Source organism: Colossoma macropomum, unplaced genomic scaffold (assembly GCF_904425465.1).
Source record: "Colossoma macropomum unplaced genomic scaffold, Colossoma_macropomum, whole genome shotgun sequence".
Taxonomy (NCBI): Eukaryota; Metazoa; Chordata; class Actinopteri; order Characiformes; family Serrasalmidae; genus Colossoma; species Colossoma macropomum.
The window spans coordinates 22,129,114-22,251,009 of NW_023494794.1; the positions used below are offsets into that span (position 1 = coordinate 22,129,114).

Genomic DNA, 121,896 nt, shown 5'->3' on the forward strand with positions numbered 1-121,896 from the left:
CAACACACCCAATTCACACTGTTTGTGTTGTGGCTTTATATGACTGGGAAATCTAGCAACTGTGGAAAATGACTGCAGTCAGCTTAAATAATTGCAATCATCTCAAGTAACTGTAATCATCTCACATAACTGTGCTCATCTTAAAAAAGTGCAATTAGGTGATTATGTAATAATTGTGACAGGCCTACTGAACAGCTCCTCTCTTCTATTTAGCAGCACTGTTTAACATGTATCAACTGTTAGATAGACGGTTTGACATTTATTGAACGATGCCTTTTGTACAGCATACACTCATTTGGTGATCATGTAAGTGAACTAATCCTTCAGATGGCTTCTGACCTTGAAATAAGGCAGAATGCGATTGCAAAGTACTGTTTTTGTTACTTAAAACCTATTTTCAATCTTCAAAATTTCATTACACAGACTTTTTTAAAAATTGGTGGAATTCCCCTTTAGGTCCACTGATCACTTCACTAATAGTCAAAATGATTGGTAAATTACATGATGATTAAATCCCAAGAGGAGTCAGTACCTTCAGCTCACCATGCAAAACAATGAGCTCGGACTCTATAAGGATACAGACACACGCAGCAGCAAAAGAAAAACACAGATAAGTGGGCAAAGGTCAATGGGAAACAAGTTTTTCCCCCAAATAAGGTGATGTTTACACCAGTTTTTCCTCTGATCAGCGACCTTTGTCTAGCACACAGTAACATGAGGAGGAGGGGCGATGAGGAGGAGAGAGAGAGACGTGGCTGACGGGGAGAGGGAAAGACTCACGTGTATGGGGAGAGGGGACCTAGGAGAGCTTTGGAAACATCTTGCTGGCCTAACGTCATGTACAGAAGAGCCAGGCTCTGGTTGTTTGAATCCACACAGCCGCCCTGGAAATAAAGAGAGATCAGTATTACTTCACGTATTCATAAACATTATTTATGAAATTCACATTTATAGAAGTGCAACTGTATGCAAAAGTCTGAACACCCCCAGGCAAGACACGTTTTGTTGATCTTCTAAGTGAAAATAAGCTAAATAAGCTAATAAAATATGCTAATGTTTGTGCACATGAGTTTAATATATTGAAAAAATAAATATGTACAATGCAAATGGTGCCATTATTTTTGCAAAGGCCACTTTTTTTTCTTTTTGTACCCCCCAATATGTTAATTTTAGCAATTAAACTGTAAGAAAAGGCCCAGAAAATTGAGAAAAACTGTGGTTTTTCATGATATGGGCTACTAATATAACAATGCAGTTATACAAGTCATCCTTTCTACTGTGGCAGGGGAAACTGCGCATTATTACACTGTTATATTGGCATTATTATATTGTTATTATGCAAAACTTTGCATCTCCATTTTTATCTTTTTTTTGCATAATTTAAAAACTCTATTTACTCTTTGTCTTAAAATCTCAAGACAAACAGACCAACAGAAATGGTCTAAAATGACTTGGGGACCTCATAACATCAACTTCCATTAAAGTTCTGAACGTTTTTTTCTTCTCTTGTAAAGTTTCATTTTGAAGATACAAGGTTTTGTTCTGACAAGGACAATATCGTCATCAGTTATCCACTGGCCAATCGAACATTTCTAGGGAGAAGCTCAGTTTTTGGCCAACTCTAGACAGTGACATATGGGTCATGTTTTCCTCCTCGAGGACATTCTAATTGGTGGAGGAATGTCGGACGGCTTACCAATGGCACTTTCCCCATTACTGCGAATATACAGGCCTTGTGTTAGGACACAGGGGCTAGTCTGGGCTGGACCACTCACGTGCCCAGTTTAGTGCTGCTGCGGGAACATCTGCTCAGCTTGCATATGATTCAATCACATAATCATATAAAGGAACTGAGGCTCCGTTGTTGACATAAGGATACAGATGCTGATGGGATACTGAGGAGAGATGTGCTGACCAGCTCAACAGCAAACTTGCAAGACAGCAAGCAGGCAAACAAACCTGTGAGAAGCATTCTCTCTCTGTTCTTGTCTAGTTATGTCTTTCCAGCACATGACTCTGTAATATCACACTGTTAACCCTTAGAAGCTCCAGCATGAAGAAAGCATGGTACATTTTTATGAATTCATGTTTAAAAGTTTGCAATGTTTTTAAATAATGAAACAAAACTGGTTACAGACTAGTGTATAAAAAGATTTTCATATGCTCGTCTTGTGCAACGTCACATTTCAAATAATTAGCAGGACACTAGAAAGCTGTAAAGAAATGTTACACGTATCCAGAACGGTGAACAGGTCTGTAGAAGACTCTAAATGACTGAGAAACCCACACAGCATCAAGAATTAAGTTAACAACAAAGTTAATATTCAGAATTCACCATATTTCACCAGTGAGGATCAAATCTCAAGGCAGATAACTTGACAAAAAGCGAATAAACGCAGATAATTGCATTAATCATTATATTATTTATTACATTATATCGCTAAAATGTTCACACGTCTACTGTTAGCTGCTGGCATTGCATTGTAAAAGTTAATAAAACTTGTAAGGTTCCACACAGCTTTAAAGAACGAGCCCTTCATCAGAAAAGCCTTCAGTCCGACAGATAGAACTAGGGGTGGGCAATATGACGATATTTTATAGTTATCGTGATAAATTGTGTCATAGTACGCTTTTCTGAGCATATCGTGGATATCATCAGTGCTTAAAGAACACTTAATAACTACGTTTCATTACAAAGTGAGTACAATTAGGCCTGTTTAACTGACTGCAGTTCAGTCTGTGAAATACTGAATAAAACCATAGTTTTAGGGATATTTTTACATTTTTAATATATCTCTACAGGTTCTATTTTGTCAGTTACAACTTATTTAGTCTCAGAAAAACTAAATATTGTGAAAATGTTGAAATATCGTGATAATATCTTTGTCATATGTTAAAAGAAAAGAGACAAAATAACTAAACAGCTGGCTAGTCTGTAGTTTATACAGTGCATGTCGCTGCTGTCGGCCAAAAACTTTGTATCTCCAAAATGGTAACTTTACAGGAGAAGGAAAAAATATTCTTTACTTTTTAATGTAAGTCAATGGAACCAGACATTTTTCCAAGTAATTTTGAGCCGTTTCTTTTGGTCCATTTATCTTGAAATTTACACACAATATGAAGGACAGTAGGTATTTTCAAATTACGCCAAAAACTGACAAACAACAAAAATGGAGATAAAAGGTTTTGGTCCAACAGCAGCGATATGCTAGCTAGCTAGAATAATAGCTAATCTGGCCGAACTTTTAGCACATTTTAAAGAAATGGAAAGGAAACAAACTAGACTGGCTACTGCGCTAGCCAACATACTTGCTGACCAAACAACATCTTACCCAACAGTTTCAAGTCATTTTGCCTCTTTTCTTTAAAAACCACATTAAACTGCCCAGAATCTAAATAAATTGTAAATGTTAGTGAGTTATATAATGAATCACATATGTAATCAAATATGTATTTAAGTAATTACATTCAAATTGTACAGCAAGAGGAAAGTAATAACTCTAGACTCAGGTAAAGAGTAAAGAAAAATGTATTTCAATCGTAAGTTACCTTCTTCCATATATGAGCACCCTTAACGTTAACAGGGCCTGAGTTCTTCTGGTCTATGTGGCTGAAAGCTTCATGTTCCTCTGGTCTTGCCTGATGGAAGAAGCACCTAATCTTCTTCAACTAACAATGTGAGAATCTGACTCCACTTAAAAACTCTACTGACTGGAGCTTAGTATTCAACAACGGCTTGACGCTGATGAGGTAAACCGGTGTGTATTGGCCAGACACGCTGGTGGAAAAGTCCCAAAAGATCCTGAGCCACAAGATACCTCCCCCTCCACACACCCACACATTAGGGCTGGGCAGTGCTGATAACTCAATATCATTATATTTAACATATATCACCATATCAGGTGACAAGCTTGCATTACCCCCTTGAATTCCCAAACTTTTGACATCATTAGGCTTATTATTCTAAGGGGTTAATAAAGTCTGTGTCTTAAAGTTTAATCCTGACCAAACTTGGTTTTTTGATTAAAAATACAAACTTTGATTTTTTTTATTTTTTGTTGTTTTGATTAGATTGCTTTATTCTGAAATTCACACCAAAGACAATCAACCAGACACCATATTTCAGACACTATTTTTTTAGGTTTTTTAGGATTTTTAACTTACTTGAAAACAATCTAAAGCAACCAGTCAATGCCAAAGTGCAGTTAACCCCATCAGACCCAAAGTCTCACTGACAATATATTAAGTCTTTGTGCCCTTTAACTGATTAACATTGGCCCCCAGAGTAGCTGGTGAGCGTACATGTCCACATCGGTCACAGTAAAATGGATCAGTATGTGAAACTGGAGCTTTCTGTGTGCCATCGTATTTTCTATACCTGTATAAAAGAAGCTCATGCTGCCTTTATTGTTTGAGGCACTGCAATAATTTCTGTGCAATAAATTCAGAATGCAATTCTCATCTCTATAGAAATGGTTATTATTGCTTTGTTTCATCAAAGGAACAATAAAAGGTTACTGAAGTATGATGTGTATTCCTTTTCATGCGTTTGCCTGTTAAAAAAGGTAGTTTGTAGGGATGCACAACAATGTCAGAATCATAATCATACTGGTAGATAGCTAGACAGATTTTCTACAAAAAACAGTCACAATTCACTTGTACATTTGGCAGATGCTCTCATCCAGAGTGACTTACAATTTGATCATTTTACACAGGTAGGTGAAGGTAGTGTTAGGAGTCTTGCCCAAGGACTCTTATGGGTATAGTGTAGGGTGCTTGCACAGGCAGGGAATAGAACCCAGGTCTACGGCATAGAAGGCAAAGGTGTGACCAACCTGACCGTTTGACCATTTTCCAGTCTCTGTTCATCCCTTAGAATTAAACCGGCTGTTTTTGTTACTATGTCTTTAAGACTGATGTATGTAAATGAGCTGTTCTGATTGGCTGCCCTGTGTTACGCCTCATTTAAAAAGCAAGGCTGAAACACTGCTTATAGCTTCAGCGTGAATCGGCGGAGCTAAACAGTTGTAAGCTGAATAAGTGTATATATATATATATATATATATATATATATATATATGTATAGCTTACAACGTATATGTGTTGATTTTTGTTACGTCACTGAAACAAACTCCAAATGGGCTGTTTTTTGTTGCATAGTTTCCATATACAAACGACACGGACTCGGGAGTGAACCGTACATTTTGAAACTCCTTCAAACGCTTTTACTTCATAATATGGGCCCTTTAAAAAAACCTGCAATTTATTTATTTTAGTGCATTATTACCCTTAAAATAACAGTGTTAAATAAACAGGCATGTTTAATTGGATATAATGCAGTATAGTGCATATAATACAGTATTTAGTGAGTACTAAATCAAAACTTTTGTAGTTTTAGGTTTATTATTATAGTTTTTTCTAAATATCTGACACTATACGTTCTATTTTGTCTGGTACAACTTATTAAATTTGTAAAAACTGAATATCCTGTATTGTGTATTGTGAAAACATCTTCAAGTATCGTGGTAATATTTTTGTCATATCTTTTGCTACTTAGCTAACACAATAGCTAATGAGGCTGAAGTTCTAGTACACGTTAAAGGAATGTGATCTGTAACTTAAACTTAAGCCAGACTGGCTACTGCGCTAGCCAACATACTTGCCGTCCAAACAACATCTTAGCCAACAGTTTCAATTTGTTTTGCCTCTTTCCTTTAAAAACCACATTAACTGTACGTAACGTAAATAAATGCTGCGTCTATGGGATCAAAGGTTATATTTCCTAGTTAATGCTAATCCAGGTGGTCCCAAATTCTGCAGTTTATAAATGTATCAGCTTCAGCGGGTATGTACATAGAAAATATAGAATATCGAGCACCGACTCACCATTCCCATATCAGTGTATTCGTAGTTTGTAACACAAACAAAATAAAAAAAAATAAAAATATGCTTACATTTGAAATAATCAGACCGAATGTTAAGTGAGAAGAGTAGAATAAACGGTAGATATAGCGAACTACTGAAACTAAAAATCAGAATAGTTAGGTTGCAACAAAATCAGTACAGACGATGTATCACCCCAGCACTACCATATAGGCAAGAAAAAAATAAAAGCATGAAAATATTGACCTCTGACATTGTTATATAAACCTTAGCCATGATCCTGTGACCGCATCTACTGACCCCTTACCTCGTGCTCCCTGTCATATTCGTCATTTGTTTGTGCAACGGCAACGCTCAAATTCAATTAGCCCACCCTCACACTGAGCTCCATTGTTGAGTCCTCATAACGGCGCATCCCAACTTGAGATGCCATGAGACCGGCCGATTGGTTCAGCAAATAAGAAAAAAAAAAAAGAATAAAGGTGGTAATAAAATGAACAGGCAGGGAGTTTGAAGTTGAAGCCTAGCGTATAGGACTGGAGCAGCCTATCACAAGAAATCCACCGTATGGACTGGTAAGAATGGAAAGGCAAACACAATGAAGATAAGACCTGATACACGGCATGAAGAGTGAAATAAGCGACCTGCCAGCTCACTCACAAAAACACACAAGGCAAACAGCCTGAGTCATTCAGAAAAGCAAAATAAGTCCCATCTTCAAGTAAAGAAAAACACCCGATCTTTCTGAAGACGTAAACCTGCAGACAATTCATTCAGCATTTCAACTAACTAACTTCCTTGTTTTTTGTATACACTTATTTCAAATTTGATGCCTGCAACATGTTCCAAAAAAGCTGGGACAGGAGCATATTTACCACTGTGTTACATAACCTTTCCTGTTAGAAACGTTCTGTAACCGTTTAGGAACTGAAGACAGCAAGTGTTGGTGTATATCGTTGTATATTGTGCTTCCTAATGCATCATGTGTTTTCAATGGAATGTAGCTCTTACTACAAAGCCAAGAATGTGGCTTGGTGATGTCACTGCAAAACACCCTGTCTAGATGGCAGCATTTGTTGCCCCAAAATGTGCATGTGCCCTTCCGCATTAATGGCGCATTCACAGATGCAAGTTACCCCCATACCATAACAGACGTGGGCTTTCGAACTTTGCATTGGTAACAATCGGGATGGTGCCTTTCCCTTTTTGGCCCGGAGAACCTGGCATACATTATTTCCAAATCTGAAAGGTCCACAGCACACATTTACACTTTGCACCAGTCCATCTCAGATGAGCTTCGGCCCAGAGAAGTCGGCGGCGTTTCTGGATGTTGTTAATATAGGACTTCTGTTTTGTGTAGAACTTCTGTTTAACTTGCATTTGTGCAGCGATGATCTGTTTACTGATCTGTTTTCTGAAGTATTCCTGAGCCCATGTGGTTATATGCTTTAGAGAAACATGTCTTTTTATAATGCACTGCGATCTGAACAAATGGTGGTTACAGACCTTTAATATTAGTTTACGACTTTGCCCTTTACGCGCAGAGATTTCTCTGGATTCCCTGAATCTTTTGCTTATATTCTGCACAGTAGAGAGACTACTCGCTCACACATTTAGTGAAACTCGACCCATCCTAAACAACTAGGCCTTTTGGGAACGCTCCTTTTATACCCAATCATGATCACATCACCGGTTGCCAATTCACAAGTTTACCTGGGAAAAATTCCAAAATAGTTGTTTTTGATCATTCTGCAAACTTCCCAGTCTTGCATTGCCCTTGTCCCAACTTTCTTGAAATGGATTGCAAGCATTTAAGTAGCACAATTAGCATATATTTCCAAAAATCAAAAAAGTTGATAAAGTAAAATATTAAATCTCTCTTCTTTGTGCTGTTTCTAATGAAATAACCTGTTAAGAAACTGTTCAAGAAAAAAAATCAAGAGCTGCCATATTTGCCAAAACTCTGATTTAAGTTATATGTCAGCTGCTCTAATGGAAGCAGCGCTGTTAACTTGGACAACCAAAAACTAATGGATGGAACCTGAGGGGTTGATCACAAAAGCAAAACTCATGAACATACATCAGACACTGTGCCCATCTTGCTCCTCTATCTCCGCCAACTCCGACATGATTATTTTTTTTAAGCAATTATCTGCCGATAACAATAATATTCCAATATCACCGAGCAAAAGCCAACAATGTGACGTCACCTGAGTCACTTTTGTCTGGAATGGAAAAGCAAACGGCTGCCATCATAAGAAAATCTTATAATAATGGGAGAAGGAAAAGAATTGATCCATTTGTGCCCAACAGCTACATTTAGCATGATACGGAAAGACCTCTGAACTTGTTTTGAATGGTCTTAAAAGATGACATTTTGTGTACATTGTACTTTACCCATTTGACTGTTAGGAATAGACAGAATTTCCATACTTTTATTCACAATCCAATGTGGATTATCTAGTGTTTTGTTACGTTTAATAATCCCAAGTGACTTTAAGACTGAATTTAATGATAAATGCGAAATCACTACTTAATCATATTTTTAAAAATTCTTTAGATTTGTGCTCAGACAAGCTCAAAGAACATATGGACCCAAGACATCTCAGATATATGAATTTCAGATACGGACGTGTGTTTGTTTATAGTAATGGAACAAGATTAAATTACAAGTAATTTTGGACAATTTCTATTGGTTCATTCGTCATGAAATGTTCACGCAAAGTAAAGAACAGGCAGCACTTTCAAATGGCATGAATCAAAAAGTTATGGCAGCCATGAAGCTCATCCATCTCCACAGAAAGAGATTCTCAATGAGTTTATGACAGCGATATAAAGCTATTAATGACAGAAGAATGTATGATAAATAAAACTGTGTTTTTTGGTTTGCATTGTATTTGAAATCAGCCTTTCCTGAATTCAGCACAGATTTTTTTTTCTTAAATACGAAAAAACAAACTTCATGAAATAAAAATTACGATTCTTAAAACCATCTAGGTCGAAACTGCCCTGGACTGCCATATTGTGGCTTACACTGATTTATATTTACCCAGTGAGTGAATCATCACAAAAAAGCTGATTCATCACTAAACTGGACAAACACAGACATTTCTGGACATTCCTTAAGAAAATCACCTCATACATCAGTTCAGATCAAAGCCAGAGAGGAATAAAAACAAAGTGAACTTACATTAAGTCTCTACGTTTTTCCCATCTGCTCCCATTAAACGCAATGCGCGCGTCTGTGTCCAGAAGCTGTTTACTACACAGACTGACCACAGGCCACTGATTAACCACAGAGCAAACACATACACGCACACATACGCACTCACACACGCATAGGGCTGGTGGTCCTGGAGCATGTCGGAGAACCCACCGCTTCAAATATTAACTTTCATCCCACAATCCCCCCCTGCCTCCCTGTTCAGCCAATCAGAGAGCCCGTCTATTTGTCTACAAAAAATAGCACCAGATTCACCTTACTAACCCAACTCACATGCCCCTGAAGGGAGAGAGAGAGAGAGAGAGAGAGAGAGAGAGAGAGAGAGAGAGAGAGAGAGAGACAGACAGACAGAGAGAGAGAGAGAGAGAAGTAAAAGAAAAAGATAAAGAAAGAAAGAGTGAGAAGGAAAAAAGTAAGAAAAGGAGACAAAGGACAACATAGAAGGAACAATGAAATGAGAGAAAAAAGAGGGGGGAGAGAGAGAGAGACAAGCAAAGGAAAGTGAAAAAGATAGAGAAGTAAAGAACGAGAAAGAAAAAGTAAAGAAACAGAAGTAAAGAATAAAAAACAGAAGCAAAGAAAGAAAAAGTGAGTGAGAAAGAAAATGAAGAGAGAAAATGACAAAGGACAATGCAGAAGGAACAATGAAATAAAACAGAAAAAAGTGAGTGAGGGAGAGAAAAACAAAGAAAAAAGAAGTTAGATGAGAGAGAAAAAAGTTAGTCGAGAGAGAAAAAAAGACAGAGAAGGAAAGCAAGAAGAGAAAAAGAAAGAAAGACGTAAAACAAAAGAAAGAACAAAAAACAAAGACAAGAGAGAGAAAGAAAGAGAGGTGGAGAGATAGAGAGAATGAGAGAGAGAAAATACGACAGAGACACAGAGAGAGAGAGAATGAGAGAAAGAGAGACAAAGAATATGAGAGAGAGAATATGAGAGAATGAGAGAGTATGAGAGAGTGAGAGTATGAGAGAGAGAGAGAATGAGAGAGAGAGAATATGAGAGAGAGAATATGAGAGAGAATATGAGAGAGAGAGAGAGAATATGAGAGAGAATTTGAGAGAGAGAGAATATGAGAGAGAATTTGAGAGAGAGAGAGAGAATATGAGAGAGAATTTGAGAGAGAGAGAGAGAGAGAGAGAGAGAGAGAGACACAGAGAGAGAATGAGAGAGAGAGAGAATATGAGAGAGAGAATATGAGAGAGAGAGAGAGAGAGAGAGAATATGAGAGAGAATTTGAGAGAGAGAGAGAGAATATGAGAGAGAATTTGAGAGAGAGAGAGAGAGAATGAGAGAGAATTTGAGAGAGAGAGAGAGAGAGAGAGAGAGAGAGAATATGAGAGAGAATTTGAGAGAGAGAGATAGAATATGAGAGAGAATTTGAGAGAGAGAGAGAGAGAGAGAGAGAGAGAGACCAACCAACCTATCTAGCATACCTGAGCTAGCAAGCTACGTGATCAGTTTTTGCTGGGTGTTTAATGTAACAGTAAAGTTTAGTATCATACACATTCATGATTTTACACCACGGCTCCTGACTAAAGTGTTCAAACATATCAAAATACCTGAAGACATTTCTACACAAAATGCATCACAAGATTTCCTTTTTCTGAGCTTTGTGAATAAACTGGAATGGTCAGAACACAAAACCCACCCCGTTACATATAAGATGCAGCTCGTCTATCTGAAAGTCTCGTCTCTGCTTCAAGTGACTGACACCTGAAAACGCACAGCCTCCTTTAAAAGGTTTCAGCCCTCAGCATGACTTAGCAGCCTGGCTCCAAGCGTTAGAGCGCTGAGACGCTGTACACTCTGCCGTTAACACTGTGTGCTCCTGCTGACTCGGTCACCACACCGTGAGGGGGCATTTTGTTTCAGTCAACATGTACCGTCCACCCCGGGACTGAGGACAGGTTAAGACTGTTGGGCCGCGGGACACTACAGCTGTTCAGAGGGCCTGAAAGCAACACTGTGTAGTGCTTTGCTTGAACAAGTCATGTGTCTTGATATGCATGCTCCAAAATTTCGCCTACTGAAAATACTCCACAGTGGCACTATCTGTTCTTCTAAAGAGGAAAAAAGGCCAAATAATTTGGCTGGAAAAAAGCAAAAAGACTAAAGAGCCCATATCCTACGTTTTCTAGTGTTTTAGTTTTTCCCACCTGAGGTCCATGTATGATGTCTGTGTAGCCAAAAACCAAAAATAGCCAATATTAATCATTTTCCAGCCTCTCTTTATTCCTTATCAATTAGCCTATTTTTGTTACTGGTATATGTAAATGACCTCTGTTCTGATTGGCCCTGTATTGTGCCTTATTAAAAAGCAGTCTGGGCTAAAACATTGTATATAACTTCAGCATGAATGGGCGGGGCTAAACTGCTATACTCTAAATCAGTGGTTATGTGTAAATATGCTAGTTTTCATGACATCACAAAAACAATTTCAAAATGGGTTTATTTTTCCATGAATGGACTGTATGGAAAGGGGAGTGGCCGACATGTCATAGCCTCAGTCAGAGATGCCTTCACACTTCCAAAAGTGCAGGGGGCAAAACTTGCCATTTATTATTGTTAAACAAAATATAATAATAATAATAATAAAGCTGAGTTGCTGAGCAGTTGAGTGACTGATAAAAGACAGACTAAAACTAACTTTCAGCACTACATTTAGCACGTTTCATAGCTATAATATGTTCCACGAAAACCTATTTATAAAGAACATTTATGTTTTTAGAAAAAAAATTTAATTCCATGATGAATATGCACATTGCGCTCCGATAGTAAACGAAAAGAACATCAAATCTTTGTTTACCAAAAGCAGTTAGAAATACGTAAACTAACACTGAGTAAATTTCACATAGTATGGAACATAAACTGTGACCATGCATCACAGCTTTTACCCGACTAATGAGCCGCAGCTCCTCTCACTGAACACAAACTCACGTAGGTTTCGTCGCCTGGGAAATGCCCCGCCCCCCCCAGCTGAAATGGAGATTTTGATTGGTTCTGCCACTGAGTTTGACCCTCTCTCTTTGTGTCTTTAGGTCCATGCAGTTTAGGGAGAGTGGAGATTTTTATTTTTTTTTGATTGAAGCAACTTTAGCTTAAAAAGTGGTGGGCATCACCCCTGCACTGAGGCTACGTTCACAATATCAGGTTGAAGTGGCTCAAATCTGATTTTTTGCCCTAATGTGACTCAGATCTGATGTTTTCAGGGCTGTGTGAACACACAAATCTGATCTTTTCAAATCCGACCCGAGCCACTTTCATACATAATCGGATATGTATCCGATTCGTGGCCATGCGACCTTAATGTGACGCTCAGATCGGAATTCCTGTGCTTTTTTCCACTGTGCGTGTGCCGTCATTCAGCGTTACCATGGCAACAGCGCCGAACAGAAGTTAAAGCCTGTAAACGGTGGAGAAGCAACACATCTCACCTTTTTCTCCTTCGTCTCGCTCTAATAATGAACGGCTGAGAGCTGATCAGAGTTAATGATCTTCACAGAGAAGCTCGTTCTGCTCGTTAGTTTGTTTGCTGATGACGCACACGATTCATTTACGTGACGTTACTGATTAAGATGTGCGCATGCGGGTCATTCAGGGCGCCGGTTTGTTCACATTAATGACAGATTTAAACGAGTGTGAACCATCGTGTCAGAGAGATCAGATTTGAGCAACGAGGTTTGTAATATGAACGTAGCCTTAGACAAGCGGAGGGTCAAACGCCTGCTCAACCCTGTGGTTCTAGCAGCCATGGCCTCAGTCAGACAAAAGCACAAGTAATACACATCCTGTCTGCTGCAACGTAAACATATTGCTGTGAAAGCTAACGACAGAGGAAAATAACAGTCAGGGCAGCACTCACCCTGTAGATCTCCTCCAGCAGCAGCTTGGCGCAGTTCTTGCCGAGTTCTTCGGGAAGCACAGGGTCTCCCTGCCCCTGCGGTGTCGACCCCAGCTCCGCACTGAGAAGCGTGCCGTTCACCGTCTCTGCCACCAGAGTCAGACCAAAACCTGGAGACCTGATCAGAGGAGGAACATCACGCACATCTCCTTAAACATGGCAGAAACAATGAATAGCATCAACATGGTAGTTTCAAAGAGATCTGATTTATCAAGCATCAGGCAAATCCTCCATCTGAGGATGTGCTGGCCAAAGTCATTAATTAGCCAACGCTCCAGATGTGGGCGCTCTGGACTACAGCAAACTAATAATCACAGATATTTATACACGTATTTTGTGAAGTTAAGTTGCTTGTTTAGTTACTTTGTTAAGCAATACTACAAACTGCAACCACCTGCGTTAGTTAGAGCCTTTGCTCATTCATACAGCCACTCGCCGTTTCACTGGCCTGGGGGATTTTATGGAAAAGTAAATAATAAAAACATGAAAAATAAGAATTATTTCCAACAACCACCTCCTGAAGTTGAGAACCACTGCTTTATAACTCTGTGAGCTTTATATCCATTTATCTTATAAAAATTACTGCTTTCATCTTAAAAAAAATTTACTTAACTTAATTTTAAATATCTACTAAAATTTTCACAAACAAACAAGATGAACAGTTTAATTTAATTTCTGTGCTCAACAGACAGTCCTAATGTTCACACAATGTAAAGGGCAGCTGTGATGTTTAAGTAAACAGATAAAAAAAACATTTTAACAATTGTATTTTCTTGTGACAATGGCACCATGCACTTCTGCACTGAACTTAAACACACAAAATTTGTTCTACTGAAAGTTCAAAAGTTATTCGTAATAAAAACACCACTGGCATAAAAATAATAATAAAAAGAAAAACACTTACTTTCCTGAACTGGCTCCTTTCATGTGGTCAGTGTAGATGTAAATGTCTGGAATGAATTTGTTTAAGATGCTTCTGGCCGTGTCCACTATTCTGTTGGCCATCTGAGGAGACACACGCACTGAGTATCTGACACACAGGGTCAAGGGGTCAAATCTCAAGTGACGAGTACGACAGCATCAGCTACAGACAACATTGCAAACCCACCATATATTACGATACACACACACACACACACACACACACACACACACACACACACAATCTATGCTGCTTATCCTTCTGGTCACAGGGGGTGCTGTAGCCTATCCTAGCGGTCATCTGGCAGAAGGCAGGAAAAACCCTGGACAGGTCGCCAGTCCATTGCATCCATATATGATAACACAGGATAGAAACGCATCAAGCCCAGTCAGTATTGATGAACGAAGAGAAAAAGTCTGTGCTGGCTGAAAGACTGGGTGACCGCTGTGGACAGAGTGGCCAAGCTGCTACAGAAAGTGAATGCAATATGGCTTGCGATATATTAAAAGTGCATTGGTGAACCAAAAATGTAGCATGATTAAAGGACCCATATCCTACACATTCCATGTATTTTTCCTGAGGCCCATTTGAAACACTCTGCAACTTTACAACTAGTGGAAATGGGCATCACCACCACTGTAAAAAAAGAGTGTCAATAAGTTTCTCTTCAAACAACTCTGAAAGACTTTTCACCTCAACCACTGATATTCCACTTACATATTAGATTACTTATTTTAAAAAACGTGAGGAAAATTTGGTTTTCCAAGATACGGCTGCTTTAAAATTGGCCTGCATTATTCTGGCCACAATAATTTCCTTTTGTTGAAACACATGAACATCTTGACTTATCAAAAGATCCAGAGAACAGTGGAACAGTGACTGGTCAGGATGCTCACAGAACCCTGTAAAACATCTTTTGCATATCGCAGCCTTCTGTGATATCAGTGCTACAAAGGCCAATATCACAATGATTAACAAACCATATCCTGTGCCGCCCTAGTGACCGATCTGGGGAAGGATACGCTGTTCCTCTGATCCTCTTGATCTTGCCTGGGTCTGTGAGCAGAACGGGCTTGAGGGCCCGGCAAACTGGACAGGAGAAGTGGACCTCCCCTCCTCCTCCGGGAGCAATACCTCTCTTCACTACCTGAAGATCAAACACCACAAACAAGAAGGCTGTAGATAAGAGTGGGCAATACGGTAAAAGTACAGCATCACAGTATTTTAAGACATTTTCATGACACATGATAACAGCTTCAGAATGAAAAATGCCATAAAATATTGACTCTAGCCACACCTTTATTTCCAAACCTTCTCCATTGATGCCAAACGTCTTCATCAGAGGAACAGCAGTGGCTTTCAGTAAGTCCACCTGCAGAGCAACACCCAAAAAACCTTGAAACAGAAAAGTTGACGAACGTAACTGTAGTTCCTAACAAATATCTAGCACATCAGCTTCAGCCAGGACCTCACAGCAATCATTCAGGTTGAAGACAACTCTACCCAAACAACACCCAAACTAAATGTAAAGGTTAAAGGGCTGGATAGTAGTTTTAATGGCATACCACAGAAAAACACAAGGATAATCATACTGTTATAATATTTAATAACAATGTGAAAAAGTCTCAGTCTCACTGCAAAGCACACACAAGGACACCACATGTTTACACAGCTTGCATTCCACTTTGCCGTTGCTTTTGTCAGTTTGCTGCTCATTGATTGGTCCATACGTCTCCTGCGAGCATTGTCTGTCCAGCATTATCACTAACTTTCAGCAATAAACACATTCAACACAGCTGGAAATAACCCTTTATCAAGAGGGTCATCAATGGAACTTGCCATTAAAGAGCTGTACTTGAATGAGAGGGCTACCATCATCATTCTTCAGTCTGGCAGCTTCAACACGTGCAAGCAGCTGGGTTTCAGTCTAAACTACTACAGATGGTTTGAACAGTCAGTAATTAATTCTGTTTAACTTTGACAACAGTACCATACATTAGAGCTGCACAATTATTTTGTTTACTGTTATCATGATACAAGTTTCTGCGACAAACCTCTCTGCGCTGGGACTGAACCTGCTCTCCCACACAGGAAATGAGTAACTTACCTTAACAACCAACTACAAAACACACTCAGAAACCTTATAATATCTGTCCATAACTCAGGTAAACAGAAATTCAACTCAAAACTGCGTGCAGCACAGGGGAAAACACGCAGCAAACAGGCTGGCTCTGTTTTTCTGCTAGCCAGCTGGGCTACTGAAGCTTGCTACCTTATGCCCTATACACACACACACACACACACACACACACACACATATGTAAGCGTACATTAAATGTTCGCTAAAATATAATACAATTACTTCAACATTACTGAAGTTTTCAAAGCAACTTTTCTACAATGGGGTTTTTACTCACTGAGGGGTCTGTTGGGTCATTAGTGACGCCCTTCAGGATGGCTTTGAGTGGGTTCTTCATGAACGGGGCCAGCATGATGAGGGCCTCCAGATAGTAACCAATGGAGCGCTGGACATTACACTCATGCTCTACAGAGCCCCCATACAGCAGACCCGGCTGGTAGAACAGGGCCGTTCCTGTAGGGAGCAAAAGAGCAGAGGTCAAACTCCCATCCTTCACTTCCATTAACTAATCACAGCTAAGCCTGTCTATTTTAATTATTTTAGTAATGAAGTAATCTACAAATCATTTTACTGATCAATCAGAGATTTTAGAACTTTTGGGTATAATATCAAACAATTCATGGCTTTTCAAAGAGACCAGAACGTTTTATTGGAAAAATAAACTACATTGAAAAGACCAAAAAAAGAAGTCAAAAGCGGTTACGGTCTTATGAAAAAGTTTGAAAAGATCAATTATGTTTTGTTGATTTTCTCAGTAAAGAAAAGTTATCACATTCTCTACAGGAAGCTTAAAAATGGCACTTCTCTGCACATTTGAGCTCACAATTTCTGTTTACTTGCTGAGTTTAAAACAAAATATAAAATGTGCCAGAACTTTTGCACAGGGCACATTTTACGTTTTTAAGTATCTCCAAAATGGTAACTTTACAAAAGAGGCCAAAAACTTTCTTCACTTTGAATGAGAGTTAATGTAAAAAGACTATTATTATATCTCATCATTATGATGATTTCAAACAGAGTAAAGCGCAGCTGCAGTGTTCAGATGATTTAGGAAAAAATAAATGGAGATTTTTTTGATGCTGATATGATTCATTATAATGCAAACTTTATTGTTTAATCAAGTAATTATGACTAATTAAGGATTCGAGGCAAACTTCACGCAAATCTGAGGGTGAACTAGAGGAAAGTTTTAGCCCACCTGTTTGGTTGATTTCAATTCTGGTGCCATTGGTCACCTTGTCCAGCAGCCTGATGAAACTAGCTTCGAAATCTGCAGACAGAAACAGTTTTTTGAGCACTGAATCACTGACATACGGTCACAGTCACAATACAGGAGCCTCCAAAAACACTTTTACAAATTTGTGTGTTACAGTCGCTAAACTGCTGAGAGAATCAAGGCAGGGAAGTCAGCCAGCCCCACCGCCAGGACAGTAATAAGAGCAGCCGCTACGTAAGTTCTTCTATCCAGCAGTTTCAGACTGATGCAGAATGTGTTATATATGGTTCTATGTAGAACCTCTCTGAAAATGGTTCTGTATAGTAGGGTATCGTTTTGGTAGATACTTACCAGAACAAAGTTGGCAAGGTCTTTGTGAGATACCAAACTGACCTTTCCTTTCAGTTCATTTTCAGTCATCTTTCTATTGTTCTATTATATTTTCAATTGTTCTACTATGTTATTTTCCATGTTTCACGTGTTTTTGTTTTCGCTCAGTTTCTTTTTGTTTGTCTTTTATCTTTTACTCGTGTTTTGTATGACTTGTTTCGTTAATTGTTATCGTGCTATTTTGTAACGTATGGTACGTCTACTGGACCGCAGGAAGAATAGCAGCTATCGTGATAGCAGCTAATGGGCATCCTAAAAATAAACAAAAATATCAAAATTGCAATTTAAGAAAATGCAATTTTCAAACTGCAACAGCTGCAATTTATAGCCTACATCATGAAAAACGTTGCCTTCAGTTTTAGTTGGCTGCACCACAGAGCTCGTGAACTGCCTGTAGATCAATTAGACCAATCAGAGTCAACCAATCACCCATGTTTAGTGACATCACAACCACGACTACACTCAGGGGTGAAGCCTCAAGCCAGAATAAGTGGATATTCTGGTCTTCTTGGTCTTCTGAGCCACATACAGAATCATTTTCAAAATGGTTCTATACATGCACATTCTCTGTGAATCTGAAGAACCGCTCCATCATGCAAAGAACCATTTAAGCACGAAATGGCTCTTTACAGAAGTCATGGCTCTAAATAGACCCTTTCTCTTAAAGAACCCTTGAAGAACCATCTTTCCCGAGTGTAGACTCTGAGGTCTGAGGAGTGAACAGCACGTTTCTGAATTTTAACTGTTCACATAAGACTCTTTAAAAATAAGGATTTCCCTGATGTGGCCCTTTAAAAGTTCACTGCACAGCAGACGCAGCACAACACCAGGACACGCAGCGTCGTACAGGCATGACAAAGTCTTAAAATGAGCTAAAATGATGGTCTAATTTGACCCAAACAGCCCGACTGTGGTCAAACTTTTCTCCTTTATTAGCTGAGTTAGCTGTGTGTGGAGCTCAGTCGCAGCACATGTGTTTAACAGCGACACTTCACAAACCCTCCTCTCTGAAACCGAACCTACCCCGCAGTCCTGGCTCGTCATCTCTGGACCGTATGTTTCGGATTTTGACCCTCTTCCCGCTCAGCGTGGACAGCACCAGCCTCTGTCTGAGGAAATTACAGCCCTCGTATGTGAGAGACGCCATGCTGCTGCTGCTGCACCCACGTGTGTAAACCTCGGGCAGGAGCGTCCTGCTACGGAGCCACACGAAGGACAAAAAGGACCGAGAGAAGCCCGCCGTGCGTTACTTCAAACTCCCAGCAGAGGGCGCCAAAGTCACTGTTTAGAAAAATCTCAAGCCGCGTCTGAAACGATGTTCTTAAAAGGGGAATTCCACCCATTTTTCAAATTTCTGCATAATGTAATCGTTGAGATGTGACCAAAATCACTGTGGTTTGAGGTGAAACTGCGCTATTTTAGAGAAACCGAGTTGTGTGATGGGAACCAGACGTCTGAGAAGTTTTTGAACTTTAAAACTCCCTCAGAAAAAATTTTAGTGCATTTGTTACACAAAGATAAGATGTAATAATTATTTTCTTTTATACTATTTTTATTCATACATTGCAATGAAAACATTATTTCACCAATTAATTAAGTTAGAAGTTAGAAAGCAAAGTTTGAACTAAAGCTATAATTTGTATTACATCTAAACTATTTCTAACAAAGTATGTATATATATATATATATACATATATATATATATATATATATATATATATATATATATGTGTGTGTATATATATATATATATATATATATACATATATATATATACATATACTGTATGACCAAAAATATGTGGACACCGTTCTTAATTACTGAGTTCAGGTGTTTCAGCTACATCCACTGCTAACAAGTGTGTACAATCAAGCACATAGCTATGCAGTGTCCACAGACAAATCTCGTCAGTAGAATGTACTGAAGAGCCCAGCGGCTTTACGTGTGCCACCTTTGCCACAAGTCAGTTCATGAAATGTCCACCTGCTAGATCTGCCTCGGTCAACTGTAAGTGCCAAGGCTGTTTTTCCGGGTTTGGATTTGGCCCTTTGTTCCGGTGAAGGGTAATGTTAACGCTACTGCATACAAAGCCATTGTAGACAACTATAGGTGGGCACTGGCTGAATCTCAAATGGTCCCCTACCAGGGGTGGGCAATATGGCAAAAATAGAATTTCACGATATTTGAAGGCATTTTCATGACACGGTATTTATCACAGTATTCAGTTTTTCTGAAGTTTGCTAGGTTGCAACAAAACTAAGCCATGTTTTTATTCAACAGTTTGCTAAATGTGCTTCACTTTGTACAGTTAAACAGGACTAATTATGCTCTTTTTTAATGAAACATGCAGTTGGCCAGTGTTGTTTAAGTGCTAACGATATCCATGATATGCTGAAAAAAGCATATTGTGATGTTATTTATTGCGATAATGATAAAATATCATCATATGCACTGACATACATGTGCACTGACAGAGATACAGCAGTTGAAAGTTATTGAAAACATGGCAGACAGTCAGAGTTCACTGTGCACTTCACATTTCAGTGAGGGGTCTATACTGTGATAGTATGAGTTTCCAGACACAGTTCCACTGCTACTGCTTTTGCACTGAGTGCTGTAATGGCTGGGCTTTTTGTGTTCGTAGTTTGCCATAATGGAGAGGAGTAAACTGTGTTTATTGTGTGGTTTTTTAATGTCTTAGATCACTGAGCAAATATTTATTGATCCATTCTTAGTATCGCTTCAATTTCGATGAATTGCATAAAATGGGATTCCACAGATTTGATAATTTAATCGGTGGAAGTGGCTTAAGCAACTTGATTTACTTCCTTTAAACATTCTGCATGTTCCTCTCTGTCCTGCATGTATTTCCAAAATCTATTTAGGCCAAAATTACTAATTGTTTTTAGACTAACTATCAATGATATAATATCTCAGGCATCAGGCAACTTACTTGTAGCCAGCTGTAGGCAGCTTTCACTGGCATTAAACACTTCAGATGTCTGGTTCCTATCAACACCACTGTGAACCATACTGACTCTTTCTAACTCTATTTCTCAATAATGGAGCTTTTCGTATCAGACTACTCTGGCTGACTCTGTTAATCAAACATTTAATTAAGCAGAATATTTGTAAAATCAGTAGAGTGACTCTTTTAATGACTTTACCACTCATAGTAAAGCGTAAATTCCACTTTTTAGACTATAATAATTTGCACATGAAACTGTCTGAAGTTACATGTTTGTCTTGTGAGTCAATGGACCTACTTAAATAAAGCAAAAAAGCATTTTAGTTGCTTAAGTTAACTTCATTGCAACATACGTTGAACATACAAGTTGTTTTTAGTTATTAGTAATACTATACATGTGTATACCTAAGTGTTTTATAAAAGTGCACCTAACATGTTTTCTTTGTTGAGTGTATTTAAGTGTATAAGTGATAATTATATCTATTTTAAAATGCATTTAAGTGCATTTTAGTTGAGCTATAACTAAATAAGTAGCACTGAAGGTTATCACTTCATCCAGTAATATATTTATAATAAAATATAATGTAATATAATGTAATAAAATATAAGTGGAATAACTGTTATATCTACAAATGCACTTAAATGCATTTTAAAGTAAATATCAGTATCACTGAGTACAATGAAATACACTCAAAAAAGTAAAGATGTATTTACTTTGTTGAGTAAGTGTACTTAATGATACTGATATCTAATTTAAAATGCATTTAAGTGCATTTTAGTTGCGTTATAACTCAATAAGTAGCACTGAAATTTATCAGCACATCCAGTAATATAATATAATATAATATAATATAAGTGCACTAACAGTAATATCTACAAAACACATACTTAAATCTACTTAAGTGCAGCTTGATTTGTTTGAAAAGTTTTTCAGTTTTTGACATAATTTGAAAAAAGCTGTTGCTCTTTACATTGTGTGTAAATTTCATGAAGAATGGACTAAAAAAATTGCCCCAAATGACTTGGAAAAAAATCTGGTTCCATTGACTTACATTAAAAGTAGAGCATGTTTTTTCCTTCACCTGTGAAATTTTGGAGATACGAGGTTTTGTTCCGACAACAGCGACATATATAATCATAACTAAATGACACAAGTTATCCTACGTTATTCCAAAATAAAACTTTGAATATCAAAGTGTGTTTAAGTGTGTACTTTTCATCTTAAACACTCTTTTGAAAAGTACACCTCAATGTATTTTCTTTTTCAAACATGAAACACTTTTATGTCAAATTGACCCAAATATGGAAGGAAATAGGAAGTGAAAGTCAGACTATTTTATGGTGTTGTCATGGAAACGGTACTACATGTAATAAATATCTCACACAATCTTTGAAAATAGAAGTCATGAATACTGCTAATTGTTGCCGTTGCTAAAAATTACTGTTACACTCTTTGTTCTGGTCACGTCCATAAACCAAGAGAGCAGTTCAAATGGCACGGCGTGAGTTAGCATGCTGCGTATTCTAAGTAGGCTTCACGGAGGAAGCACAGTTCATAAACACAGAGCTTTGTCTGTCTCATCTCCACTCATTCGCATTATCTCTCCATCCTCAGACCAGCTTTATGAGCTTTTTCGTGATCCGCAGCAGGAAACCATGGGTTTCCTTTCATTGAGAAGCCCCCATTAACTAAAGTGTCTCAGGAAAGGCTCAAGGGAAATGGCTTTAATGAGCACTCCCTCTGTAAAGGCCCCCATGTAAATGTTAATCTATATGACTGGACATGCAGAATCCAGAGTAGATGACTATTCACATATACAGCTTAGTAAAAGGAGGTATAACAGTATAAAAGTTAGGCATAGATGAATGTTTGCTCACTATTTGACAAGCCACAGGTCACTGTAATCTGTGAAAACTTAATAAATAACCACAAATAAACTCATTTTGAACCATTCATAAACTTTATAAGAATAGTCAGAAACAATTTGTACGTCTATGAGCATCTATAAACACACGCACGACATGTTATAATGCATTAATAAGGCATTATAGGTATGTCTATAAATATTTGTTAAATGAATTACACTTCATAGCTATGGTTATTATGCATTATAAATGGTTAACATAATGAATTATAAATAGTGATAATAACATGTTATATTGTCTGTGCCAGTGAAGTCAGTCCCAGCTTGCAGAGTGTAAAGTGAAACGTTTATTTACGCAATGGCATTTCCAATATTTCCAGAGTTATTAATACAATGTGGTTTTCTTAACCAGCACTCTCACTTTAAAAATTACGTTACATCACAGCAAACCAAGTACCCATCAGACCCCATGCCTGAAACCCCCTCTGACATCACACTGAGGTGAAGTTACTGTGGAGTGAAGGCCTGGAGAGGGAGTGGCGAGATAGTAGCAGGGGTGTAAAGAGTACGGAAAATCCCTACTCAAGTACAAATACTGTTACTGTAGTGATCATTTACTCAGGTACAAGTAAAAGTATTAGTAAATAAAATTACTCAAGTAAGAGTAAATAAGTAGTTCGCTGAAAAACTACTTAAGTACTGAGTTACTTAGTTACTTTTTTGTATTTCCGCTGTCACAACCTGAACATATGTCTGAGCTGATTCGGCTACATCATTGGAAATAATCTGTACAGAAAAACTAAAGCTAAAGCTCTCAGAGCTGAGACTGATCACAGTTCGCTCTGCTAGACCACATTTACACACCTTTCTGTGAGCTGTGTAAGGAACAGGGTTTTCATTACACCGCATGTGTTTCATGGTTAGACGATTATATAAGATGTCCTAGTTTCTCTGTTTCCACTGAAGTATTTTAGAATCCCTGAAAGACGGTGCAGAGGCTGTTACTGTTTAATTAAGTTCATTTAAGAGAAAAAAACTGAGTTAAAATTATTAATATATTTATAATATAATATATTATAAATTATAAATTGCTTAATTAATGATGTAATTTTAGTGAGTCTTGCTGCCCATCAGCTGCCCCGGACTCTAGCTTACGTTAACAGGTGTGAACCTCTCACAGCCTTCATACTGTATGTTTTCACTGATATCTGTTCAGAACATTTCATGCCATTATAATCAGCAGCAACATCAGCAAATTACCCAGCTTTGATCTAAGTGTAATATATTTTACTAATCATGCTGATCACTTCATACAGAACCAGACATTATTACTGCATTTCACAGTTAAACAGCTACACAGCCTCTCACAGGCAGAGAGAGAGAGAGAGGAAGAGAGAGAGAGGAAGACACAGAGAGAGAGAGAGAGAGAGAGAGAGAGGGCGGGGAGGTGGGGAGGGATCAGATCAGGCCAGTCAAAAACAGCACGACAGAATCACTGTGCAGAATTTATGAAGAGCCTGAATTAGACCAGATTTCTTGTCTCACAGCCGTTCACGACCGTTTATCTCCAAAACAGCAGCTAAACTAAGCTGTATAAATGGGTAAATTGTAGGTTGTGGGCGACACCTGTTAACTAAAGCAGCTGACAGACACTGTAATAAAATATACGCAACAGATTTTAAATTTAATAAACAGAAGCATCATAAAAGAAAGAAGAAACTCATAAACCCGGTACCTGTTTAGCTCGGACCAGCTAGCTCGGCTAACGCTCCCTCAGGCTGGAGTCGAGCTGTGAGAGCGGATCTCAGCAGGTTTTGTGTTTGGCCGCTGATAATAACGCCGTTTTCTTTAGTTTGTGTGAAAATTAATACGGATGACCGGTTGGACGCGGTCTGTTCCTCGTGTGTGCTGGTTAAGTTCTCCTCTGTCCTTCTCCACTAAACTGGACACCTCTGTAGTGTTTTTCCTGGCAGAGCTGCTGTTTCTCGATTGGTGAATCTTTTAAATTTAACTGCGCTTTGTTGGTATTGGTTTCTGAGCTGATACGGTCATCATTTATTTTTACTCTGGTTCTAACATTGACCACTAGAAACATTCACTTTCTAACATCACTGCACTGCACTACAGTAATGCTCATTTCTGCTAGCATTCTATTAAGCAATGTTAAGTTAGCGCCTAAGCCAGAGGTCGGCAACCCAAATGTTAAGAAGAGCCATTTTGTCCTTTCAACAGAAATCAAGCCACTTTGGGAGCCACAACATTTTATGTCCATTTTACTATCTTGGCTGTAAATATTATATATTTACATATTTATATTATATAATATAAACAAAACGCAGACAGGCATCTCTGGCAGGAAACTTTTCTGCAAAAGTGGAATAGTTTCTTGTAAAATGTCGCTCCACGTTCACCCTTTTACGAGGCTTAAATCATCTTTTTATTCGCCAGGTTCTTGCACCTTAAATTGTGCCTAAGGCACCAGAATGTAGGCCTGACACCAGCACCATTTTAGGTGGAGCAGGAAAATTTGAACGAGTAGCTGAAGAATGAGAAGCTGACTTCAGCCTTGTGACTTTTTAGTGTTTGACAGTTTCCCGTTGCAGATTAAACGTATCAGGAAACCAGCTGAGTGCTTATAAATGCAAATAAATCCAGTCATCTCCAAATTATCAATGTTCGTCTTAAATCTTTCTCTTTGTCTTTTTCATTAGCTACTAGATGAGATTGTTGTCTGTGCTGCTATGACCAGCAGTCTGTGTGCCAAACTTCAGGGTTAAAGGGTAAATTAGCAGTTATACATCAACTCCAGTGTTTATTGTTTAAACTGTGTTGAACGATCAGCAGAGCTTTATTTTACTGCTGAAGAGGTTTATTTTATTTTTACCTAAAAATCTAATCCTGCTGTGGAGCCACAACAGGGCAGTAAAAGGGCTGCATGCAGTTGCAGTGTTGCAGTAAATCCTTCAGTAAATACTTCAACTTGAAGCCTCACTTATAAAAGTGGAGATTTTAGTATCTTTAGTAAACATACCTCACTTTACTTACAGCTGACAAATACAACTTATGAGCTCTTATAACATGTTATGAACACTACTTATTATGCAATATGTTAACAATTCATAACGTATAATAAGCATGGCTATAAAATGTAATGCATTTTTATAAGCATTCTTAGCTATAAAATGTTAATGATGCCTTATGAATGCATTATAACATGTTATGAATCTGTTCATAGGTTCTTGTAGACATGGTATTAATAGAAAGTGTTACCGAATAGTCTCATTCTAAAGTGGTACTTATTTATACAACTACAGCGTTGTTATAGATTATTACTTTGCAATATGGAGTAGGCATCTATATTCATATAACTATTATTATAGTTTTTGTTTTGCATATCGTGGTATTGTCCAGATTACGGCTGATACTAGCGATTTTATTAGTATCCTGCACTAATCAATAATAAAAAAAGGGCTGAAGTGAACAGTAAATCATGTAACTTATATTCTGTTTTGTAATGTGAGAGCAGTAGGCAGGTCCATTATATGTGTTATTAGGGTAAGCAAAATGAACTAAATTCAATCAGACACTGGAGTTTTTAATACTGTGTCCACTCACTGTCCACTCTATTAGACACACCGACCTTGTTGGTCCACCTTGTAGATGTAAAGTCAGAGACAGTAGCTCATCTACAGCTGAGTTGGTCATCCTCAAGTCCTTCATCAGTGGTCACAGGACACTGTTGACTGGATAGTTTTGGTTCTCTGTCCAGCAGCGACAATGAGGTGCTTAAAAACTCCAGCAGCACTGCTGTGTCTGATCCACTCATACCAGCAGGACACACACTAATACACAGTGTCACTGCAGTGCTGAGAATGATCCACTATCCCAATAATACCTGCTCTGTGGTGGTCCTGAACACTGGAGAACAGGGTGACACAAAGTATGCAGAGAAACAGACGGACTACGGTCTGTAATTGTAGAACTATAACGTGCACCTGTATGGTCAGTGGAGCTGATAAAATGGACAGTAAGTGTAGAAACAAGGAGGTGTATTTAATAAAGTGGCTGGTCATATTGTCCACTTCTAATACAGGTAATTTTTTTTGTATTACTGTACTGCAGATTAAATCCTAAATATTTATATATATGCACAAGTCACTGTTTAACAGTATGTACATTATTCTGCAAAAAGAATTGTCATTATTAGAGAATATGGCAGATTTTTTCACTTTTTTCCTGTGTCCCCCCCAGACGCTTGAGATTGGCATCCAGTTCAGTAGAGCTCAGAAGAAGAAGTGAAAAATACTGGAGAAAGTTATCAGTTCCTCCATCTTTCTGCTTGTGCTATCTTTTGTCCCTCTGGGGCCATGAACACTTTTCTGTTTCATTATAAATGTTTGGCGTTAACTCTGACTTTAAAGAGGCAATATTATAAAGAACTGAATATTTCTGTGCTCTCTGGTTTAAATGTGTTACGTAAACACTTAGTGTTTCAAAATGTACTGTCCACTCCCCAGCCTACACGTGGAACCTAAGCTGCAAAAAAGGTGCATTTTGACTCCATCATGGTTGTGATGTCACAACCATGATTGTATTTACATGTGGCAGACCTTTCGGCCTACCTTAGTTTAGCCCCACTCATTCACACTGATGAGTGTTACTGCAGTCTGTAATACTGGAGTGGAAGATGTTGGAAAAAAGGATTAAACGTTGTGCTGTTAATGGCTGTCAGGAAGAAAATGCATCTCTACAGCCTTTCAAGAGATCCACACATTTAAAATAAACAGCTGCAGATTCAGTCAGTTTCACATTTTAACTGCTTTCTGAAAGAGGCATAATCCAGAGCAGCCAATCAAGGCCACCTATATAGTCATACGCAAAAGGTTGAGCAGCCCAGCCAAATTGAATATTAACACATACTTTACAGGGACCTTAAATACGGCATTTTCTTCTGATTTTAGTGCATAATTTGCATTTACAACCCCATTTCCAAAATAGTTGGGACGCTGCGCAGAATGTAAATAAAAATAGAATGCAACGATAAGCAAATTATGTAAACCATATTTTTGAAGGAAAATACTACAAAGACAACTTATTAAATGTTGAAACTGCGAAATTTTGTTATTTTATGAAAAATATATGCCCTTTTTGAATTCGATGCCAACAACACGTTCCAAAAAAGTTGGGACGGAGGCATGTTTACTACTGTGTTTCATCACTTCTTCTTTTAACAAACTCTGTAAGGGTTTGGGAACTGAGAACACAGATTGCTGTAGTTTTGAAAGTGAAATGTTTTCCCGTTCTTGTTTGATATAGGATTTCAGCTGCTCAGCAGTTCGGGGGCTCATTTGTTGTATTTTTCATTTCATAATGTGCCAAATGCTCTCAGTGGGTGACAAGCCTGGACTGCCAGTTTAGCACCCGGACTCTTTTAATACAGAGCCATGCTGTTGTAATACAAGCAGAATTGGTTTTACATTGTCTTGCTAAAAATAATCAAGGCCTTCCCTGAAAAAGACGTCGTCTGGATGGCAGCATATGTTGCCAAAACATGTATATATCGTTCAGCATTAATGGTGCCTTCACAGATGTGCACGTTACCCATGTCATGTGCACTAATGCACCCCTATACCATCATGAATACTGGCTTTTGAACTGTGCACTGATAACAAGCTGAGTGGTTTTTTTAGCCCAGAGGACACAGTGTCCATGATTTCCAAAAAGAATTTCAAATTGATTTGTTGGACTATAAGTCACTTTTCCACTTTCCCTCGGTCCATTTTGAATGGTCGTGGGCCCAGAGAAGGTGGCAGCATTTCTGGATCCTTTTCATATATGGTTTCTTCTTTGCGTTTTTAAAGTTTTAACTTGCATTTGTGGATGCAGCGACAAACTGTTTTCACAGACAGTGGTTTTCAGAAGTGTTTCTGAGCCCATGCAGTGATTTCCACTACAGAATCATGTCTGTTTTTATTGCAGTGCTGTCTGAGGGCCCAAAGATCACGGCCAGCAAACACTGGTTTTTGGCCTTGTCCCTTACACACAGAGATTTCTCCAGATTCTCTGAATCTTTGAATGCTATTATGTACCGTAGATGATGAAAAGCAAAAGTTCTTTGCTATTTTACGTTGAGAAACGTTATTTTTGAATTGTTGCACTATTTGATCGTGCAGTCTTTTACAGAGTGGTGAACCCCTCCTCATCTTTACTTCTGAAAGACTCAGCCTCTCTGGATGCTCTTTTTATACCCAATCATGTTACTGACCTGTTCCCAATTAACCACCAATTGCTTTTTTTTTTTTAGGTTTACAGAACTTTCCCAGCCTTTTGTTGCCCCTATCCCAACTTTTTTGGAACATGTAATTGGCATCAAATTCACAAAATGGGCATATATTTTCAAAAAAAAAAAAAACAATAACATTTCTCAGTTTCAACATTTGATATGTTGTCTTTGTACTATTTTCAATGAAATATAGCGTTTAAATGATTTGCACATCATTGCATTTTGTTTTTATTTACATTTTGCAAATTGTCCTGACTTTTTTGGATATAACATAAAATATAAAAAGTGCCAATATTTTTGTCCACATTCTTTGTTTTATTTTTTCCCCAATATGTTACATTGAGCAATTAAACAGTAATTGTTTATTTAAATGTACACAGGTGTTCTCTGTAGAGGATGTGTGTAACTTATTTTCACTTAGAAAATCTACAAAACGTCATTTGACCAGGGGCATCAACACTTTTGCATGTGACTGTATTTCAGTCTTTATGATACAGTAACAATAACAGACTGTTCTTAAAAATGGATAAAGAGAGACTGGAAATGGTCTTGTAAAAACTGGGTTGAATGATGTCTCTTTCTAGAACATAAGACCACACAGACCTTACAGTCGGACTTCAGAAGGAAAAAATAAAATACAAGGAAAATGTAGAATATGAGCCCTTTAATCTTGAACCATAATTTTGACCCAACCCAGACTGTAAATACAGTAGAACCTAAGAATTCACTTTGTATGTTGTCCATGCCAGCCGTTTTTTCTAGTGCCAGCTGCTCTGCTTGTTCTTGTCACTGTCCAGCGCAGCAGTGAAGCCACAGGCCAGTGGACCGGATGGAGGGAATGGACAGGGCTAAAGCTAATGAAATCAGACCCTGCAAATGTAAGTAAACACAGGACAGTGTTTATGCAGAGAGGGTGGGTGCGTCCCGATGGGGCCGAGTGTCCACTGGAGCATCAAACCACAGAGATAACCACCAACATCTTAAAGTGAAATACAACAATGCTCAAGGGCTGGGTTTCTCAGAAGCATCTTAGCATGGTAGAGCGAGCATCACCCTGAACACTCTCTCTAGCAGTTCTTAACAATAAGATGCTTTCGGGAAACTTGGCCCAGATTGTGCAGGTTTGTCAGAGGCAGCTATAAATGACTGTAAGAAGCTTCATTAGGAAATGAGAAAATTTTCAGTTTTATTAAGATGTTTGTTTTTCCATATCTACAACTTCAATGATTCAAATGTATTTAGTTTATGTATTGTCAGCTTTTGTTCAGAGCAGAAATACCTCCCCTCTTCTGTCTTCCACAAGGAAGAAGTCATTTGGAGTGCTAAGGCCTACAGATGTCCACTCATTCTCAGAAATGAATAATCAATTCAAATCAATCAATCAAAGCAAATTTACATCACGTTCTCTTGATTTTGTGTCTTGGCACTTTCCTGTTACAATGAAACCATTCTAAGAAATCATATCTTAAAGGAACAGTTCAAATAGCGAAATATCAGCAGTTCACAATTTTCCCCTTATCACAAAGCCGCACAGCCAAGATGCATCTGGTGTCTGAAGTTTGCTCCTTTAGTTGTGCACAATGTACAGGCAAAATTAAAACATTCTCGTTTTTTATCGAGATCTTATTATGACATTTGTGGGGTTTTATGTACTAAAAACATGACCATTTTCCAACCTTTCTGTATGCCTTAGCCTGGCCCAACATGCAAAAACTTTCATGCAACTTTGGTTGCTTAAAACCTACATGGCACTAAATTGCACTTGACTTGTAAAGCTGCCTGCAACTCACATGAAACTCTCAAACGTCTCAACAAAACAAGTTTCACGAAACAGCCAATCAAAACACTGATAACGCATCACACGATCACGTCAAACAACTGATTTCAGTGCATTAGCGGAGAGATGGTTTATTGGGCTGTTGAAAAGAAGACTCCCTCTCAAGACTCACTCAAGGTCAGTCATGTTGTCAGTTTTGAGCCATGACAACAAACATGAGTTTCTATGTGTTAAAAAAGCAACGGCAATGACAGCTGGAAAAATATACGAAGATGATAAAAATTCTGGAAATATGTAATAATTACACCCCACGAATGACTTTATAGCGAGAACGATGTGGTGTAACAAAATTTGCTAATTTGTCCAACTAGTGGAATCGAATGTGTTGCATGTAACTTTGATTTAAATTGCTTTGAAGTTTCAATGCATAAAGCCAGCCTTAGAATTAAAGAGGCTGCCTTTGTTACTGTGCCTTTAAAGCTGATGTATGTAAATGTTGTTCTGTATTCTTCTTTTTCTGTATTGTGCTTTATTCGAAAAGCAGTCCAGGCTGAAACACTCCTTATAACTTCAGCATAAATAGGCGGAGCTAAGCTGCTGTAGGCTGAATGAATGCAAAAGAACTGCGGTTTATTTTCCGTATATGGACTGTATGGACTGAAAAATGAACAGTATGTTTTGAAATTAATCTTTAATTTCAGAAAAAAAAGAGAAATTCAGTTTCCTAGGAAATGAGCCTTTAAGGCTTCTTGATGGCTGCTGCAACTGTTTTCAGCAATGCGTCGTCCATTTTTAAAGATAGCAGTATGATTTGAGATGTCTTATAGCTACATTAGCCTCACAGCTCCAGCACAAAACTAAAGCAGCAAACTTTTGACACAAAACATGTCGTGGCTGATCGACTACATTTCTTACTGCTTTGGTTTTTGGCCACAGTTTTCCTTCAGCAGTGTCCACACAAAAAGGATATTAAGACCAGAATTATGACCCTGAATCACCAGACATGAACACAAGATAGAGTCAGATTTCCACGTTTCTTGTAAATCAGATAAAAATCACACAAACATAGTATAACCGGTTAAAGCATGTTCTTCAAAGTGAGTTGGGAATTCATTAATAAATAGACAGTTGTGATAAAAAAAGGAAAACTCCATGTTTGCATAATGGCAAAGATCCAGAAGTCCAACACCTCCATTCCTGCAATAAAAAGAAAGGCGGACGTCAGTTTTTCCATTTTTTTCAGTTGTATTTTGAGCATTCAGGCTTTGCAGTTTCCAGACCAGAGGACTGGGAAAAGCAAAAATGTTACTACAGCTCTGCTGCAAACCTAAATATAACCCTAAAACCACACAGTCTTTAACTTCGCCAAGAAAAAACGCAACCTTGCAGTCCCCTGGTCAAGAGCAGAAGTTCTACAAGACTTCCTGAAAATGTCTGAAAACAAGCGTCGGGCTTAATCATTCATTCAGCTTCTTGCCAAATGCAAAGAACAGCACTGGCCTTATTTGAGTGTGGGTGATATATCAAAAATATAACATCACAAGACTTGATGACATTTTCCCGATACACAAGATTTATCAGCTTATTCGGTTTTGTAATATTTATGACATTGGAATGAACAAAATGCATAAGCAAAATATTCAAAAATGCTATGAAAACTAAAAAAATATAAGGATTTTTGCTTCATAATTTATATTAAGAAGAAACAGAAGGACAAAATGAACAATTGGTAAACATGAATAAGATAATATCATAATGTGCTGATATCTAATCAACGACTAGTTACCCTGCAGTCTATGCAGTTCCTACACTGGCTGTTGTTGTTTACAAAGGTCTGCATGTGTCTTTTTATGATATATGCAGTTGTACAGTGTTGTACAGCCACCCCTGGACTTTCCTTGGCCCACTACACCCCTCCCCCTAACTCTCTCCTTCTGTCTCCAACTTCCTGTTGATGCAGTGAGTCTGCCTAGCTCACGGAAACCTCCCAGCGCTCTGGCCACACTCAGCAAAGAGCAGAGCGGATACATGTCCAACTCTCTTGGATAAAAATACCCCGCGCACGCAGCTGTGTGTGGCCTTCGAGAAATTCCAGGTTGGGTGGGCTAATCTAGCAGGACGGACAGTGGACAGGCTTAGAAGGTGATGTGTAGATGCTCTCAGATGGAGATCATGTTTTTTTCACATTGAGGACTTCTTTTTATATATAATCTGTCTTAAGTGAGTCTAAAGTGATGTTTCAGTCAATAATGTACAAAGTTTTTCCCCTTAGCTTAAATGTAGTCATGTTTGGTGTCTGCTTATTAGTCTCAGCTCGATGCTATCCAGCATGGGCATCCTTTAGCTTACTGAACAGAATTAGCAGTTAGTGTTCTCCTCCAAGCGTGTTGACCGGTCCACTAATTTTGCATTAGCGGCCATTTGAAAAGATGTGGTGGCGCTTCACATCACTCAAAGACGTGCTAGCCTTTACCGTTCTAGCGCTTGTAGCAACATGTGCCTGGGGGAGAACTAGCTAGCAGGTGGAACTGGACATGGCTAAACTGGGGAGAAAATGGGAGAAAAACGCCAAAAAAACACATTTTTTTCCTTTTTTTGTCATATACTTGTCATACAGTGTCAGAAACCACATTAATCTTGCAAGACCAGCCTTGATCTCGTAACGAAAATACACGTCTAGGGACAACTTGTTAATGTTTTAGTGCTGGATTGTGATGAAAACGGCCACTAACAACGGTACACCCTTCTAAAACCCACCCCCAGTACCTCTAGAGCAGGGGTCAGCAACCCAAATGTTAAAAAGATCCATTATGTTCTTTCAACAAAAATCAAACCACCATGGGAGCCAGAACATTTTATGTCCATTTAAAAATTCTGGCTGTAAATATGTCAGTACATGCTAATGTCCTAGTATAGGCTAAATATATATATATATATATATATATATATATATATATATATATATATATATATATATATTTATTTAAATGAAAATGCAGACTTACTTTGCTCTGCTTTAAGCTTTAGCTCAGCCATAACGTTTGATGTTTTTCTCACATCTCTGGCAGGAAACTTTTCCACAAAAGTAGAATAGTTTCTTGTAAAATGTCCCTAAACGTTCGATTTTTTCTACGAGGCTGAAGTCGCTTCTCATTCGCCAACTTCTTGTTCGAATTTCCTGTTCCACCTTAAATGTATGAATGTAACTGCGGCAACATTTAAGGTAGAACAGGAAAAAATCAAACAAGCTTCACGACTTTTTAGTGTTTGACAGTTTCTTGTTGCAGATTAAACCTGTCAGGAAACCAGCTGGAATGCTTATAAACGCAAATAAGTCCATTCATCTCCAAATTATGGATGTTCATCTTAAAACTTTCTCTTTATCTTTTCGTTAGCTAGTTCAATTGTTGTCTGTGTTGCTGTGGTGACCAACAGTCTGCGCACCAACCTTCAGGGTTAAAGGGTGAATTAGCAGATATAGACTTCATTAACTCCAGTGTTTAAGACCATTTAGTAAAACTATGTTAGAACGATCAGCAGAGCTTTTTTTATTTTTGCCTAAAAATCTAATTCTGCTGTAAAGCCACAAACAGGACAGTTACACAGCAGCATGTTGCCAACCCTGCTCTAGTCTGTTTAGCTCTGATAGCTTGTCTTTTCCCGGATATAGCTGGCAATTCTTTCCACATTACTCTTACCATGGCTGTATCACCATAACTGTTAACGGCAGAAGCCACAAACAGCCGCCAGTAACCCACTGTAAACTTTTATCTCCAGTCCAGTGGCGTCTTCTAAAGCTAAAGTGTAGTCTGGTTTAATGGAACTGTCTCCACTTGTGAGAAGTAGGCTTTTACATACTTCCAGGGGCTAACAATAGACTCGCTGTCCAACAGTCAATGTTGATGAGCGCATCATCGCCCCCTACTTTGAGCTTCATCTTTATGAAGCATTGGATTAATTTAGAAATTTCACTCTCACCCTAATAAATCTACATTTAGCCCAAAATGTCACATGGTTGTCCCCAGACATCTTGTTAAGAGACTAAAAACTCATAAATGAGTTTTTTCAAGATTACTTAACAAGTTCACACGGTTTGAGTCACGTGTTTGAGCGTATAGTTTACACGATGCTAATTGGTGGCTATACGATTCTACTACTTGCTAGCTACATTAGCCTTGTAGCTCCAGTACAACACTACAGAAGCAAACTTCAGACACCAAAAATGTCTTGGCTGATCACAAATATTCAGGATAGCTGGAATACTGTAAATTAGATGTCTGGCTCAATTATGATAGATGAGAAATCCCAAAAGCCGTATCATTAAGGTGCTGTTCATTCAAATTCCTGAATAAATAAGGATAAATAAAGCATTACAAAGCTGGGTCTTGATCTTGGCATGTTTTTCAGAGAAGCTGGCTACCTTGTGTTTAGAAGATGGAGCACGAGCGTGGCTCTCGGAAGGGATTACTGCCCGTTGGCACCCCGACCAGGAGGGCATCTTTGCTGGCGTTCTGAAGGCAATACTGCTGGAGCTCAGCTGCAGCCTGAGACACCTACACAAAGCACATTCGCACACACACACACACACACACACACACACACACAAACACACACAAACACACACACTTTAAATACTTTATTTAGTTCCATATAAAAGACTATTTGATTAAAAGGATTCAAAGTTTTATGAAAAGAATCCAATACTCCAAAACTGCTGTACAATTTCATGAGTGAACCTATATATACTTAACACTTGTGTAGGTTTATGTAACAAAACGGTCAATTTTTGAGAATAATTTTCAGAATTAGAATTAAAAAAAGCTGTTTTTGTAAGCCTGTCTTTAAAACTGATATGTAAATTGTCTCTGTTTTGATTGGCTGTGTTGCCTTGTCTTGTACTGCATCACATTCAGAGAGCAGTCCAGACTGAAACACTCCTTATAACTTCAGTGTGAGTGGGCGGGGCTAAACTGCTGCAGGCTGAATAGGTGGATATATGCAGATGCACTGGTTTTGTGACATCACAAAAACAAACAATTCAACATGTGCTGGATTTCAGCGTAATTTCTATATACACTGTGGCTTGAAAGTATAGAGCTGTATTTGTCACATACAATAATAAATACGATGCAGATTTAAATCTTAGACGTTTTGACACTGTAAATTATATACTTATATATACTTATATATTTACAAACATTTCTCAAGCTTTCTACCTTAAGATCACCACTTTTCAAATATGAGGCATATTGCGAATATTATATTATTGTTATATATCATTGTGAATATGTATTATCACTTCATTCTCAGTGTTATATAGTTTAATTAGTCATTTTAGAATCACATCCAGCTCAGTTCTTCATTCTGGACACACAGTTTCTTAATTTCCAGCTGATTATTTGAAAGTTGAACATGACTATAAGCAAATTTTACATATCCATATACACTTATCTGAAACTACATTAGTTTTATATTGCTCAGAACCAATCTTTTGGACCATATTGATTGGGGAGTCATTTATTTTTTTTTGTGATCAAGAAATAAACAACAAGGGGATGGGGGGCAACAGACCGCCAAACACAAGAGACATGGACAGCAACAATGATCATAAGTACAACATCACAAAATTAAATAAGGGATGAAGTGTCCATATTCAACGTATACCTTGTAGGAAATCCAAAATACGTAGCACAAAATTTTGCCATGTTTCAACAGTCATGTGCTTAGCATGGTTAAGTCGCGCAGCCGTACATTCGAGTTTAGCTTTGTTAAGTAAATGGGAGTCATTTTTTTAAAGCTAAATCAAACTATTTTATTTCAAAAAAGGAAATTGTGTTTTTTCATAAAATGGGCCCTTTAAAAATCTTGAACCGTCTATCATTTTGTAGGTTATTTGAACGACGTTCCAGAACAGACATATACACAGACTGTATAAACAGAATATAGACTAGTCCACCATCTGTTATTGTGTGAAATGGAACAGTGTGGACTTTTTCATCTTAACCGCTCCATACAGCTCAGACTACAGGTACAGTCATAGATTCTGTTTTGATGAATCATTTGCTGCATGCAAATACTTAGTGTCTGCAGTCGTCCTCCTACATTCAGTTACTTTGGGTCAAAACACTGAGATTATAGAGGCAGGTATACACTGAAAAACAGCATGTGGGCCAGTATATCAGTAACACATTTCAGACGAGAAATCAGCTCGTACTACATACGTACTGCTCCTATATTATTTTTCCACTGCTTATGCACAGTGGTCAAATGACATCTTTTGAAAATAAGTGAACACATCCTCTACAGAGAACAAACCTCTGCACATTTTAATGCGCAATTACTGTTTATTTGCTGATTTTAACACACAATATGCAGCATGTGCAAAAGTTATGGCAGATTTTATGTTTCAATTTTCCAATATGTTATACTTGGCAAATAAATAGAAATTCACACGTTCCACGCAGAAAAATATCATGTTCTCTGCAAAGAATGTGTCAATTTCACTTTTAAAAAATCAAAAAAAGCGTCATTTGACCAATGGGGACCAAGAGTGGTCAAACTTTTACATATGAATGTAGCTGTTCACTACAAAAAAGGCATCTAAATACTGCATCCCATGCAGGAAGACCATCTGTAATAGCAGACTAACACAGCCCAGTCCTCACTTGCTTTAACTAACTGTAAAGGTCACTGTATGAACAATAGCTTTTATGCCATGAACATGTGTTACCTTTCAGCTCCCCAACGTTAAACAAATGCAGAGAGGATGCATGCAAATAATACGGCTGTATGGAACGCCAAAGGGAGGAATTCATTTTACTATGACAGACACATATATCCTGTATCTCTAACCCTGTGTGAAATGAAATATGACACAGGAAAGTGATATTCACACACAGGTTATAGTTATGTAACTGTGACCCATTAGAGTCATTCTATGAAAAGAGTGTCATTTGAGTCCAAAACATCTGAGGCAATGTATAAAGGACACGAACCTGTTTTTCAAGCTTAAATACATGAATTAAAAGTTCATTATAAACATGGTGTATGAAAAGGGTATGTATTTTATTAATAAATATATTAAGAATACTGGCATTTTCACATGTGCATATAGAAGTTCTGTGCCAAATATTACTAAATAAAAGTTGAATTAACATAAAACGTTCACCCCCATGCTCAGAAGTATATCTGCTTTCACACTGTCATGCAAAATTCAATATATAAACAATAATTTTAAGACAAATCTAAAAATGTATCTGTCCTTGAGTTTTGCTTTCCACTCGCAACACAAAAGTTTGAACAGTGGTGGTCAAATTACATGTTTTGTTGATGATCTGGGTGGAAATAATTTTACACATCCTCTACAGGACAAAGCCTAAAACATAAAATATAAAATGTACCATAACTTTTGCACAGCTCACATTTATTGTTGTATTTTCCCCAAAACAGGTTAAAATGCATTCAAATGTGCAGAAGTGTGTTCTCTGTAGAGGACGTGAACTTATTTTTACTTAGAAGTTCAACTAAACATGTCATATCATGTCCATCCCGTCACACAAAACAGACAAAGTAAACATTATCAACTGATATTCATAGAAACTTCATAAATTTAAATAGGCAATATCATGAAATACTGAATAAGTTTGAAATGATATGTAAAAGTGTACTGTTCACTCCCCTATTCACAAAATATGTACATTGACCGGTCATTTCATTCAGTCCACTTCCTTGTTTCTACACTCTTTGTCCATTTTAACAGCTCTAATTACCACGGTTCACTTTGTAGTTCTACAATTACAGACTTTAGTCCACCTGTTTCTCTGTGTTCTTCGTTAGACCCCTTTTACTCTGTTCTTCAATGGTTAGGACCCCCACAGGACCACCACAGAGCAGGTATTATTTGGGTGGTGGATCATTCGTAGTGTGTGTAGCTGGTACGTGTTGATCAGACACAGTTTTCAAACACTCTGTCCACTCAATGTAAACTCTATTACACACTCCTACCTTGTTGTTTCACTTTGTAGATGTAAGGTCAGAGACGATAGCTCATCTGCTGCTGCACAGTTTGTGTTGGTCATCCTCTACTCTTTCATCGGTGGTCACAGGACGCTGCCCACAGGATGCTGTTGGCTGGATATTTCTGGTTGGTTGACTTTTCTCAGTCCACTGAGGTGTTTAAAAACTCCAGCAGCACTGCTGTGTCTGATCCACTCAGACCAGCGCAACACACACTAACACACCACCACCACATCAGTGTTACTGCAGTGCTGAGAATGATCCACCACCCAAATAGTACCTGCTCTGTAAGGGTCCATGGGGGTCCTGACCACTGAAGAACAGGGTGAAAGGGGGCTAACAAAGTATGCAGAGAAACAGATGGACTACAGTCTGTAACTGTAGAACTACAAAGTACTCCTATATGGATAATGGAGCTGATAAAATGGACAAAGAGCGTAGACAAAGGGAGATGGACTTAATGAAGTGGTCAGTTGTTGAATATGGAAATTAAGCTGCAAAACTGCTGTTTTGAATTCACTGTGTCCATGATGTCACAAGAACCAACTCATTTGCATATATCCACCTATTTAGCCTACAGCAGTTTAGCTCCGCCCATTCACACTGAAGTTCTGAGCAGTGGTTCCCAACACAGCACAGCCAATCAGAACAGAGGTCATTGACATATATGAGTCTTAAAGGTACAGTAACAAAAACAGCCTGTTTACTTCAAAAGGGTAGAGAGAGGTTGTAAAATGAACATATAAGAATGAATTATGATTATTTCTTGTACAAAAACAGGCACGACTGTTATAAGTGGATCTTAATTGAAAAATAATTAGTACAGTGGGTCAATGTCAGTATGATGAGGTTCAACTCAGTGTTATTTAACACAGTGTTTTGTTTTGGTTTTATTTTAGAAAGAGCAAGTTGTAAAAAGAACCAATGGAGGACAAAAAGTGGGATTTCTTGACATAAACATAATTATTTTAGCACGTTCAGTTCAATTCGCACTGATCTTGTGGAACGGCTCATTAACGGCCATATCCGCAAAACTATCTGAGCACAAATCTTCTGAAATATATTAAGTCAAACCACATGGACGGGTTTTTATCACGTATCATATGAAAAGTCAGTCTTTTAGTCAAACGAGATTCCTGTCACAGAAAATTCAAATTCTCCAGTGAATAAAAGTATGAAAATTACACCTTATTAAAAACCACAAATGGGAACTGACAGATGTTCATCCAAGGTCTAACTGCAGACTCTTAAAAATGATGGTTCTCCAAGGGTTCTTTAGTAAAGGCAATGGTCCTATTTAGAAAACTGAGCTCTATACAGATCCATTTCATGCTTAAATGGCTCTTTGCGTGGTAAGATGGTTCTTCAGATTGATGGAAAGTGTGTTGTATGGAACTTTACAGCACCAAAAAGGGGTTCTAACAATGGCAGAACCCGTTTTTGGTGTGAATATAGAACCATTTTCAAAAAGATTCTACACAGAACCACATACAACACATTCGCAATCTATCCTAAGGACCATTTCACCATGCAAAGAACCATTTAAGCATGAAATGGTTCTGTATAGAACTCATGGTTCTAAATAGAACCATTCCACTTAGTAAAGAACCATAATTTGTAAGTGTAATCGGTTTAGAACAAGCAGAACAGGTTCTGTGTTACTGTTCCTCATCACACTGGCTGTAGCTGTAGGACTGGGTGAGCGGCTCTCCTCAGGTGACCGCTAATGGAGCGGGTTTTGAACCCTTAGCACTTACTTTAATCCGCTCCACGCTGGCTTCCAGCTTCAGCTGCTCGACGGTCCTCCGCATGCTCGTCAAGTTGGAGTTAGAAGACATGATGGTTCGGGTCCAGAATGCAGCCTGACTGCCGAGAAGTTGAACACGCTTCAGATTCTCACCGAGCTGTCGGACGCAGCAGCCGGGTGTCGGGTTTTAGCGATGCGCCGCCAGTTTCAGGCTCTTGCGGAGGTGTGACTACACCCAGAGAGTGGAGGAGTTCTTCTCCCACCCGTTTTCCGACAAGTCGCGCCTTCTGCGCTGTGATTGGCTAAGATTTCGCCGTAGGGCGTTCTTGAACGCTACAAGCCAATCGGAGCGCAGAAGGCGTTCCAGTACTGTAGTTTTAATTATTTTAAGTGTAAGATGCTTAAAAGTTGATTCGTCATTTTAAATGACTTACTCTCAAATTTGGACATTTCTTGATGATTCCTCGATGTAAATATAGTCATTCAGAGTGGTCTGATGTGAAACTCACTAAATTAAAGCGCAAGTTACTTATTTTTCATCATTCTACATCTTTTTATTGAAGGGCAGCTTCACCAACTTTTCCAAATGTCTGCCTACATCAATTGTTTAGATGTAAACAAAGTCGTTCAGAGTGGTTTGGTGTGAAATGCTCCGTTCTAGACAAACTTACAGACTCTAATTTCTTTAGAAAAGAAAAGAAGAATAGAAAAGCAGTCACAATGTCTACGACACAAATAAAGCCATTTTATTCACCATCCAAAACCACCAGGGAACCTACACGTTTCCAGAGTTTTTAAATGGAATTTTGATGATGATAAAATAGAGATAAACTTGAAAGGAAAAAAAAAATGGGGACTATTTTTCCAACAGCCTGTATGTAGGCTACCATTCTGTCCTGTATGTTAAAACATAGCCTGAAGCCAAATCTTATCTCAAAACTATTGCAGAAAATGTCTCAGGCATCAGGCAGCATATTCATAACCATTTTGTAATAACCTTCTAATATGTAGCTTTAGGAATTAAAGGGGAACTTCACCAAATTTTCAAAAGTTCCAGATAATTATATGGCTAAGATGTAAACAAAGTCATTCAGAGCGGTTCAGTGTGAAATGCTCTGTTCTAGAGAAACAGAACAGTTCACAGTGGTGGTGATAGGAACCAGATGTCCACCTCTAAAGGCTCCCTTACAGAAAGTTATTACATGGAATGATTATAAATACGCTGCCTGATGTCTGAGACACTGATTTATGATAGTTTTGTGATAACGTTTTGGCATAAAATGCCTTATTAATCCATTTATTTTAATCACATGACTTTATGGTGGAGGGGTACATGGAGGGTACTGTAAGACAAAATAGGCCCCAAAGAAATCCTGTTTTTTTCAGATGTTCCACTATTTTACAATCATCAACATCACATATAAAACTCAGAAGACTCGTGTAGGTTCACTGGTGGTTTTGGATAGTAAACAAAATGACCATATTTGTGTTGTAGACATGGTGACCCCTGGTTCCTATCAGAGTCCAAATTTCTCTACAACAGACCATTTCATATCAGACCACTCTGAATGACTTTGTTTACATCTTAACAACTAAAGTAGGCAGACATTTGGAAAAATTGGTGAAACTGCCCTTCAGCAAAAAGATGTAAAGCGCTATAAAAACAAGGAACTTGTGCTTTAATTTATGTGTTAAAAATTAATAACTAGTTGCACATTATGTGCTATTATTACGTGTTATGTATATTATAATGTACATTTATTTATTTATTGTTTATTTATTTATTTTTCTTTTTCTTTTTCCTCTGCTTCTGGTGTTGTTTTATGGAGTCATTTAGTCTTTAACTGTCACAGTATTGTGATTAATGTCTCTGTTAATATTGGTTTTTGCATAAAAAAAATAATTACATTAAAAAAACGCTAGCCAGTGTGGTAGCGCAGAAGGGGCGGGGCTTTACGTTTCAACAACGGCGGTTTTGATGGAACTTTTAGCCAATCGTAGCGCAGGAGGGTGTGGTTTGCCGGAATACGGGTGGGAAAAATAGCCTAACACGTCATGGGAGTGTCCCAAACCGCACGTCCTGCTGCTCTCTGCATCTCTCCCATCCGCTGTAAACCAAATCGAAGCCACAGAAGTTGAGGGCGACCTTTCATAAAGAATAAAGTCAAAATACTCACTTTCTGAGCAGATATAGTTAAACAAAGCCCTCAAATGTTCATTTAAATTATAGAGGCAAGAGCACAGAGTAAGAGTGCGAGACTAGACTTCAAGAAATAAGGCACCAAGACAGAACTTTAATCCTCATTATAGTCGACTATATGCTGTTTAACACTACCGCTGTGTGAAGTGTCATTATGCCATAAGGTTAAAACTCTAAAACAGACTTTAGTGTGGCTTAATCGCATATTATCATGCATAATCCAGATATTAATTACAAATGTGTTGAAATTATACATGGATATTTACTAGACAGCTACTTATGAGATATGTTTATTTATGTATATTTAATGAGACATGTAAAAAGAAGTAACCAACAGACTCATGAGCAGGGATGGAAGTCATGCTATTCACCAATCGGCCATAACATTAAAACCTTGTTTCTACGCTCATTGTCCATTTTATCAGCTCCACTGACCATATAGGAGCACTTTGTAGTTCTACAGTTACAGACTGTAGTCCATCTGTTTCTCTGCATACTTTGTTAGCCCCCTTTCACCCTGTTCTTCAGTGGTCAGGACCCCCACTGACCCTCACAGAGCAGGTACTATTTGGGTGATGGATCATTCACAGCACTGCAGTAACACTGAAGTGGTGGTGGTGTGTTAGTGTGTGTTGTGCTGGTCTGAGTGGATCAGACGCAGCAGTGCTGCTGGAGTTTTTAAACACTGCGTCCACTCACTGTCCACTCTATTAGACACTCCTACCTTGTCTGTCCACCCTGTAGATGAAAGATCAAAGACAGTAGCTCATCTGTTGCTGCACAGTTTGTGTTGGTCATCCTCTAGTCCTTCATCAGTGGTCACAGGACGCTGTTGGCTGGATATTTTTGGTTGGTTGACTATTCTCAGTCCAGCAGTGACACTAAGGTGTTTAAAAACTCCAGCAGCACTGCTGTGTCTGATCCACTCAGACCAGCGCAACACACACTAACACACCACCACCACGCCAGTGTTACTGCAGTGCTGAGAATGATCCACCACCCAAATAGTACCTGCTCTGTGGTGGTCCTGTGGGTTCCTGACCATTGAAGAACAGGGTAAAAGGGGGCTAAAAAAGTATGCAGAGAAACAGATGGACTACAGTCTGTAACTGTAGAACTACAAAGTGCACCTATATGGTAAGTGGAGCTGATAAAATGGACACTGAGTGTAGAAACAAGGAGGTGGTGTTAATGTTTTGGTTGATCAGTGTATATTTCACACTTCCACCAGCGGTGGTGCGGTTCTGGGTTCAGTTTTTGCATTTCATACCCTGATAAATATGAGTAAATGGATGAAAGTGAACTGGACACAGATCAACACGCCTGAGAGGTTTGATACACTTAGCCTCAGAGCCTTTATTCACAGAGAGCGGTTGTCTTGCTTCTTATACTGAGTAAGAGTCTGCTTGAATTCATTTACATTCACAACCCAGTGACAATGAGCATATGCAAAACAGAAACTGATCCTAAACCAGGCTTGGCTCAAATTTCAGTTCCAAAGAATACGTCTTTAAAGAGCCCATAGCTCCGAATACCAAACAGTGCGCACTTTTCTGAAATAAGGGTTTGATATAATCTGCAAATATTGATAAAGATTTAAAACGTATACCTTAGTCCTCAGTCCATACAGTCAAATAATGGAAATTAAGCTGCAATTTCGCTGTTTTTGTGATGTCACAAAAACCAATGCATTTACCTATTTCTGCCTGTCCTGGTTACAGCAGGCTCCACCCACTCATGCTGAAGTTATAAGGAGTGTTTCAGCCTTGCTTTTTGAATGCAGTACAATACAGGGCAGCCAAACAGAACAGAGCTCATATAAATATTAATATAAACATTAAAATGGAAATCAAGGAAAAAAATAAACTTAAAAAAAAGAAGAAAGAAAGACGAGTGCTATAAAAGAGCCCACTTTCAAACTTTAGCCAAAATGTGTTTAGTGTTTTTTAATGGACTGAATGACTGACTGACTGACCAATACCCAACATTACCTGAAGCCAACACTGACCTTTTTTTATCTTGTTTGTTTACATTCCTGGTCATATTAAGCAGGGGCATGTCTATGGGTGGGCTGGAGTGGGCGTTGCCCACCCAGAGATGAGCCTTGCCTACCCAGAGGAATCATCAGCCCACCCAATGAAAGCTCTGAAAAACATCACCGCTATAGTGTTGATAGTTTCTATCAAAGTTAATTTTGTCTTTGCACTGCTTTTCCACTGGTCATTTTAAACTTGTGAAAAACAACATTTTGTTGTTGCCCACCCTAATAATTCAAATGCCCACCCAAAGATGACATCCTAGGACCACCTCTGATATTAAGCAAGATTCATCAGATCTTACCATTTAAAAGACAAGTTTCAAAAAACGTTCACCTACCAGAACATATACTGTATGGAAACTAACCGCAAAAAAACCTTTTAATTCAGCGTTTTTGTGATGTCACAAAAGGCAATACATTAACTTATATCTCATTATTCAGTTTAGGCTGATTCAGACTGACGTTTTAAGGCGTGTTTTAGCCTGCACTGTTTTTTGAATGAGGCAGAATACACAACAGCCAATCAGAACAGAGCTCATTTACATACACAATCTTGAAGGACATAGAAACAAAAACAGCCTGTTTAAGAGAGATTTGAAAATGATCATGCAAAAATTAATCATGACCGTTTTTGGTAGATAAATACACACAAACATAAGAAGTGGATCTCAGGGGAAACAATAGAGTATAAGCGTCCTTTAAATTTGCTTAGACTTTTGTGCAAAACTAAAGGAGTGAACTCTCCCCGTCCCACCACCCCCACCTATCACAGAGAGAAAACACTCAGCTAGCCCAAAGACCCTCCATGATAGTGTTTCACTCGGAAATTCATCACAGTGTGGAAGGAAAATGAGTCACGACTTCCCATTCACATTAACTTTTAGTGACACACCATTCTTAAGATTTACTCACCGGACACTTTTTTGGAAACCCCTTGTGACGCCACCTTGCTGGTGTACAGTTAGAGACTAAGGCTCTGTATCTGCTGCAGAGTTTGTTATCCATCGTCTAGCTTAGTTTCTGACCACAGAGCCACTCCTGTCTGGATATTTTTGGGTGGCGGTCCACTCTCAATCAAGCAACACTGGTGTGTGCAAAATGCCCAACAACACCACTGTGTCTCATAGCAGCACCAGACAAACCACCACGTGAGAGTCACTGCTGTGCTGAGAATAGACCACCACCCACATAATATCTGGACAACAGTGGTCAGAAACTGACCAATGAAGAATGGGATGAAGAGCAGATGACATTGTACAGCAACAGATGGGTTACAGTCTGTTATTGTGCACTTATATAGTGGACCTATAATATAGGTTGAGCTCATAAAGTGGCAAGTGGCTCCCTTGAGAAAGATTGATTAAAAAAAAAACTACAAATCTAACCTTTAATTGAAGTAAATATAGTCAGAGAAAACAAAAGCCCTTATTTACATTTTTTAGAAAACCAGATTTTAACAATTTCTGCCACCTCTAGAAATGCTTATGAACAAACTATAACTAAAGGATGTTTCCATTTATAGCCTATTTGAGTGTTCAGAAACTTAAGTGTTCATCCATCACCTCCGGTTACACTAGGGCATAAATATGAGGTGACACACAGACATTTATCCTTCCTCTTATGAATGAATTTTTATGAAAGGATTTTTTCCTATCATCAACATTCGTCAACACTGAGAAGACTGGAGCGTACACAAATAAAATGAGACAAAAGTGTGCTGACCTACAGCTGACGGCTATTACCAAAATAACTGTATGCATGAAAATGCCAATATCCACTGTGAGGGGAAAAATGAATAAAGTTTAAAACAACCAGAGTTGTAGTGAACTTGCCTGGATATTTGCCCCTATGCACAGTGAGGAGGAAGACGGCAGCATTTTGGCATCACCATGCCAACAAACTATTTGGAAGGCATGTCTAACCCCAGACGTAGTGCTAGCCACTACTGGAACTCAGCTGAAGCATAAATTGGACGTCATTCATCAACATCTTAAGATGTTTCTTAACCCTTGTGTGATATTCAGGTCTGTGGGACCCATTTTCAATGTTTACCAAAAGAAAAAATGATGCAATTTATTATTTCAACCTCAGATTCTTTGTCCTTTGCTCATTTTCTGTGAAGAGAATATAAAATAACACATTTTCAGTGTGTTCACTCTGTTCACCCCCCACACATTTATATTACACGTGGTGTTGGGGTGAACCCACGGGGAATAAAAGTGTGGAGGTGCTGTGTCCTTCACTCTGTTCTCCTCCTACATGGCCTGTTAGTGTGTGTGTGTGTCTGTGTGTGTGTTTGTATACGTGTGTGTTTGAGGGTGGAAACATGGACAGGCTGCTGACTGGCTACAGCTGCTAAAGGAGAACCCTACGCTGGCCAGTTGTGATATTTTAAACATCTGGCATTTTTACATAAATTGTTATGGCTGTATTGATATAAAAAGCAACAATGCAGTGGGTCCACCAGACCACTGAGTGACAAACACATCAATACCACACAAGGGTTACATCTGTTCTTGAGAAAGGTCCTAAGAAAAAGTCTACATCAGGTTCACGACGTGTTCTTAAACCGCAGAACTGTTCTCACCTTTGTGCTCTTGAGTGTGTAGATTCTGTTCTTACCTGAGAACAAATCCCAAATAAGAAAACACTGGCGAATGTCAGAATCTTTGTGAAAAACTGCATAAGTGGGTTTTCAGAAGAAATTCATTCTTAAGAATGGTTGGTGCATGAGGTCCACTGAGCTTTTTGCCAACAAATACTCAAAGTGGGTTTGGCGTACAGAGAAGGATGGTTATACAGAAATGGTTATATATTGTTGGCCATGGTGGAAGATCTGTGGTGTTTTAGGGCTGGTTTTCCTCCAAAGGTCCTGAGAAACTTGTTAGGACACATGACATAATGGAAGTACCAGATGTTAAATGAAAATCTGGCTGCCTCTGGCAAAAAGCTAAAACTGGATCATGGTTGGATCTCTCAGCAGGACGATGATCTAAACCACATGTCCAAACCCACACAAAAATGGTTCAATGACCACAGACTTAAGCTTTTGACATTGCCACCCCAGTGCGCTGACCTAAACCCTTACCTACAATTGTGACCTGTTTAAAAACCAAACAACCAAACAAATAAATAAAGGATTTCTTGTGTTTTAGATTATATTTGTGTCAAATGTTGGATTACCTTCATATTTTCAGTGTGAAACTGAGCTAATTAACCAAGACAATCTTTTTTTTTTTTACTCCTCTTTACTAAGGGTGCCAATGATTATGGAGCTGACTGAATATAGTGGACCTATAAGGTAGACGGACCTCATAAAGTGTTCAGTGAGTAGAAGTCCAAGGTAAGTGGACATTGAATGTATTGCTTAAGACTCACTCAGGCCACAGGTTAACAGTTTAACAGTCACTTTAATATTCTTTTAAAAATATAATATTCCATTGGTGAGATGCATAAAGAGGCAAAACAGGTGGGACAGACAGACAGATCGACAGCCTTGCCGTACGACCAAAAGGCCAAAGCTGACAGCAGCGAGTGGATGAGCTCACCGCTCTGATTGCTAATCAAAACCTGGAGCTGCCAAGAACTCCAAAACTCCCAGATCTGCTCCAGAGAGCTCCTCTCGGACAGGGAGAGCAGACAGCTCGGTTACAGCAGCCTCCATACACACAGAATAGCCCTCACCTTAGAGTCTCATTATTATCTATGAAAAATCAGTCAAAGGTCTTGATATAAACGCACATAAAAGTCCTGTGTAAACATGAGCGTATGTACTCTAACACGCACAGGCAGGCTGGTTGTTGTAAAGAGACCAGTATGTGCGTGATGTGTGCGGTCAATCATCGATGAAAGTGATGCGGCCAGGCCCTTCGCTCTTCATCCATCGTCTGTAGCGTTTCCACCGCGGGTCCATGGCCATCTTCATCTTCATCTCCTCCTCCTGCTCTTCTCTATATACCTGCAACAGCAACATGCGAACCTCGATCAATACCAGAAACCGCAGGAAAATGATTTGTTTACAGTATTCTGAGTTTTTCTTTGCACATTTTACAATAATCAAGATTGTCTGTCTTAAAAGCAACAAAATAAGATAAAAACAACTGTTAAACCAGCACAACTGTCCCCTTACCCCAAACATAGGCAATCAGCCAAAATATGTTTGGAGTTGAAATTGTGCTTCTTATGCACTAAAGCTACAAGTCCAATGTGAGTTAAAGAGTAATAGAAGACCAAACCAGAATGTTTGTAAAGATAAATATTGGCTAAACGTCTGGGTGGATAACAGACCTTTAAACTTATTTTAAAGAGAATAACGTTATAATTTAAAAGACAACTTGGACCAGAACAGCTTTAGTAGCATACAGGTTTGCTAATATCATCAGCAATGAGATCAGGAGCAACATAGCTACCTTCCTCTCATAGCTACAGTGCAACAGGTTAATGATTAACAAAGTAAAGTGAACATAACTAAAGTTAACGAGCAAGCACAACTAAAGTTAACGAGCCAGCATTACTAAAGTTAACGAGCCAGCATTACTAAAGTTAACGAGCAAGCACAACTAAAGTTAACGAGAAAGCATAACTAAAGTTAACGAGCAAGCTTTACTAAAGTTAACGAGTGAGAACTACTAAAGTTAACGAGTGAGTGTTACTACAGTTACCAAATGAGCATTAACAAAGTTAACGAGTGAGCATTACTAAATTTAATGAGAACATTAACAAAGTTAACAGTGAGTTAGCATCAAAAAAGTTAATGTTTCAATATGTTAACATTAACAAAATTAATAAATTAGCATTAATAAAGCCAGTTTGCATCAATAAAGTTAATAAGTCAGCATCAATAAAACAAATTAAATTAGCATTAGAAACACTGATACAAAATGCCGCTAAAATATCGCTGAACTGAAAAGCAAAATCCCAGTATGTTACAATCCATAATAAAAATCATAAAATATAAATGATAACATTCCAAAACTGACGCAGCAGAAACATTCAGCTGGATGCACCGCGAAACAAACCACTTCTCTTACAAACCCACCTCATAGTTTTCCTTAATCCACAGCTGGCGCTCCAGGAAGGTTCGCCTGAGGTGATCGTCCAGGCTGTCGAACTGAGCCTGCGACATCTTCATGTTCTTGCGGATGATGTACAGCTTCTCCTCCTCTCCGTACTCCTCTCCGCGAATGCTGAAGCGATAGACCCACGAGCAGTACCACGCCACGTAGGTGCACAGGTAGTACGGGAACAGAATGATCTTACAGAGGAGAATGTCGGAGATGTTGGGCTTCTGGTAGCCCCCTTTGATGTCTATCTTGTTTTTGATGATGTCTCGTATGATCTCCTCCTCCTCCTCGCGGATCTCCTCTTTGGAGCGCCGGTTCTTGCCCTTCTCTTTGGTGCGGTTTAACAGGCCTTGCTGCTTGGCCAGCTCGGTCGCCTGGATGCGATACTTTGGGACGGTGGTGAGATAGTTGATGGCTTCAGTGTAGCTGCTCCACCAGCTGTAATACTGCGGAGAAAATCAGATGGTGTCCATAAAGAGTACTGTGTGAAAATATTAGGCAGCCAGAAACATAATTTCAAACTATTTATAGCAGTAAGCATGCCAGATGAAACCTACCTGAAAAAGTGAGATTGCGCACACAGTTACGAGAATGACTATCCTAACGTCCACTTTGGGTGCCAGCCTTCTCCTGTAGTAAGTGTAGTAGTGGCTGTAATATTCCTCTGGGTGATCCAGCATGTAGTCATAGTCCTTGCGTGATTCTTCATCCTGTAAATGACAATATAAATCTTGCATTAACTTCATATACTATTCAAAATCAATGTGTTAAATGTAATTACAGGCCTGTGCCAGTAAGTAAGTCCTCTTATTCAGGTAACCGTGTGGAAAGTAACCGCAGTAAACTGTTCAACTGGACAGTTTTTATTTATGTCACTGTTTCATCCGGTAATTTTGTGATGGTCCTTTATTCTTTATTTTAGTCTTCAACTTGACCAAGAAGCTGTAATTAATCTAGAAAGAATGAAATTATTAACGTCACACAAACTTTACCTACTTTAGTTTTTGTGGTCACTTCTTCTCCAAAGCCATTTCGGCACAAAGCTGAAGTTAGCTTCTCATTTGAATTTACCGATCCACCTTAAATGGTGCAGCAGTTACATTCTGTCCCCTGAGTGCGAGAGTTTAACTGCTGCACCATTTAAGGTGGACCAGAATTTGAATAAGACGCTGGCGAACCGGAAGCCAATTTCAGCCTCAACATTTGCCTGAGATTGTTCGAACGAGATGAACGAGAGCCAAAATGTTTTTTTCGTACCTAATTTTACGTTTTTCCTGAGAAGTAACTTTTCTGATGTGTGAAACCTGATGCTGATGAAGTAAATCAATAAACGAAAGACATTTTTAAACCGGTGGTAAAATGTTTTTATTGTCTCTGCTGTTACCACGGTAACTGTGCTAATCGCCACCGGGCCCAGGACTAGACCCACATTTGGTTTCCTAAAAAAAAACTTTCAATGGAGGCAATAAATGAGATACGCAAGCCTGAAAGAACTTTTTAAAGTTTAATAAATCTCCACATAATGTAAAGCTTTTATGAATTATACTTAAAAGTTTTTGCCTGAACTGTATTTGGTAACCTTTATTTTTAACAGTGCACTATGAACTGATTTCAACCCGATTTCAACCATTACAAGAATTAATTAAGCATTTTGGTTGAACAAAGAAAAGTATGTCAGAAACATGAAAACGAGCGGTGCTCAGCTGTGAATTCACACAGATTACATTACTTATGTACACAGAGTGTGAAGTCAATGTGAATCATATGGCATCTTCCTTCTGTGCTGAGTGGAACCAAAGTCCATATAAAGAAAGTCTGTTCACTCAGCAGCCATCTTTGCAACGTCACCAAGCAGGTATTTCCAGACCTACAAGACCAGAATCCTATTTTTTTTTAAATGGGATCAGACCAAAATACTTGATACTGAAAGTCAAATTATCATTTCAAAAACATATCTGAAATAACTGATAAAATCTGATAAAAATCTCATGAATAGTTTGTAGTGTTTGGCTCAGAAATGCACAAACACGTCCACAACACGGGGGAGTCTTTCCCTTTATCCTTTCATAAAGTGACCACATTGGTTTAACCACATGTATATCTGTATTCAGGGGTGGTCTTTTAACTAGGCAAAGTTAGGAAGCCGCCTAAGGCCCCCAGGGCCCCTAAATACTGTAGATACTGTATGTGGTGATTTTAAAACGGCCTGTTCTGAAATACATATGCCTTTTAAAAATAGCTGTTATTTGCAATTGTAGTGATTATTTTCAGTAATGTGAGTGCAGCCCCCCCAATCACGGTTATAACGGGATATTTAAGGTTATGAGGTGACACAACCGCGTAAAGACAGACGGGTATTGAAAAGGTTATTAAGCAGTAATCTACACTATGGGTGGGAGGTTCTTCTGGGTGTTAAGAAGGAAAATCAAATAAAGTTTTAAAAGTGCAGCAAAGAAACAAAAAATTGGGAGGAAAGCAAAAAGTTTGGCGCTACACTCTCAAAGCTAACTTTCAGTCAGAACAGAGAACTGCAGTGGCTCAGACTGTACATAAGGCTAGTGCTGATGTTAGTATAGCTCCAAAAAGTAATATATTCTCTCAGAGTGTAATGGGACTACATTAATTACTTCTTTCCAGAAAAGTCATTTTATCACTCCTTACTTTACTTCTATGTTCTGTGATATTTTGGCTTATTTCAAGCAATATTTCTTAAAACAAACAAAACGATGTGGCAATACAGTGAGATAATTTCATATAATAAAAGTAGAAATTATCTAGAAATAAATTGAATAATCTCATAATATTTTTATCGCAATCTCAAAATGAGAAATTAGACAAGATCAATAGATTTAAGATGATCTCACTTGCCAACACTAAAAAGTGATGTGCTAAATAACAGCACACTTACTTTTGTTACCCATTTTAACACTGTTGTACTGTTTTCTGATTAAAAGTAACACAGAATGTGTTTCCTCCAACTGAACACACTGATGTGTCTAGTCAGAGACAGAATGTGTTGTTTTTTAACACGTCTGTTTTTAGAGTGACGATATCACTTTCTGCAGTGTAGACAGCTGAGTCACTCATTTAAAAATGTACATTCGGGGGGCTCCATTCCCGTCTTCCGACTACACTCTTAAAAACAGATGGCTCTTCAAGGGTTCTTTAGGAAAAGCAAAGGTTCTGTTTAGAACTATGAGTCCGTCATAGACCCATTTCATGTTTAGAAGGTTCTCTGCATGGTGAAATGGTTCTTCAGGTAGATGGAGGATGTGTTGTGTTGTATATGGTTCTATATAGAACTGTTCAGAAACTGGTTCTATATAGCACCAAAAAGGGTTCTTCTATTGTTACATGCTTGACATCATCATGATAGAAGAACCCTTTTTGGTGCTATCTAACAGAGAAAAAGAAGAACCAATAGGGATACAGTTTAAAAAGTACTAAAGACTAACTTTTGTTCAGTGTTTTGCACACCGTTCACCAAATCCAGTCAGACAGGGCTGATTTTGCTCTCTTTATAGGGAAACATGCAGGTGGTCAGTGCTCTGCTACTGCACAGTCACTCTCACTGCGCTCGTTAGACTGTCAACACTGCAGATATTCCTAGTTTTTATACTTATTGTGTTGTAAACTACCTCATACCACTTAGTTCAATACCTGCTCTCATGTAAATACAACAAGTCTGTCTTATATGCTGTGTAAATACACAAACTGATAAACGTCTATTTCTACTCACACACTTTAACTTATGTCTATTTTATTTCTGCCTAATATATGCAAGTTATATATATATATATTTATATAAAATATATGTGCAATTCTATGTATTGCTACACTGCAATATCCATCTATCTATCTATCTGTCTGTCTATCTATATGTACTGACTGTATCTAAGATACGTTCAGAAAAGTGTATTGTACTGTATTGTCATACTGCCCAGCCCGAACCCACAGAAACAATTCAGCCAACGTTCACATTACAGGCCTCATTGCTCAAATCCGATCTCTCCAACACAATGGTTCACACTCACTTAGGTAAGTGGTTCTAATCTGTCATTAATGTGGACATTAAGGTGTCCTGAAATGACCCGCATACGCACAACTTACTAAGTAACGTCAAGTGAATGAATCACGAGCGTCACGCGCATCATCAGTAAACAGACTAACGAGCAGAACGAGCCTTCTGTGAAGATCATTAACTCTGATCAGCTCTCAGCTTCATTATTAGAGCGAGAGTGAAAAAGGTGAGATTTAACTTATTAACTTTACAGGCTTTAACTTCTGTTCAGCGCTGCTGCCATGGTAACGCTGAATGACGGCGCAGGCGCAGTGGAAAAAAGGCATGAATTCCGATCTGAGCATCACATTAAGGTTGCATGGCCACGAATCAGATACGTATCCGATCTAGAACCACATATGAAAGTGACTCAGGTCGGATTTGAAAAGATCAGATTTTCATGTCCACGCAGCCCTGAAAACATCAGATCTGAGTCACATTAGGGCAAAAAAATCAGATTTGTGTCACTTCAACCTGGTAATGTGAACGTAGCCTTGTGTGTTTCTGTCAGTTGCTGATGGTTTTGTAATGTGTTTTGGCTTTTTTTTAATGGGCTAATATCACAGTGTAAATGATCCTAATGGTTTATCAGGTGACCACTGGCTGATTCTAAATGCATTCTGTGCTTTCCTAATGGGATCTAAATGTATCCTACAGGAAACTAGTGGTCTCTGTTGAAAACCATTAACCCAATTCCTATTAGAAAGCAAAACCTTTAGGTTTTAATCCTAATAGTTTCTAATGGTCCTTTGTCAGCAGGGCTACTACCACAGTCGGGCCCCCACAGAAGAGTTTAAAGGGAGTCTGCTCTCACTTTCAGAGTCTCGTAGGCCGTGGCGATGAGCAGGAACCTCTGCTGGCCCTCCTCGCCCTCCTCTCCCTGGTAGCGGTCGGGGTGATACTTTCTGGCCAGCTGCCGATAAGCGCGCCCGATCTCCGCCTTGCTGGCCTCTCTGCTCACCCCCAGCACGTCGTAGCAGATCTGCGTCCCGCAGTAAAGCCCTTCAATCAGGGCGGAGGCGGACGGGATCCACACGGCCGCAACGAGGAGCGCAGCCCCGAGTAAACCCACCCGCACCGAGCCCGCTGTGGAAGCAGCCATGTCAGCATAGCGAGCTCTGTCGCGCCTTGAGTGACGTCGGGACGCGTTCACGAGGTCGCTGGTGGGAGTTGTAGTCCTGAAACGTCTCGCTATAGAACTACAGTGACGGCAAGTTCAGTTCTGTTTATCGGATTCTTTTGAACGAATCGAACGACAGATTGAACGATCCGCTGATTCACCAGTCAAGTCAACTTTAATTCAGTTCTATTTAATTCATTTTTAATTTTGTATTCAATCTGAATCAGTTTTTTTTTCTGCCGGAGTACATCCAAAAAACATAAAACATTAAATATAAAATATAAATAAAATACAATAAAATTAAAGGGATACAGTGATCTTTTTTTTTTTAAAAAAAAGGTGTAGCTTAAATGAATATATTGAGGCCACTAGTTACTATATTTTAGGCCACGAATTAGTTTGTTGAATCACAAATTAAATTTTTCATAACTCATAAAACCAATAGAAGTGTTGGTTCCTGATGGTTTTGTAATGCGGTTTGGCTTTTTTAAAAGGTTGATATCTCAGTGTAAAGGATATCCTAATGGTTTCACAGGTGACCAACGGCTGATTTTAAATGCATTTGATAGTATCCTAATGGGATCTAAACGTGTTCTACAGGAAACTAGTGGTCTCTAATGGAAGCCATTAAGCCAATTCCCATTAGAAAACAAAACCATTAGGTTTTAAATAGGTTTTAATCATAATGTTCCCCTTTTCAGCACTTAATTTGTGGCCTTAATATATCACTCGGTGGCCTCAGTGCAGTAATTAGTGGCCATGCCTTATTAAAATATAATCACCACTGTAGGGTGTTATTATTATTAACTTCCATCAAATCAGGATTTCTCAGTAAACTGCATAACTTTAGCCAAAAGTCGAGGATTGTCCTGAACAATGTTTCTGAGTTTGTCAACTGGACAGGCTTATTTTTTCGGCTTAAGCTGTTAGGCTAACCAAGAAATCCCTGGTGATAACATGGAAAGCGTTTCTCCACAGTGTCCTGTCGTCTGTTTGGGCCCTTAATCCAGTGTTGTGTACAATATATCAGAGTGATATGAACGTTTGGGCTAAATTCCTAATGCTGCCTTCACTCACCATTATAAGTCACCTTGGATAAAAATGACTCCTAAATACTGCCGACATATTTGGCACACCAAAGAATAATAATAATAATAATAATAATAATGTTTATTATTTTTTTATTATTATTATTATTGGTACATCCCTGCGGGTATACATTTTGATAAATATTGTATTCTGGTGATACACTAGCAGTTCGCGACGTGACACTTTTTCTGCAAATTGTCCATAAATTCAACCAGGCAATGGGGTGCATTCAACTAGCCAATCAGAGCTCAGGAGGGGAAACTGGAACATTCAGATTGTAGTAAAGGGATTCGAATAGCCAATCAGAGCTCAGGAGGGGAAACCGGACCATTCAGATTGTAGTAAAGGGATTCGAATAGCCAATCAGAGCTCAGGAGGGGAAACCGGACCATTCAGATTGCAGTAAAGGGATTCAAGCAGCCAATCAGAGCTCAAGAGGGAAAACCGGACCATTCAGATTGTAGAAAAGGGATTCGAATAGCCAATCAGAGCTCAGGAGGGGAAACCGGACCATTCAGATTGCAGTAAAGGGATTCAAGCAGCCAATCAGAGCTCAAGAGGGAAAACCGGACCATTCAGATTTTAGAAAAGGGATTCGAATAGCCAATCTGAGCACAGAAGGGGAAACCGGACCATTCAGATTGTAGTAAAGGGATTCGAATAGCCAATCAGAGCTCAGGAGGGAAAACCGGACCATTCAGATTGCAGTACTCCAGTCAGATTGTAGGTTTCAATAAATTTGCCCTATGCTCGCCCTCTAGCGTCAACTCTGGAAAGACCAGTCTCAGAAGAGAAAGCCAAGCAAAGTTGGTCTAAACCTTAATATTCTTATTAATACAGTTGTTAATATTGATAATCTTATTCTGTACTTTCCCTACTCGTTCTATACATCCCATTTCTGACGTGATTATCTTCCTGCTGATCTATTTTTATAAGCTGAGTTTTACCCCATACTGGTCTCAGTTCTGTGGCCTTCATGAAAACAACACAGGGCACGGTGTTCATTCTTTCTTTTTTTAATACAAAAGGTATCAATCAGTAAAAGATACAACTTTTCCAAGCAAAAAATGTCTCAGCAGGTTGCTTTACTGACCTTCATTACATTTACCCTTTCAGCACTGACAGAAAAAAAAGAAAGAAAAAAAAAAGTGATATTGCTTGTTTTTTTAAACCCCAAACTAAATATTTGGAACATTAAGCCAGATAAAAAGTACTGATACAACTGCTGTGCTCAGCTGTACTGTTTAACAGTCCTTTAAGTAGCTAGGTACAATAACATATCACAGACACTAGCACGTGCACGGCCTCGAACCTTCCTGGTAGAGACACTTGTAGCGCTGATTAACAGTGAAGGCAGGGAACGGGTAGATTTGTCCTAAAACGGAAAAGAAAGAAAGAAATCCTAACATCTCCCTCCCAGTATGGCAGGCCACACTGACGCAGCAATGCCTCCAGAAGTTTAATGATTAAAAAGAAATAGGAAAAAACTTGTTTTTTGGTTGTCACAGTAGAAAACACTGCATGCATGATACAAACGACCATTAGAGCCAGTAAAATAATATACATATTTTAAAAGAACACTTTGAAAAGAACAGTTCAGCTTTTTGAAGTACAGTTCAGCTTTATACAACAACAGAAAGACGACCCATCACATTATCTACAAAAAACAGAAGGGCTGTGTTGTCTGGACACAAATTAGGCCTAGTTCCAGGACTAAGGATTTTCAATGGAGAATCCATACTGACAAAGAGCAGTCAGAGTAATTTAGACGACAGCTAGGCTTTTTCTGCGCCCCATAAAGGGTGGGAGGGTTAAAAAAAAAAGAAAAAAAAAAGCATGATCTATGTTCTATCTGCGGTAGCGGCCCCTCTCCTTCTCCCTCTCACGGTCTCTGATGCGGTCCCTCTCGCGGTCCCTCTCTCGACCGCGCTCTCTCTCTCTGTCTCTCCTGGCATCCCGAGGTCGGTCACGTTCTCGCTGCCTCTCGCGCTCTCTCGGACGGCTCCTGCGCCCGCTCACCACCGCCTGAGTGCGCCTCAGGAAGTCATCCACGCGCATGTCGTAATCATGCTATGAAGAAGAGAGAGTTAAAGGTCATTAATGTCATTTGACATACAGTGCAGTTTTGTACATGTAGATCCTCCCCCCCACAAAGATGTTTCAAATCTGATTGTAAAATGAGTGTATGCAAATTTTCAGTAATTATTTTCAGAAACTTGTACAAGTCGTGTGTCACAGTGTAGATTTTAGCATAATATCACAAAAATCTAAAAAAAAAATGCCTGATTTGTGGTGAAGTCATGAACTCATTATTAAATGGGGCAACAATTTAATTGTTAGGCCAATCATAGGGAGATCGCTAGTTCGATCTCCAGTGATGCCACAGCTTCCCCTGGCCAGGAGTCCAAAAGAGCATAAATTGGCCTCTATCTCTTTGACCATGTAGGATGGTCCTCAGTCTCCCTCATTTGGCGTGATGCTAGCAAATGCCACCATCTGTTAACTGATGTAACAGAACTGACAGTTGGTGTCCTCCAAGAGTGCTGAGCTGTCCAACGATGCCGTGTTTAGTGGCAGTTCAAAAAGATGTGCTTTTTCACTTCACAACACATTCTAGCCTTCACTTTCCCAACTTGGTAGCACTGTATGATGGGGTGGAACTGGCAATGGCAACATTGGGGATTAATAACAAGAAAACTAAAAATGTTTTGTTTTCTATTGCTCCAAATGTGCTCGAATGCTTAAGTGATCTCTTACCAAGCTAGAAGAGAACGAGCGAACAACCCTCTTCTCCCTGAAGCGAGCATCGTGGGGCATGGGATGATGGCCAGAGTAGGGAGGGTGTGCCTGGGGTGGCGGAGGGTGGTGCTGGTAATACGGGTGGTGTGGAGGTTGCTCCATGCCGGGGTATGGTGCCTTCAGAGAAACGCAAAACCAACAAACCAGAAGACTGATTAACTCAATGAATGTGATGAGCTCGGTACCCCGCCAACATCATTTTCAGCATGCAGAAACAGTGCTACTGCGTTTCCTTTCTTGTTGCATGCATGTGTATTTCTGAGTTCATTCAGAGTACAATTCAGATCAATAAGTGCTTATTGATGATTTATTTAATCAGAGTTAACATTAAGGTGCAACTGATGTGTAACAAATTCCTCTGTGTGTGTTTCCTTGTTTAATAAATTAGTTTGAGAGACAAACTAAATAAAAATCTCAATTTCTTTTTAGGTTTATTGGGTCAAGTTCTTTACTTATCAAAATAAATGCAACAGCAGCACAGAGAAATCAAATGATTAACGAAGAAGAGATTCAACAGCAGAAACAGCCACTTTTTTGCATCAGGTTTAAGGGGTTAACAGACAAGATACGATGTAAGAGCTAAACGAAGCTCATTTAACAACACTCACCATGCCTTGCCATGGTGGTGGAGGCCCAATGTTGTGATGAAATTCTCGCATGTAATCATTATAAGACTGCAGAGAACAAATGAAATAAATCAGACAACAAATGCCAGTGTGTCTACTCAACCGAGACAAAGGCAATTTATCACGCCCTGTCTGAACAAAAAAGCGGTAAAAGCAATATATACAATTTTAAAAAAAAAGAATTTCTCTTTAAAGACCAGTACAATGCTCAGTACTGTTTTTCGGCATCTTAAAAATCAGTAAGCCCCCCTGAAACTATGCTACTAGTTGGCATTCACAGCATTTAACAGTTTATGCCACATAATTATAATATTAATTCTGAGTAAACAGCTGAAGATTAAAAACTCACCCCATTGAGGAAGACATCTCGCCTCACTCCGGAGAAGCGCCTGTGGAAGAATTCAAAGACGGAAGTTTAAATGCTGGCCTAAACCCCAGATAAAGACAAAAAAAAAAAAAGTGACAAGATGAAGGGCGCACCTGTCCACAGGTGGGTTGCGAGGGTCTTGTATGAAACCTGAACAGACAGCAAGAAGAGATTGACCAATAGAGTAAACGGAAAAAAAAGATAGAACACCGCTGTTTATAGAGCAATATCCAACAGGTTAATGGAGTACGTCAGACAAAACTGCTTTATCGCCAAGTGTAGGTACCTTGACTATGCACTTTGAATATTACATTTAGTCAACAAATGAAGTGTCAAAACAGCACATAGTACATTCTTAGAGAATCATCTCACATTGATATCCTACTTGACTTTATGATATTCAGACTGCTGCAACAGTGAATGTCATTTTGTTTCCCCCTGAAATAACCCTATGCTCTAATGAAGAGTGACTGGAAATGGGCGAAAGATACGGACCTGGTCTCTGGGGGAACTCAGGAGGATAGTCAATCCTGGGCCGTTTCCTGTTGTGCATGTCATATTCCTCTGGGCGACGCCTACATGAATCAAGTATATTAGTACGAAGCCACTGATGGAAAAAAGTACCACATAATTTCTCTCTTGTTCGATATGATAGGCTATTTCAAAAGCTGGTTATTTGTCATTATTATTGTTCTCTAAAAAAATTGGTTAAGGGTAAACCTACACCACTTTTCAACATCAGGTTCACTTCACCCTTTATAACAGCAAATTATGTTTTCATGATGCCAGTGTGTTTTTAAATCTGATCTGCAGTTCAAAGGACACAACAGAGGGCTCAAGTTATTACCATTAAGAGGTATTACATAATCTATAGTATACATAATAATAATAATAATAATAATAATAACAACAACAACATAATGAACTGTGTCGAAAAGAGTGGAATGTCCCAAAAACGGTGGGCTTGGAGTACCCCCTACCCTGCACATTTTAAGGTTTTCCCTGCTCATCAGCAGGCAAAGCAGGGACAACGCTAAAATGTGCTGAACAGCGCATACTCCAGGACCAGGGTTGGGACTCTATGCCCCAGACTGACGAGTTCATTCATTTTAAAAACAAATCTTTATGATCATGGCAACATGCTGCTATTCCCAGATACATATTCCACTCAGTGTACTTATTCTGAGCCATTTGTCTCAAAAAGGTTAAAACTTAAGCTTATCTGGTACTCTTTTGCGTGCAAATGAAGCCTCTAAAGAGAGTTTACTGTGAGTTATTGAATTTGTTAACAAATGGTTAGTTAACTGTTAATAATTTGTCAATTATTAGTTAAGTTCTAATGTACTACTGCAACTGACAGAACAGAAACATGCATAAAATAAACTATGTAAGTTAATAAAAAAATATCTAGTCAAAGTTTGATTCGAAGTTTCAAAACTGACTTATTTGGACCTCGATTATATATTGTAGCTTCAATTACAAGTATGTTCACTACCACAGCAACAAAATCACTCAAAACCAATGGGTAAAATGAATATTTGAGGCAAATAGCAGCAAGTAACTGACATGATACATAAAGATTCAGTAAAAGACCTGTCAGTTGTTGATCTGGTCTGTATTCTGTCCTCAACATGCAAAGAAACAGAACTCGTCTGTCATGTTTCCTGTTTTTCTTGTATTTTCAAAATTACCGGATTTCAACTGAGTCACCGAAAGCACCTAACCACCCAAACAGGCCAAATTCTACTTTTTTCCCCAAAATTAAACATGCAAATGCTTTTTTTCCCCCCCATTTTGTACCCTGGACCCACTTTTATATACTGAATCTAGCTTGACCACTACGAAGCCATGAAGCAATGAATAATTAGTAAATATGTAATAGTAAATATATGATGCCACCACTCTCAGTTGGCAATAACTACTATTACACTGATAACCTTGGTTATAATCTGAGTCCTCAAGTCACCCAAAATGTCAGACCCAAAACAATAACCAAAGCGAAAGAAAAAAATAAATAAATATTCTGTTTGAAAGTGTGACATACCGCTTTCTTGTAGTTTTGTGACTGTTAACGATGTCAAATACTTATGATAGCAAAAGTTCATACAACAGTCCAGCTTACGCTTTAGCCGTACACAGCCACAAACAACATTTTACGGGGTTTCGGCCTGGTAAGGCGGAAGAAGGGGGGACGATAGGGTGTGGTGCAGTCCATTATTTTTTGAAATCAAACGGGAAAAAAAAAAAGACAAAGAGGAGCTCCAGCCACTGGAAATAAACCACAAGGTGAAACCCCCTCCCTCTGGGTTTTTTTTAAACTGCTTCTCTTGGGGTACACAGTCCATGGAAGCCTCTGCGAAACATGGGAGAGGGAGGGGGAGGTGAGGTGGAGGCGGGGTTTCCTGCTACCTTACACCAGCTCAGTCCATCAGGGTTGATCTGAACACAACCGCCTACCTACCACCAGCTGAGAGACTCCAGGGGAGGAGCACTCTTAACAAGGGGGGCGGGGAAAGGGGAGGGGAGTATTTGTTGTCATGACAACATCCACAGTCCTTCAGTAAGGGTCGGGGAAGTGGGGTAGAAACTGCAAACTTCCTTACAATGCTTGTGATGTGATGATTTTTTTTTTTTTGTGTTCAGTCCTTTTATTGGGGAGGGGGGGCATCTGTTTTTTCTTCTGCTTGAGTTAATACCCCACTTTTCTGGGCTGATTTTGTTAGCAGCAACAGTTCATATACAGCAGTGCTCTAAGGGAGAGTCCCTGGCATCATTTGAGTCCATAGGCACTGCACACATGATGTAGTGATAACATCGAACTGGCCTATCCCTCTCCGGCAGCCTGGTAGAAGAATATGCTCGGCTTTCCTCCCTCCCTGGCTCTCATTTTTCACTTCCTTTCCTTCTTTCTCACTCTTTCTGCTACGCTCTGTACACACATCTATCGGTATTCAAAAGAACAAGCTTTTTTTTTTATGACAGGGCAGGACAACCAGTGAAACAGTCCCAAAATCTGCTCCTCTTGAAAGCATTTTTGTTTAAACAATCAACGCTTTCTGCCTCTCAAATCGATGCGTCATCTTCTGCTTACATATTATGGCTCCTTTTAATAGAGTCCCATATATGACTGGGTCTATCCCCCTTGGATATTCCTGAAAGAAAAGGCTTTGGGAACAAATTTAAACACATCTACAAAGAGAATGCACCTTATTACTACCGCTACAGAAAAAAAAAACAAATAACTACTGTCAGGCTAAAGTGTATGAGGAGTTACAGAGGGAGTTTAAAACTAGCGTGCATTCAATTCAATACACTGATTATGTTACGCTCTGAGCTCTTATGTTGGTTTCAAAGTTACACATCACCATGAACATTAACAGCAACAACAGAACAACGCAGCCCGCCGCTGGACGTGTAGGCCGCGGCTCCGGTAAGCTCCGGCCGGCTCGTTTCGAGGCTCTTCTCTGAGGCCGTGAGGATGAAGAAGAGTAGGAAGAAGGAAACGAAACACGCTCCCTTCGTGCCGTCACGTGACGGGGACACACGAGCGCACTAGCAGTCCAAAGAACATTTCTAACCTTCCCAGGTCTCGGGGGGCGGGCTCTCTGTGCGGGGGGCGGCCCCGGGAGCGAGGCTCCGAGTGCATCCTCCTCTTGTGGCGCATTTTGTGAATAACTTGATACAAGTCAATGCTCTCATCCGGAGGAAAGAGCATGCACAGCTGCATCCCGCATTCCGGCTCAATCTCCTGCAGCCAGCGGTGGTCCAGAAGGGTGTCGGTGGTGTGGGGACAACGAAGGGGGAGAAAAGAAAAAAAAGAGAACTTTAGTAAGGAGGCAGGCCAAAACATGAACTGTATATTCCTTTACTATTACAATAAAATCAGTTCCAAAAATACATTTTCAGTATATACACAGTGACACAGCTCTCAAACCAGTTCCCAAGGCACCCAGATGGTAACACATTTTTGCTACAACCCAACTTGTAATGCCCGGGAATAAAGGCAAAAATGTGGACAGTGTGGGGGGGACTGAAGACTGGTTTGGAGGGGAAAAACAAAAAAACAAAAAAAAAAAATCACTGCTCTAACTTACTTCACTAAGTTGCAGGCTTTTCATGGTTTAAAAAAATGCAAGTGAATTATGCCTCTTCTGACAGTGGCATAAATAGAGTGCAATGGGATAAAATACTGTTAGGAAAGAACTGGAATTGGATTGGAGGTGACAAATTCATTAATATATGCCTTGGCTGGCTCCAAATCAGGACATCACCAAATAACACATAACTTGTGCAACATTTAGATAGAACTGCAGCAGGGTTTTTTTCTTTCCTGCTTGATCAAAAAACAGCCATCCATATGAAGAGGACTATAGCATCTTATGAAGTACTGGCCATTTCCTTCCTTTAAGGTAGCACACAGAGGGAATAAAGGTAAAATACAATTCTTAAAGTTGCAAATACTACAAAAAAGGTGGATTTTTTTTTAAATTACCAAAAATTTATTTATAGAAGACTAACCTGTCCATCACGTCCAATCTTCACAGGCTTGTGCTCGTTCCAGGGGTTGGAAAGGTGTGCTGTTTTTGTGAATGGCAACTCCCGCCTACAAAACAACACGAGAAATTAAACTCCCTTATTTTAAAAGGAAAGCAGTTCAACAGTCATATTTACTCTAGATTAACTGTGTTAAATTCAGCTTTAGCGTGCAGTCAAAGATGAGCACCTGCAGATCCAGTCGATTTTGAAGACTCCTCCAAGCATCTTGGCATTCATGCCTGCAGGCAGCACCCAGTGGATGGGAGAACCTCCGTGATGAGACTCAGATGAAAGCCTAGCAAAACCTGAAATGAACACAAAATGTAAGACACTTTAAAGCAGGCACGTTTAATATAATGATATCTGCAATTAGTTCAGACCACACAATCTGATTGGGTAAAAGGTATTTTACATGTTTTTATATGTTTATTTTTCAACATTCCTTTATCATAAACAACTGATCTTTACGTAACAACAATCTTAAATCTTAGGTGTTGATCTACTTTTTCTTTGAGAAAAAGTCTATTTTTTAGTACATTTAGTATTAACATTTTGGTCTATTATAATTCCATAACCCTGTTTTTGCTATATAATTCTTTTTACACTGTGAGGAACATGTGGTTCCTAGCTGTCTCACCTTGAAACTTGCCACTCTCCCTTACAGAAAAGATGAGGATGACACTTCTTGCAGAGCGAAACGCTGCATTCAGCTTCCTCTCGTTCACAGGCAGGGTAGACCATACCCCCTAGAGGCAGGGCAAACAGGACATTTTACCCCAAGTCTCTCCTTGGATCATGTCACACCCAAAGCATGACTTTTACAAAAGAAATCCTCCCACAGACACGGCTGTTAATTTTTATTTGTAATAGCATAGGTTTGTATTGCCTGTATACAACTAGAACTGAAAAATTTGGTAAAATACCTAATTGTGATTTTTCCAAGTTTATTTCCTATAAATTGAGTACTAGGTCTGCCTTTTTTTGACCAAGAAGACTATAATAATATTCACTTTTTCTAGATTAAAGCTGAACACTGTGTCTTACTGACTAGGAGTCTGGCTACGTTGGTGATCATGTATGGTGTAACAAAAATTCTCCTTCAGTCTTTTTCTGACTTTGATATAAAAATTATTGCTCTTTCAGCCTTATATACAACGGGAAAAGTTATGAAAGCTTACAGAACACATACCTTTGCTTTAGCTAGAGAAACATTCTCGTGGTTGTTGCTCTTTATCAGAAAGAATCTGGCCTCTCTTAGGATGTACTTCAGCTTGCTGGTTTGATCTAAAACAATGACATAGGAAAAAGATAATGAGAAAAGAAAAAGTCTATGTGGCAACAGCAAGTCATGTTTTGAGCTGTCTTTGAGCTTCCAGAATCTTACTGACCTTTCCTCACAGCACGGACAGAGGAGGGCAGTTTTTCGTGCTTCTTTTCAGACCCTGCAAGCAGAAAACATTATGCTTCACATTCTGATATGTCAGTGATAAAAGAAAACCATGATTTTACTTCAGGAGTGGTGGCATATCTTATAAACAAGGTCATTTTTAAATTCCTGTGCAACAAAATAGGCTTATAAAAGGCAACATGACAAGACTGCAACCACTAAGCAATACAAAGTGGATGCTTCAAGTGTACAATTTGACTAGTTTGGAATCTTTTTGGAGCACAGATGTTGAAACTAACTATGTTTAAGAGTATATGCTATTTTCAATGGTTTCAGATCAAATTTAGATGTAGAATGAGCAGGTCTTGAATGACCTCCACATAAAGGATAATACTCTCCGAAAGAGTGTCCTGAATGTCCAGAACTTGCATGCCCATGACAATAAGACTAGCATACTGCCTTCTCCCCCAGTCAAAGAGAAAAAGCAGACTTGCACGGCTGGTCTTGTTGCATATAAGCTTAGCCACCACAATCTTGATTATTGACCAATTCAACAAGTGACAGTTGCCTTCAGAAGCCTTTGAAAAGGCACATTTTCAAGTGACAGCAAAATGCAAAACAGCAATCTGTATTCGGTTGTTGGAAATTTACACTATGCCAGGTAGCCAACAGGTGTGCAATGACGTGATTGTATTCATTAACTATCTGTAATCTGACCTGCTCTGCCACTGAATGGCAAGGCTTACCTACACTTCAGTTCTATGTACAAAGCCTTAAAATGTTTCTGAAATAAGCAGCTTTCTCATTCTGTCTGAGTGATTGGGCTAAGAATTATTTGATTTGACAGGTATTTCCATTCTTGAAGGTTCTTTCTGTGTTATGTTTGCAGATCTTCATTACTTGACAAGAATAAATCATCTGAACTTCTACTGATGTATTCATACAGTCCCTGAATGGCAGGGCAGAGACAGGTCAGCTTACATGGTCAAACAGATAAAGTCATAAGTCTTCCAAGAAGAATTAGTGTTATGAATTAGTATAGAATTAATTTATATACATATATTGAATTGTTGCGGATTAATTAATACCTGTGTATGATTCTGAAGCTGAGCTTCCACTTCTATCAAAAACGATTGGTGATATCCCTCTAGCGTGCTTCTTCTCTTTTCTTTCCTCATCTGAACAGTAAACGGGAGAACATGCCCCTTCTGTTAGAGTGGCCATCTTAGATATGTGTATAAAGGACTGCTCTAGATGACTTCTAGCTCTGTGCTTTCTGTTTCTGACCTTCAAGTGAACACATCCAGGTAGCGACCCATAGTGAAAACTTCTGACAACACAGGACTACACATTTACAGCCATAACGTTACAGCAAGGTTCGATTTCCTACCGCGGAGTCTTTACTGTATGCAACTTACCAAAGGCACGAAAAATGTGGCATGAGTACAGAAAATGGTAACTACTCAAGAAAGAGTAGAAGACAGCATGTTGGATTTTGTGAAGATGCCAGATCGCTGGCATTGCAAGTACTGTCTTGTAAAAATGTATCACTTTCTGTTCCCCATTTGTGCTTGTTATTTAATTTTACACCATTTACAGCTGTTATGCTCAAGCCAATGGTTGGCAACTAAAGTCTAAACTTTAAAGGCTAAATGCTGTGTTTACATAATGTTTAGCAGGACATACTCAGGTGACAACCATCTTCATGGTATCGTGGTAAATAAGGTAGGAAAAAACAAATTTTAAATTTTAAGGGATAATTTTTGCACTTAACAGAGTATTTGATATACGGATGTGGAAAATGGATGTTGATCAGAGTTAAATGATGTTAGCTACAGAACTGTACATGTGTAATATTTGTTACACTTAAAACATTATTTTGAGGCGTTTTTCCCCCCTGTGCACCAGCACAGAGCGTTTTGCTGTGAAGCATAATAGTCCTATTTAAAAAAAAAATAAAAAAATAAAAAATAATAAAAAAAGATTCCAGATTTATCACTATTTTGCCATTATTAACGTTACATATAAAACTCAGAAATCATGTTTACATTCACTGGTCATTTTGGATATATGATTAATGGTTACATTTGCATTATAGACAATGTGACACCTGGTTCCTATCACCATCACTGTGAAGAAATCCAAATTTGTATGTTTCTCTACAATTTCATGTCACCCCACTCTTAATGAATACATCTCAATGACTGAATTAGGCAGCAATTTTGAAAAAAAAAAATCATATGAAATACTTTACTAGTTTATAATGTCAACATGAAGACTTTTTGCTCCCGATTATTTCTGACTCTGATTGATAACCAAGTTCTTTGACTACTATGCCGCAATCGACGCCCCTACGCCCAGAATACACATATGTTAGGTCAATGTGAGGACAGCAGCTTACCTGAGGCATCGGAGCCTGAGGCGGAATGTACAGACTCTCCGTCTGAGAAAGAGACTGACTCGGACTGCGAGTCACTGGCTTCACTGCGTGTGTCATAGTCGTTTTGTTCATTCACTTCCCGCTGGTCGCCTTCTTCCAGCTCATATTCCTCCTCCTCCTCCACTTCCTCTTCTTCTACTTCCTCATCCTCCTCTTCATCCTCCTCTTCATCTTTCTCTCCTTCCTCCTCCTCCTCCATCACCTCCTCTTCCTCGACATCGGAGCGGTTGCCCTCAGAGGAGCCCACGGAGCTGCCCGTCTCCTGGTCTGATGCGTACTCCTCCGATCGGGCTTCCTCTTCCTCTTCTTTGGAGGAGTGACTGGCCCTGCCTACGCTACCCTCACTGGTCCTCCGCAGCTTCTGAAACAGGGATTTGATATGGTGTGATAAGAATGAGTTCTTGTTTAAAGGAATAGCTTGGCAAAACTTGAAACTTACAGAATTTTCCTCTTAGGCCAAAGGTAGTCGATCAGTCAAGATGTTTAGTGTTTGGAAGTTTACTTCTTTAGTTTTGGACGAGGCTAATGTGGCTAACAAGCAGTGGAAGCTTATACTTCACCACTGGGCAAGAGACACTGCATCATCTTTGTCTATGTTGTATAGATAACCATATGTCAGCGTGTCAAGCCTATTAGACTTATAAGTAAGTCTATTAGTAATAACTTTACAATAGGGCTATTGATCAAGATGCACTAATTAATCTAAACAATTCATTTTCATATCAAAAAAGCTATAGTACAATACAGCTCATTTAAACGTTTTTTCCATTAAAGAGTTTAACCAAAGTTTTAACAATTAAGTAAAACAACTGAGTTTTTCAGTAACACCAACTGCTGAACACAAAAAGCCATCTTCCCACGTCAAACGACAACATGGGCTTATCTGTTTGTAAGACAAATTAATATAGCCCAGCCTAATAACAATAATAGTCTACAACAACAGTAGACTATAGGCCATGTGTGAGACTCTCATCAGTTGAACACCTCTGCTATAGACTAGCTTAATACGGCCTTAGCTATTTTATCGTTTATCATGATTTATAAGCTGCGATTGTAATTGTGATTTATTAAACACATCACAAGAACAAAGGTAGCGGGCAAGTTTCTACCAAGAAAGACAAGCCCATTTATCTTCGCTGGTTTAAACCAGTTTCTAAGTGGTGTTACCAGATAACCTGTTGAGGAGAAACGGTTTACGGAAGAAAGGTCTAGTAAATATTGACAGAGGTTTCTATACACACATATACACACCCAGCAGTCGACAAAGCCAACCGCCAACAAATTGCAGCAACCCTACCTTACAACTTGATGTAGTTTGAAGCATGTGTGTGAATGTTTTTTTGTTTTTGTTTCCTTTGTTTTTACTGGAATATTACTACTACTTTAATGCTCTTGTTTGGTGCATTTTTTATTGTCTTTTTCTTTTCATTTATACTTTTATCTTGTGCTTTTTAACTGTATTTATTAATATATCAATTTTCTGCTATTTATTATGCTTATTATATTTTGTTTTTGTCTGATTATCTTTTTTCTCTACTTATATAGGTGCCATATAAATAAACATTATTTATTATTATTATTATTATTATTATTAAGGCATGCAGTTTGCATGATGCTGGTTGGTGAGGTATAAGCTTTCAGCACTTGTTAGTGACATAACGTTTGTACCTCCTGTGAAAAAACTAAAGAAATAAACTGCTAACATATCTTGGCTGATTATGTCTCGAGTGAGGGGAAATTTAATCTATGATTATCAATGTTTGCATGTTAACCTCAAACAAACTCTAAGAACAACACTAAAACAAACAAAAAACACATCTAACCACATCTACATTGTCCACAGCCCCACACACCTCATTCAGCTCCGGCATTAGTGGTTTGATCCTCCTCTGCTGGTCTCTGCTGCGATTCAGGGGTTTCTCATTGTGCCCTTTGGACAGGTCAGCCCTGGATGCTCCCCCTCTGCCAGAATGGTTCTTCCGGTCATCATAGAAGTCATCAGGTGGGTGTCTTCCTCTCAGACTGGTCACCTTTTTCCCGTTGGCTCCTGTGGAAGGCGCTGATCTTTTAACTGGCTGCCTGGTCGAATGGGCCGTAGACCTGAGCCGCTTCGCATCATGGCTGTCCCCACGTTCGTTTTTCCTTTTGGACCCTTAGGGATTGAGGAAGAGCAAGCACAGTCTTTCAACCTAAACCACTTCCATGCCGTCTTTCTCCTCCTCAAACTATCACACAGAAAAAGAAATACCTTTCTTTTCACTGACGTCGTGTTCACTTTCCGGGTTGTATAGCTCATCATCTTGGTCTGGAGCATCAGTCAATATGTCTTCTAGAACATTAAGCTCCCCATCTAAAGAGATCAAGGAGATCATAAGTATCTGTGCACATCATCTAAAATGGATTACAGGCCTAATGGCTTTTTAAGGACCCTTAAAAAAAACTCACAGACTGGAGAAGACACAACACCTTTAAAGGAGAATTCCACCAGCTGGCCAAAATTTCAGTATAATTAAATGGTTAAGACATAATCAAATGTAATCAAAAGTCATTCAGAGTGGTCTGATGTGAAATATGCCATTCTAGAGGAAGAGATCAATGCCTCTGAAAGCTTCCGCACAGAAAGTTATAGTGTTTCTTACTAGAAAGTACTTTTAATACAATCCAATGCAGACAGATCACTTTATTAATCCCAGGGGGAAATTCTTTAAAAAATTGAGAATTTATGGAGCGTGTTATAACGTAAAAGTCCCCAAAGAAAACATACAACCATTATTTTACCGTTTTTAACGTTACATATAAAGAAACATTTTAAGAAGACACGACTAGGCGTATCCGTGGTTTTGGATAGTAAATAAAATGGCTATATTCATGTTGTAGACATTGTAACCCCTGGTTCCTATGAGCACCACTGTAAAGAAAAGAATAAAGACTCAATAAGTATCTCTATAATTACCCATTTCACATCACACTCTGAATGTCTTTGGTCACATCCAAACCATCAAATTACACAGAAGTTTACAAACACCAGCGAATTTTCCCTTTTAACTATTTGACAAATTACCGTACAAATCCTTATTTCTAGGCCCAGTATGGAGAGTATTTTGATGATATAAGAACTACTTTGAAACATTTTGTACACACATTGCTAACACTAATAACATTATCTGCAATTAATTGGACTTTTTTTAAGGACCATTAAGTTAATCACACTGCCAGCCAAGAAACATTAACTAGCCAGTCAGCTAACCTACACTCTTTAAAAAGCTGGTTCTTCAAGGGTTCTGTAATGAAGGAAACGGTTCTATTTAGAACAATGAGTTCGATATAGAACCACGTAAAGCTTAAATGGTTCCTTGCTTGTTGAAGAGGTTCTTCAGATTGATGGAAAATGTGTTGTAACCTATATGGTTCTACATAGAACCTTTTTGAAAATGGTGCTATACAGAACCAAAATGGTTCTGCTATTTTTACAAGCTTGACACTGTAACAATAGAAGAACCATTTCTGGTGCTATATAAAACCATCTTTTAAAAACCCCTTTACTGAAGAACCATCTTTTTTAAGAGTGTAACTGTTAGCTAGCTAACGCTAGGTCACACAGAACACTGTCCTACTCTAATGCTGAAGAATACATTAGCATTAGCCACGCAACCTAAAGCGTTATATATTATACATTAATTTGCCAAACACTGTGATATACTTCAGTGACAAATTATGTTGGGTTAACCGTAAAACTGTCCACGCTGTGGCTACGGTAGTCAGCGGGGTTAAATAATCTCAGATAGGCAGCGATCTAGCGGACAAAGGTGCAGGCTAAAGGCTAACCGTGCGTGCTAGCGTTAGCTTAGCTTAGCTGAGCTTCTCGTTTTTACCTTTGTCGTCTCGTCTGTCGACGGCCATTTTCGGCTCCTTCCTCTTTTTAACGGAGACTCTGAGTTGCCTCGTTTTGTCTCCTCGTCCAGTGCCTTTACGTTCTAGACGAGGAGTGACCTATATTCCAACAAAATAAATAAAACCGCGGACACGCAGCGGACTGTTTTTGTTGCTGCCTAATCTTCCCCTCGTCTAAAATGGCTGGAGCGCTTCCTCGTACTGCAGTCTGCGGCAGGGTTGCCAGATTGGAGAAAAACACGTATGCGTACTGCCAAAATTATTAACTTGATTAAATTGTAGTAGAAAAATCCAACATTAATTAAATTATGGTCACTTATTCATCGATTTTATTTTTGTAAATGCCCAGTACATTTAATTTACATATTGAATGCGCACACACACACACACACACACATATATATATATATATATATATATATATATATATATATATATATATATATAAATATATATATATGTATATATATATATATATATATATATGAATGTAGGCCATTCAAGTTCTTCCACAGCAAACTCACCCTTTCTTGCTTTGTACCCCAGGGTTCTGTCATGCTGGAAGAAAAAGGGTCTTCTCCAAACTGTTCCCACAAAGTTGAAGGCATAGAATTGTCCAAAATGTCTTGGTCTGCTGAAGCATTACATTTTTCCCTTCACTAGAACAAAGGGGCGTAGGCCAACCCCTGAAAAACAAGCCCATAGCATTATCCCCTCTCTACCGAACTTTACAGTTCGCACAATGCAGTCAGGCAGGTAATGTTCTCCTGGCATTCGCCAAACCCAGACTCAACCATTATACTGCCAGATAGAGAAGCGCAATTCATTTTCACTGCTCCAGAGTCCAGTGGCGGCGCTTTACACCACTCCCCCACAACGCTTGGCATTTGCATTTTGATCTTTAACTTGTGTGTAGATACTCAGCCATGGAAACCCATTTTGTGAAGCTCCTGATAAGCAGTTATTTTACTGATGTTGTGCCCGGAGGCAATTTGGAATTCTTTATTGTGTGATTCAACAGAGGACAGGCACTATGTTCTTCAGCACTCGGCAGCGCCAGTCTGTGAGTTTGTGTGGTCTTCTGCTTTGTGTCTGAGCTGTTATTCCTGCTTGGTGCTTCCATTTCACAATAATAGCAGTTAGAGTTGTCCAGGGCAGATTTAGCAGGACAGAAATTTCACAAACTGACTTGTGGCGAACTGGCATCTTATGACAGTGCATTGTTTAAAGACATGGTTTGATGAATTTGTTGTGGAGGAACTCCAGTGCCCTGCTCACTTCCCTGACCTCAACACCATTAAACACCTTTTGGATGAATTGGAACATTGATTGCGAGCCAGGCCTTCTTGTCCAACATCAGTGCCTGACCTCACAAAAGCTCTTTAGATTAAGTGGGCAGAAAGTGGGCGCGCTCCAAAATGTTGGGAAAAGCCTTTCCAGAACAGCGGAGGCTGTTAAAGCTGCAAAAGGCAGGTTGTGAATTCCATACTAGTGCCAATGGTTAATGCCTATGGAAATGGGACATCCAACAAGCTCATACTTTTGAGATATATATATATATATATATAAAATAGTATGATATATGGTATATGATATATACTGTATGTGTGTATGTGTAACCTTCATTTATTTAATTCCCTGTGTCAAAATAGCCTTTAAGTCATTCCTTATTCAGGAAATATCTCTGAGTAGATCAGATATAAAACAAATACACTTGCAAATCAAAAGAAGGTAAGTTAAAAAGAGTGGACAAACTGAATATTGAAAAAAATACAGTTTATTTATTGAGACTTTTGTCATTTTAAATGGATGTTTTCTTCTTGAAAACGTGCAATTAAAATGACACCAAAGCCTCAACATCTTTAATGGAAGATGACCCTTAAAAAGTGATGTAGATGAGAGCTGGTTATCTCAGGTCGCCTTAAAGTCAACAGATTTTTATGTCATTTTCTTCCGTATCATGACATATTTCTGAACATGATATCTGGGAGGGTCGCTAGGCTAGCTGAGTGTGTTCTCTTGATGACAGGTGGGGGGTGTGGGAGGAGGAGGTGAAACATGATTTCATTGATAAATATTATTTTCAATCAAAAATAAGAAGAGATGGACTAAAGTCTCTCCTTTCATACTTTGATTATTTGATGAAGATTATAGACAAACAAGAATTCTGTCTTTTAATTAATGTGGTGAATCGCACTTAAAATGACCAGGAAGTTAATCTAATAAGGTACAAAAGGTCAGTTTAGACTTCAAGTTGACTTTAAGAGCCATTGAGATGCCATTCATGACAATCTGAGACCATTCGGGGTCTTGGACTAAGAGTGTCTGCTGCAGATTTCTGTAGGACAAACATTACGTTTCCTGGACAGAAGTTTACCCATTTTCACAGTCGCCATAAAGTGTAATTTCTGCCTGTTTTACAGGTCTCTCAGTTTTAGCACTATTCATTTTTTTGTTGAATAATCTTGGCGGAATTATCTATTATTTACAAAACCGGGAGCAAACTGTTTTTTTGTTTTTGTAGGTGCACCTCAACATGAGTGATTCTATTGTGTTGTTTTTGTTTTATTGCAGCAGTTTGTGTTAATGAGAGTGTGTGGTCATAGTGTCTGAGGGGAGGTGCTAGGGAAGCCAGAATGAAAGGAGTTCCATTCCAATGGCCATGCCTTTATTAAATTCCAAGAAAGCACCAAAACATGTTCAATATTTACAAGTGATGAGAACACAAACAGAAAAAGAACAATGAAATGAAATCTACAAAATAAAGAGGCTCAAAGCCACCTTTAACTTAAAAGTTATTTACCCCTTGAGCTTGTGGTCAATAACCTGGGTATTTCTGTATATTCAGCTATAACATTCTTTGTTTGGAGGAGATGTGGGTAAACAGAACAACCCCCCCCCCGGCCCAAACCCCGGTTTCTACTCCTGCTTCATAGAACGGTGCTCATCCCACCTGTGCCCATTTAAATTTCTTCCTTGGGAATTCTGAATGTAAGTGTACAATTTCTTTAAAACCTTCCCTTATATTTCTTTAATTACAGTGGAAGATGTACATATACAGCACATCTCTATAGCTAGATTTGTTGTTGAAAGTGAAAGTATGTGTGAATGCATTTTAACATTTTGTTTGTAACTTTATTCACAGTCATTTCAACGTCAGCTGAATGCTCAGCTTTTCTTTGAGGGGTTTCGACATAGCATGACATGATTAGTCTGGTGATGATGGCTTGGGAGCAGTCATCATCACACAGTTGTACACAGTTGTTTGATATGAAGAAAGCTACAGTTGTCCATTTATCTCAGTATGGCCGTCTTTGTGGAGAGATGTGAACTGTTTTCCCAGCAGAGGGTCCTCCCCAGTTCACCCCTCATTGCTCGCTAGCAGCTCAATACAAGATTCCCAACATTTCACACACAGAGCCAACAGTGTCATATTTATTTCTATCTGATAACAGAGTTACAGAAAACATCTTATTTGATCAAAATGATTTGAAACAGTCAATTTCCATTCCACCAGTGGAATGGCCACTAGGTTAGCCTCCACTGGATGGAGATTCTCTATTGAAAGAAAAATGTATTCCAAAATTATGCTTAATCATTGACTGAGACACCAAACCTACATGTAAACATCAGTTATTTTAGAGAAAAACATCATTTATACAGATTTTTCTTATTATTCTTATTCGTTAGTCATTTATTAGGCTTAAATTTCTTTATGATTCTTCTACTTCTACTATTCCTCACACTTACAAAGTGACTGGTCATATTTTGTTCTATTTTGTCAGTTTTTAGGTTCACTGTCAAGTTCAAGTTTCAACTATCCAGGAAAATCACATTATAATTCAGTATATCTATATATAGAATCTAAAAAATAAGTTCATTTGACATTTATATAATCAAAATTTCATTTTTATTCAAAACAAAACACTGTACAAGATATGGATAAAATCCCTTTGACTGTTGTCGAGAACAGTGAAAATGATTTATAAAACAAGTAATTACTTTACACTGTGTTAGAATCGCTGAGAATCTAGGATTTAAGTTCACTGGCCCACACTGCTACAAACAGTGAAAACCCTGAGGAATGTATGCTGTACATTTACAGTACAATACAGCACATTAGACTTTAAAACCATGTAAAAATATCACAGTAGTCATTAACACAGTGATGTTCATTCAGTTCTTCACTCTTTTTTGCTCTTTGCTGAGGTCCTTCTGCAACATTTACGGAAGAGCCAAGCACACGATTTCACAAAGATGAACGTGACCAGAGCGACTATGGACAGCAAAAAGGCAGCGACGTCCAGGCAGTGGTACTGGTACCAAGTGAGGTCATGGGCTGCCACCCTCAGGTGCTTGGCCCCCTTGTTGCGCATGACAAACTCGATCCAGAAGACAGCCTGGTCCAGCGGCTTCATCGGCTGATCATGGTGGATTCGGGAAAGCCTCATGATGCTCTCTTTGTACCTGAGAGAAGAAGTGAAACTGTGTTTGTGAAGTGAACAGAGAGGTGTTAAGCTTTTTGCGCCAGTTTTAGGGGCAAATCAGATGTGTTCTGTGTTATGTACAAAACACAATCCTGAACATGGGCCAGAGCGTGGAAAAACATAGAATGCACCTCTCTCTCATATGCATGTGCATTTGAAGGAGGATCAGGCAAAAAATGGGTGGAGCTATTGAAAGTGCAGCTGGTTACTCTGCTTGGTCTACTTAATTTTGAGCAACTAGTGGCAGCTGTTTTTTTTTACACATTTTTCTCTGCCACTTAACATAGGCACAAATTAGCAGTAGCATCTCAAAAACATGCTGCTGAAACACTTCCTTTAAAAAGCCTCGAATATGAGCTAAAAGAAAATTTACCAATTAGGTTATTTCTACTTTTAGGATCAGATGCACATACAGTCTTATGCAAAAGTTTGGGTGTCCCTGGTTATGATTACATGATTTTTACAAATTACGTGTTTTGTTGATTTATTGAAGTCAAAATAAGTTACACATCCTCTACAGAGAACACGTCTGCACAGTTTATTTCCTGAATTTAACATATTTAAAAAAAAACATAAGATATGGCATGTGCAAAAACAAATTTAAATACAGGATTTTTTTGTAAATTTTAGTGCACAGTTTCTTTTTACCTGCTGAGTTTAACACATTGGAAACAAAAACATAGAATATAAAATGCGCTAGGATTTTTGCACAGGCCACATTTTACGTTTATATGTTAAATTCAGCAAATAACCAGTGAATATGCATTAAATTATACAGAGGTGTGTTTTCTGTAGAGGATGTGTTAATTTATTTTCTTTTAAAAAATCAACAAAACATAATTTGAGCAGGGGCACTCAAACTTTTTCATAAGATTTTGTCAATAAAAAATTGGGCAATGCTTATTGCATTGCAGAGAAGATTAAAATGATAATTAAAATTTTATACACAGTAGTCAAGGACTTTCATAGCCTTAAACCACTAAAGGCAATCAGGGTTTGGAACATGCCATGGAATGTCATTTCATTTGCCTCCAACATGAGGGAGTTATAGTACTGTTAGGTTTACACTGAGCACTGTTAAAATAATCTTCATCTTAAAACGTCTGCGTTTAGGGAAAATACAAGATCAACTTACGATGGATTGTTAATAACTTCAGTGAGAGCGTCCTTCAGGTCTTTGGTCTCTAGTTTGTTGAATTCAAGCATAACAGCTGCTCCTTTGGTTTTCATGTGAAGCAGATTATCTGGCTGGTCGGCAAAGAGTGGAATGCCCACCATTGGGACACCATGATAAATAGCTTCATAAAGTCCATTCGTCCCACCATGAGTGATGAAGGCCTTGGTTTTAGGATGTCCTATCAGAGACAAATCATTAGAAATCATCACTACAACAAACTGGTATAGTATATACAAGGCCAAAAAATTAAGGTTCCATGGATTTGCTGGCATCGACAATAACATATACTTAAATGTTTTCTACAGAAACCACATTCAGGAATGTAACACCATTCTGAACAACCAAACATGCCATCAGATGCCAAGGTAACTTTTTCTTTTGAAAGTTCAACATCGAGAGTTCATGTTATTTGCTTAGAAAGCTTATTCTTTATTTATACTATTTACAACATTTCCCCTTCTTTGGTCCAGCTGATTGAGATATTGAGTGAGAACTGAAAGCTGGGAACTGAATCATATTTGACAAGAGACAATCGGTAAGCATATCAGTCAGGTAGGCACTAAAGATAAAAAATATTCTAATCTGTTTCATTTCTATCATATAACATTATTTTGGTCGATACAGGACAAATCAGTATTACGTCACAACAACAATGAATTGTATAACACTGGCAGCGCTGCATTGGTGCAGCAAGATTTTACAAGTAATATTAAGAGAACATGCCTTCAATTATCTTAAAATTTGTATGTATAGGAACTTTTGCATTTTAATAATAATTGCACTTAAAGCTGCACTATGTAGGTTTTAGGGATTTGGAGACCTCTCTGGAGGAAATGTGTAATTGCACGCGGCATGCAGAAGAACATTTTGTAACATGGCTGGGCTTCCCAGAGCAGATGAATCTGGTGATTGTGAGCCAATGCCTCTCACTTTTAAATTATTATAACAGGCCTTACAGGACGACTTGCAGCAGTGCAGCCACCTCTTATTGTAGCATGTTTTTTGCACCTGACTCAGTATTAATAATTCTTTGATTTTAAAGAAATAAAAAAAAAATCATACATAGTGCAGCTTTAAAATTAGCATTTTCATATTGGCTGGGCCCTAAAATAAACTTAAATGACAAAACTGTTCTTTACCTAGTAAATCATTCTGGGGAATCCAGTCATAGAGTCTTGTGTTTGGAGCAAGAGTGTCTGGTTTATCTCCCGTATACCGCCACAAGACCTGTAATTAAACACAGAATTCAGAGAAATGACAAAAAGGGAAAACTAGTGAGGCTAGTAAGGCTGTTTATATTGCATTAGCACCAAATCAAGATAATATATAATATTCAGCGGCAATGAAATAAACCATCACAATTTTTGTCCTTCTCTTCTTTTGTTTCCATAAAGAATATTAGATAAACAACTCTACTACATGCAAGTGCTGTGGCTGGCACTTTGCTTACAACATTCAACGAGACAGTACTTGTGGAATGCACTACTAAACTAGAATCAGATATTTTATGTACAAGGCGACGGAAAGTGCAATGGAGAATAAACGCCAGTCAGATTCGACAAGAATCAGCTTCATATCAAAATGGCTTGAAGACCTTGAGACGGCTGGAATACTGATTTTCTATTTACTGATATAAACATTTCATAGTGTAATCTCAGACCTTCTGTGGGATCTGCCCGAGCGCTGAAGCGATGGTGTTGGCTCTCTCTTTGGTGAGGTTCTTCACCATGGAGCCCAGGGAAAACACCACAATTCCATCATCCCCTGAGCTCTGAACAAACTCCTCCATCTCCTACAAAACCAAAAAGCAAAGACAGATACATGGTGGTTCTATGATTGTGTTCCTCAAGAAGCTGAATTAAATGCAACAGAAGTGAATAGTGACATCCAGCTGCAGCCACACAGACCAAGCCTCAGGCTGGGCCGAGGTTGGCCAACTGGCTGGCAAGCTACATAAGTTAGCTGGCTTGCTAAAGTGTTGGTGAAGCAGCTCACGTTAATGTTAGGTAAAAGTTGGGTTAAAAGTTGTCAGTTTCTGAAATAAACTGTTTCAGAAAAGACATGCTACACAGTTACAAAAAGCCGGACAACTTAAAAACTTTCCGTGTGTGTTGGCTAGCTAACGTGATCAGAGATGTAGCTAAACTTAACCACTGTTTGTTTTGAAGGAGCAATTTCCACTAGCTAATGTGGTTGTGGTACTAAGCACAACCTTAACCCTAACCATTTATTTTACAATGTCAGCTATCTCACCACTTTAGCTAGCTAGCTAACACAGGTAGCTTGCTAGCTAACTGACCGACTGACATTTGTCCAAGCTGGAGTTTCTTTTGGCATTAACTCACTAAGGGCAGGAAACTTTGGGTATTCGAATATTACTGGAGACACTGAGATTCTAAAGGGGCAATGACTATTTCTACCCACTCGAATTGCACTGTAGTTGTAATTTCAGTTGATAACCTTGTTTGACAAGGAGAGAGAAAAATGAGTTTCAGTGCTAATTTCTTTCTTTTGTTTCTTGTGTCAAAATTTTCCATACAGTAGTAGGAACAGTCAAGCACATGAGAAAGTGCTATGCATCAATGTAGATTTCGAAATGATTAGGCACTAGATATATAACTACTAAGCTCTACTAATTAGGCTTGAACACAAATATGAACATTATGGGCCTAAAGAATCATTACGCAGTAGCTATGCTGGTGTGATGGATTTCCTAAGGAGAAAATCAATCCTGTCCCAGACTGCTTACGTATTTTCTACAGTACCAGCAGATAAACTCTGTGAGATAAAAGCCTGTAGTAAGGGTCAGGGTCAGCCACTAAACCTTTGTACATTCAACCATTTTCCCAATTGTGTGTCAACTCTTAATGTGTAACTCAAGCATGCAAACGTTCAAATAACAGCCACAATGACAAACTTACTTTTGGAAGCGGCTTTGCAGGCTTGCAGTGCAGCCCCCCGACAAATTTAAAGTTCGGCAGGAACGGTCGTGGATACTCAAAGTCCCAGTAAGTTCTGATTAACCAGATGTCTGCTTTTCCCATAGTGTCACACAGCGTTGTGGGTTTGCCTATGAAGTAAAGGAGCAAAGATGATGTGACACTATTATATCAGTTTCATGCATAGTTACTTAAATGTTTCACATAAAACGTTAGAAAAAGTAGGGCTATTTTTTTCTGCTCCTAATTTTCTTAGTACACTGGAAGATAGCAGCGAATGATGAAAAGTTCAAGCATTTTCAGCACCAACATGAGCTATGAGCACAAAGTAAAACATGGCAAAAGCAAAAGATCCCTTACCCATTACTCTGGTGTAATACTTATCAAACATGAATATCATTTGCAGTTTGAAAATTGCTGTGTGAGCAACGTACAACAGCATGTTCTCTAACCGCTCTATGAAATCCATGTGGTCAGTGAGATGTCCTTGGGTTGCAACAGTGGGGACATACGATGGTGGTGCAGGCAACTGACCGCACAGTCTCTCCATACTGTACGCCAAAGACAGTCGAATAGACACCAACCGGGGCAAGCCGAGGGTCTCTGCCAACAGATTACTGCATGGCATGATGGGATCATACAGCAGTACATCAAAGTGTGATTCCCTAAGCGAAGCTATGAGCTCTTGATTAAGCAGCATCCCTTCACATGCTGCCTCGAAATAACGGTCAAATTCAGACATCATGTTCCAAAACAACATCAGAGTCCGAATCCCAGTTACAGTCTCGTTCATCCAAGCAATGATGAAGTTCTGCCACATGTTCTGTGCATCTTGTTGTTCCATGTTGATCTTAAAAACAACGTATTTGAAGTTCTCCTTTTGCGAGTACTTTATCGAAGGTGATGCTGTGTGCCCAAGAACAGTCACACTGTGATTCCGAGCGACCAGCTCATCCACGATTACACGCATGTTGTGCCAGTGGCTGTAATCACCAGAAACCACCAGTATGTTACCACTGAGAGTCACTTCAGACCCGCTTAGTAGCAAAGCTACCAACGGGAGAAGATGTCTGTATATCATAGTTGCAAACTAACTGACAGCTTGACTACTTGTTGCCTCTGCTGTGAACCTCACACACCCCTGAAAACCTCATCCTTGAACTCTGATTTAAGTCACACTGAACTGGGAGATAGGAAACAGGGTGGGTGTACATTCACCAGACTGTTTGCTCTATGCACCGCCCCTAATAAGTCCATGAACTTAAACAACTGCTGGGGCTTATTAGTACGAGCTTATCATTTTGTGATAATGTACTGCTCCTACCTGGAAATTTAGCCTATACAAAAACTTGCCAGATATGCACTTTTAAGCACCACTTAACACCTTCAATAAATCAAGCAGAAAAGAACGACCACCGCTGGACAAAGAACACTGTAGGATCAATCTATAAAGCCACCATGACAATAATCTTGCAAGTATTTGAAGTTGTCATAGGCTGTTCAGGATGACTGTGGGGAAAGCTGCCTCAGGACTTGTCAAAATGAGGACCTGACCAAACCTGACCAGCTGACCAAATTTTGTTCACATCATGCAAGATAACACTGTAATTAGATGTGAAAAGGCTCCAACTTTGACATAGACTTGAAAAACTAACATTATCAAGCTCAGGAGCTGGACTTCAGCTGAAGATACTGGCTGGTATATTAAAGGTTGATTTCCTGGACAGGGATTAAGCCTAGTCCTGGACTACATTTTTCTTTCAGTAGATAATCCCCATGCACAATGCTGTGTAGTCTCAGACTAGACTTGATCTCTATTCAGTAAAAACAACATTTTGATCAATGCCAACAAAAACACATGTATTCTTTCTTTTCACGATTTAAGGTAATTCATTCAGTTGATCCAGATGGGCACTGAGGTGTCAGTTGGTGCTCATCGTTTCTCAGACCTTTTAACAACCCGTGAATTAATTAAGGTTTAAATCAGTGCAGACATTTGTAAAAAAACAAACAAATTAGGTGCCAAAACAAAATAGCCTAGGTGCTGTGAGGTAACTCTCAAAATCAGACATCGACAATCAAACAATAAAACAAACTCTTAATCCTGGCAATAATCTGCTTCATCCAAGCACTGTTAAGATTCTGCCACACGGTCTATGTATCTAGTTTTTCCATGTTGATCTTTAAAACAATGTATTTGAAGTTCTGCTTTTGCGAGTAGTTGGCTGAAGCTGGCGCATTGTGGACAAGAACAGTCACACTGTGACACTGATCGACCAGCTCATCCACGATTACGCGCATGTTGTACCAGTGGCTGTATTCACCAGGAAGAACCAGTATGTTACCACTGAGAGTCATTTTAGACCCGCTCAGTATCAAAGCTACCAACGGGAGAAGATGTCTGTATATCATGGTAGTAAACTAATTGACAGCTAGACTACTTGTTGCCTCTACCGTCCAGTTCACATAGCCCTGACAACCTCATTCTTGAACTTTGATTAAAGTAATACTGAACTGGGACAAAAGGAAACATGGTGGGCGTACATTCACCAGACTGTTTGCTCTATGCACCGCCTCTAACTTACACAACTGGTGGGGTTTATGGGTACAAGCTGATCAAGCTGGAAATTGAGGCAATATAAAAACTTGCCAGATAAACACTTTTAAAACTCCAGCACCACTTAAAGTAGGCAGACAAGAACAAGCACCGCTGGACAAAGAAAGGTCACTAGACACTGTAGGGTCAATCTATGAAGCCACCATGATTATAATCTTGCTTGTCTTTGTAGTTGATTATCACAGGCTGTTCAGGATGACTGTGAGAAAGGTGCCTCAGGACTTGCCAAAATGAGGACCTGACCAGTTGATCAAATTTCGTTCACCCCAGATAACGCTGTGATTAGATGTAAAAAGCCTCCAATTTTGACACAGACTTGAAAAACTGACATTACCAATCACAGGAGCTGGCTCCAGTTGATGTTACTGACTGGTATATTAAGGGTTGATTTCCTAGACAGGGATTAAGCCTAGTCCTGGACTACATTTTTCTTTCAGTAGATAATCTCCATCCACAATGTTGTGTAGTGTAAGACGAGATTTAATCTTTGTCCAGTAAAAACGAAACATTTTGTGTCACTGCCAACAAAAAACACACGTGTTCTTTCTTTTCACGATTTAAGGAAATTCATACAATTGATCCACAAGGGGGCACTGAGGTGTCAGTCGGTGCTCATGGTTTCTCAGACCTTTTAACAACATGTGAATTAATTAAGGTTTAAATCAGTGCAGACATTTGTAAAAAAAACCAAACAAATTAGGTGCCAAAACAAAATGACCTTGGTGCTGTGAGGTAACTTCAGACATCATGTTCAAAAACAGCAACAAACTCTGAATCCTGGCAATAATCTGATTCATCCAAGCATTGGTAAGGTTCTGCCACACGGTCTGTGTATCTAGTTTTTCCATGATGATCTTAAAAACAGTGTATTTGAAGTTCTCTTTTTGCACGTGCTTGACCAAAGCTGACACTGTGTGGATAAGAACAGTTACCAGTGGCTGTAATCACCAGGAACCACCAGTATGTTACCACTGAGAGTTATTTAAGACCCGATTATTAGCAAAGCTACCAACGGGAGAAGATGTCTGTATATCATGGTAGCAAACTGACAGCTAGACTACTTCCAGCTCACACAGCCCTGAAAACCTCATCACTGAAGTCTGATTTTAGTTGTACTGAACTGGGACAAGGGAAACAGGGTGGGTGTACACTCACCAGACTGTTTGCTCTAAGCACCGCCTCTATTCAGTCCATTAACATACACAACTGCTAGGGCTTATGAGTACAAGCTGATCAAGCTGGAAATTGAGGCTATACAAAAACATGCCAGGTAAACACTTTTAAAACTTCAGCACCACTTAAAACCTTTCATAAATTAGGCAGACAACAACAAACACCACCGGACAAAGAGCACTGCAGGATCGTTCTATGAAGCCACCATGATTATAATCTTGGTCGTCTTTAAAGTCGATTATCACAGGCTGTTCAGGATGACTGTTGAAAAAGTGCCTCTGGACTTGTCAAAATGAGGACCTGACCAGTTGATTGAATTTTATTCACACCATGTCAGATAATGCTGTGGATAGATGTTAAAAAGGCTCCAACTCTGACTTGAAAAATTGACATTACCAAGCACAGGAGACTTCATCGGAAGTTACTGGCTGGTATATTAAGGGTTGATTTCCTGGACAGGGATTAAGCCTAGTCCTGAACTACAATTCTCTTTCCATAGATAATCCCCATTCATAATGCTGTGTAGTCTAAGACTAGACTTAATCTTTATCCAGTAAAAACGAAACTATTTGTCAGTGCCTACAAAAACGTGTTCTTTCTTCCTGCGATTTAAGTTATGCAAGGTCATTCATACAGTTGATCCAGATGAGGGCACTGAGGTGTCAGTTGGTGCACATTGTTTTTTAGACCTTTTAACAATGTGTGAAATAATTGAAGTTTAAATCAGTGCAGGCATCTGTAAAAAACAAATGAATTAGCTTCCAAAACAAAAAGGGCTTGGGGCTGTCTTACCTGTTATTTTGGTGTAATACTTGTCAAACATTAACATCATTTGCAGTTTGAATACTGCTGTGTGAGCAACATACAACAGCACATTCTCTAACCGCTCTATGAAATCCATGTGGTCAGTGAGATGTCCTTGGGTTGCAATAGTGGGCACATATGACGGTGGTGCTGGCAACTGACCGCACAGTCTCTCCAAACTGTATGCCAAAGTTAGTCGAATAGACATCACCTGGGGGAGGCCGAGGGTCTCTGCCAACAGATCACTGCATGGCATCACAGGATCGTACAGCATTACATCAAAGTGTGACTCCCTGAGCGAAGCTATGAGCTCTTGATTAAGCAGCATTCCTTCACAAGCTGCTGCGAGATAACTGTCAAATTCAGACATCATGTTCCAAATCAATGACAAAGTCTTAATCCCGGTGACAGTCTCATTAATCCAAGCGTTAATAAAGTTCTGCCACATGATCTCTGTATCTGTTTTTTCCATGTTGATCTTAAAAACAATATATTTGAAGTTCTCCTTTTGCGAGTAGTTGATCGAAGGTGTCGCTGTGTGAATAAGAACAGTCACACTGTGATTCCGAGCGATCAGCTCATCCACGATTACGCGCATGTTGTGCCAGTGGCTGAATTCACCAGGAAGAACCAGTATGTTACCACAGAGAGTTATCTCAGAACCGCTTAGTAGCAAAGCTACCAACGGGAGAAGATGTCTGAATATCATGCTAACAAACTAACTGACAGCTAGACTACTTTTTGCCTCTACCATCCAGCTCAAACAGCCCTGAAAACCTCATTACTGAACTCTCTGATTTAAGTCAGACTGAACTGGGACAAAGGAAACAAGGTGAGTGTACTTTCACCAGATTGCTCTACGCACCGCCTCTAATCAGTCCATGAACTTGCACAACCCCTGGGGCTCATAAGAATGACCTGACAATTTTGTCCAAACACTGTTTTTACCTAGAAATCAAAGCTACACAAAAACATGCTAGTTTTCAACTTTTAAAACTCTAGAGCCATTTAATACCTTCAATAACCCAGGCAGAAATGAACAAGCACCACTGCACAAACAACACTGTAAAATCAGTCTATGAAGCAATCCCTATACTCTTGCAAATGTTTGAGGTTATCACAGGCTGTTGAGGATGACTGTGGGAAAGGTGCCTTGGTACTTTGCAAAGTGAGGATTTGGCTAGTTGACCTAATTTTGTTCACACCATGCCAGACAATGCTATGATTAGATGAGAAAAGGTTTCAACTTTCACACAGAATTGAAAAATTTACATGAACAAGCACAGAAAATTGACCTAAACCGAGGTTACTGGCTGGTATATTTCCCAGAGAGGGATCAAGCCTATTCCTGGACTGCATTTTCCTTTCTGTAGATAATCTCCATCCAAAATGCTAAATGTGTAGTCCAGGACTTCGTGTCAGATCCCCTTAAAAAACACACATTCTTTCTTTCCGCAATTTAGGTTATGCAAGTTCTTTAATATGGTTAATCCAGATGAGGGCACTGAGGTTTCAGTTGTTGCCCTTACTTTCTCAGATGTTTTAATAATATATGAAATAATTCAGGTTCACATCAGTGCAGGCATCTGTAGAAAAAAAAAAAATAGCTGCCAAAACAAAAGAGGCCTACCTTACCCATTTTTTTGGTGTAAAACTTATCATACGTTGACATCGCTTGCAGTTTAAATACTGTAGTGTGAGCAATGTACAGCAGCACATTCTCTAAGCGCTCTATGAAGTCCATGTGGTCAGTGAGATGTCCGTGGGTGGCAACAGCGGGCACATATGAAGGTGGTGTTGGCAACTGACCGCACAGTCTCTCCATACTGTATGCAAAAGTGAGCCGAAGAGACACCACCTGGGGCAAGTCGAGGGTCTCTGCCAATAGATCACTGCACAGCATTATGGGGTCGTACAGAAGCATGTCAAAGTGCGCCTCTCTAAGTGAAGCTATGAGCTGTTCGTTAAGGAGCATTCCCTCACAAACTGCCTGAAGGTAACCCTCAAATCCAGACATCATGTTCCAAAACAAGGACAAAGTCTGACTCCCAGTGGCGGTCTGATTCATCCAAGCGTTGACGAAGTTCTGCCACACATTCACTGCATCTTGTTGTTCCATGTTGATCTTAAAAACAATATATTTAAAGTTCTCCTTTCGCATGTGATCGACCGTAGGTGAGGCAGTATGCACGAGAACAGTCACAGTGTGATTCCGAGCGACCAACTCATCCACAACTGCACGCATGTTGTGCCAGTGGCTGTATTCACCAGGAAGCACCAGTATGTTACCACTGAGAGTTATTTCAGGCCTACTTAGCAGCAAAGCCACAAAGGGGAAGAAGTAGCTTTTTACCATCATATCTGACTAAAGCAAAGCTAGACTACTTGTTGCCTCTACGGTCAACCTTGCACATCCCTGAAAACGTCATCTCTGAGCTTCCTGATTTTAGTGATACTGAACTGGGACAAAGGAGAAGGGGCGGATACACTGTCACCAGATTGTTTGCGCTACACTCTGCCTCTTATCAGTCCATGAACTTGCACAAACCCAGGGGCTCATAAGTACAAGCTGATCTTTTTTCCAAGCACTGTTCCTATCTGGAAATTGAGGTTATATAAAACCTTGCCAGAGTTGCCAAGCACTTTTAAAACTCCATCACCACTTGACAGCTTAAATAAATTAGGCAGAAAAGTACGAGTACCACTGGACAAAGAACATGGTAGGATCAATCTATGAAGCCACTGTAACTATAATCTTGCAATTGTCTGAAGTTATCACATGCTGTTAAGGATGACTGTGGGAAAGGTGCCTCGGGACTTTGCCAAGTGAGGATTTGATCACACTTTGTTCACACCGTGCGTGCCAAATAACGCTGTGAATAGATGAGACAAGGCTCCAACTTTGACACAAACTTGAAAAATTTACAATACCAAGCACAGAAAAAGGGCTTAAACTGAGGTTACTGGCTGCTAAATTAAGGGTCGGTTGCCAGGATATGGATTAAGCCTAGTCCTGGACAATATTTTCTTTCTGTAGATAATCTCTATCCAAAATGCTGTGTGGTTCAAGTCTAGGTGTCAGCTCCTTCAAAAACACACATTCTTTCTTTCCCCAATTTAGGTTATGCAAGTTCTTTAATACAGTTGATCCAGATGAGGGCACTAGGGTTTCAGATGTTGCACTTGGTTTCTCAGACCTTCTAACAACATGTGAAATAATTTGGTCCAAATCAGTGCAGGCATCTGTATAAAAAAACAAATTAGGTGCAAAAATAAAAGAGGGCTTTGTGCTACCTTACCCATTATTTTGGTGAAATACTTTGACATTAACATCATTTGCACTCTGAATACTGCTGTGTGAGCAATGTACAGCAGCACATTCTCTAACCGCTCTATTAAATCCATGTGATCGGTTAGATGTCCTTGGGTGGCAACAGCGGGCACATATGACGGTGGTGTTGGCAACTGACCGCACAGTCTCTCCATACTGTATGCAAAAGTAAGACGAAGAGACACCACCTGGGGCAAGCCGAGGGTCTCTGCCAATAGATCACTGCAACACATCATGGGGTCGAACAGAAGCATGTCAAAATGTGACTCCCTTAGTGAAGCTATGAGCTGTTCATTAAGAAGCATTCCCTCACAAACTGCCTGAAGGTAACCCTCAAATCCAGACATCATTTTCCAAAACGAGGACAACGAATGAATCCCAGTTAAGGTCTGATTCGTCCAAGCATTGATGACGTTCTGCCACACATTCAGTGCTTCTTGTTGTTCCATGTTGATCTTAAAAACAATGTATTTAAAGTTGTCCTTTCGCAAGTGCTCGAGCGTAGTTGAGGCAGTATGCACGAGAACAGTCACAGTGTGATTCCGAGCGACCAACTCATCCACAACTGCACGCATGTTGTGCCAGTGGCTGTATTCACCAGGAAGCACCAGTACGTTACCACTGAGAGTTATTTCAGGGCCACTTAGCAGCATAGCCACCAACGGGAAGATGTAGCTGTTTACCATCATATCTGACTAACGGACAGCTAGACTACTTGTTGCTTCTACCGTCAACGTCACATGTCCCTAAAAAACCCTTTCCCTGAACTCCCTGATTTTAGTGATACTGAACTGGGACAAAGGAGATGGGGCGGGTGCACTTTCACCAGATTGTGTTTGCTCTACACTCTGCCTCTTGCCTCAGTCAATGAACCCACACAAACCCTGGGGCTTATGACAACGGGCTGATTTTTTGTCTTAATACTATACTGATGTCAAAAAACAATCTTAAGTCTGCCTGACACCTTAAAGAAACCATACATGACAATAATCTTGCATGTCTTTGAAGGTAATTATTGCAGGCTGTTCAGGATGATTGCGGGAAAAGGTGCCTCAGCACCCTGATTTATAGAATACACAAGGTCATTTATTGAGGATCAGGAGAACTAGACGGAGAGTCATGTTTCAAGTTTTCTTCATCTGCATTATTTGCCAAACCTGTAATTGAAAACTTTCAAAACAGAATGTGCATGCTTAGCAAGACTTGAAGAAGGAGATCATCATTTACCCATCATTTCAGTGAACAGGTGATCCCACCTCCTGGTCACAAGACTGAACATAAAATCTTGAAAAAGATAAAAAAAGAAGTTTTCCAGTCTCTGAGGGAAACCCATTTGATCTGTGTACCCGAGGGCAGCCCCCGGCACGTAGGAGGTTGGTGATGGCAGTTGTCCACAGAGTCGCTCCATGGCACTCCCAAAAGAGAATCTCAGACTGACGATAAATGGAAGGTTCAGTTTCTGGGCCAGCAGTTCCCCACAGAAAGTCACAGGGTCAGTCAGAAGGACCTCGAATTCTTCCTTATTCCACTTCTCCATTAGATCTTCACGAGCAAAGAGATTCCGGCAAAAGACATCATTCTGCTGGAACATCAACTCGATGAGTCCCTTGATCTTCAGAGAAGCCTGGATTATGTTGTCATTTGGCATGTCATATGTCCAGTACTTTACAAGTTTTTCTAAATTTTCAATGATGTCCTGCTTGGCGTGGGGCACCTGGATAATGTCCACATTGTAGCCCGGAGACGGAATTGTCTTCACTGATGGTGTAGCACTGTGGGTAATTATAGTTAGATTGTGTCCTCTTGCGATCAGCTCTTCTATGATGACTTTGACGTTCAGCCAGTGGCTGAATTCTCCTGGCCAGATGAGGATCTTTCCTGCCATCACACAGTGTGGAGCCTGGCCCAGAGCAAGAAGAAGCAGAAGGCAGAAAGCAGCTTGCTTGCATGCAGTCATGACGGAAACTAGAACCAGACGCCTCAGTACACAATTTCAAAGGCAGCACGTCGCTACGCATCCAAACCGCACAAGCCACAACAGAACAGACTGACCTTTATATTCTGATTTCCACCGAGGACATGGTTATGTCACAATGTTTTTCTCCTGCCTTTGACATGCCAAAAGGCACCATTATACAAAAGTGTTTCCTGAACTCTGGTCTCTCTGGTTATCATTAATCCAGTACCTTCAGCCTGTAAAATTTTTAACTCCATTCTTTTATAACTGTACTGTTCGGGATAAGCGCTATCGAGAGATTTTATTAGAACAACTAACAGGAAATTAGACGTACCATATGGGGGCACCACCAGATAAACTCTATCACAGTAAACAAAAAAGCTTAATTAATTTATGATACCTTTTTCCACTCTTTATCCCAATGGATTTTTGCATTGTTGTTTAACAATCAATGACAACATGCCAGTGAGAATCACATCATGTTAAGTTACAAATATTAGTCACTTTTACACCAACTGTTATACAAGCTACCTAATCTAAACCCTGACTGTAAGACTTTGTTAGCAACAATTGAAGCTCAGCTTCTTATTTAATAAATCTGTAGTGCAGGATAAGCAACATTGTGTAACAGTCTGGTAATGTTTTCTCAAGAGTTACTTTTGAGGAACTGGCTAAGTGAGGGTGGCCAATTATTACATCAAGTTAGAAAAAAGCTGTATAATTTAACCCCTTAACTTTTAGGCTTATAAATGATGTATTCAGTAAATAAATGATTGTTCAGTAACTACTATGAAATACAGTATGAAGGTAAGAAGTTACAAGAGTAAGGAATGGAAGTTTGGACCCACTGAAGGGTCTTCAGGGTTTAAGGTTAAAGCCCAATCCCAATTCTTATTTTCACCCCTACCCCTTGTTTTCAAGTGTCACCTTGCCCCTTGGACCTGAGTTACAAGGGGTAGTGGTTGAAATCTTCCCCTGTACAATGGGACAACCCTCAAATAAAGAAGAACATTACTTGACTAACAGGTTGATAGCGCTGCTCTGTAGGCAACCCTGACAGTCTGCAGTGACAGCAGAGGAGGGTAAAATTCAGGAACCTCACTGCTGGGCTTCAGTTACATTTAGGGAATCATATGCTTCAAAGGGGGGGGGCAATTATTTATTATCACCCACCTCTAATTCTTTAGTGATAGGAAGCTGAAGTCAGCTATTCGCTGGCTTCTTTTTTGAATTTTCCCGTTCCACCTTAAATGGTGCTGCAGTTTTGACACCTGAGGCACCAGAATGTAACTGCTAAACCTTTTAAGGTGGAAGAGGAAATTTAGCCAGCTAGCTACCGAGAAATCAGCACACTACTAGCATTTTTTTAAGCTTGTTATGAAGAAAATTGCCATAATATATTGAAACAACATTACAACAGAGAATAATACAATAGTTATTGTAATTTTTAATGGAGAAAATTGTCTCATTACTCGGGTTTCTTTAGTCGCTTTAGCGAAAATATGAAATCTAACAATCCCTATGGCTGTTGTAAACATGCTTAAATCACCTCCTACAGTGGTGCCACAGTAATCCTTAGAGCCTTTAGGTCAAACACATGGCACAATCTTATCTGGTCCATAACATTCTGATTTTCTATTGATATTAGCCCGTTCCACACTGCGCTGCACTACAATCCCCAGCATGCACTGCAATGTAATATGCGTAATTTCAGTAGCTCAGAAATTGATCCCAACAATGAATGAACTTGCAGAAAAAAGATGCCAGGTGTCTAGATCAAGCACAGGTAGGTTTAAAAGACCTACCTCCTGGGAACATTTAAAGAAGTTTAATGGTTATCTGTGCGCTATTGTTTTTACACACACACACACACACACACACACACACACACACACACACACACACTTGAAATATATTATTTATTATATATTTTTAAAAAATTAAGTATTCATGTAATATGTAATATTGCAGGGTTTACTACTATGCCTATATTTTGCTGTTGACATTTTGCTCTATTTTGAATAAACAATGGCCAGTTTGGGTATCAAAATGTTATTTAAAAGTGAAATAAAAACATTGTAACAAGTGCATGTGTGGCACTAACCATAACACTGTCCATTCCTCAACAAACACTATCCCCACAGTGGAGTATGGGGATGGCACCGTGTTGTACAGATGATTTCCCACAACAGGCACTGGCCATCTTGATAAAACTGAAGCATGAATGGATGGTTCAAAATACAGAGTGATACTGCAAGACAACCTGTTTAATAGGGGTGGGGGGAAAAAATCGATTCTTAGATGCATCGCGATGTAGACGTGGACGATTCTGAATCGATTCACAAATGTCGAAAAGCGATTTTGTAAATTTTAATTGATAACGTAATGTTGACGGAACGCAAAAGGTGTAACTTTGCGAAGTGCGGAGGTGCAGCACCCAGACAGTCTGTGATGGCACACTACATTAAAAGCTAGTGCAGGGGTCACAACCCAAATGTTAATAAGAGGCATTTTGTCTTTTCAACAAAAATCAAACCACCTTGGGAGCCACAACAATTTGAGTCCATTTTACCATCTTGGCTGTAAATATGTCTCAGTATGTGCTAATGTCCTAGTGTAGGCTAACAATATAATACAAACAACTTAGACTTATTTTGCTCTGCTTTAAGCTTCTCGTTTGAATTTTCCCATTCCACTTTAAATGGTGCCTGAGGTGCCAGAATGTAACGGGACAATTCAAACGAGAAGCTGGAGAACGAGAAACTGACTTCAGTTTCATGTGTTTTTTGGTGTTTGACAGTTTCTCATTGCAGACTAAATGTATCAGGAAACCAGCTGGAGTGATTATAATTGCAAGTAAGTCCATTAGTCTCCAAATTATGGATGTTCATCTTAAATCTTTCCCTTTTCTCTTTGCCTCTTCGTTAGCTACTAGTTAGGTTAGCAGTTATAGGCTACATTAATTCCAGCATTTAAGGAGGATTATTTTATTTTTACCTCCAAATCTAATTCTGATGTGGAGCCACACCAGTGCTGACCCCTGAGCTAGCGTATGGAAGCACTTTGGCTTCTGTGGAACATATGACATGTTTCCACCTGTTTTCCGGGCCGGTTGTAGTTGCTGCCAACCAGAGGACCATCGATCAAGCGATGTCAGAGCTTCCACCCAAATCGAAAAGGACGAAGCAAACTACAAACTCTATCGCAACTTTTACTGCCAAGGATTTGCATCCGTACTCAGTTGTTGAGAACCAGGGCTTTTGCACTGTGTTGCACACTTTGTAGCTGAGACACAGTGTCCCGTCTCAAAGATATTTTACTGACACAGCGATTCCCACACTCTCTACAATGAGACCAAACCGAAGTTATGAAATCATTGAAGAAAACGGGTATGAGAGCTGTAATCTGGAAGTAGGAGTAGGAAGTAAATTCATTATGGATCATTACATGTACTTTGCTTTAAAAGTTCCAAGTCCTCACACAGTGAGAAAAACGAAATCCTGTAGATGCATCGATAATCGTTTTATAATCGCATCGTAGCCTCTGAATCGTAATCGAATCGAATCGTGAGATGCCTAGAGATTCTCAACAGTACTGCTTTAGAACTAAAGCTTGAGAGAAACTTCACCTTTCAGCAGGACAGTGACCCCAAGCATAAGGCCAAAGCAACACAGGAGTGATTGAACAACAAAAAGGTGAACATTGTGCAATGACTAAGTCAAGGTACAGATCTCAATCTGACTGAGAATCTGCGGCACTATCTCAAAACTGCAGTCCACAAGCGTCATCCAACCAACCTGAACAACCTGGAGCAAATCTGCATGGAAGAGGCCTAAGAGGGCTGCACAACTCAATGACAGTGCCTCTGAGGGCCATGAAGAGTGGCCGTTGGGGGTAAAGCATAAAGAGGAGGGAGGGAACTGAACAGACAGTGGACAGGAAGAAAAGAAGTTTAAAGTTGGCGTGTTTGAATCAATGAAGATGTCAGACGACCGAAAAGTCTCATATTGGATTGAGTGTGCAGGCGGCTGAAAAGCAGCATTTTTGATTTGTTCTGTGGAAAAAAGAACAAAATATGTCTGCTGCTTCCTGTAATGCTGCCTCTAATGATGCCTCTAGAGTCTGTCTTTTTGCTGGGTGGCACAGATCCTGCCACAAAGAGGTTTTCAATCATACAGAAGAACCATTAACCAAGAACCATTCATGCATTCAAATGATGCTTCAAATGGTTCAAATGGCCACAGTTTTATAAATAGCCACTGAATTTACTAAAGTACGCTTGACGAGCTACTTTTGTTTTAAAGGGTGTAATTCATATTGATATCAGATGCATCTCCAGACGCTCCTTTTCTAGTTTTCTAATGCTGAGAAGCAGAAAGAACAGAGCTCCCTCTCGGGCAGGCAAGTAGCAACACACTCTCACTTTAACTTTTGGTTTATTTGACTAGATTTTCATTTATTTTACTTTTAACTTAAATTAATTGTTACCAAGGGGAGAAAATATCAGGATAAAATTGTGCACAATGACCTAAACGCTTGTCACTATCTCTACCTTTAGCCTGCACGCAACTGACAAACTCACTCTGACCTCTGACTACACTGCTCACTGGTAGTGAATGGGGGCAAACGACACAGAGCAGGGGGCATGTTTGTTTTACATACGTACTTTTCAGCTCCATAAACCCTGAGCTTGCAGTCAGGTGAAAGGCTAGAGTCACCCCTCGTACACAGTGGGCCCATTGTGTAAATGTTGAAGAAGAAATGTTACGAGAACTCAATTTTAAAAAGAATTTAAATGAAGAAGCTGCCCTCCAAAAAAGGAACATGTGTGACTATACCTGTAATTGAAAACTTTCCAAACAGAAAGAGAATGTGCATGCTTAGGAAAACTTAAAAAAAGGAGATCATCATTTACCCATCACTTCAGTGAACAGGTGATCCCATGTTCTGGTCACAAGACTGAACACTAAATCTTGAAAACAATAAAACAAGAAGTTTTCCAGTCTCTGAGGGAAACCCATTTGATCTGTGTACCCGAGGGCAGCCCCCGGCACGTAGGAGGGTGGCGTTGGCAGTTGTCCACAGAGTCGCTCCATGGCACTTCCAAAAGAGAATCTCAGACTGATGATAAATGGCAGGTTCAGTTTCTGGGCCAGCAGTTCCCCACAGAAAGTCACAGGGTCAGTCAGAAGGACCTCGAATTCTTCCTTATTCCACGTCTCCATTAGATCTTCACGAGCAAAGAGATTCCGGCAAAAGACATCATTCTGCTGGGACATCAAGTCGATGAGCTCCTTGATCTTCAGAGAAGCCTGGATTACATTGTCGCTTGCCAGGTCATATGTCCAGTACTTTACAAATTTATCCATTCGGTCAATGACGTCCTGCTTGGTGTGGGGCACCTGGATAATGTCCACATTGTAGCCTGGAGATGGAGTTGATGGTGTAGCACTGTAAGTAACTATAGTCACATTGTGTCCTCTTGCGATCAGCTCTTCTATGATGACTTTGACGTTTATCCAGTGGCTGAATTTTCCTGGCCAGACGAGGATCTTTCCTGCTGTCACACAGTGCAGAGCCTGGCCCAGAGTGAGAAGAAGCAGAAGGCAGAAAGCAGCACATAGTCATGGTGGAAAGTAGAACCAGACACCTTAGCAAACAATTTCAAAGGCAGCACGTCGACAAGCGCCCAGGGAGAGGCCAGGAGCCTCAAACTGCACAGCCCACCGTACAGAACAGACTGACCTATATGTCCTGAGTCCTGCTAAGAAGATGAACCTAGGTCACACCTTCAAAGGTGTTTTCTGAACTCTAAACTCTAGTGTCTCTAGTTCTCATTAATCCAGTCCTTTCAGCTTGTACAATTTATAACTACATTTTTTACTGTAGTGTCTAGGATAAGTGCTATTTGGAAGTTTTATTACTGTATTGTATTACTGTACTGTACTGTATGAGGGCACCACGAGATAAACTCTAGCACAGTAAACAAAAAGCTTAAATCATTTTTGATACCTTTTTCCAATCTTTATCCCAATGGATTCTTGCATTTAACATGCAATGACTATATGCCAGTGAGACAATGTTGAATCACATCATGTTAGGTTACAAATATTACTGTCACACTTACACCAACTATGTTATACAAGCTACCTAATCTTCTGTAATCTAAGCCCTGACTGTAAGACTTTGTTAGCAACAACTGAAGCTCAGCTTCTTGATAAATATGTAGTGCATGACAAGCAACATTATGTAATGGTCTTGTAATGTTTTCTCAAGAGTTACTTTTGAGGAATTTGGCTAAGTGAAGGTGGAAAATTACAACCCCATTTCCAAAAAAGTTGGGCGCTGTGCAAAACGTAAATAAAAACAAAATGCAATGATGTGCACATAATTTAAACCTTACATTTCATTTGAAAAAAGTTGGGACGGGGCAACAAAAGGCTGGTAAAGTTCTGTAATGCTAAAAAAAAACAGGTGGTTGATTGGCAACAGGTCAATAACATGATTGGGTATAAAAAAGCATCTCAGAGAGGCTGAGTCTTTCAGAAGTAAAGATGGGGAGGGGTTCACCACTCTGTGAAAGACTGCGCCGGCAAATAGTGCAACAATTCAAAAATAACGTTTCTCAACGTAAAATAGCAAAGAACATTGGGATTTCATAATCTACAGTACATAATATCATTAAAAGATTCTGGGAATCCAGAGAAATCTCTGTATGCAGGGAATAAGGCCAAAAACCAGTATTTGCTGGCTGTGATCTTTGGGCCCTCAGCTGGCCCTGAATTAAAAACAGACATGATTCTGTAGTGGAAATCACTGCATGAGCTCAGAAACACTTCTGAAAAACACTGTCTGTGAAAACAGTTTGTCGCTGCATCTACAAATGCAAGTTAAAACTGTAAAACGCAAAGAATAAACTGTACATATCCAGGATCCAGAAATGCTGCCACTTTCTCTGGGCCCGAGCGCTTTTAAAACGGACTGAGGGGAAGTGGAAAAGTGTCCTGTGGTCCGATGAATCAACATTTAAAATTATTTTTAGAAATCAGGGACACTGCGTACTCCGGACTAAAGACCACTCAGCTTGTTATCAGTGCACAGTTCAAAAATAAGTATTCATGAAGGTATAGGGGTGCATTAGTGCACATGGCATGGGTAACGTGCACATCTGTGAAGGGACCATTAATGCTGAATGATATATACATGTTTTGGCAACATATGCTGCCATCCAGATGACGTCTTTTTCAGGGAAGGCCTTGCTTATTTCAGCAAGATGATGCCAAGCCACATTCTGCATGTATTACAACAGCATGGCTCTGTATTAAAAGAGTCCGGGTGCTAAACTGGCCTGCCTGCAGTCCAGCCCTGTCACCACTGAAAACATTTGGCACATTGTGAAATAAAAATTATGACAAAAGAGACCCCGAACTGTTCAGCAGCTGAAATCCTATATCAAACAAGAACACAAAAACATTTCACTTTCAAAACTACAGCAATCTGACTCCTCAGTTCTGCTGAAAATCTCTCCACGAATCTCTTCCCAAGATGCCAGTAGAGTGCTATGAACCCTAACTGGGCTAAGAGGCCTAAGAGGGCTGCACACCTCGATGACAGTGCTGACAGTGCTTTATGACAGGGCCATGAAGAGTGGCTGGTGGGGGTGAAGTGTAAAGAGGAGGGAGGGAACTGAACAGACAGAAGAAGTTCAAAGTTGGCATGTTTGCAAATTAACGAAGATGTCAGACGACTGAAAAGTCTCATAGTTTGTATTAAGTGTGCAGGCGGCTGAAAAGCAGCAGTTTTGGTTTGTTTTGTGGAAAGAAGAAGCAAAATATGTCTGCTTCTTTCTGCAATGCTGCCTCTAGGGTCTGTCGTTTTTGCTGAGGGGACACAGATCCTGCCACAAACAGGTTTTTAATCATAGAGAAAAAACATTTAACCAAGAACTGTTTATTTAAATGGTTCTTTGAGTTGCCACAGTTTTATAAATAACCACTGCCTTTACTGAAGAATGCTTGAAGAGCTACTTTTGTTTTAAAGGGTGTAATTCATACTGATATCAGATGCATCTCCAGACGCTCCTTTTCTAGTTTTCTAATGCTGAGAAGCAGAAAGAGCAGAGCTCCCTCTCGGGCAGGCAAGTAGCAACACACTCTCACTTTAACTTTTGGTTTATTTGACTAGATTTTCATTTATTTTACTTTTAACTTAAATTAATTTAACTTAAAATATCAGGATAAAATTGTGCACAATGACCTAAACGCTTGTCACTATCTCTACCTTTAGCCTGCATGCAACTGACAAACTCACTCTGACCTCTGACTACACTGCTCACTGGTAGTGTATGGGGGCAAACAACACAGAGCAGGGGGCATCTTTGTTTTACATACGTACTTTTCAGCTCCATAAACCCTGATGTATGAGCTTGCAGTCAGGTGAAAGGCTAGAGACCTCAATTTAAAAAGAAAAAAAAAAATGAAGAACATGTGTGACTATGATCTTGTATGCCTATAAAGGTGATTATCGCAGGCTGACTGTGGTAAAGGCGCCTCAGAACTTGACAAAATTAGCACCCTGATTTATAGGGTACGCAAGGTCGTATGTTGAGGATCAGGAGAACTAGACTGAGAGATTCATTTCTGGTTTGTTTTCATCTACATTATTTTCCGAACCTGTAATTGAAAACTTTCAAAACAGAAAGAGAATGTGCATGCTTAGGAAAACTTAAAAAAGGAAATCATCATTTACCCCTCATTTCAGTAAACAGGTGATCCCATATTCTGGTCACAAGACTGAACACTAAATCTTGAAAACGATAAAACAAGAAGTTTTCCAGTCTCTGAGGGAAACCCATTTGATCTGTGTACCCGAGGGCAGCCCCCGGCACGTAGGAGGGTGGTGCTGGCAGCTGTCCACAGAGTCTCTCCATGGCACTTCCAAAAGAGAATCTCAGACTGATGATAAATGGCAGGTTCAGTTTCTGGGCCAGCAGTTCCCCACAGAAAGTCATGGGGTCAGTTAGAAGGACCTCAAATTCTTCCTTATTCCACTTCTCCATTAGATCTTCACGAGCAAAGAGATTCCGGCAAAAAACATCATTCTGCTGGGACATCAAGTCGATGAGCTCCTTCATCTTCAGAGTAGCCTGGATTATGTTGTCATTTGCCAGGTCATATGTCCAGTACTTTACAAATCTATCCATTCGGTCAATGACGTCCTGCTTGGTGTGGGGCACCTGGATAATGTCCACATTGTAGCCTGAGGACGGAGTTGTCTTCACTGATGGTGTAGCACTGTAAGTAACTATAGTCACATTGTGTCCTCTTGCGATCAGCTCTTCTATGATGACTTTGAAATGAAACCAGTGGCTGAATTCTCCTGGCCAGACGAGGATCTTTCCTGCTGTCACACAGTGCGGAGCCTGGCCCAGAGTGAGAAGAAGCAAAAGGTAGAAAGCAGCTCGCTTGCACGCAGTCATGGTGGAAAGTAGAACCAGACACCTTAGCAAACAATTTTAAATGCAGCATGTTGATAAGCACCCAGGGAGAGGCCAGGAGCCCCAAACTGGACCACCCACCGTACAGAACAAAATGACCTTTATATTCTGAATCCTGCTAAGGACATGAACCTAAGTCACAAGCAAATTTATGTAATGGTCTTGTAATGTTTTCCAAAGGGATACTTTTGTGGAATCTGGCTAAAAGTCATGTATACGTCTTAAGACTAATTATTTACTAAGGCAAATCTCATTGACCCACATTTTATTCACAATAGAACATAGAACACATATCAGATGTTAAAAGTGAGACATTTTACCATTTCATGAAAAACATTCACTCATTTAGAACTTGATGGCATCAACGCATCTCAAAAAAGTTGGAACAGGGGCATCAAAAGGCTGGAAAAGTAAGTTGTACTAATAAAAAACAGCTGGAGGAGCATATTGTAACTAACTCACATGACTGGGTATAAAAAGAGCATTTTAGAGAGGCAGAGTCTCTCAGAGGCAAAGATGGGCAGAGGTTCACCAATCTGCGAAAACTGTGTTTAACAATTGTGGAACAATTCCAGAAAAATGTTTCTCAAGGCAAAATTGCAAAGATTTTGGATTTCCCACCATCTACAGTACACAATATCATCAAAAGATTCAGAGAATCTGGAGAAATCCCTGTACACAAAGGACAAGGCTGACAGTTAATATTGGATGCTCGTGATCTTCGATCCCTCAGGTGGCACTGCATTGAAAACAGGTCTGATTCTGTACTGGAAATCACTGCATGGGCTCAGGAACACATTGTCTGTGAACACAGTTCGCTGTGCAATCTACAAATGCAAGTTAAAGCTGTATCAGGCAAAGAAGAAGCCATGTGTCAACACGATCCAGAAATGTCATCATCTTCTCTGGGCCAAAGCTCATTTAAAATGGACTGAGGCAAAAATGTTCTGTGGTCAGATGAATCAAAATTTTAAATTCTTTTTGGAAACCATGAATGCTATGTCCTGCAGACTCAAGCGGAGAGGGACCATCCAGCTATGTTATCAGCGCACAGTTCAAAAGCCTGCATCTCTGATGGTGTGGGGTTGCATTAGTGCCTATGGTGTGGGCAGCTTACACATCTGGGCACTATCAATGCTGAACAGAATATAGAGGTTTTAGAACAACATATTGTCCCATCCAGACAGCGTCTCTCTCAGGGAAGGCCCTGCATATTTCAGCAAGACAATGCTAAACCACACACTGCATCCATTACAACAGCATGGCTTCGCAGAAGAAGAGTCCGGGCGCTGAACTTGCCTGCCTGCAGTCCAGACCTTTCCCAATAGAAAACATCTGGCGCATCATGAAACGAAAAATCCAGCAAAGAAGACCCAGGGCACAAAAATGATGTCATGAACTGCTTTAGGTAATTTAAGCATTGATGTGCTTGATCAGAGAAATTGTTTTCCTTGTGTATAGTAGCTTCTTGAAGATCACAACTAGCACTAGAGCAGGCATGTCAAACTGGGGACCTTCTGGGCCAAAGTGCTGAGGAGATCAGTGTTTACCCTCATCTAATGCTCTGGATTCAGTTCATGAAGGCTGAATCAGGTTGGTCATTGGTCAGCACATGTAGTCAGATGTAAGTCTTTTAAACGTACCTGCGTACTTGATCTAGTCACCTGACATCTTTTCTGCCACAAGTTCACTAATTCTTGGGACCAGTTTCTGAGCTGCTGAGTGTTCATAGTGTTCATGGTGTTCATGTTGGTTAAACTCCAGCTGAAATGCAGGTAGCGTGTTTGTTGATGTGACGTGTGGAATTGGGTAGAAAACTGCTGTCCCACAGATTGTCGCTTGGGGGAGAGGGGTGTCAGTGCAAATTACGTTGCTGTGCATGCTGGGGATTGTAGTGCACCTCATTGTGAAATTGGCTCATATTAATAGAAAATCTAAATAATTTCAAGGGCTGAATAGGATTGTGCCACAGGCCTGATCTGGCCTTGTGTTTGACACAAGGGTTTTAGAGGCACTAAAGGCTTCAGACATCTGGTTCCTTTCACCACCATTGTGAAGAATTCTGACTCTGTAAGTTTCTCTAGAGTGGCACCTTTAACAAAATTTCCCATTGATTAATGCAGAAAAATTTAAATAGCAGCTGATGTCGACACTTAAGTTGAGCTAATACAGTTTGATCCCCGGAGGATAAATAACAACAGCCTAGTGGACGAGGGCACGTTAAAACCAGTATTGGAACAGGCAAAAGAGGTCCAAGTCAGAGCAAGTCATGCAATTACTAAGAATGACCTACTTAAAGGACAATTCCACCAAGTTTTTAAAATATATGCTAAATTCAATCATTGAGATGTAAATTCCTTCAAAGAAGTTGTAAAGTCCTTCAAAGTGGTTTAAAGTGAAATGGTTCATTGTAGAGAAATTTACAGATTCAGATTTTTCTACAGTGGTGGTGATAGGAACCAGGGGTCACAATGTCTTAAACACAAATATAGACATTTTTTGCCGTCCAAAATCACCAGTGAACCTACACGTCTTCTGAGTGTTTATATGTAATGTTGAGAATTGTAAAATAGTGGTAAATCTAGGACTACTTTGCCTTATATCACCCTACATGTATCTCTCCACCATGTAAGGCTTTTAAAAAATACACTGACTCACTTTTCTGTTTGACCAATGAACAGTTTTGCATTAAAAACCTACTCGGCCCTTTCTAGCACTTGTTTACTGTAATTAAGTGTCTCGATGATTAGGAACTGGTGGTACACCTTGTACAACATATGAAAAATGATCGCTGTGGGAGAAAGGCCAGCGCACACCCCATCGATTGTGCAACTGGGATGTGAACCTTGTGATGAAGGGGATTATCAGCGGTTGCCTGTGAGAAAGGTACAGTGAGTTAAAAACAAATCAGTAGAGCTGTGTGTGATTCAAACTGCACAATACAGCACTTTGATTAATGAATGATTTCCCTTCCAGACCCTCTCTAGAACAATTATTCAGGCTGATGTTTAAGGTTATTCTCTGAAAACTGATGCCTGTAACCCATTACCTTAAATGTACTTTACAATTTGACAAAGAATGGGCTTAAAGTCAGGAGAGTGGCTGAGGTCAGAATTAAAGGGCCTACCCTACATTCTTCATGTATTTTAATATTTTCCCCTCAAGTCCACTTCTGGCTGGATTTATGTACCAAAAACAGTTGTAATTCATATTTACACAAAACTTTTCCAAAATATTTGTATTCCCTATAATTAAAAATAGGCTGTTTCGGTTACTGTAGCCCGAATTAGTGGATCTATGTAAATGGATTGGTTTTCGTGACATTATATGAGTAATTCACTCAATTTACTTTTTGATACATGAACTGTATGAACTGGGGAGTGAACATAAACTTTTGAAACTTTAGCCATGTTTACACACCTCATAAAAATCTTTTATTAAAAAAGGAAAAATCTAAATTCTGACAAATGTATTTAAAAGTGCTGCTGTCAAAAGTACATCCAACTTTTTCGAATCCTCTTTTCACGTTAATGCTTTTGTAAAACTTCCAAATGATGTGCTTGCTTGATTTAGATGGTACCTAATACGCCAACTAGACTGAGAGCAAGTGCATTTTTTCTGCACAAGAAATGATTTTCTGAAAACTATTGCATAAATTACAGCATGGAAAGAACAACTTCATTGGGAAACCAGTGATCACTGCTTACCCACAATCTCTGCATACAAGGAATCCCACTTTGTTGCAGTCACAAGACTGAACAGAAGATCCTGAAAGAGATTAAATAAAACGTTTCTGAGTCTCTGAAGGAAATCCATTTGATCTGTGAGACAAATGGTGACCCCCGGCACATAGGAGGGTGGAGCTGGGAGCTGTCCGCAGAGTCGCTCCATGGAACTCCCGAAAGAGAACCTTAGACTAATGATAAAGGGCAAATTAAGCTTCTGGGCCAGAAGTTCCCCACACATATTCAAGGGGTCAGTCAGAAGGACCTCAAATTCTTCTTTACTCCACTTCTCCAGGAGATCTTCACGTGCAAAAAGATTCTTGCACAAGGCGCGGTTCTGCTCTGTACCTGAGTCAATGATTTCCTTCATCTTCAGAGTAGCCTGGATTATGTTGTCATTTTGCAGTTCATACGTCCAGTATTTGACAAATTTATCCATTTGGTTGATGAAGTCCTGCTTGGTGTGGGGCACCTGGATAATGTCCACATTGTAGCCCGGAGATTGAGTTGTCTTCACTGATGGTGTAGCACTGTGGGTAACTATAGTTAGATTGTGTCCTCTCGCGATTAGCTCTTCTATGATGACTTTCATGTTGAGCCAATGGCTGAATTCTCCTGGCCAGATCAGGATCTTCCCTGCTGAAACCCAGTGCAGAGCCTGACCCAGAATGAGAAGATGCAAAAAGTAGAAAGCACCTGTATCGCACGCAGTCATGGTGGCAAACTACAACCAGGCACCTCAGCAGGCAGACTAAGTTTCAAAGAGCTATTGCCTAAATAGCGAGAAATCCAAAATTATGCAATCCAGGATCAGAGGATATCCAGCATAAGATATACGTTACCACCTTAGCACTTTATCTCCGAGGCTGCGACCCCTAGGAGCTATATTGTCTTGAAATGAAATCAGATAACTGATTGCGCTTTGAATTCTACAAACACAAAGCAAGAAGGAGGTGCCTTCTTACAAATCCTACTGGGCATTACTGCATAGTTTTGATCACACAGTCTCTTTTTCCCTTGAGAACAAAGAATTACAGTCTACTAGAACTAAGCACAAATACTTTTTGCATAATACAAATTCATAACAGTTTAATCTGCCAATTAGCATGACATTATCTTAATGTTCACAATCTTGTAATTAGAAAATCCAGCTATTGTATAACAGGCACAGTTTCTGTCCAGAAAACAGTGCTGCCAAGGGGTCCTGGGAAAGGCCAAAGGGGGTGGCTGGCTCAACAGTGGTGCCACAGGCCATGGGGGGTGGCCAGAGAAAGGTGACTATATTCATTACTTTCTCAGTTGGTTGCCAGGTGTAGTTGAAATGTTAGAGCCAGGAAAACACCAAACTGTGCTAGACTCCATCCTCAGCTCCCCACCCCTACTTTAACATAAGGGGGGTGACAGTTCTCTGATGTTTGGTATTGGGAACATCTGGCCTGGCCAATAGAATCAGACCTTGTAAGTGGTACTGGTAGGAATGGATCAGACACGGCATGGCTGCTGGAGCTTTTAAACAGCTCAGTGTCACTGCTGGACTGAGAACCAAAAATATTCAGCTAACAGCATCCTGTGACCACTGATGAAGGACTAGAGTATGACTAAGAGGACGCCTGTGCAGCAACAGATGAGCTATCATTTCTGACTTTACATCTACAAGGTGGAATGGCAAGGTAGGAGTGTCTAATAGAGTGGACAGTGAGAGGACACAGTGTTTAAAAACTCCAGCAGCACTGCTGTGTCTGATCCACTCAGACCAGCGCAACACACATTAAAACCCCACCACCATGACAGCGTCACTTCAGTGCTGATGATCCACCATCCAAATAATACCTGCTCTGTGGTGGTACTGTGGGGGTCCTGGCCATTGAAGAACAGGGTAAAAGGGGGCTAACAAAGTATGCAGAGGAACAGATGCACTACTGTCTGTAATTGTAGAACTACAAAGTGCACCTATATATTAAGTGGAGCTGATAAAATGGACAGAGTGTAGAAAAAATGAGTTGGACTTAATGAAGTGGCCGGTAAGTGTATATCATATTTACTTTTTTAAAGAATGCACCAGTCAACATCACCTACTGTTACTCATGACTCAATTACAAACAGACGTGATAGGAAACATGCTGAAGATAAACGGCAGGTCAGTTTGTTATATTACGATCTACATCTACAAAACAGCAGTTTGGTCAGCGGCCGCAGGTGTTCCCTCGTTTTACTCCTATTCACTCAGTTGAGCCTCTGGTCTCCCTGTTCGCACCCGGTACGCATTTTACACCAAGGATGATTGTCTCCCTATGAGAGAGGGTCTCCAGTGCCACTGAGGGGCAAGGGGGGGGCCGAACAGCCAAAGGGGGCTGCTCAACTCAATGACACTGCTGTAGAGGGCCATGAAGAGTGGCCAGATGAGGCTGCTCAGCTCAATGGCAGTGGCAGCAAGGACCCAGGTCGTGAGAGGCCAGACGGGGCTGATCAACTCAACGACAGTGCTGTCGAGGGCCCAGGCAGCAAGAGGCCAGATGGGGCTGATCAACTCAACACCAGTGCCACTGAGGGCCGTGAATAGTGGCAAAAGGGGGCTACTAAACGCGACAACAGTGCTGCTGTGGACGGGTTGCAAGCAGCCAGAAGAGGCTAATAAAGACAGTGCCACCGAGGGCCCAGGTAGTGAGGAGCCAGAAGAGGCTGATCTAGAGGTCTGCAGGAATCCAGTTAAAATGAATGAGTTCATTCTAAAGAACTGCGGAGCAACCGATCACATGCACAACACGCAAATTCTGGTAGCCTACAGAGACGGCAGAGCCTTCAGTCTGACAGGCACAGCTGCCGAGCCCAGCACAACCAAAAAAAAAAAACGTTTTGTGGGTCTGCGGGCCAAAACGTTTTAGTTGCAGGCGGGCGCGGGACAAATGATTCCGATTTTCTGTGGGAGTGGGATGAAATCTTGCAGACCTCTAGGTCAATCAACAAAATAGCCTAGATTAGGGTTCAGAAACTGGTCTATAACTCTGCCTACACTTTCTATCTTTGCACCTCAACGTGCGTGTGTGCCACGCCCCCAAAGTGGCCAGCAGTTCTCGGCTCCCTGTAATGAAAATACAGCATTCATTTAAACAATGCAAGCTCACATGGGTCTTTACTGCGCTTAAATTACTATGAAGTTTGGAACAGTTTAACGGGTGCAATCCGATAATCAGGGGTTGCTGCAGCACCCTCAGAACCCCCCACTTCCTGCGTCCCTGCCCCTGAGGATAAATGACAAGGCCTAGTGGACGAGGGCATGTTAAAACTGGTTCTGGAACAAGCAAAAGAGGTGCAAGTCAGATCAAGGCATGCAACAACTAAGAATGAATTATTTAAAGGGCAATTCCACCAAGTTTTCAAAATGTATGCAAAATTCAATCACTGAGACGTGAACTAAGTCATTCAAAGTGGTTTGATGTAAAGTGGCTCATTGTTGGGAAACTTACAGACTCAGATTTCTCTACAGTGGTGGTGACAGGAACCAGCGATTACAATGCCTTAAACACAAATTTAGACACTTTATTTAAAAATAACTGTCCAAAGCCAGCAGTGAACCTACACGTCTTCTGGGTGTTTATATGTAATGTTGAAAATGGTAAAAGAGTGGTAAATCTAGGACTACTTTGCCTTATATCACCCTACATGTATCTCTCCACCATGTAAGGCTTTTAAAAAATACACTGACTCACTTTTCTGTTTGACCAATGAACAGTTTTGCACTAAAAACCTACTCGGCCCTTTCTAGCACTTGTTTACTGTAATTAAGTGTCTCGATGATTAGGAACTGGTGGTACACCTTGTACAACATATGAAAAATGATCACTGTGGGAGAAAGGCCAGCGCACACCCCATCGATTGTGCAACTGGATGTGAACCTTGTGATGAAGGGGATTATCAGCGGTTGCCTGTGAGAAAGGTACAGTGAGTTAAAAACAAATCAGTAGAGCTGCGTGTGATTCAAACTGCACAATACAGCACTTTGATTAATGAATGATTTCCCTTCCAGACCCTCTCTAGAACAATTATTCAGGCTGACGTTTAAGGTTATTCTCTGAAAACTGATGCCTGTTACCCATTACCTTAAATGTACTTTACAATTTGACAAAGAATGGGCTTAAAGTCAGGAGAGTGGCTGAGGTCAGAATTAAAGGGTCCATATTCCACATTCTTCTTTAACATCCCCCCCCTCCACTTCTGGGTATGTTTTTGTATGAAAAGTCATAATTAATTTTTTTCATGAAAATTGTCCAACCTCCATATATCGATTAGAATTAAACATGCTTTTTTTTTAAGTATCTCCAAAATGGTCATTTTACAGGCGAAGGAAAAATGGTCTTAACTTGTAAGTTAATGTAACGAAATGATTTTGGAGCATTTCTATTGGTTCATTCACCATAAATTTGTTAAACAATTTAAAGGACAGACAAAAAAAGGACAAAAATGGAGATTTGTTTTTTGCACAGCAATGATATGTAAATGAGCTTTGTTCTGATTGGCTGTAATGTGTTTCATTCAAAAAACAGCCCCGGTTGACATATTCCTTATAATTTCAGTGTGAATGGCAGGGGCTAAACTGCTGTAGGTGGATTAAGTGGATACACACCGATCAGGCATAACATTACGACCATATATATCAGCTCCACTTACTATATAGGTGCACTTTGTAGTTCTACAATTACACACTGTAGTCCATCTGTTTCTCAGACACAGCAGCACTGCTGGAGTTTTTAAACACCTCAGTGTCACTGCTGGACTGAGAATAGTCCACCAACCAAAAATATCCAGCCAACAGCGTCCTGTGACCATTGATGAAGGACTACAGGAATGACCCACACAAACTGTGCAGCAGCAGATGAGCTATCGTCTCTGACTTTACATCTACAGGGTGGACAGACAAGGTAGGGGTGTCTAATAGAGTGGACAGTGAGTGGACACAGTGTTTAAAAACTGATCCACTCAGACCAGCGCAACACACACTAACACACCACCACCATGTCAGTGTTGCTGCAATGCTGAGAAAGATCCACCACCCAAATAGCACCTGCTCTGTGAGGGTCCGTGGAGGTCCTGACCACTGAAGAACAGGGTGAAAGGGGGCTAACAAAGTATGCAGAGAAACAGATGGACTACAGTCTGTAACTGTAGAACTACAAAGTGCACCTATATAGTAAGTGGAGCTGATAAAATGGACAATGAGCGTAGAAATGAGGAGGTGGTCCTAATGTTATGCCTGATCAGTGTATGTAAATGTATTGTTTTCATGACATCACAAAAGCAACTGAAGGATTTAGCCTCCATGTATGGACTGTATGAACTGGGGAGTGAAAGGTACATTTCAAAACTTTAGCTGTGTTTAAATACTACATCAAACTCTTTCTTGTCTTTTCATATTAACGCTTTTGTGTAGCAACAAATCAATTACCAAATGATGCGCTTGTGCTTCTCGTGATTTAGATGGTACTTAATACGCTCAGGAGACCGAGAGCAAGTGCATGTTTTCTCTTGCATTTTTTTTTTCAGCATAAGAAACGATTAACTAAACGTATACTGTAATCTAAATTACAACATGCAAAGAATAACTTAACTGGGAATTGCTTACCCAAAAACTCTGCATACAAGGAATCCCACTTCGCTGACACCACAAGACTGAACATCAGATCCTGATAGAGATTAAACAAAACGTTTCTGAGTCTCTGAGGAAAATCCATTTGATCCGTGTGACAAATGGTGACCCCCGGCACGTAGGAAGGTGGCGCTGGGAGCTGTCCGCAGAGTCGCTCCATGACATTCCCAAAAGAGAACCTCAGACTGATGATAAATGGCAGATTCAGCTTCTGGGCCAGAAGATCCCCGCATGTAGTCATGGGGTCAGTCAGAAGGACCTCAAATCCTTCCTTACGCCACTTCTCCAGGAGATCTTCTCTTGCAAAAAGATTCTGGCAAAAGATGTAATTCTGCTCTGCAACCAAGTCGATGATTTCCTTCATCTTCAGGGAAACCTGGATTATGTTGTCATTTGCCATTTCGTATGTCCAGTACTTCATAAATTTTTCCAAACCGTCAATGAAGTCCTGCTTGGTGTGGGGCACCTGGATAATGTCCACATCGTAGCCCGGAGACTGAGTTGTCTTCACTGATGGTGTAGCACTGTGGGTAACTGTGGTTACATTGTGTCCTCTTGCGATTAGCTTGTCTATGATGACTTTCATGTTGAGCCAGTGGCTGAATTCTCCTGGCCAGATCAGGATCTTTCCTGCTCTCACACTGAGCGGAGCCTGACCCAGAGCAAGAAGAAGCAGAAGCCAGAAGGCAGGTCTCTTACATGCAGTCATGGTAGCAACTACAACCAGGCACCTCCGCAGGCAGACTAAATTTCAAAGGCACAACTTTTGCCTAAATAGCGAGAAATCCAAAATTGCGTAATCCAACGTAAGAGAATAGCCAGCATATAATGTACGTTACCACCTTAGCAGTTTATTTCCATGGCTGTATCCCCTGGGAACTGTGTGTTCTTGAAATCACATCACATGACTCTGAATTCTACAAACACAATGCAAGAAGGTGGTGCCTTCTTACAAATCTCATTAGGCATTACTAATAACCGGTTGATATGCAGCCCAGTTTCGAACACATATTTCCGTCTTATTTCCACCTGAGAACAAGGGATAACAGAACTGACCACAAATATTTCTCATAACAGCTTAACCCACCAATTAGCATGACATTCCCTTAATATTCACAATCTCTGTCGTAACTGGAAAAACCTGTTATTATATAACAGGCGCAATTTCTGTCCAAAGAAAAAAAGGCTTTCCACTTCACTGTGTAAGAATAAGCTGGAGAAAACAGCAGCATGTCCTTTTCTCCAAAGTACAGAATAATTGGAAGTATGATTATTTACATCTTTAAGATAATTACTAAGTACACACTAAATATAAAAAAGAGGTTCTATGACAGTAGCAGAAGCTGTTTTGGTGCTACATAGAACGATTTTTTAACCAGTTTTATTACCCAGCGCCACCGACAGCTGCTAGGGGTGGCCAAAGAGGGCGCCTGGCCTACCCGTGGGCCATGGGGAGTGGACAGAGAAAGGCAAAGAGCCTAACAGTGCTGACAGAGGCTCTCCAACATAAGAGGAGATGGCAATCCTCTGTTGTTTGGCTTTAGGGAAAAGAGTAACGGCTTGGCCAGTTAAATCAGACTTCATAAGTTGTAAGCCAATCATATCCGACCTTTACGTCAGTAAAGCTCTTCCATGTTTTACGACAGTTCTCTTCAGCAACAGCAAAACAGGTCACGATCGTAGCACACAACAGTTCAAAAACAGAAATTATTGCTTATCACTGCTATTATAAAATACAGAAATACTGATTTTAACAACCATACAGCTGTTTAGTCCTGCACATACTCGCACTGCGAAGACGTGTTTGCACTGCTTACCCGAATAGCATGACTAAGCCGCTCTTACTGTCTGCTACAAGCTGCTGTATAACATGAACATACCTTTTATCATCTGAAGACTGTGAAATAAAACTGGGGATGTTTGCTAGCTTGCCAGTTATAGCTATGGCTATAGTGAAATGTGGGCTAATTCAGCTCATTTGTTTAGTTTAAAACAATAAAAGTGCTATCAGTAATGCTGATTTGACACAAGTAAGTACTAGTGAAGTCGTGGGGATTCATGAGTTGTTTAGGTTGTCATTAAGGTATTTATAATAATGTTCAGCAATGATGAGCCAATGTCTGGGAAAAGACACCCAACATATACGAGAGTTGCTTTTTTAAAGAACAGTGTACAGGTATGTAGTCGATTTCATACTTTATTTCATACAGTGCCTTGCAAAAGTATTCATCCCCCTTAAAAGTCATCTGATTCGTATAGATTACAAATGACACTTTAGTGCTTGTGTTCGTCTTCGCCCTCCTAACACTGGAGGTATCGTGTGATTGGGGGATTGTAACTAGTGGGTGGAATTGGATACAACTAAATTGGGGAGAAAATTGGACAAAATTCAAAAAAATAAATAAATTTTGGAGTCCACAAGTGTCATCCAACCAATTTGAACAACCAGAAGCAAAGGAACAATGGGTAAAAATCTCTCCAAAGCCGTGTGCAAAGCTCACACTAATAGACTTAAAGCTGTTACTGCAGTAAAATGTTTTCAAATTTTCAAAAATTTGCTAACAAATAATTGTTTTTGACTTTTAAAATGTGCTTTAAGAGAATAATCGTTTACAATAAAAATACTGACACTGTACTATTCCACAGTATTAAGTATTTTGTTGGTCATTCCATCTCCATTTGGAAATGAATGAGTTCTCCAAGATGCTGGTGGAGTGCCATAAACTCTGACTGGGCTAATAGGCCTAAGAGGGCTGCTCAACTAGATGACAGTGTTGCAGAAGACCTTGAAGAGTGGTCAGAGGAGGGTAGAGTGTAGATAGGAGGGAGAGAAATGAACAGATAATGGACAGAAAGAAAGAAAGAAGCTCGAAGTTAGTGTGTTCATGAATCAATGAAGAAGTAAGGACATAGTTTCAGTTGAGTGTGTATAAGCAAGAGGCTGAAAAGCAGCAGTTTTGGTTTGTTTTGTGGAAAGAAGAAGCAAAATATGTCTGCTTCTTTCTGCAATGCTGCCTCTAGGGTCTGTCGTTTTTGCTGAGGGGACACAGATCCTGCCACAAACAGGTTTTTAATCATAGAGAAAAAACATTTAACCAAGAACTGTTTATTTAAATGGTTCTTTGAGTTGCCACAGTTTTATAAATAACCACTGCCTTTACTGAAAAACGCTTGAAGAGCTACTTTTGTTTTAAAGGGTGTAATTCATATTGATATCAGATGCATCTCCAGATGACCCTTTTCTAGTTTTCTAATGCTGAGAATCAGAAAGAGCAGAGCTCCCTCTTGGGTAGGAAAGTAGCACCACACTCTCACTTTAACTTTTGGTTTATTTGACAAGATTTTAATTTATTTGACTTTTAACTTAAATGAATTGTTACCAAGGGGAGAAAATATCAGAATAAAATCATGCACATTTATCTAAACACTAGTCACTATCTCTACCTTTAGCCTGCACGCAACTGACAAACTAACTCTGACCTCTGACGACACTGCTCATTGGTAGTGAATGGGGGCAAAGGATAGAGAGCGGGGGCCTGTTTGCTTTACATATGTACTTTACAGCTCCATAGACCTTGATGTATAACCTTGCTGTCAGGTGAGAGGCTAGAATTAATAGTAAAAGCATTGCTGTGAATACATATTGATGTTTTCCTCTATACGGATACTCTATATGCTTTACTGTGGAGAAAACACAAATGACTTTCAGTTAATGTGCGTGCGTTCCTTCCTTTCAATCATTTAAAGGTTATTTTATGTTATGTGGAGCAGTAAAGAGAAGGTGTTAGGAGGGGTCACCAAAGAGACAGGGTCTCAAAAATGATTGTACCTTTGTTTTTGCATGTTATTTTTAAGGCTTACTGAAAGATTCTTAATTGAAACGCTTCATTCAATAAAAAATTATTAGAGACTAGCTTTCTATACAGTACCACCTTGCATTCTGTCACCCCTCATAGTAGCTCCCTCTGTGTAAAAGTGCCCAGAAATAAAAATATGAACAATGAACGAAATGAACAAATAGTCAAATCTGTCACTTTACTTTTGTAACCCATAAAAAACCATACTACATTCTTTTACTCTCAACAACATTCTGACTTGTGATTGGGCAATAATTTCAGGTCTAGTAGGCCAACCAGGTGATCTGTATGCAGCAGATTATGTTTAAGCAGAATTTCATTTGATAATGATCACGCTCACGCTGACAGTGTGAAAGCTCTGCCCTGTTCATCAGCGCCGAAATGACAGACACGTTTTGCGCTGTGCATGCCATGCAGAGGTTCTTCAAGGGTTCCTCAGTAAAGACAGTGGTTCTACACAGAGCCGTGGACACTCACAAGTACCATTTGCATGGTTAAATGGTTTTTGCATAGTGAAAATGGTTCTTCAGATTGATAGAGAATGTGTCATGTATGGTTATGTATGTATATGAGGTCAAATTTGTAACAATAGATAAACCCTTTTTGGTGCTATATAGAACCACTGAAGAACCATTTAAGAGTATAGTACGAGTAAAACAGGCCTAGTGATGTTCTCTAGCCTTCCCTTACATTGGTGTGGGTGCATTAAAACCACCATTGGCGCCATTATTCCACAGACAAATTTCATGCTCTACAGACAAATAAACAAGCACAATTGTGGAGATTTCAATGGGCCTTGAATCAAATGTATCTGTCCTTATAACTTTGTTTCAACAGCCAAGATGCAAAGCTTTTGAGAAGCAACAAGCATGATCATTTCGGCCAGTTGAATGCATCATATTGATATGCAGTCATGTTGCTTATGTTCATATTCACAGCTTACTGCATGCTATGCAATAGTTGTAATTACAGTGCTGTAACAAAAATAATGTGTACGTTTATGAAAAGTTTGGCACTTTCTTGTTGCGACAGGATCTGTTAAGGGAAATGAGGTGAGGCAAGGGGTTTACGCAAAACTTTTCAGGGGTCACTGCTGTAATAATACAACCCCATTTCAAAAAGTTGGGACGCTGTGCAAAATGTAAATAAAAACAAAATGCAAATGATGTGCAAATCATTTAAACCCTATATTTAATTGAAAATAGTACAAAGACAACATATCAAAACAATATAAAAAATGAAACTGAGAATTTTTATTGTTTTTTGAAAACTATATGCCCATATTGAATTTGATGCCAACAACACATTCCAAAAAAGTTGGCACGAGGGCAACAAAAGACTGGTAAAGTTGTGTAATGCTAACAAAACACCTGGTGGTTGATTGACAACAGGTCAGTAACATGATTGGGTATAAAAAGAGTAAGAGAAAGAGTCTTTCAGAAGTAAAGATGGGGAGAGGTTCACCATTCTGTGAAATACTGCGCCGGCAAATAGTGCAACAATTCAAGAATAATGTTTCTCAACGTAAAATAGCAAAGAACTTTTGCTTTTCATCATCTACGGTACATAATATCATTAAAAGATTCTGGGAATCCAGAGAAATCTCTGTATGCAAGGGACAAGACCAAAAACCAGTATTCGCTGGCCATGATCTTTGGGCCCTCAGGCAGCACTGAATTAAAAACAGACATGATTCTGTAGTGGATATCACTGCATGGGCTCAGGAACATTTCTGAAAAGCACTGTCTGTGAAAACAGTTTGTTGTGGCATCCACAAATGCAAGTCAAAACTGTAAAACGCAAAGAGGACACTGTACATGAACAGGATCCAGAAATGCTGCCACCTTCTCTGGGCCCGAGCTCATTTAAAATGGACTGAGATGAAGTGGAAAAGTGTCCTGTGGTCTGACAAAACAAAATATGAATTAGAAAATATGAATAGAATTTCTTTTTGGAAATCATGGTCACTGTGTCCTCCAGGCTAAAGACCACTCAGCTTGTTATCAGTGCACAGTTCAAAAGCCAGTATTCATGAAGGTATAGGGGTGCATTAGTGCACATGTTATGGGTGACGTGAACATCTGTGAAGGCACCATTAATGCTGAATGATATATACAGGTTTTGGCAACACATGCTGCCATCCAGACAACGTCTTTTTCAGGGAAGGCCTTGCTTATTTCAGCAAGACAACGTTAAACCACATTCTGCATGTATTACAACAGCATGGCTCATATGCCCAGACCTGTCACCGCTGAAAACATTTGGTGCATTATGAAATGAAAAATCCAAGAAAGGAGATCCTAACCTGTTGAGCAGCTGAAATCCTATATCAAACAAGAACAGGAAAACATTTCACTTTCAGAACTGCAGCAGTCGGTCTCCTCAGTTCCCAAACGCTTACAGTGTTTGTTTAAAGAAGAGGTGAAGAAACACAGTGGTAAACATGCCCTCGTCTCAACTTTTTTGTGGAACGTGTTGTTGGCATCAAATTCAAAAAGGGCATATATTTTTCCAAAAACAATAACATTTCTGATTTTCAACATTTGATTTGTTGTCTTTGTAGTATTTTCCTTTAAAAAATATGGTGTACTTGATTTGCATATCATTGCATCCTATTTTTATGTACATTTTCCCAACTTTTTTGGAAATGGGGAGGTAAATGAGAATTCAAAACTTCATATTGTGTTGACAACATTCTCTCAATATTGTGTCTTTCGAGCATCTTTCATTTGCTGTCTTTTGTAGAAACCACTGTCAATGATAAAAACAATGTGTCTGGGTGCATCCCACTAGGGTAAAGTGGGCGGGGCTTATGCTATGCTCACGCCCCATGCTCAAATAACATGCCCTTTTCCTGAAGTCTCTTATAAATTTTAGGAGCTGTTGATTTTTGGGGTTATTTTGTTAGAGGGCAGTGCTCAGGCATTTTATTTGAAAATGAAGCCAAACCAATCTGTCGAGTATTTAACTACAGCTGTGCAGAATCCAGACCTTTTCAACACAAAGCTTTAAAATTTAAATCAAATCTGAAAACAGGTGTACTGGTGCACCCCTAACCCCTGAGAAACATCTGCACTGATCTACAAGCCACAGTCATGACAGAACATGGACAAACAGACAGATTCCACATTTCACCAGGCCGCATACTTGTTTAACCTGTATAGTGAACATGTAGTCAGAGAAGCATATGTTTTTGAACTTTGGTGTTGGTGAAGTCTTTTGAGAGTTCCTTGAATTGCAAACAAAATAAGCAAATAGATCCTTGACAAATCAGGTTTCAGAAGCCCAAACTGAAGCCCTTATTTTAGGACGTATTATGAAAGATAACCACTGGAAAAGACATTTATGCTTGTAAATAGGAAGAAGACAACCAACAAGATGGATGGAGAGGAATCGTGAACAAGCCATTAAAGAGTGAATATGTGAAGACCTAAACAGAACACAAGATATTCTGGAGGAACACTATCATATGGTCACCAGGAGTCAGAATCGACTTGACGGCACTTAATTAGACCCGTAATGGTGGTATTAACCTGCAGTCTAAATTAAAACATACAAAGAAATATCACTTACCCAAGACCTCAGTATACAAGGAATCCCACTTTATGGCAGTCACAGAACTAAGCAGAAGATCTTGAAAGACATTAAACAAAAGGTTCTTCACTCTCTGAAGGAAATGCATTTGATCCGTGTGACCAATGGTGACTCCTGGCACATAGGAGGGTGGTGTTGGCATCTGTCCGCAGAGTCGCTCCAAGACATTCCCGAAAGAGAACCTCAGACTGATGATAAATGGCAGATTCAGCTTCTGGGCCAGAAGTTCCCCACACATATTCATGGGATCAGTCAGTAGAAGATCAAACTGTTCCTGACTCCACTTGTTCAGAAGATCTTCACGTGCAAACAGATTCCGGCAAAAGGCTTGGTTCTGCTCTGTGGCTATTTCCAGGATACCCTTGATCTTCAGAGAAGCCTGGATTATGTTGTCATGTTGCAGGTCATTTGTTATGTACTTTATAAAGCTCTCCATATGGTCAGTGAAGTCCTGCTTGGTGTGGGGCACCTGGATAATGTCCACATTGTAGCCTGGAGACGGAGTTGTCTTCACTGATGGTGTAGCACTGTGGGTAACTATAGTCACACTGTGTCCTCTCGCAATTAGCTCTTCTATGATGACTTTAATGTTGAGCCAGTGGCTGAATTCTCCTGGCCAGACGAGGATCTTTCCTGCCAAAACAAAGTGTGGAGCCTGGCCCAGAGTGAGAAGAAGCAGAAGGCAGAAAGCAGCTCTCTCATATGCAGTCATCGTAGCAAGTGAAACAGACTTGGCTTAGCATGCAGTCTGAACTTCACAGGCAGACCTACTGACTAGCTGGCCAGTCAGAGGCCAGAAATCATAACGTTACGCAATCCACAAGGCCGATTTGAAAGCACTTGGACCTTTGCCAATAATGTGACTTACTTCTCTCTTTGTATGTAATGTAAGGGCTAAGATCATAAAGAAAGAAGGTGGTGCCTTCTTACAAAGATCCACAGGGAATACACACACACACTCACACACACATGTAAAGCATGCATGTATGTGTGTGTATATACACATACACAGTAGTGTCCCAAAACCTAGCCAAATTGTTTAAAACTGAACAAAGAACAAAGACGTGGTTCCAGATTTCTCTTCAATGTCTCCAGCCACTGAAAGGATTTGTTAAATTCCAACACCATCACACCTGATTTAATAATGGACTGATTAGCCAAACTAAGGCCCAGTCCCAATTCTTATTTTTACCACTACCCCTTGTTTTCGAGTGTCACCTTGTCCCTTGGAACTGGGTTCTTTCCCTATGAAATGGAGCAACCCTCAAATGAAGAAGAACATTACTTCGTTAACAGGCTATTAGCGCTGCTCTGTAGGCGACCCTGCCAGCCTGCAGTGACAGCAGAGGAGGGTAAATGTCAGCAACCTCACTGCTGGGCTTTAGTTACATATAGGACATCAAATGTCTTCAAAGAGGGGGATGTGATAATTATTTATTATCACCCACCCCTGATTTTTTAGTGACATGAGGCTGAAGTCAGTTTTGTGCCAGGTTCTTGTTCAAATTTTCCTGTTCCACCTTAAATGGGCAGCAGTTACATTCTGGCTCCTCAAGCTGCACCATTTAAGGTGGAACAGGAAATTTATCTAGCAAGCTATTGAGACTTAAGCATACTACTAGCGTTTTTGTATGCTTGTAATGAAGAAAAGGACCGTAATACATTGAAACGACATTAAACTAAAATAACAGAGGAAAATATATAAATGTGTGGGTTTCTTTGGTCGTTTGTGCAGCCATCTTGCTGCTTTTTTCTTTTTTTTATTATAACAGTCTGTTTGAAGTGTGAACCTGAAAAATCTCCGTTTGGAGGGCCATGTAACCCTAACACATCACCCTACCCCTCTGTCTCAACAAAAATCAGGACACCCTTCCCCTAGGCGTAAATGCGCAAAACAAAGGGGTAGGGCTAAGTGATAGGGGCAAAGGGTGAAATGGGATTGGGCCCAAGTATTCAATGGCACCTTTAAATAATACTGGGCTTGGTTAAGAAGAGGTTTAACTTTAGGATTAAAATTTAAACAGACATACAGAAAATCAACACTTAATGAATTGATGTTATTTGTGTTTATTCTAAAACTTGTGCTTTTCTGAGGAAATAAATGCCTATATATGAAAATAAATCACTGCAGTCAGAATGAAACCTATTTTTTTGCTGTCTTTTAAATGTTTTTAAAAACAGTTGCTGTTTACACTGTGTCAATGACAAGTGGATGAATAGAAATGGTCCAAAATGACTATGAATAAAATCAATGTACATTAACTTACAATGAAATGTAAGAATGTTTTTGGCTTCTCCAGTAAAGTTACTTCTTTAAAGGCTCTGTTCCAATTAGAAAGTGCATTAGAAAGTGTGTTCTTCGTAGAGGCTGTGTTCACTTATTTTCACTTAGAAAACCAAAAAAAACATGTATGTACCTAGCTGTACCACCATGGTTCACTGGGGGGGCTGTGGCCATGTTGAAAACCTTTTTTAGTTTTTGTAGTTTCACATGTTGTTCTCATGCTAAAGGTTAGATTTGGATGCAATTTAGACAATGTTTTGTGCTTAAGTGTCAGTTCAGCCTGTATTGCTTCATTTAAGGTGTGCAGTCAGTCACTAATAGCTGGGTGCATATAAAGAAATATGCTTAATATTAAAGACATACTTGATAATTGGAATGTATTACAAAGTATTGTTGCTTTCCTGGGGGGTTTATACTAGTACACTCTTACAAAAGATGGACTACAGTCTGTAATTGTGGAACAACAAAGTGCACTTATATGGTAAGTGGAGCTGATAAAGTGGACAATGAGTCGACCCTTTGGAATTATAAGATTCAATTCAAAATTGAGTTATTTAAATATACCTATTCTGTGACACCTGAACTTTCTGTGGGGTGTTTTTTTTTTAACTGTATGCATTTTGGACTCTTTATCTAGAAAACAGAAAGGTTCTGTCTCCAAAGTCAAACTCTAACTTAGTTCTATAAGGTTCTGCGAGCCAGTCAGCACTTTGAATACCCACAAGAGGACCAATCAGGTTCTGCTTCTTTGTCTCTGCACTGGACAAAATATTCAGCACTTACATTTAATCTATTTAATTTAATCTATCAATCGATTCTTTTTTGAATAAACAAAAGATGATTTGTCCTAAAACAAAAAATAAAGGTCCTAATAAATTAATAAATAAACAATAAAAACTGTCACAGAAAGCATTAACTTTAACTTTCCGATACATGTAGACACTCTGTTACAACACTAGTTTTATGTTTTAAAATAAATTACAAGTTAACTGCTTGTGTTCCTTGAAAACTGTTGCTTCTTTTCATGTTTTGCCAGATAGAACCTTATAACTCCAAGCAGAAAGTGAGTTCTTAGGATTAGAAGGTTCTGTCTGCATTTGGCCTGTTTCAGAAGAACAAATTTACAAATTTGAGAGGATTTTGATATCATACATGTAGAGCACATTTAGGGTGTCTCAATATCTCAAAACTGCTCAGAATGCAGACAGAACCTTATAATACTAAGGGGACGAATTGACATGTCAAATTTTGTCATTTTGATCATGATGATGTTTTTACTTAAGTTCACCAGTTCAGCCTGTATTGCTGTATTTAAGGTGCACAATTAGTCACCCACAGCTGGGTGCATATAAAGAAACAGATGCTTGATATTAAATAAGATGTATTTGATTACTGTAATGTATTACAAACAAGTATTGTTACCTTGCTGGTGGGGCAAGGGTTCTTTAGTAAAGACAGTGGTTCTATTATAGAACAGTGAGTGGACACAGTGTTTAAAAACTCCAGCAGCACTGCTGTATCTGATCCACTCGTACCAGCGCAACAAACTATGCAGAGAAACAGATGGATTATAGTCTGTAATTGTAGAACTACAAAGTGCTTCTATATGGTCAGTGGAGCTGATAAAATGGACAACGACTATACAAACAAGGAGGTGGTTTTAATGTTATGGCCGCAACTTACCCAGCAACTCACTGTAGAACCCGTTAAGGCTCCCTATGCTGAACATCTGGAAGACCACCGAGTAGAAACCATACAACAGCACGTTGTAGGTGCGCTCGGCGAAGCTCATACGGTCCGTGAGCTGGACTGGAGAGATGGGCACGTAGGACGGTGGGGTTGGCATCTGACCACATATTCTCTCCATTGTGTAGCCCAAGGACAGTCTGAGAGAGATGACGAAGGGGACTTGGAGCATTTCTGCGAGCAGGTCGACGCAGGGGATCATGGGGTCAAACAGGAACGTGTCGAACTCGGCCGCTTTCAGAGTGGTCAGCAGCTGCTGGTTGCGCAGCATGGCGCCGCAGCCGATTCTCTGGAACGCTTGGATCCTCAGAGATAAATCCGTAGTCTTGAGGATCATCTGCAGCCTGGAGGACGTGTGCGCCTCGTGCATCCACAGGTGGATCATCTCCTCGGAGAGCGCGTGGATTTCCTGGGAGTTCATGGGCACGTCGAAGGCGATGAAGTCGAAGCGGCTGTCGTGCTCAATGGACGGCGATTCTGACATGACCAGCACGCTGACGCTGTGGTTCCTGTCCAGAAGCTCCTCCAGGATCACTCGCATGTTGTGCCAGTGGCTGTACTCTCCGGGCACCGCCAGCACTTTACCGCCCCGAGCCGAGCCGAGCAAGCAGAGCAGCAGCGCCAGGCGGAGGAAGAGCGGCTTCATCGTACCATGCATTGTCCACTTTCTACAGCTCTCTCTCTCTCTCTCTCTTTCTCTCTCTCTCTCTCTCTCTGTCTCTCTCTCTCTCTCTCTCTCAGGGTTTCACTTTCTTCACCTCACTCTCTCTCTCTCTTTCTACTTTCTCAGTCTTTCACGTTCTTCACCTCTCTCTCTCTCTACTTTCTGTTTTTCACTTTCTTCACCTCTCTCTCTCTCTCTCTCTCTCTCTCTCTCTCTCTCTACTTTCCCAGTCTTTCACTTCCTTCAGCTCTCTCTTTCTCACTCTGTCTTCCCGAAGATCACCGCCCGGCCACAGTGGCGTTTTTTTTGAAGGGGGATTCCACCAATTTTTCAAAATTTCTGAGCACGTCAGTCCTCGCTCAGCCATTCAGGGTGGTTTGATGTGAAACGGTTCATTGTAAAGAAACTTTCTGTGAGGGAGCTTTTAGAGGTGGACGTCTGGTTCCTATCACCACCA

The 121,896-nt window shown here is 39.7% G+C and overlaps 6 protein-coding genes across 18 annotated transcripts in view; all 6 read right to left on the reverse strand.

The window, feature by feature from the left end:
• Nucleotides 1-18,860, reverse strand: part of rcl1 (RNA terminal phosphate cyclase-like 1) — a 23,943-nt gene extending 5,083 nt beyond the window's left edge. The window contains exons 1-8 of one of the 2 annotated variants that reach the window (XM_036580592.1): nucleotides 18,699-18,860; nucleotides 17,268-17,339; nucleotides 16,347-16,522; nucleotides 15,227-15,301; nucleotides 14,952-15,076; nucleotides 13,912-14,037; nucleotides 12,969-13,125; nucleotides 781-884 (exon numbers count right to left, since the gene is read on the reverse strand). In XM_036580592.1, coding sequence (XP_036436485.1) covers nucleotides 781-884; nucleotides 12,969-13,125; nucleotides 13,912-14,037; nucleotides 14,952-15,076; nucleotides 15,227-15,301; nucleotides 16,347-16,522; nucleotides 17,268-17,339; nucleotides 18,699-18,822 — 959 coding nt within the window. In that variant the 5' untranslated portion in view covers nucleotides 18,823-18,860. Of the gene's footprint in view, nucleotides 1-780; nucleotides 885-9,073; nucleotides 9,251-12,968; nucleotides 13,126-13,911; nucleotides 14,038-14,951; nucleotides 15,077-15,226; nucleotides 15,302-16,346; nucleotides 16,523-17,267; nucleotides 17,340-18,698 lie in introns of those variants that run through there. The other variant, XR_005007762.1, reaches the window with a different exon arrangement.
• Nucleotides 18,861-29,440: 10,580 nt separating this feature from the next.
• gng10 (guanine nucleotide binding protein (G protein), gamma 10) lies at nucleotides 29,441-40,580 on the reverse strand. Its single transcript, XM_036580594.1, has 3 exons — nucleotides 40,342-40,580; nucleotides 34,989-35,121; nucleotides 29,441-31,765 (listed from the first exon to the last, which is right to left on the reverse strand). Exons 1-2 carry the CDS (start codon nucleotides 40,420-40,422, stop codon nucleotides 34,996-34,998), a joined length of 207 nt encoding a protein of 68 aa, XP_036436487.1. The 5' UTR covers nucleotides 40,423-40,580; the 3' UTR covers nucleotides 29,441-31,765; nucleotides 34,989-34,995.
• A 7,379-nt stretch (nucleotides 40,581-47,959) lies between these two features.
• dnajc25 (DnaJ (Hsp40) homolog, subfamily C, member 25) lies at nucleotides 47,960-54,805 on the reverse strand. Its single transcript, XM_036580593.1, has 4 exons — nucleotides 54,507-54,805; nucleotides 50,190-50,342; nucleotides 49,608-50,078; nucleotides 47,960-48,527 (listed from the first exon to the last, which is right to left on the reverse strand). Exons 1-4 carry the CDS (start codon nucleotides 54,792-54,794, stop codon nucleotides 48,405-48,407), a joined length of 1,035 nt encoding a protein of 344 aa, XP_036436486.1. The 5' UTR covers nucleotides 54,795-54,805; the 3' UTR covers nucleotides 47,960-48,404.
• A 2,096-nt stretch (nucleotides 54,806-56,901) lies between these two features.
• Nucleotides 56,902-72,150, reverse strand: ythdc1 (YTH domain containing 1). 3 transcript variants are annotated; one of them, XM_036580595.1, is made up of 17 exons: nucleotides 71,929-72,150; nucleotides 70,305-70,406; nucleotides 69,910-70,208; nucleotides 68,018-68,417; nucleotides 66,705-66,794; nucleotides 65,618-65,671; nucleotides 65,419-65,513; nucleotides 64,867-64,975; nucleotides 64,417-64,534; nucleotides 64,212-64,296; nucleotides 63,272-63,441; nucleotides 60,189-60,268; nucleotides 59,807-59,843; nucleotides 59,676-59,715; nucleotides 59,309-59,374; nucleotides 58,659-58,817; nucleotides 56,902-57,971 (listed from the first exon to the last, which is right to left on the reverse strand). In XM_036580595.1, exons 1-17 carry the CDS (start codon nucleotides 71,954-71,956, stop codon nucleotides 57,750-57,752), a joined length of 2,154 nt encoding a protein of 717 aa, XP_036436488.1. In that variant the 5' UTR covers nucleotides 71,957-72,150; the 3' UTR covers nucleotides 56,902-57,749. The 3 variants fall into 3 exon arrangements, with proteins under 3 accessions (XP_036436488.1, XP_036436490.1, XP_036436489.1); XM_036580597.1 differs by lacking the exon at nucleotides 66,705-66,794; XM_036580596.1 differs by lacking the exon at nucleotides 59,309-59,374.
• Nucleotides 72,151-74,593: 2,443 nt separating this feature from the next.
• On the reverse strand, nucleotides 74,594-121,514 carry LOC118814809 (UDP-glucuronosyltransferase 2C1-like). Of its 10 annotated transcripts, XM_036580608.1 has the most exons (8): nucleotides 88,807-89,228; nucleotides 81,690-81,713; nucleotides 80,911-81,252; nucleotides 80,533-80,681; nucleotides 79,272-79,403; nucleotides 78,751-78,838; nucleotides 77,570-77,789; nucleotides 74,594-76,414 (listed from the first exon to the last, which is right to left on the reverse strand). In XM_036580608.1, exons 1-8 carry the CDS (start codon nucleotides 89,162-89,164, stop codon nucleotides 76,132-76,134), a joined length of 1,596 nt encoding a protein of 531 aa, XP_036436501.1. In that variant the 5' UTR covers nucleotides 89,165-89,228; the 3' UTR covers nucleotides 74,594-76,131. The 10 variants fall into 10 exon arrangements, with proteins under 10 accessions (XP_036436501.1, XP_036436500.1, XP_036436498.1 ...); XM_036580607.1 differs by lacking the exons at nucleotides 80,911-81,252; nucleotides 81,690-81,713; nucleotides 88,807-89,228 and adding exons at nucleotides 85,133-85,486; nucleotides 87,146-88,374; XM_036580605.1 differs by lacking the exons at nucleotides 80,911-81,252; nucleotides 81,690-81,713; nucleotides 88,807-89,228 and adding an exon at nucleotides 120,713-121,514.
• LOC118814814 (UDP-glucuronosyltransferase 2A2-like) lies at nucleotides 98,575-99,995 on the reverse strand. Its single transcript, XM_036580612.1, has one exon. It carries the CDS (start codon nucleotides 99,908-99,910, stop codon nucleotides 99,173-99,175), a length of 738 nt encoding a protein of 245 aa, XP_036436505.1. The 5' UTR covers nucleotides 99,911-99,995; the 3' UTR covers nucleotides 98,575-99,172.
• Nucleotides 121,515-121,896: the final 382 nt, after the last annotated feature.

Coding starts and splice junctions, on each gene's coding strand:
- ythdc1 (XM_036580595.1), bottom strand. CDS start 71,956: ATGGCCGTCGACAGACGAGACGACAAAG. Junction 70,209..70,304: donor CGACGTCAGTGAAAAGAAAG/GTATTTCTTTTT, acceptor TCAATCCCTAAG/GGTCCAAAAGGAAAAACGAA. Junction 59,375..59,675: donor GAGATGTCTTCCTCAATGGG/GTGAGTTTTTAA, acceptor TGTTCTCTGCAG/TCTTATAATGATTACATGCG.
- LOC118814814 (XM_036580612.1), bottom strand. CDS start 99,910: ATGACTGCGTGCAAGCGAGCTGCTTTCTACCTTTTGCTTCTTCTCACT.
- LOC118814809 (XM_036580598.1), bottom strand. CDS start 117,457: ATGACTGCATATGAGAGAGCTGCTTTCTGCCTTCTGCTTCTTCTCACT. Junction 77,790..78,750: donor TCCCCAGAATGATTTACTAG/GTAAAGAACAGT, acceptor TGTCTCTGATAG/GACATCCTAAAACCAAGGCC. Junction 76,415..77,569: donor GAAGTTATTAACAATCCATC/GTAAGTTGATCT, acceptor TTCTTCTCTCAG/GTACAAAGAGAGCATCATGA.
- dnajc25 (XM_036580593.1), bottom strand. CDS start 54,794: ATGGCTGCTTCCACAGCGGGCTCGGTGCGGGTGGGTTTACTCGGGGCT. Junction 50,343..54,506: donor CGGCCTACGAGACTCTGAAA/GTGAGAGCAGAC, acceptor TGTCATTTACAG/GATGAAGAATCACGCAAGGA. Junction 50,079..50,189: donor GCGCAATCTCACTTTTTCAG/GTAGGTTTCATC, acceptor TTTTCTCCGCAG/TATTACAGCTGGTGGAGCAG.
- gng10 (XM_036580594.1), bottom strand. CDS start 40,422: ATGTCTTCTAACTCCAACTTGACGAGCATGCGGAGGACCGTCGAGCAG. Junction 35,122..40,341: donor CCAGCGTGGAGCGGATTAAA/GTAAGTGCTAAG, acceptor TGCTTTGTGTAG/GTGTCTCAGGCTGCAGCTGA.